The 144179-nt window shown below is 33.6% G+C and overlaps 8 protein-coding genes, 1 long non-coding RNA gene and 1 other non-coding gene across 15 annotated transcripts; 5 read left to right on the top strand and 5 right to left on the bottom strand.

The window, feature by feature from the left end:
* Positions 1-12966: 12966 nt before the first annotated feature.
* TRNAR-UCU (transfer RNA arginine (anticodon UCU)) lies at positions 12967-13039 on the bottom strand. Its single transcript has one exon. It is a non-coding gene; the product is annotated as a tRNA-Arg (tRNA).
* Positions 13040-23256: 10217 nt separating this feature from the next.
* On the top strand, positions 23257-36039 carry LOC131623728 (uncharacterized). The gene is made up of 19 exons (XM_058894753.1): positions 23257-23922; positions 24434-24544; positions 24685-24741; positions 24893-24969; positions 25237-25336; positions 26003-26076; positions 27382-27491; positions 27576-27679; positions 28905-28958; positions 29051-29106; positions 29200-29238; positions 30314-30452; positions 30581-30765; positions 32353-32420; positions 32974-33046; positions 33749-33810; positions 33938-35150; positions 35534-35727; positions 35828-36039. The coding sequence occupies exons 1-19, from the start codon at positions 23842-23844 to the stop codon at positions 35914-35916; spliced, it is 2886 nt and encodes a 961-aa protein (XP_058750736.1). The 5' UTR covers positions 23257-23841; the 3' UTR covers positions 35917-36039.
* A 5477-nt stretch (positions 36040-41516) lies between these two features.
* Positions 41517-45761, bottom strand: LOC131623727 (protein disulfide isomerase pTAC5, chloroplastic). 2 transcript variants are annotated; one of them, XM_058894752.1, is made up of 7 exons: positions 45105-45761; positions 44897-44992; positions 44571-44699; positions 43200-43443; positions 42958-42995; positions 42733-42859; positions 41517-41805 (listed from the first exon to the last, which is right to left on the bottom strand). In XM_058894752.1, the coding sequence occupies exons 1-6, from the start codon at positions 45687-45689 to the stop codon at positions 42764-42766; spliced, it is 1188 nt and encodes a 395-aa protein (XP_058750735.1). In that variant the 5' UTR covers positions 45690-45761; the 3' UTR covers positions 41517-41805; positions 42733-42763. The 2 variants fall into 2 exon arrangements, with proteins under 2 accessions (XP_058750735.1, XP_058750734.1); XM_058894751.1 differs by lacking the exon at positions 41517-41805 and adding an exon at positions 42087-42544 and having other exon boundaries at positions 45105-45760.
* Positions 45762-67314: 21553 nt separating this feature from the next.
* Positions 67315-71917, top strand: LOC131623726 (uncharacterized). Of its 2 annotated transcripts, XM_058894749.1 has the most exons (2): positions 67316-69228; positions 71584-71917. In XM_058894749.1, the coding sequence occupies exons 1-2, from the start codon at positions 67481-67483 to the stop codon at positions 71588-71590; spliced, it is 1755 nt and encodes a 584-aa protein (XP_058750732.1). In that variant the 5' UTR covers positions 67316-67480; the 3' UTR covers positions 71591-71917. The 2 variants fall into 2 exon arrangements, with proteins under 2 accessions (XP_058750733.1, XP_058750732.1); XM_058894750.1 differs by lacking the exon at positions 71584-71917 and having other exon boundaries at positions 67315-69232.
* A 4820-nt stretch (positions 71918-76737) lies between these two features.
* On the top strand, positions 76738-80634 carry LOC131623724 (PWWP domain-containing protein 5-like). 2 transcript variants are annotated; one of them, XR_009290287.1, is made up of 3 exons: positions 76738-79709; positions 79849-80013; positions 80202-80634. XR_009290287.1 is itself a non-coding variant. In XM_058894747.1 (2 exons), exon 1 carries the CDS (start codon positions 77026-77028, stop codon positions 79699-79701), a length of 2676 nt encoding a protein of 891 aa, XP_058750730.1. In that variant the 5' UTR covers positions 76738-77025; the 3' UTR covers positions 79702-79709; positions 80202-80634. The 2 variants fall into 2 exon arrangements, 1 of the variants encoding a protein (XP_058750730.1); XM_058894747.1 differs by lacking the exon at positions 79849-80013.
* Positions 80635-81922: 1288 nt separating this feature from the next.
* On the bottom strand, positions 81923-85035 carry LOC131623725 (nuclear transcription factor Y subunit B-1-like). Its single transcript, XM_058894748.1, has 7 exons — positions 84925-85035; positions 84545-84784; positions 84222-84351; positions 84011-84016; positions 83824-83907; positions 83664-83702; positions 81923-82284 (listed from the first exon to the last, which is right to left on the bottom strand). Exons 2-7 carry the CDS (start codon positions 84772-84774, stop codon positions 82237-82239), a joined length of 537 nt encoding a protein of 178 aa, XP_058750731.1. The 5' UTR covers positions 84775-84784; positions 84925-85035; the 3' UTR covers positions 81923-82236.
* Positions 85036-101402: 16367 nt separating this feature from the next.
* LOC131623764 (uncharacterized) lies at positions 101403-101840 on the top strand. The gene has a single exon (XM_058894787.1). It carries the CDS (start codon positions 101403-101405, stop codon positions 101838-101840), a length of 438 nt encoding a protein of 145 aa, XP_058750770.1.
* Positions 101841-107932: 6092 nt separating this feature from the next.
* On the top strand, positions 107933-111847 carry LOC131623763 (uncharacterized). The gene is made up of 4 exons (XM_058894786.1): positions 107933-108178; positions 108950-109144; positions 109949-110894; positions 111066-111847. Exons 1-4 carry the CDS (start codon positions 107933-107935, stop codon positions 111845-111847), a joined length of 2169 nt encoding a protein of 722 aa, XP_058750769.1.
* Positions 111848-115125: 3278 nt separating this feature from the next.
* LOC131623762 (uncharacterized) lies at positions 115126-116358 on the bottom strand. The gene has a single exon (XM_058894785.1). The coding sequence runs from the start codon at positions 116356-116358 to the stop codon at positions 115126-115128; it is 1233 nt and encodes a 410-aa protein (XP_058750768.1).
* Positions 116359-128725: 12367 nt separating this feature from the next.
* LOC131623723 (uncharacterized) lies at positions 128726-132476 on the bottom strand. 3 transcript variants are annotated; one of them, XR_009290286.1, is made up of 5 exons: positions 131891-132476; positions 131464-131788; positions 131120-131349; positions 129744-130952; positions 128726-129012 (listed from the first exon to the last, which is right to left on the bottom strand). It is a non-coding gene; the product is annotated as an uncharacterized LOC131623723 (long non-coding RNA). The 3 variants fall into 3 exon arrangements; XR_009290285.1 differs by lacking the exon at positions 131120-131349 and having other exon boundaries at positions 128734-129012; positions 129744-130767; positions 130852-130952; positions 131891-132475; XR_009290284.1 differs by lacking the exon at positions 131120-131349 and having other exon boundaries at positions 128735-129012; positions 131891-132474.
* Between the last annotated feature and the right edge of the window lie 11703 nt (positions 132477-144179).

The raw sequence follows: 144179 nt of genomic DNA, 5'->3' as shown, positions 1-144179 counted from the left end.
AGTAGAGTATTTTTTTTGGCACTTTAGAGTTGTAGAGATTATTATAGAATTATTTAGAGTTCTTGGAAACTCTGTCGAGTTATAATTATTAATTATTATAAATTTTCGCGAGTTAAGAGTATAGAATAAGTTAATAAAAATATTTTGTTAGAGTGTTGAATGAGTATGAAATTATTATGACGTTGTTGTATATTAGTTGTTTCGTGCATTATGTTGAATACGATGGGCTGCTATTTTCTTTGGGATTTATCAGTGATGTGTATGTTGCTATATTTTGTTGTTTTATGCGAAGTTGCAGGATGTTTCAGTGACGATATTTACCACTAATTATTGGTAAATGAATTGGTGATATAGGCTTATGCCTGGCGACGAGGATTTGTTGTTTATGTTGTATGTTGTGTGATGTGCATTATCGAGTTGCATACATTGCATATTTTGGCGACGGCCTGGATTGGCAAATTAGCGACGAAGGCTTATGCCTTGATGCCTCTGTTTAACTGGCAATTGGCGATGGGGGCTGAAGCCCTGGGTACCACATGCATATGCACAGTTGTGTCTCATTTGAAGTGACATGAGTTGATTTTTGCGATGTGAAGTGATTTATAGTTTTATGACTGTGAAGTGATAATTTTGTATGATTTAATCCTAATATATTATTTATCATACGCTTGTTTATATTGTTGGATATCTCACCCCTTCTGAATGATGTTTCCCTACCATGGGAAATGGACAGGTACTCAAGATAGCGGTGGGAGTTTGAAGTGATTTTATGAAGTCTTTAGTTGCTGTTAGTTCGAGTTGGGTCTTGCTCTGATACGTAGCACTCGGGGGATGAACGATTGTCTTTTAATTGTTGTTATAACTATAAGTTGTTAACTTTTAAGTGGAATTTATGAAGTAATATGATGTTGGTGAAGTTGTTTTAGTTTAATAAAAATATTATGCGAAGTGAAGTTGAATAATTGATATTATTATTATTATTAATAAAAGTTGTTTTTATTTTTTAAAAGAGTAAACAGGTTTTATCGGTTCATCCGAGTTATGTGCTATGTATCTATGATATATGTGATTAAGTTGTTTGTTGTTTTACGTTGAATCCCAATTGTATGTTGAATTTCCGCACTCTGATTTTATTAAATATTCGTTGGGTAGATTTGGGGTGTTACAGTGGAGATGATGTACAGCTTCTAAATGATGATTAGAAGTTGTTTGAAAGCTTAGTTGACACCCAGAACTTATGGAACTCAAAATAACTTAAAAAATGCAAAGTTAGAAAGAAGGAGAATTTCAAGTTGAATGGCCACTTGGAGAATTCTGGTGTAAGTGATGCAATGGGCAATGCCCTCTATTTATAGGCCAAAATTAGGGTTTGTGGAGGGAAAAATCTGATCCATTTGAGCTCCCATGTGATACTTGTACCATATTGATTGTTTGTGATGAAATGAGAAAATTGTGTTTCCAATGGTGTGGTACAAGGGTCAAGCATGCTTGCAATGACGTTTTCTGAGTATGGAGAGATTACTTGTTGTGTTTGAAATTATTTTTCTGCAAAGGGAACCATGTAATGGCTCAAGACAAGAGTTGTTGTGTTTAAAGCCTTTTTTTCAAAATGGAAGTGTGATCTTTATGCCATTAATGGAATGATCACTTAGATAATGCCTTAAGCACTTGGATAATAGATCAAAAGAGAGTGTAATCTTTTTATTATGGTGTGTTAAACAAGTTAGAGGACCTGTACTTTGAAGATTCTTCAGATTTGAATCAAAATTCAAACTTTGTTCTTCACTTCCATGGCTTGAATTCAAGTGTCATGGAGCTCTCTTTGCAAAATCATATCTCATAGCTCAAGTAATCAAATTCCATGCCAATGGTCCCTTTGGAAAGCCCTTGCTACATACTTCAATCCACTTGTTAAAAGTTTTCTCAAACTCCTTTTGGATCATGGTGAAAAATGGTCACAAAGTTGGAAGAAATTCATGTTAAAACACTTAAAATTTCCAAGTTTTTTGAACATAAACTTAATCCAATATCTCTCAAATTAATCACTTTTTGATGAATTGCCATTAGTGAAAAAGTTGTTTGTTTGATCAAAATCTACAACTTTCATGTTGGGAGATTTTAGAATTTGTAGGTGAAATTTGAAGTTCCCAAAATGAGGCCAAAATCACTTAAAACCCTAATTTTGACTTTTGTTGACTTTTTGATTCTTGATTGATTTTATTGATTTTTCTTGATCAAATGACTTCAATAATCATATGTTGATGATTTTGATCTTCGAAAGTCCATGGTCGACCAATTTTCCCAAAAGTCAAAGGTTGACCCACATAGTTGACTTTTTCTAGATGAATTGTAATTTTGTGGATTCCTTATGAATCAAGCTCTCATCTTCAAATGAATGATGTGAATAGATCGTAATGTTGATTTTGAGACCCTTGAATCACAGTTTGAGCCACGGAGCTATGTCTTGATTAAAAGTCAACTCTCTAGATGAATTAGGTCAAAACCCTGATTTGGGTACCAGATGAGTTTAAAAGTTGTTGATCTTGAATTAGGCCATCCTCGGGCTTTGATTTTGATGGAAGAATCATTTGAACATAGGAGAATGTTTGAATTCCTCTGTGGGCCTCAAAAACCCTAATTTGCTCAGTCTCCTCTTGACCAGTCTCTTGTCTTAGAACACAAGCAACAAACAACAATTTTTTGGTATTTTTGTTAGTAAATGATGTATGCATAATGATAATGATGATGATGATCCTACTATTTGAAATAGGGTAAGATCTCAGTGATCAAAAATTGGGGTATAACAGTTGCCCCTATTTAAGTTCCTAATACCCGATGAAGGGAAGAAGGGATCTTCATCTCAGCACGGTAGAAGGGACTTAAATACAAAATGATAGCACAATTTGAACCCTAAGAGTTACACCCGAAGAGTTACACCACGAGTTACACTCGTTCAAAAACTACATCTCGAATTAATATTTTTTAAATTCAACCGTTGGATTGAAACATAATATCATATAGATCATACCTATAAAGTTTGAGCTTAATCTATAATGATTTACTATATCATCAAGATATCCAAAGATTAACGTTAAAATGAGCTTTCATATAACGTTAATTTTGATGTGATTCAATGACATAGTAAATCATTATAAATTAAGCTCAAACTTTATAGGTATGATCTATATGATATTATGTTTCAATCCAACGGTTAAATTTAAAAAATATTAATTTGAGATGTAGTTATTGAACGAGTGTAACTCGTGGTGTAACTCTTCGGGTGTAATTTGATCCCTCCTCTCTCTCTCTCTCTCTCTATATATATATATATATATATATATATATATATATATTTATTTTCATACATGGAATAAACAAGTAAACAATCATCCTCTCTTAGGAGAAATGGACCATATCTACTGGGGATATACAATGAGCAGTCCCTGACACTTGGAGAGACCTAACTGTTGTGGGGAAGAATACTGCAACAAACTTTGGTAAATTTTGGATTCTCATAGAACTACCAGACGCAAATAATAATTTCCTCGATACAGAGAAACAGTTATGGGTACATAACACAACACCAAGCTATGGATTCTCACACAACAAGGTTTAAGAGGGAGTCCTGGATTCTCTCAGAAATAAAGTGGTCAATTACGACTTCTTTCGCAACGACAAAGATATGTTATGGGTCCACACATAATACAACACCAACCTATGGATTCTCAGATAACAAGGTTTAAAAGGGTTCTGGATTCTCTCAGAACAAAAGGGGGTCAATTACGGATTATCTCGCAATGACAAAGATATGTTATGGATTCACACGTAACACATCGCCAAGCTATGGGTTCTCATACAACAAGGTTAAAAGGGGTTCTGGATTCTCTTAGAACAAGGTTAATCTTCACCATGAGAGGTTTTTACCTACTGGGGAAGGAAAACATCGGGCTCCTCAATGAACTATCTCTGATGCTGAGAGACCTATCTTTCATTGGGAAAGAACAAACTTCAATATGAATTGTCTCGACTGCTGGGGAGACTTCCATTCATAAGGGATAACTACCATGTTCTACAACAGACTGTTTTCATCAGCTTGAGAAGGATCACCATCTATTGGAACTCTTATCATGAACTGTCTCTTACGCTGGAAGACCAATCATCCACAAGTTTCTTCACCGGAAGTAATTTGATTGCTCGTAGAGACTGTCATCTTCTTTTAAGAAGGAAATCTGGGACATACAAGTTGCTCAAATAAAGAGACCATCACTTGTTGTCGGGTAATAAATCTGAAAGTAATTGTAATAACAACTGCGGTGTATATAAATCCAACTTTATGAGGAACCATAAATAAATCCTTCAAACGTGCAAAATAAATGCACTCTTAGAATCCAGGATTCGCTGATCCAAATAATTATATCTGCTGGAGACGAAGTTCAATCCAAGACGGATTTAGAAAGATACATCCAAACAAGACACTTCCCACTGAGGACTGAGCTCAAAATGGGGGTTCATCCTATCTAGAGATAGATGAATAAGCTAAAATAAGATCTTCCCGTGAGGAACAAACTCTCTGGGGAAACACAAGGATTATGCGTCTTTCTGCCTAAAGCTAACGCTTAAGTGGAAGGAGTAAAGACATCGCTTGGGGTGAAATGATTTTCTCATATTAACAAGATGCAAATGTATGAAAGTATGAATGCATGAATAAATGTTATGCGTATGCTAACGGAATAGACATATAGTAGAGATGACCACATTGAGGGTGACAACACCGGGGTATATACTCGACTGATTGTCAATAACATCTTCTGTTGGGGAAGAGGAAACTCTTCAAATCAATCTTCATTGTCAAAAGGATTCATTCCGAGAAGAAAACCCGTTGAAAAGAGAACACATTTCGAGAAGAAAATCCGTCCTCGGCTGGAGACAACTTGTATCAAGACTTAGCTGCTCTGTGGAGATAAAATTGGTTGGTGCTTTCATTTCTCGTTTCAAGGACCAACTCTCCCAGGTCAACATTTTCCTCAGTATCCGTGAGTTTTAAGAAAAAATTCTATCCCTTTTATTTTGAAAAACGATTTCGACTTTGTTTCAAATCTTTTTAATTTCAAAAGCAATTTTTTTTGCAAGATAGAATAAAAATATAAGAATTTCAAGAAATGATATAAGACTCTAATTTTATTAATGGAATGATAATCTGCTAACGACATGACTCCATAGATTACAAGATATGCTTTATTTAAAAATAAAAAAAAATTGTGTAAACTATCTTAATTTGATCTTATCTTTTGAGATTTTTAAAAGAACAATATTATATTTTTTTTTGTTGTTTCAACATTTCTTTATAGCACATTTTATAAAATTACCATATTTAATTTTTTTTTCTTCTAATTTTAACTTAATTGTGTAAAGGACGCATTAAATGCTGAGTTCACGAGCAAATTACTTCATAATAAAAAAATTATAGGGCCTTATCAAAAATAAATATTTACTAAAATGTTAAAGATATTTTATTTGATTATTAATTATAATAAAATATTTATTCATTAATAAAAAAATTGTTTTTTCTTTATTGTTTTAAATACACTCTAGTTTTTTTTTTTTGGTATATATAACAAAATTTGTGTCATTTTATTAACATATAGAAATCTTAGAAATTAAAAAGATAAAAATTGTAAAATTTACTCAGTAAAATATCAAATCCATAATTAGTATTAAATCTTTAAATAAAAATATCAATTGCTAGTGGTACATAATACTTCATTTACAAAGGCAAAGAAACTATGAATTTTCTTAAAAGACATTCAATAGATAGTATAATAAAAATTGTTCTACAATGAATAGTATTTTGAAATGTAGAAACTTATTGCATAATAGCCAATGCTGGAATATTTGTGTGCAAACAGGGAGCTACAAAATTGGTGCCATATATAAAGAACTCAGAGGTGAGAACATTGATGTCAATTGGAAAAAATGTTCATCCAAAACCATGCCAGACCTCGAACTAGGTTCACTCTGTGGTTGGTTTTGCTGAGTAGATTGCCAACAAAAGATAGATTGGAGAAATTTGGAAAGATTACTGAAAAAACCTATTGGTTTTGCCAACAGAATAAAAATTTGCAACACATATTTTTTGAATGCAGGTATACACATGACATCTGGACCAATATCCTGCAATGGAATGGGTACTGTAGAAGTGTCCCAACTTGGGATAACGAAAAGAATTGGTTGATCCAAGAGACTTCAAAGAAAGGATGACGTAGGGAGCTTCTTAAAATGAATTTGGCAGAGACTATCTATCATGTTTGGCATGCTCGCAATGATCTTGTGTTTAATCAGAAGAGTCCAAACACAAAAATCCTTCATAACATCAAGTTTAGTATAGTTATGAGAAGTTTCCTCCATAAAAATTTGAGAAACCGTGTTAACATGATTAATCTTTGTATTAGTTAGGTGCATTGATGACCTTTGATGTATGTCTTTAGTGATGCCTGGATCCATAGATCGGCTTGTACTTCATAGCTTTTTTTGGAAATAAAAGTTTATTACTTTCTACATAAAATTAATAAAATTGTTCTACAAATTAAATATAAGAATCAAATACTCGTTCCAACATTTTACTCTACACCACACCTAAGGCTGACAATGAACCAAACCAACTAGAAAATAGTTTGGAACTTAGTTCGACAATTAAATCGTTGAACTAGGTTCATGAAACAAATGAGTTGAAGAAATTATTCCAGCTTCAAGTTTCTCTTTGATGAAATGTCGATCAATTTCTACATGTTTTGTTCTATCATGTTGCACAGGATTGTGAGCAACTGCAATTGCTGATGTATTGTCACAATACAAAGTCATAGTTTTTCTTGGTTCAAAACCCATATCTGATAAAACATTCCGTATCCATAAAAGTTCACAAACTCCCAGTGCCATGCCTCTAAACTCTGCTTTAGCACTAGATCTTGTTACTACCGGTTGTTTTTTACTCCTCCAAGTTACAAGGTTCCCCCTACAAATGTAAAGTAACCAGAGGTGGACTTTCTATCATTTTTGGAACCTGCCCAATCAGCATCGGTATACCCCTCTACCTTCAAGTTTCCATGATTTGAGAATAGAATTCCTTTTCCAGGAGTGGACTTCAAATATCTCAAAATCCTTTCAACAGCATCCATATGAGCTTTCCGAGGATCATGCATAAATTGACTAACGATATTTACTGCTTATGTAATATCTGATCGGGTATGAGACAAGTAAATTAGTTTTCCCACCAACCTCTGGTATCTCCCTTTGTCTATGCTGGCTGAGTTTTGGCTCTGAAATAACATATGATTTTGTTCAATTGGGGTATCAACAGGTTTACACCCAAGCAATCCAGTTTCAGATAGTAGATCAAGGGTATACTTTCTTTGGCATAGAAAAATACCATGTTTTGATCTAGCTACTTGAATACCCAAGAAATATTTGAGGTTTCCAAGTTGCTTCATCTCAAATTCAGAAGCGAGGTATTTTTGCCAACTAGAAATCTCATATTGGTCATTTCCTGTAATAATCATATCATCTACATATATAACCAAGGCTGTAATTTGACCTTCTCCTTTCTTCAAAAATAATGTGTGATCAGAGTTACTTGCCTTATAACTAAAGGCCTTCATAGACTTAGTGAACCTACCAAACCATGCTCTTGGGGATTGTTTTAATCTATATAGAGCCTTTCTTAACTTGCAAATCTTCATCTCATTTGAATCTATCATACCTAGTGGTAAATCCATATAAATTTCTTCTAAAATTTCTCCATGTAGGAAAGCATTTTTCACATCAAATTGTAGAAGGGGCCAATCTTGGTTTGCTGCTAGTGACAAAAGTATTCTCACAGTGTTGATCTTGGCTACCGGTGCAAATGTCTCTTGATAGTCTACACCGTATGATTGAGTGTAACCTTTAGCCACTAGTCTTGCCTTATACCTCTCAATAGTTCCATCAACTTTGTGTTTATATGTAAACACCCATCTGCGCCCAACACTTTTCTTCCCTTCAGGTAACGTTACAAGATCCCAAGTGTTGTTTTTTTCTAAAGCTGCCATCTCCTCAACCATTGCTTCAGTCCATCTAGGATCTTCTAAAGCTTCCTGTACATTACTAGGAATAGAAATAGAGGATAACTGAGATACAAATGATGCATATGACTTAGATAACTTGTGAGATGACACATAATTACTAATGGGATATTTAACTTTGGATTGAAGGTATGGTTCATACCTAATGGGAGGTTGACCACGATTAGAATGAGGTGGCATTGGACACTAGTAGATTAAATGTTAGATGTGTTGGTGGCCTTATTTAAACAAGGGTCAACTTCATAAAAATGGGAATCAATTTAAAAATTAACATTAGTATCAACTCCATTTATATTTGTATTATGAAGAATAGAATCAGGGAATACCTCAGGAGAATCAACTTGATGTTGCAGAGAAAATTGAGCTAGTTAATTATGGTCAGAAACTGTATTATTTAGAGGTGATGTGTCCATATTTGAGACTGATTCATTACCTGCAGAATGATCCTCACAAGATAATTTATCTTCACAAAATAAGTCAAACATGCTAACGTCATGGTGGTGCACTTAACTTTCAATCCCCTTTGAAGTGTAGAACCAACATAAAAAAATTATCTTCATGAAAAGTTACATCCATAGAAGTATAAAAAAATTTAGATGAGGGATGATAAGCACGATAACCTTTTTGTGTTGATCCATACCCAACAAAGTCACATTTAAGAGTTCGCTTTTCAAGTTTCGTACGTTGATGTGGGTGTAAGTGAACATATATAACACATCCAAAAACATGAGGTAGTAAATGAACGATGGAAGGGAGAACACAATGATCAGATAAAACATCTAGAGGTCTTCTAAAGTTATGCACACTAGAGGGGGTTCGATTAATTAAGTAAACTGAATAATTCACAACCTCGCCCCACAAATGAGATGGAACATTACCATCAATTAGGAGTGCTCTTGTCACCTCTAATATGTGTCTATTTTTCCTCTCGGCCAATCCATTTTGTTGGGGGGAATAAGGACATGTTGTTTGATGTAAAATGCTTTTAGAGTTCAAAAAATCTTTTAATTCTTTCTTAACATGTTCCCCTCCATTGTCTGATCTAATTACCTTAATACATGTGTTAAATTGTGTTACTATCATTTGATGAAAGGTGTGAAACACATCATACATGTCACTTTTATGTTGAAGCAAATATACCCAGGTTACCCGTGTACAATCATCAACAAAACTAACAAACCATTTTTTCCCGTTATCTGTAACTTGTGGAGCAGGACCCCAAACATTAGTGTGTACTAAAGAAAAAGGAAAATTTGTTTTTTTATTGCTTAAGGGAAAAATAGCACGATGGCTTTTTGCCATTACACAAGTTTCACAAAGAAAATCTGAAATATTGCATTTATGAAATAACGATAGAAATAATTTTTTTAGATAACTAAAAGAGGGATGCCCCAATTGTTTATGCCATAGCCAAATTTATTTTTTATTTTTATCTTGTATGTGATCACTTGCAAGATGAACCAATGCTCCTTTATGGATTTGTAAATTTTTTTCAAGATAATACAACCCTTCACTATATCTACCACTGCCAATCTTCTCCTTGGTATGTATATCCTGAAAAACACAGTGGTTTGGATAAAACACAGCTACACATGAATGTGATTTTGTTAATTCACTGACAGAGATAAGGTTGCAATTCAAGGTAGGAATAAATAAGACATTAGGTATTGATAGGGAGGGTGATAGGGTCATTGTACCAACACCTTCAATGGGAGATTTTACTCCATTGGCAGTAATAATAACAGTTTTATGATAATTAGGAGAGAAATTAGTAAACATGTGTTGATCACAAGTCATATGATCAGTAACACCGGTATCGATTATCCAATCGCTATTTCTAGTAATAACAGAAATATTATGAGCAGAGTTAGATATGCCTGACTTGGTTACAAAGTCGGCAGCAATAGAAAGAGAAGCCTTGCTATTTTCTGTCTTGTTATTCGTAGTTTTTCCCTTTGGATGCCACTCCGTGTAGCCATGGAGTTTGAAACACGTCTCCATGACATGATTATCTCTATTATAGTGATTACACTTGCGGATTTCTTTCTTCGGATACTTTTTGACAGCAAAAGCAGACCCATTTGAAGACTCACCACTTAAAATAGTTTCTTTGCGGTTTGCCTCTGCACACACAGTTGCATAAACTGATTGAACATTAGGAAACGAAGTAGTAGCGAGAATACGACCACGAACTCCATCCAAATGTGAATCCAAACCAGCCAAAAAAACATAAACTCGTTGAGAATTAACTATTTTGTTGTATTTCTCAACATCTTTAGTGCATTCCATAATACAATTATTAATACTATTGTACTCTTGCAATAACCTCTGGAATTTTTCAAAGTATGTAATAACATATCCACCATTTTTTTGAGTAGAGATTACCTCACGATGCAATTGATAATCTCTTGATGCATCTTGGTCGACTGAGCACGTTTCTTTCAAAGTTTCCCAAATTTCCTTCGTCGTAGCTAAGCGAATGAAAAGGGATTTGATTTCTTTGGTCATGGAATCCAGAAGCCAAGACTTGACCAAGCAATTTTCATCTTCCCATGTTTCATATTCATTGGATTTATCTTTTGCTGGTGCAGTCTTCGTTCCGGTAACGTAACCCCATCATTTTCTGCCTCTGATTTTGTTTTGTGCATTCAACGACCATTCGACATAGTTAGTGCCGTCAAACCGTTCTGGAGTGAGAGCATCATGGAATTGGACAGCAGCGGAAGTTCCAGAATTCTCCGATTTGTTTTTTCAGAAGCCATCAGAAATTACTAAGGAAAAAAACATTGTCTCTTATATTGAAAGGGAGTTGGTGTAGGCTCTTGAAACCATATAGAAGTTTTCAAGTACCATAAGAAAGTTTCATAGTAATAATTTTGATATATTATTCATTGAGAAGTATACTATATATATATATATATATATATATATATATATATATACACACACACACACACAAAAGAGTCCCTATAATTCCTCTTCTATCAAGAGAATGACAGCTGCACACAATAATCACATAGCTGTACAAATTATTATTTATAACAAACACACTATTTGCCTACTTAATTTAGATAATAAATTCTTTGACTTATCTTAACACTTGAACTACACTATCGTACTCTTGCCATAGCCTCTGCATTTTTTCAAAGTATGTAATAACAGATCCACCATTTTGTTGAGTAGAGATTACCTCACGATGCAATTGATAAGCTCTTGATGCATCTTGGTCGAATGAGTACGTTTCTTTCACAGTTTCCCAAATTTCCTTCCTCGTAGCTAAGCGAATGAAAAGGGATCTGATTTCTTTGGTCATGGAATCTAGAAGCCAAGACTTGACCAAGAAATTTTCATCTTCCCATGCTTCATATTCATTGGATTTATCTTTTGCTGGTGCAGTATTCGTTCCGGTAACGTAACCCCATCGTTTTCTGCCTCTGATTTTGTTTTGTGCATTCAACGACCATTCGACGTAGTTAGTGCCGTCAAGCCGTTCTGGAGTGAGAGCATCGTGGAATTGGACAACAGCGGAAGTTCGAGAATTCTCCGATTTGTTTTTTTTAGAAGCCATCAGAAATTACTAAGGTAAAAAAACAATGTCTCCTATATTGAAAGGGAGTTGGTGTAGGCTCTTGAAACCATATATAAGTTTTCAAGTACCATAAGAAAGTTTCATAGTAATAATTCTGATATATTATTAATTGAGAAGTATACTATATATATACAAAAGAGTCCCAATAATTCCTCTCCTATCAAGAGAATGACAGCTGCACACAATAATCACATAGTTGTACAAATTATTATTTATAACAAACACAATATTTGCCTACTTAATTTAGATAATAAAATCTTTGACTTATCTTAACACTTGAACTATACATAATTCGACTCGTTAGATTCATGAGTCAACTCGATTATATATGAGGTGAATTATATTGTCTTTAAGAGTAAGTTTAAATATTTACTTTAAAACTTAGTCCTATATTTTATTTTAATCTAACAATTTTAATTGATAGTTTATATTCTTAAACGAGCAAAGTTATTTCTAAAAATAATTATACAAATAAAATCAACACCGTATAAACTCCAATCTTATAACGTTTATTTTATTTTTATATTTTTTATTTTAAAAAATATTAATTTAAAATATCAAATATATTAAAAAAACTTTAAAAAATGACTTTTTAGTCTGCGAAGCAAGCGAGTTGAATCTAACTAGATGAATTAATGACTTGAACCAAATTGTTCGTGAACTTCTAACAAGTCGAATTCGAACTGGAAAAAAACCGTGACGAATTCGAACTGATATTTAAGTTGGATCAATTCTTAACGAGTTGAGCCAAACTAAGGCAAGTTCAACTCAACTCGACTCATTTCCGGCCCTAAACACACTGTAGTAGAAACATATTTGCTTTTTTAATTATTTTTATATAATTATTAATTTAATACGAGTTCATATAAATTAAAATAACATTATATAATGCAACATATTTTATGATACCGAATATTTTATGAAAAGAATACAACATATTTTACAATGAAATAGTAAAATCGTCCATATTATATTTGATACATTCATGCTAGAAAAATGGATACATTTATATTCATCAAGATAAGTTAGAGTTAAATTTTATTATAAATGTTATTTGTGACGTAAAATTGATGAGTCATAATTCAAGTATTAAAAGATTAAAAAACAATAGAAACAAATTTTTTAAAAAATAATGTTATGTAATTTTACGTTCTTATAAATATTGACCATCAACTACATAAAGAAATGATTTTCATACAAATATGAGAAACTTTACCTCAGAACAGACAGAGAAAAGAAAGTAGAAAATTAAAAGGAAAATAGCACGCCCAGTGGGACTCGAACCCACAATCGCTTGATTAGAAGTCAAGCGCCTTATCCATTAGGCCATGGGCGCTTTGTGTAAACAGCGTGTAAATTTATTAATAAATTAGTTACAGAGTGTACTACAACATTTTCCCTCTCTTGCTCAACTTCTTAAAATTACTGATTTCATTTGGTAAAGAAATAAATAAATACTGATTTCAATTAATTTAAAATTAGTATAGCTTTCTTTATTTTGGAATAGATAAAAAATACATTCTAGTTGCGCAAGTTTGATTATAATTCGTTTAAACATCTTTTTATGTGGAAGGTAAAATAATTATTTTTATTTGTTTATTTTTACTAACTTATTTTAAAAAATAATTGAATATATAATTTAAATGTGATTTTTGTGATGATTAAGAAAATGATGGCTCAGACATGTGTGATTGTAAAGTCAATAATGGTGTTTGTTTGACAAAAGTTGTAGGTTGAGAAAAATATAAATAAATATTAAACATATTTTTAGTGCAAGTATAAAACATGGTTTTAAATAAGGATTGCAACAACAATCAACAACAACAATCAAGTTTTATTTTATTAAGGCTCTGTTTGGTAAGACTTGGTTTCGAGCTTATAGCTTCTGTTTGGTAAGACTTGGTTTCAAGCTTATAGTTTATGTCTTATGTTTTATAAGCTCATATGATAATTTAGACCCGTTTGGTAATGGTATTTTCATCACGAGCTTATAGCTTATTTTACTAGCTTATAGCTTATTTTTTAGACGCTATTTCAAATAGCGTTTTAGCTTATGTCTTATAGCTTATTACTTTTTCTTCCTTTTTTATCCTTATTATTTTAATTAAAATCCATTTTTAACCCTTATAATTTATTTTAATTTAAAATAAAATAATTATATATTAAATATCTTTTATGTCATTTTACATTTATAAGTTAATTGAACCGCTAATTTTACCAAACACTTCAATGAGCTTATAAGCTATCAGTCTCAATCATCCGCTATAAGCTATAAGTCATCAGTCATCAGCCATCAGTCATCAGCCATCAGTCATAAGCTATAAGCTATCAGCTAGCTAATCAGTCAACCGCTATTTTTACCAAACAGACCCTAAGTGTGGTTGGTTAAATGGATCAGATTGTTTCATAATTATCATAAATTTTATCGAAATTTTCTTAATACTTTCTTTTATATTTTTCGAGGTCTTTATCTATTTCTAATTGTTTGACCCCTTTTCATCGTCTTTTCTGCCATATGTGTTATCCAAATACTCCTTTTTAATATTGTCGTTTTTAATCTTATATTGTATAGTTTTACCATACATCCAACATAACATCCTCATATCTCTTACACTTACTTTATTCTCGTGTTGATTCTTATAACTACACTACATTTTATCAAGTACAACATCATAGGTGTTACTGTTATCCATAAAAAATTTCCTTCAGCTTAAGTAGTACTTTTGTGTGACATAAAACTTCTGAAGTCTTCCTCAATTTCAATCATCCAACTTGAATTCGATGGTTTAAACCCCCTTTTATTTCTCCATTGTTTTGCAAACCGAAAATATTTAAACTGTATGACTTGTGGTAAGATATGATCTCTAACTTTCACCTCAAAGTTAAAAAGGTTTCTCAATTTACTGAACTTACATTCCATAAATTCTGTCTTGATTCTACTTAGAGTCATTTTCAGAAGTTTATAGGGGTTGAGAGAAACATATATGATGTATTGAGCAACTTGTAAAAACTATCCTTTAATTTCATTATAGCCTTTTGCAACCAAACATGCTTTGAATATTTTCATTAAGGGATCGACATGAAATTTGATTTTTAAAATCTATCTCAATTTTGGACCCGCTAAAGGTACAATGGACTAAGACGCAATCCATCTCAAGCCCACTTTACTTGACTCAAAATAAAAATAGTTCACATGCTATGAGATGGTACACGATCTCTAATCTCTAATTTCATTATACTCATCTTGAATTTTGAACTGACTTGGGTGTTAGAGTGCTAACCATAAATGTCCACCCCGCACCACTACAAAGGAGATCGGAGCCACCGTTCAAGATCAATAGTTATCCATGTCGCTTCATTTTCGGTTCCTTCAGGGAGCTAGAGCATTCATTTTTTATTCCCAAATAGAGAGGTTATGTCGTCTGTGGGAATCAACTTCTAATTCATATGAATTTCACGATGTCAAATCCAATTTCTGATTCACCGATTCGTAGCCTTGTCAAATTTGTACCGAATACGAAACATATTCAACTTTCTATTCCAACAATCTAAATTATGTTAGTTTTCAGTTTCATCGCTCACAACTCCCTCATATATCAGAATAAAAAATGTTTGGAAGCAAACATGGAGATGTATCACAGTTGATTCGATTTAAATCTTTGTTTCCGCCTCAATATCGGGGTTTGGAGATGATTTCCATGAAAACCGAGATGAAGCCTCGCAATCCACCATGTGACCTGACTGCGCCTACACTTTCTATCGTTGTCGGGGTGAGGACAAGAGAAACGTCACGAGGATATTGCAAGTTCACAGTTAATGGTGCCCGAATTCCACAAGTTTGTAGATAACGTTAGGCGTCGATCCAATATCAGGGTGCATCTTCTGGATGCTGCAAGATTTCCACTTGATGCACCGGGTTTCCCTTTTTTCAGATGAAATAGCAGAGGTTCGATGAGCATACCCAAAGAAAGATATCCTAGACTCCATATGAAAGTAGCCTGATCAATAACAATTTGCAACTGTTGCTTGGAGTCACTGTTCTAAAGGAAATACTAGACATGCTTATTAAATAGCATCAATAATGCCCATCTGTCATTCTGAGCCCGGAAGAAGCCGATCCTTAAGTCGGAGCTACCACAGGCGGGACCCCAAATCTACTTTAGGCAGATACCCACTATAGAACGGGAAGAAATATAAGAAATCGAAACGCTGGTGATTGAAAAGCGCCTCGTTAAAACATTAGACAGAAAAATTTGACGGGCTCAAAATATTAACGGTCGTCTTCAAACTACTCATTGGAGCTACCGAAATTCCAAATATATAGCAAAATTTAAGTGAAAGCCAAGTCACCTTGACACCTCATCCAACCTAAGAAAATGCTTCGAAGTGAAAAGAGCTTTCAACTCGACATTCTAGCAAAGACCTTGGCAATAGACTCCAGACACAATTCGACCCCTCTAAGTTTGCCGATAAAGGTTATCCGCCTTAGAATTTCATTATTTGTTTGTAACAAATTCAATTCATTATTAACATGTATGTCTATGAATATGTTTCTAATACATACTTAATGCACTTCTGCTAGCAAGTCCATAACAGAAGAACAAAGATGAAATGTATGAATATGTTTCTGATACAAACTTAAGGCACATCTGTGATTCTGATACAACGAATCACAATTGTTTCTTCAATGTTGTTGTGATACTCTATTTTAAGGTGTATAGGGGAAGCTACAACATCTAGTTTTTCCATGAAAGACCTGCCAAGGATGCCGCTGAAAGTAGTCTTAGAAGACACTACTTGGTAACCGAGGATTACCTTTATTTCACTTTCTCATTTTCCAAGCGATAATGGTAGGTCTGCCACTCAACATGGATGAGTTACAAAATCATTGAAAGCTAAAAGGCTTCCACTGTTGTACTGACTCAGATCTAGCTGGTGGAGTCCTAGATGTTCGAGTGTCGTGGTGTAGAGGACATTACACGGACTCTCGCCGTCCATGAGAAATCATGTTACTATTCGATCCATGACCGTGACTGTTAACACTAACAGTAACTCAGAGTTTGGGACTCCATTTACCTCTTCGTAATCTTGAAATCCTAACATCATTTGATCCTTACTTTGTGATCTAGTATCAGTCAGTGTTTAGATGAGGTACTCTGGTAGCGGATTTCTACTAGACGTTGATTTCCGTGGATCTCATAATTGACCGAAAATTGATGTGGAACAAGATCAACAAATTCACTAGAGTTCTTCGGTGTGATGTATGATGTCAGTGTCTCCATTTCTCAATGGTTTTGGTAGAGATATGACTTTGGATCAAGGATGGTCTATTCGTGGAAATTCCCAAGAATTACGAGTCAATTTTCACATATGGCTCCACTCTTCCGTTATGGAACTAGAATTTGTGTTGATTGATGGCGTAGGATTCTAAAATCGATGGCGTTGATCTCTAGTGCGCTGATCAGGGTGAATCTACAAAGTTAACACTCCAACTTCCAAGATAGGTATAGTGAAAGTTAAAATCATAAAAGTGCATTTTAAATCTCACGTGTACTGACTATATACGTTAAATAATTTTAATTGAATTTATGCATGATTGAACCTTTGTATTGAGCTTCGAGCCAGCCTAGAATATAACAAAATAACTTGAACGATATGAATTATACAAATTTGATGAGCCTATAATATAAAATCACATAGTGAATTTAAAAACATGACAAATTTTTTCATGATTAACATACTCGAGCCACTCAAAATAATTACAATTGCAAATTATAGAGAATAAAAGTAAGAAGAGTGCTAGCAACACTCTCTTTTCAACACTCTCTCAAACACCCACTTTCTTATTGGTTGAAACATGTGTGGGTCCCTCACTTTGAAAATAGGTCCCACATAAAGTAGTAGGACCCACACATGTTTCAACCAATAAGAGAGTGAGTATTTGAGAGAGTGTTGAAAAAAGAGTGTTTTTAGCATTTCTCTAAAAGTAATTAATCATAAAACATTTATATGAAATGTAATGATTACAATATATAATGTACAACACAACACTGTATTCAATACTTTACGATGAACTTAACAAAACTAAACTTATTCGAGCAATAAATAAACATCATCAAGAAAATGTAACCAAACTATTAAGAAAGATTTATTGTCTTTAAAAAATTATAAATCACCTAAAGATATGTTTGGCTTGAGGTAGAGCGAGTGGAGGAGAGGAGAGGGGAGGTGAAAAAATATTTATAATTAAATGTGTTTGGTTCAATTTTTAAGAGGGAGAAGAGGAGGGTGGCCAAATTTCTTCAAATGACACTTTTTAGGTCTCCTTGAATTGGGAGATTCGGAGAATCTGAATTTTAATATTAAATAAATTAATATATTTACTAAAATATCCTTAGTTTTATTTTATTATTTTAAAATTATTATTTTCTTTCATGTACATGTTTTTCTTTTTGTGATTTTTTTCTTATTGCTTCCATCAATTTATTATAATTACTTTTCACTTTCAAATTATTTTTTTATTTTTTCATTTAATAAAAATTATAATTACTGTAATTTTTTGTTTTTTTATTATAATTTATTTTATGTATTCAAATTTTTTTACCAACACATAGTTTATTTTGTGTCGAAATCTATAATATGAATCAAGTGTACTCAATTTTTTTAATGTTATGTGGTAAGTTATGACTTTTTAATTATTCAATTATTAGTGGCGGATGTACATACAAGTTTATGGGGACTGATGCCCCCACCAATTCTTTCTTTCCATTAAACGTTACCTACAGTATTTCTCTCATTATATAAAAATTGAAATTCTTGCCCCCATACAATTTCTACGTTTTGCCTAATCTCTCATTATATCTCCTATTTTATTTAGTTTTAATAAACAACTTAATAGTTATATTAACTATTTTATCAAACAATATTTTTAAGTAACCAATTTTTTATTATCAATTACGAAATAAAGATTTAGTTATTTTCTTCTAAGTTTTTATTATCATTTTGATCAAATAAATTATATGTTAAGTTTTAGTCTCTTTATATAGCCTAATATAAATTTATTTTAATAAGTAGTATCAACTTTATTAATGAAAAATAATATATTTAAATATATGTTTTTAGGGAGGTCAAAAATTAGATATTTATATAAATCACCAGCTTATTTAATTTATTTGATTTTTTGATAAATTGAAATACATTGTAACATTTATAGCATAATTTTAGTTAAACAATTTATCTAAAAATCAATATTTTTAATAGTCATTCTTTAACTCGTTCAACGTAGAAATTGTTTTTTGCATCGACTTATACAATTTAATAATTGTATTTTTTTAAATCTTTTTTATTAAAAAATATCTCTTAATTTCTTGCCCCCATCAAATTTTCTGGATCCGCCACTGCAATTATACGAATATTATTTTTAAAAAAATATTTATGAAATTTTCCACTTTGAATATGATATCACTTATATAAACCTCCCCTCGTGAACCAAACATATTTTAAAAAAAAATTCATCCACTCCCCTCACTTCCCCTCGTTTGAATCAAACATATATTTAATTAAAAAACTCCCCTCCCCTTCTCTTTCCTCATTAAAATTTTATCACTCTCTTCCCCTCATTTAAACCAAACTACACATGTAAAATAATTAACATACATACTAGATCCATTAAAATAAATTAATTATCCGTCCGAACACATATAGATTAATTTACAAAATTCAATTATCAAGAGACTCATATAATTTAGATTTTAGACATCAATAGTTTCAATATATTTATATTTTAAATAGAAGACACAAAAATACATTTAAATTTAATTCTTTTAATTTTTAGGTCGGTGAGGTTATATTTCGTTTTGAGTGTAAAGTTTACAAGCTAGTGGGATGTAAAGTTGTAGTAGTTCCCCAATCAATAAAAAAAAAGTTGTAGTAGTTCCTTATGGGAGTTAAAGTTAAAGTTATGGTCCTCTTATTTTTACAATGAAAGTGATTGTTCATATGAACTTTTCTTTTTCTAGAGGATTATGAAGTGTTCCCCTCATTACAAGGATAAGTGGTTGCTGAACTTTTGAAAAGATGGTTGAATGCACATGGAAAGGAAATGAGGGAGGGAAGTTGTGTTTCAAGGGTGTATAGAAAAACAGGAGGGGATTATCCAATTTTTCTCTCAATTTTCCCTTTCCCGTAAGAAACCATGAAGATGAGAGATATAAACAGTGGCGGAGCCGGAATATAATGTTTGGGGTGGCCAACAAATTAAATTATAATTTATAGATCAAAATATTCATACCAAAGTTGAACATGAAAAAATTAAAGAGTATTACCTAAAAGTATTTTAAAATAATTCTCTATAATTTTTGAATTGTTTAAAAAATTTCTCCATGTGATTTAGACAAATTCTATTTATATTTTTCTATAATTCTTAAGTTATTAAGAACTCTTTGAAATTCCAACATAAAAGTTATATTTTTTTGCATCTCTTTTTTTCTTTAAAAAAAATCAATTTTTCTACTTCTAATCTCCATTGTGAATTTAGTGCTAAAAAAACATAAGAAACAAATTACACTTTATCAACAATGTCAAACATTGCTCTAAATTTACAAAAGATAAAAACACTTTAACAACCTTGTTCAATATTGTAAAAATATATGAAAATATAGAGAAAAATTATAATGCACCAATATGTTAAAATAAGTCAAAAACTTCAAGTCTAATAAATCTAGGAAATGAAAAATAGGAAAATGCCAAAATAAGTAAAAATTCAAGTCTCAGTAAATGAAAGACTGAAAGTAGCAGCATTGGTTAACTAAGGTAGGATTAGTGAGAGATGAAGAAAGGATTCAGTGGCAAAATTGTAAAATTTTATATAAACTAAGGTTATTTTAATATTTTCACAATATATGAAAAAAATTAAAAATAAAGTTTGGGGTGGCCGTGGCACCCCCTTGTCCCTATGATGTTCCGCCACTGGATATAAATGTGAAAATATTTAGCATTAAGGAAACTCCATAAGAACAACCCAAACTTCAAAATTCAATGATATATAAAACTCAGACAAGTGAGTGCACTGTCTAATGTCTGGCTGTGCATGTTAGACAAAAATCTATCTTTAGAATTGTCAAGTGAGGCTATATCTAAGTTGATGTACGGTCAGCTCTGGATCTTTGACTAAAATATTAGAAGGCGATTAATATTAATTAAAATATTATAATTAAAATTGCTCAAAAATTATAAAATTAGATATAAATTTTTTTAAATATTCAAAATAACTTCAACACAAAAAATAAAATATATAAAAGGAGATATTTAACCTCAACTTTCCGCTCTTTTAAAGATTTGAGTTCATCAATAAATGAATCAGCAGTGAAACATACCAAAACCATTTATATAAGTGAGGCTATTTTTGAATCTTGAAGAGATGAAAAAACAACGTCAGGGTCAGGTTACCCCCTTTATACTCACACTAGTGTTGAAAGACTTTAAAAAATGCATAGCTCATTAGATGTGACTATAAAGGGTGGTCAACATATGATTATATACACTAAATTCAAATTTGTTAAAAGGAGGCGATAGCCTATGATGGAGAACAAACATTCATGGAAAGAAATTGCACATCCATCATATCGGTTGCGGATCCTCTCATCTTCATCTGGGGGATTGTGGGAACCACGTTTGTCAAAACTCGATTAAAGAATTTTTTACGAACAAAGGCGGAAGCAGTTCATGATATGCGGGATCCACCCAATCGCCCAGAATATCCTTACCAACTTTCTTGGCCAGAGTTAATATTATCACCATGATCAAAGATAGATACACTGCTTAGAGAGCTGATGTAGGTATAATAAAAGTTTGAAGCGATCCTTATGCTAAAAGTCTTAATGAAGGAGCGCAAGATCAAAGAAAGCTTGGACTTCTGAATCAAAAGAAGGATCAACCCAAGCATGCAAAACCAATAACGACGAACAAAATTGTTGAGAATGATCCAACGTCAAAACAAAGTGCTCTTAACAAAGAATAATAAAGGAAACAAAAACACTCTCTTCGCAGATAACCTATAGCAAAAAGGGCAAGGGAACACTTCAAAAGTTCTCTATACTCTATTCAGGCACCTTGGACCGTAAAATCCACAACGCACTATCAACGATGGAGATATTCTTTGAAATTGTTCAGGGGCACTTGAGTGCTCTAGAGAAGGAGAAACGTCAGTGTTGGCTAGAAAGCAAAGATGTGTTAGTCACTCCTAACATTACGATACGATTCGCAAGAGAGGCCTTTAATGCGCACATTCTCAAAGACATCAACATCCCATCGAGGACGCCTACATCCATGATTCATGTGGTTGGCTAATAGCGCATGTCACAAATCCTCGCTCTGTAAAGCAGAAACATGAGCTTGGGAGACAACTGTTTTGGGTCGACCAAAAGGCCTAGAAAGTGAAGGTCCGATAGCAAAGTAAAAAGCTACAACATGAAGAACATGTAAGCTCTCTTTCCCCCGCATCGCAGAGTATCCCTCACGAGGATGTCATGTCAATCTCCCAAATCAATCCAAAGGTTGACCATATCCCACGTCGTTCTCCACACATGCAGTTACCAACCATTTTCTCTATTTAAAAAGGAAAACGTGCTACTTCACAAGTACTCAAACTCTTTCTCATTTATACTTTGTTTGTTACTCTCTTACTAATTTAAGCGTTGAAGTGTTAATTTTGCTAGTCTGTCCCTTCTCTACTGCATCACAAACTTAAAACTACCTTAAGAGGCTTTGAATTATCCTTTTTATCATCAATACAGTTGTAGTTGTAGGACATAACATACACAATTAAAAAAATAAACATAAACAATAAATTTACAAACATGTGAAAATTATTTATTTACGACTCTATATCAAAACTGTCACAAATTAATCTTTTCTTTAATAAATTAAAAAGGTAAACTGTTTTCTTTAAGGCATGGCTAGATTTTGATTTTGCTTTTCTATAAACAATTATTGAAGAATTCCTATTTATAATTTTTAAAAGTAAAAAAAGTAAATTACTTTCCAGTAAACAGACGTTAATGTAAAATCAACATGCAAAGTTAACAAATAGAACTTTTTGAATGACATATTATAATAATCGTGAGATTGTATTAAGTACTTGCCAATTCTTAAACTAAGCTGCAATTTTAACTTGTGCTTAAATTAACAAATTGGCTTTCCTTAAAAAATAATTACTAGAATAAAATACCGACATCAAAGTGGACCTTTGTTTAAGAATTAAGACTTCTATGAGAGGGAAAGAGACCGACAAAAGTGCAGTAAACTTCAATCCAAACAGAAATGGTTCACACACATATAAAATTTTAATTGATTATTATATTATATATATTTCTAAATAGTATAAAAATAGAGTTTAAATATACTGCACTGTAAATTAATTTTATAATACAACTAATTAAAACTCTTATGTTTATCGTATTATTTTAATATTTTAAAAATAAAAATAAGATTTATTCTTGTATAGGACTCATGTCGATTTTCTTTTTTCTCAAATAAATACGTGAGAGATTATCGAATTCGAATCCGCTTTACATCATCAATTAATTAAACTGTTCTATATAGAAAAGTGATGATTAAAAAGGCATGGCCAAATACAAATTGAGTGTTAATTTACTTTTCTCTCACATCCTTCATTTCTCTCAGCGTGATCCGAGTTGGTAACTCACCAAACGAGTTCGTCACGCTGACTCGGTTGTACAGGCGGCTATTCGTCATCTCGCCACGCATAATTCTTCTCCACCCAATCGAATATATCCGATTTCATAACCACCACAACTTCTTCGATCTCTTCCCTAACACACTTCTTCTGCAACTTCAACATACATACACTTTAATCTTCTTTCTCTGCGTTGATTTCATAGATTTTGCTTTCGTAATCGTAAGCAAGATCTTCGATAACAAACTAGTTACTCTCTTTTTTGAAGATCCTTCGATTCAATTACTAGAGTTGGTTGGTTTGGATTGGATTGGATTCAATTGGAGAGAGAGTTGAATTCGATAACGATCGGTTTCGAATAATTATTGTTCTTTTCGGTTGATCGATTTTTATTCGAGGAGGATTTTGTAATCTGTGTTGTAGACTATAGAGATTTTGGCGGTATGGTTAGCGGTCACATTTTTCACTGTAGAAAGAATTCGTGGCCTCCGGAAGAGTACATCAGTAAAACCACTTTACAGTTGGTAGGCTAATCTATGCTATGCTATGATTCCTCTGTTTTTTAATTTCTCTCGGCCATATTTAATTCCTCAGAACTATCTGGCACCGACACCTCTGAAAAATACAAGTCCATGTTGGTATACTGACACTTCTGATTACGTTTAGTTTATTTATTTTTTCAAATTATTATTGGTGTTACGGTGTCAAAATGTCCTCATCAGGGTGTCTGTGCTTCATAGGTTCAGAAGCTTATGTTAATTATTTAGTTCACTAGCAAATTCAATTAGTTGATTGGAATTTGTTCCTTGTAGTTTTTATTATTTTGATGATACTATAGCTTTTGTATGAAAAAATTTCATTTCCTTGTGATTTGTAACTTTGAATTGTTAAATTTTCTTTGAGTATATTAGCTACCTATTATTATGCTATTAACCTTGAATGAAGGAAAGTAAAAGGAAGAAGAAGATAACTTTGAATAAGTAGACGAATTTTGTTGCTTCTTATAATCTATGTCCTTTGCACCCTTTTTTGCAGTTTGATTTTGATAGTGCTGCTCCGCCTGAACATGCTTGGAGAAGGAGATTAAATAGCCATGCAAATCTTCTTAAAGAATTTAGAGTAACTTTTATGGAAGCTATAAAGATGGCAAGTGATTTCTATTTCTCGCTTTGTCTTTGCATATGCTTATTAGTTAATATAGCGTGCTTTATGGCATTTTATTTTGTAATTTTAAATTCATGTTTCTTTGTCTTGTCTAACTGTCTGTTGGAATATTGAAATTCCAGGTTCGATTAGGTATACGCATGTGGTCATATGTTAGGGAAGAGGCTTCTCATGGAAGGGTAAATTTCAAGTTCTCCTTCATTCTTTGGCATCAATTTTTTGTGTTTTTTTTTTTTTTGTGATATAAATGAAGGGTTCTTAAAGTTGTATTCGATAAGTGTGTTGAAAGTAGAGATTCAAGATTTCAGTTTGTTGACCTGAATCATGCAGAAAGCACCTATAGATCCTTTCACTCGAGAAAGTTGCAAGCCATCTGCATCTCAAGGAGTTCCACTTGGAGGGATGGGGTATGACCCAGTCTAATTTTAAACTTCATTTAATCACTTGACTGATTAATCTTGCACATCCTTCAAATGGTTAATAGGATATTCTTTACAAATACGTTAATTTAAAACTTCATTCAATCACTTGACTGATTAATTTTGCATATCCTTTAAATGGGAAATAGGCTGTTCTTTACAAACACGTTTATCCTTCTCCTTTTGTAGCAATTTCTGTAAACATGTAAGCCTTTTCTTCTTGTACTGATTTGATGGGATTATATACCTATGCAGGAGTGGCAGCATATCAAGAGGATTTAGAGGTGAGTTCAGACAATGGCAAATCATTCCTGGTCTATGCGAACCATCACCTGTCATGGCCAACCAGTTCTCTGTAAGTCCTGTTTTTCCACGTACTATCGACGTGCTATACTCTTCTCTAATTGCATGGCTTTAAAGGTGTCATACTCTAATTTCGCCCCTCGATAAATAAATCAATGCACTCACCAGACGTTTGCATCATTTGCATATATGTATTTTATCTCGCATAATGCCTAAAATGTCAGCCAGAAAAAAAATTCAGATCTATGACAGACCGGTTGAATTAATTCTCAAATGTACGTAAAATTAGCGGATGAAAAATTTCATAATCGAGCTTGTAGACGTCAATTTTATTAATCTACGGGTCGTGTAGTTTAACCTGGCGTGCTCGTTTTATTTTTTCGATTCTTTTTGCGGTCGCATTTTCACCTGTCACTGTCAGGGCCTTTTTAACCAGGTATTTTACTGCAAAATTTGATCAAAACCTGTCTGTTTTTCGAAAGTATATTTCGCGCTGATTATTTTAGTGCATTCATTTTAATTTTTTGGGCAATTTTGCCCCGATTTTAATTCATTTTGGGTCATTTTAATTTTTGTTTTTTCGTCAAAATATCCGATATAATTAAATACAATTAACTGCATTTTCAGTTTAATTTTATTTTGATTATTAGAATTTGTTAGAATTTTATTTAATTAATTTGTTTATTTAGAATATCTGGTTTATTTACTTCAATTGCAGATTTTTGTAAGTAGAGAGGGAGGAAACAAAAGGTTTGCATCAGTTTTGGCTCCTGGTCAGCATGAAGGTTTAGGGTAAGAAATAATTTTGGAAAACAGTCTGTCTTAAGTATAAGGACTTGTTTGTTTTAGGAAATATTTTTGTTTTTTCATTTCCTGTTATCACTTATTACTTTAATGTTACATTGTTTTCACTCTTTTTGTTAAAGATTTGTACAATTATTGGTTTCATAATTTCATGTGCATATATTCTGAGTATAGGAAAATAAGCTGAAAACCATGTTTCATTTTTGTAATTACAAATAAAAACGGGCAATGTAATTAAAATATTTATTTAATATAGCTTTGTATATTGTATATAGTTAATGAAGTTTGGATTCACCATTTTATGCCACTGTTACTGCTTCATGTCACTGCAAGTAAATTAGATGATAATCTCGGGCATATGTGCTCTCTGATGAAAGGGTAATCCTGGAGAATATATATATTGGATGTAGTATGAAGATGCATAATTTATCCGTGAGGGTTAATTTGTACTAGTGAAGGTTTCCATTTATGTAAAATCATATTCATTACTTGATAAAAACTAGATGGTTGTTTTGTAATCACAGAGTGGAACTTCTCTTAACTCTACGGAGAGCTTTTTTCACTCGTTTACCTTTTTCATAAGTATGTCTGATGATTAACTATCATTTCTTTATTTCTTCATTTTCCTCTTTTGTTAGTTCATTATTTTGGGTTTGGCCATCTTCTCTCTCCCCTAAACCTTTCCATTTTAATGGTTAATCTTTGAGAGTACACTCTAGCAACCTTAACAAAAAGCATTTAGTAGTTTTTTTTACGGTAGGCCCATCTCATCCCTCCTATCTAATAAGAAGTAAATACTGGCAAATGGGAAATATTTCCAATTAGTCCCCTGGTATTAGAATTACCATATGGCATTTTCTTGGGTGATAATGATTAATAAATTATCTTCTATTTATTTCTACCAAACATGTTCTATTATTTAACGGATAAATTTCATTACATTCTGATAGTCTTCTTGCTGACTTATATAGAAAGAGCTACTAAGTTTGTAATCTCCATTTTGGAGGTAGGTTTCAGATTATGGAAATACTTACAGGCTTTGCAGAATATGCTTGCACATGCGAGACTCATATATTTTAAGTAATAAGTCGGGACATATAATACAATATTTTACGAAGTTTTGACTAATTTACTGCTAAGTGCATTTTACACCCATGTGTAGAGTAATGGCTAAGTTAACACGTTACTCTTAAAATCTGAATTCTGCTTGCCATGACTATTTATTCATGTATCTAGACGCTTATACCAGATGCTTATACATGGACTCATATTTTTCAATATATTATGTTTCAGATCTAGCAAGAAAGCTGATGAACAGGGTATATCATCATGGGGATGGAATCTTAATGGCCAGCACTCAACTTACCATGCTTTGTTTCCAAGAGCTTGGACTGTTTATGATGGTATCTTCATTTTTTTAGTTCTTTTATTGCTAAATGTTAGTATACTTACAAATACTTTTCTGATATAAGTTCCCATATTCTTAGGTGAGCCTGACCCAGAACTAAAAATATCATGCCGGCAGATATCCCCTTTTGTACCACATAATTACAGGGAAAGCAGTCTGCCTGCTGCTGTTTTTGTCTATACGGTGTGTGGTTTTTTTCAACTGCTAATATTATTTTAAAATTCATCTGTCATAAAATGAAATGGCTGATTCTGTTACTATTTTTAGCTGTTTTTCTTAAATGTCTTGTATTGTTTTAAACAAAGTGTGGACTGGTAACCTAGATTTTTAAATTGAAAACCATGATTGTATGTTTCTCTTACTTTATGTCAAAGTAGCATAGCTTCTACCATAATCTCCTCTTTTATAAACTGCAACTCACTTGGATATGTTTGGCCATTTCATTAAAAATTGGGTTGGATGCATTGTATAAAGGTGTTTAATTGTTACAAATCACTTGCTTAAGTTGACTTCAATTCCTTTCATTCTTTTAATATTTTTGCACAATCCTTCTTTCTTGATCATTTATTAAATTGAAGCATGCTACATTGTTATAAACCCATTGGAAGACCAAAGCTCCCTCTATGATTATTTTATTTGAGCTTCCATGTTTTATAGAATTCGTTACAATGACATTTTTGCTGATTCATAGGCTATATAAAAGCCTCTTTCCCTTGATATTCATTTGATATTCATGTTATGTATGGTGAGCTTTGAGAATTATTTTTTATACATTGTATTAAGATTTGAGTTTGGCCTAACTCATCCCTACAAAACCGGTAAGTTGAGGGGGTGCCACTCTATATAAACTCTTAAAATTATGGGTTGACCTAACTCAATTTTACAAAATCGACTTATAAGGTGAGGGGCACCACTCTATATAAATTCTTTTCAAGCCCTTTCTGTAACCAATGTGAGACTTGAGATTTTTCCAATACACCTCCTCACGTCCAACACTATAGGTGGTGCATGGATGTAAACAGTGGGTGGCCCGTGGTCTGATTGATAGACTCTGATACCATAATAGAATTAGAGTTTGACCTAACTCATCCTTACAAAACCGGCTTGTAAGGTGAGGATTGTCTTCACTTAGTTATAAACATATGTTCAAGTTGTCTGATGTGGAACTCGTAACAATTTGTCATTGTTGGTGAATATTTGTTAGAATTGAATGATTTACAACACATATAGAAAGAGTCAGGTCTCTATTACTTGTTTTATAGACTTGTAATTAATACCTGCTCTAAATTGTCTAAATGCCTACCTATGTTGGTAATTCTTGTCATATCCAATGTTAAATTTCACTATGTTTTGACATGAAAGCATCGATTGTCATGATTTTGATGAGTTATACTTGTTTCTTTTGTAGTTGGTAAACACCGGTAAGGAAAGAGCTAAAGTCAGCCTTTTATTTACTTGGGCGGTAAGATATTATTTGTGTCTGAAGTATTAATTTCATTTGTCAGATATTTGTAACTGGCAGTATGATTATTCATCAATATTAATCTTGTGCAGAATTCTATTGGTGGAAACTCTCACTTGTCAGGAGATCATGTGAATGAACCATTCATGTACAATTTTCTTAAATCTGATATTGGTTTGCTTTGTATATAGAATAGGCTTTGAGGAATTATTTTAATTCCTTTTTAATTTTTCATTCACAGAGCTGAAGATGGCATCTCCGGTGTACTTCTAAATCACAAGCAAGTTAATCAAACCTTATAGCTATATATGACGGTTGGTTTGCAGATTTCTCTTTGTAGGTTATTTGCAAATGCTTAATAACACAACGAGTTGAAGGTTCTGAAATGGCTAAAGGAGCTCTTGTTTATCCTTATTAACAAACTGAGTTTGATATAAACTAGAAATATGCCATTTCTTGAACTACTTGCTTTGTGAGCTTATCATCCCGCTTGTTTTAGGATTATAAAAGATTTTTCTATTTAATAGGATGTTATCATATAAATTTAAATGATTGTAAATTTAGAGAAAAGTTAGTTATTAGCCTAATTAGGACTCTTCTTCTACTGTAAGCTTATTTAAAGGCATTGTGATTTGGAATAAAAATCTTCAATAATTATTATAAAAAAAATAGTTGTGAATTCTGGAGACTCTGTTAAGGACGAGTCTGCTTCTGCCACAAAACAAAACTGCAGTTATGAGTCACCTATAAAGTGACAAAGAAACTTCTAGAACACAAATGCAGCTGAGATATTTAACTAAATATTAGTCATCTTGCAACTGTCTGAAACATCTATTCTAGATTTGATTTTGCAACCTGAATTGCATAAATTTTCTAACTTCTTAGTTGATAAAGGAAGTTATTTAATAAAAATACTATATACTGACCCTCTGTACTTCCTTTTCTAATAGAATCCTCTTTTTGAAGTTGTTACTAACTGGTCATCTCTATCGGAAAAGTCACAACACTTGAGCATCTTTTTTTTTTTTTATTCCTAGAATTATCTTTTCTATTATTATTTTGACCGGAGAAACAATCTCGTTAAAATAGAAATGGATAATGTGTTACCGGGGCAACTGTCCTGAAATAGATTAAGATGAACATACAGTTCTGGAAGAGATTATTTTTGCTTTGTGTTTTCTTTTGGGTTTAGGATTTATCAATAATTTTTTTAAAGGAATTAAGGAATCTCGTTCTTTAGTGCTAAAGTTTTTTTTATATGCATGCATATAGCTGAAAATGGATTTTCTCTCTTCAAACTGCTATATGAATAATGATTTTGGTGGATATATTCTTAAGGTCATTGAATATTTCAGGACAGAAGACAACCCTCCTGTTACCTTTGCTATTGCTGCATGTGAAACACAGAATGTTAGTGTTTCTGTTTTACCAAATTTTGGGCTGTCCGATAGAAGTAGTGTAACGGCAAAAGGAATGTGGTCTCAAATGGTGAAGGTACTGGTTACATGTGTTTTTATGGTTTCTAGATGATATTAATAATGACCTATATCCATTATCTTCCAAACTATTTTAGTATGGAAAGCATACAGGGTTGGTTCTAATTGAATTCGTTGTATATTAAGGACGGGCAATTTGACCGGGAAAATTTCTCTTCTGGACCCAGCATGCCCTCATCACCTGGAGATACACTATGTGCTGCTGTTTCAGCTTCCGCATGGGTGGAACCCCATGGAAAATGTACTGTTGCATTTAGTCTTGCTTGGTCATCTCCTAAAGTAAAGTTTGTCAAAGGCAGCACTTTCCAAAGGTAAGGGTCTGTTTGACTTTTTCGTTTTCATTATTTTTTTCAATTTTAATTACAAAAAGGTCGTGATAAAAAGTCTGTTTTCTGTTTTCAAAGTCTTGTGCAGGAAACAGTAAAAACAATAAAAAGTTGTTTTCAGTTTTCAACTTTGAGAAAAAGAAACTGACAATATGATGTCATTTTTGTATATAAGTTGTGAAACCAAACTAGCCTTAAATTTATTCAATTTAAAAAAAAACTCATATCTTATATCAACGGAACCCCTGGGCTGACCCAACACACATATGAGGCACAAGGAAAATTATAAAATGAGACCTTTTGAAATTGTTAGTAATAATGATAATAGTATAGGTTGTAAAATCATTTATTAAATTATTATAATTGATTTCATTTAACTTTTTTATTTCAATCAACTTAAGAACAAAAGCACTGAAAGTTAAGACAATAGATGAAGATATATAAAAATTAAAAGCCTGTTAGTCAAGAATAAATGAGAAAAAGTTAGAACAATAAAAGTTAACTGTTCCAAGCAAAATGAGGGTATTTTTTTTTTCCAGTCACACAAATAGGAGATTTTTTCCACAAGATATTAATCCCTAATATTAGATAAAAAAATTGAGGCCCAAGGTAAACTGCCATGGTTGCCTGCCCCTAAGACTGGGCATGCGGAACCTTAGCGAAGTTGCGATTTAAACAGTTAGTGTGCATAATATTTAGACTTTTACAATTTTCGTTTACGTCATTACATTGTCTCCGTCACTTTTGAAATGTATGGGGTAAGTGGTTATGCTTTTAGGCTTTGTATGGGAGTTAGGAGGGGAAGGTAAGATAGTCTCTGAGTGGAGGGAAGAAAAAGGTAGGAGAATCCTCCATCTGGTTTGGGAGAGTGCTTTGGAGGGGGAGGGGAGAAAAATACTTATGACTAATACTTTCATTTTGAGAGTATAACTAAAATAGAGAGGATTTGAATTTTTTTTCGAAATCCTCTTGTAAGGTGGGGAAATATCCTCCCTTTCTACCAAAGGCCTCTTCTCTCTTCTCCTCATAACCTCCAAAGCAATGCTTTAGTGAGATATTATCCAAGTGACTAAACTCATTGTGTTAGTGTCTCTTGATATTTTATCCTCAGTTATTGCTTCTATTTGTTTTTTCTTCCTTCTCCTGCTTTTAAAAACTACTTACTGTGTCTGACTGTCTTGCTTTGTTATGCTTCTCTGTATGATCCTAGTAATACATCATTACCTGAAATGAAGCTCTGTTTTCTCTTTAAACTAATAACTCTTTTATTTTGAATGGGTAAACCTTTTAATACCCTTCAGATGTTTTTAAAGGAGCAAGGGTCGTTCTTATGTGTATAGATTGTTCAATAAAAGTCTGTTTTCTCTTTAAACTAATAACTCTTTAATTTTGAATGGGTAAACCTTTTAATACCCTTCAGATGTTTTTCAAGGAGCAAGGGTCGTTCTTATGTGTATAGATTGTTCAATAAAAGGTTGCAAGACATGCAGCATATGCCTAAAATTACAATCCAGTGTTTGCTTTCTCATTTTTGTTCTATCAAGTCAAATTCGCTCAATTCTTTTACTGCAGGAGATATACAAAATTTTATGGGACTTCTGATAGAGCTGCAGTGGACTTGGCTCATGATGCATTGACACGTAAGTTGTCTAATTCGAATTAAAATTGACATTCTTGAGGCCTGCTTTTCTAAGGATGGATAGGTGTCTATCAATACCGGGGTACTGAGATACACAAATTTTAAAAAAAATCAAGGTGTCAATGAAAAACAGGAGTTTTTTTTATACATTATAACATGAGAAAATAAATTGTTCACTTCACAACAAAACAACACAATATAAGTTTAAAAAAATCAAAAAACGAGTTTTGGTTACAACAGTAAAAAAAGACAAATGCATAAATGAATTTTATATTATTAAACACTGTTATATTTATTTATTTATGAAAAAGCTACAAAATTCACTTGCAACAGAATAATGAGAATAAATAGAGTATCAACGACAATGAGTACCGTATGCATGGCCGTTCCGGGTAGGCATGCGGATGCTTCACTGTTTTACATGTACCCATGCTTCAGAATTTCCATCACATTTATATAGTTAAAATAAAAACATGATATGAATGTTTCTGAAGTGATTTGACAACTTTTTCTGTAGCATTTGAAAACTATATTGTGTTCTGAATTACAAACAGATTATAAACGGTGGGAAGAAGAGATTGAGAAATGGCAGAATCCTATTCTTAAGGATGAGAAGCTACCAGAATGGTAATTCTTAGTTTAATTCAAGTTTTTTTTTTTAATCATCACCAGTTTCTTTTTGTGTTACAGGTTATTCCCAGTCAATTTATTAATTTAGGATCAAATTGAAGCTTTTAGTCTTAGATCTAGGTGTATTGCATAAAACATAAAGCAAAACTTGACTTTTTTCTAGCTGATCTTTAGTTTCATATTTTGCTAGGAATTGCATTTTGAACTTAATAGAAACCTTGTATTCTATAGATGGCATATTTTACGTTTTAAACGAAGAATTTTCATACATTTTCATTATGCTAATTAATTTTCTGTGTTCCAAGACTGAGTTTATGTGACCCATAAATCAAATGTTTTCACAAAATATTCCAACAAATTATCAGCTTCCTTTATGATTTGGTAAAATACACACACTTTATTTTTACCGTTTACAAGAGTATGCACGCTCTTTTCTATCTTGTCATGTCTATAAAAATTGGTAATTCTACAACAATGAAAAGGCCTCTTTCTAAGGAGGTGGAGTCAGTTGCATTGATTGAAGAACCATTGTGTTTTATAGGCTAACTTTAAGAATATCATATTATGGTTTTTCTTAGAGTTCTTTATATTTTTCTCTACATATTGAGCTATCTTCTATATATTTAGCCCTTCTTATAATGGGTTTTATTGGTTAGTCTAGGAGAAAATAGACAATGTATTTAAGATTTCTTTGTACAGGTACAAGTTTACATTATTTAATGAACTCTACTTTCTCGTTGCTGGAGGAACAATTTGGATTGGTAAGTATGAATATAAACTTATTGCATTGCAGTTTAATTTTCAACAGATGTCTGGTTTATCATATAAAGCATTTATTGTTAGTTTAATCTTCTGGAAACATAAATGCTGTTTTCACCCTTCTGCCAGACACTCCTTTGCAATCTTCAAATATGAGGAATAGTCAGGATCAGGTGAAAGAGTCAGAAAATGCAGTAGCCCAAATAACTGAACCTAAAGTAGACTGCAGAAAAAGGGAAACAGACAGTACCTATGATTCTACTCTTAGAAAAGCAAACTCCACTAACACTCTGCATTGTTCAACAATGAAAAACCTGCAACATGATGATGATAATGATGATGGTGGAAGGTTCTTGTACTTGGAAGGTGTGGAATATGTCATGTGGTGCACATATGATGTACACTTTTATGCTTCATTTGCGCTTCTTAAGCTCTTTCCTCGTATTGAATTAAGTATACAGCGGGAGTTTGCTAAAGCTGTTCTGTGCGAAGATGGAAGAAAAGTAAAGTATCTGGCAGAGGGAAACTGGGGAATTCGTAAGGTTTATGGGGCTGTCCCACATGATTTGGGGACACATGATCCGTGGCATGAAATGAATGCTTATAACATTCACGATACTAGTAAGTGGAAAGACCTGAACCCAAAATTTGTACTTCAGGTGTATCGAGATTTTTCTGCAACAGGTGATTTGCAATTTGGAGTCGATGTGTGGCCTGCTGTCCGTGCTGCAATGGAGTACATGGAGCAATTTGATAGAGATGCTGATGGTCTTATTGAGAATGACGGTTTCCCGGATCAAACATATGATACATGGACTGTCCATGGTGTGAGTGCTTACTGTGGTGGTCTTTGGCTTGCTGCTCTTCAAGCTGCAGCTGCAATGGCCATTCAACTAGGCGACAAAGATTTTGCAGAAACATGCAAAAGGAAGTTTCTGAAGGCTAAACCAGTATTTGAACAAAAGTTGTGGAATGGTTCTTATTTTAACTATGACAGTGGATCAAGTGGTAACAGTAAATCCATTCAAGCCGATCAATTGGCTGGGCAATGGTATACAGCATCCTCAGGGCTGCCCTCTCTTTTTGATGATTTCAAAATCAAAAGTTCCCTCCGGAAGGTTTATGATTTCAATGTGATGAAAGTTAAAGGCGGCAGGATGGGTGCTGTAAATGGCATGCATCCCAATGGTAAGGTGGATGAAACCTGTATGCAGTCTCGAGAGATATGGACAGGTGTGACCTATGGTGTTGCTGCAACAATGATACTTGCAGGAATGGAGGAGGAGGCCTTCACAACTGCTGAGGGTATATTTTTATCAGGCTGGTCAGAAGATGGATACGGGTAACTTCTTATGTCCCTTACCATCAATAATTTTTTGTGGTTCACCGGCATTCTTTTTCTTGTGCATTAGTAGGAGGGGGGATTTCTTACTCCACCAATAATTATTTGTCAGTCACAAAATATGCAATTAGATTGGTGTGCCTCACTCATATTGTATGCTTGTGTGCATCTGTTTCTCAAAGTTAACTAGCATTTTCTCGCACAAGAAATTTCAATTATTTGGTTACATATTTATCACTCAACACGGTAGAGATATTTATTCAAATGATTGGATTGATAAAAAACACATTATACGAGATTTTGGATTGTGTAATTTGCAAACCTTTACATTGCATTCAGTTATTCATTCTCTATCAAGAAACTAATCCTTTCTCCCATAACAGATACTGGTTTCAGACTCCAGAGGCTTTGTCAATTGATGGGCACTATCGGTCCCTCATCTATATGAGGCCACTGGCAATTTGGGGCATGCAATATGCATTAAGTCTGCCAAAGGCAGTACTTGAGGCCCCTAAAATGAACTTCATGGACAGAATCCACCTACCTCCTGTTAGCGGAGGATTACATAACGAAACAGGTGTGAGAAAGATAGCAAAAAAAACAAAATGCTTTAGCAATTCTGTTTTCAATTGTGCTGGCTGATTGTTAACATGTAAGCACGTGAAAATTTTGTATAGGTGACTTCTTCACATTGTTACGGACCCAACCCTCTCGTAGAGAAGCTGTTAAAAACGGATGTCAAGGGAAGGTCGGGGTTCCGTTGTAACTTGTAATAACTTGTAATAATATATAGCCTGTAAGTTTAAAGCTAAATAAGTACAGATACATTTTACTGTATATTCTTATTTATTAGAGTTCCCAATTGAATGTTGCAATCATCTTCCATTTATCATGAATTAAATCATTTTAGAGGCTTTTACTTTTCATATTCCATAACGCATGTCTATCTTGAAGGTCCTTTAGGCTGAAGCACGAAGCAAAATCCCAAATATTTCATGTTGAATTTCAGCTTTTCATTAATAGAGATGGCAACTATTAGATTTTAAAAAAACTTAAAGATAGAAACTTTGATTTCGTTGTCATGATTTTGACTATCCACAATGCAATCAATATGTTTAAAAAGATGTATGGTTGATTTCTGTCATATTTTTAGGATATAGGATGCAGACTGAAATGGTAATATCTGATAATTTAATATATTTTCTGATATTGCAAGATAGGCTGAACTGATAAATGTAGTATATTTGGAAGATAAAAAAAGATCCTTTCCTTATTTATAGTTTGTGGTTTTATTTTTTAAATGAGTCGGGCTAACTTTTCCTCTAGGGACATTTAAATTCATGTCATCCAAATTTGGGGTTGTGTTCTCATCCTTAGTGGTAAAGAGCTACTATCTTATCAAAATTCAAAATTGCCTTTTAACATTTTGGAAGTGTACGCATTTCATAGACACTACACCATCCTTTGGTAACTAAGTCACATTTATTTTAGGAAATGTATTTTCGTAAAAGTTATAGAAAGTTACAGTATGCTTTTATAATCATTCTTTAGATAGTGAAATTTAATATTAATAAAGAAATACAGTGATGTAATAGGTAATTTATAATAAGTATAATATTATAATAGTTTTGTTATCTATTAAATATATGATAAATATAATAAAGTTAAAATGTTATATATTAGAATGAATTTATAATCCTTAATACTATAAATAAAAATGCCAAGTTACAAATCATAATACTATCAATAATTCTTAATACAAATATAAATTATTGACTGAATAATGGACCTCGGGAGCTTATTGCATAACATCATTGAAGACATCATATTGGTTCAACACATTAATATCGTTGTTTGAACCCCCTTATCCCAAAGAATGCGTGTCAAATCCTTAAGTCTTGTGAAGCAGCTACTTTTAGCATAACAGTGAGCTTACCATGATTCCCCAGAACGTACTGCCCTTTTTATGCAAAGAGGCAATTTTTTCATTTGCAATGCATATAATCAATGCTCTCTAATTGACCTAGAAAGCCATATGTCTCCCCCATCTGCAAGAGGCATTTGAGGTCTTCAACAGTTAGCTTTCGAAAATATTATGGTCCAAATACATTGATCACATTCCTTATAAATTTACCAACACATTTTAATGTTGTGGTTTCACAAATTCTCAATAGTCATCCACACTATCACCTGATGCTTCATATGCTAACATACGAATAAGTGCAATGCACTTTTGAAGTGGCGAAGGACTTGATCTTATATTGTATTGCAATCGGTATCTTTTTATTTTGATGTGTTAAATTTTGATCTCTGTGTGTAATTTGAATTATCACTTATTTGTAATTTTTGATTAGACGTGTACCTTTGAGATACCTCTGCATTTAATATATTATACTTGAATCCATAGCAATGTGTTTTTTTAGCCTACACAATTTGATGTAAGTCAATATGTTGAGTGTAGCTTGAATCACAAGTTAGAATACTTAAATAAAGGTTCTTATGAAGCCTGATTAGAATCAGACATATTTTGATTTGAATCAAACATTCCCTAGAAGTTTATTGGCATTGTTAACTTGATTCGAATTAGGGTTGTGTTCGAATCACAATACTCCTTGACTCGAATCATAGAAATTTTTATTTGAATTGTGTAAATCATTTTTTTTTCAAAACTTTGATTCGAATCATACCTTGTGTGACTCGAATCACAAAAACAAACAAATTCTTTAATTTTCTACCTTTGATTCAATTCATTATTATTTTTTATTCAAATCATAACCTCATGATTTGACTCAAATTTTATTGTCTTTCTTTCATCTTTTTGTGTCAAATTTCTTGCACCTATTTAACCCAATAGTGTCTCTTTTTTAAGAAGAATGGTCATTTTTAGTAATCATTATTGACACCTAGTTGAGAGTGATTAGGATATTCACCAAGAAACCTACTACTCATTTTGTCAAAAAATTAAGAGAATTCATAAGAGTTTTCTTCATTCACAAACATATTATCTCTTTGATTTGACCTTGTAAAAAACTTTGTAGAATATTGATGTTGTGAGAGTTTGTAGTTGTGTGAGATTCTTTAGTATCATTCATCATCTTCAACTTTGTACTGAAAAACCATTGTAGTGGTGCTCAACTCTTAAGATTGATTGTGAAAGGTAGATTCAATGTACATTAAAGAATTTAATGTTTTTTAGTGAAGTTTTATTATGTGCATCGGGATAAAGAAACCTTTTTTGTCTAAGATATTTGGTGGTGTTTATCTAACAAGAGAAGAGTTTCTCTATGCTCCAAGAAAGACTTTGGTGGAATTGAGTAAAGGTTTCTATAGAACAAAGTTGAGAGTTATCCAATCATTCTTGGTAAGAACAATTGCTCATAAAAGACTTCGTCATAACTGAGTAAAGATTGTTCCAGAATTGAAGCTTGGAGTAGGATTATTGTGTCTAGCAAGATAGTTGGATCAAGATCTTGAAGTTCTTAAGTATTGGAAGTTGAGTAATCTGCTTAAACATAAGGGGATATCATTTTAGATATGTATTGGATAAAGCATTGAACTTTAATGTTCATTTTGATGATAATATTTTGTACCAAAATACTTGTATCATTATCTCTAAAACAGTGGAAGACATTGTTATTTTCAATGGTAAAACCATTGAAGAGTAGAGTGGGCATAACGAGGACAAATTGTAGAACCATTAAATATTCAGTGTACATTTCAATTCCCGATTTCTTTTAATTTTCTGCATCATATCATATGTATTAGATGATTTCTTCACGTCATTTGTCTCGTCCTCTATTGACCACCTTCACCCAACTTGGATTATTATATAAACAAAAAAAGATGACCCCCAATTGTACTCGTGAATCTTCTCCAAGTCCATAAAGTATTTAAGATAGACAACATTGACATAGGTCACATTCTTGTCCATGAATATGGTTGTGCCAATCAAAATCAGGAAGTATGTGTTCAATGCACATAGATAACTTGTGCATCACCACATGCATTATGTACAAGGTGATCAATATAAATTTTCAATTGGAATGAAAATTTAGAATGACATCCTCTAGTATCTTCCATCTCCTTTTGGACCTTACCTGGATCAAATCAACATTATGTCACCATTAGGTCGAGTGTCTCAAATATATGAATCAGAAGATGGATGTGGCACAATAACCCATCAAGGGTGATACTCATCTCACTAATGGTAAGATGAAGTAGCGTCTCTGTGTGCCATCTCTCAAAAAATGTTGACAAAAGATCACGGTCAATATAACCATATTATGTCCTACAAAAGTCTTTTAGTCTAAATAGATCCAATAATTCCTGAAACCATGGTTCATATGGTTGCACAACTTTGTTATCTTCATAACATGATTCATACACCTAAGTTTGTTACATACTGTAAAGATAAATAAATTAGTATAAAACACATGTTTAAAATATCAACTAAACATTTATGGTATCTCTTATTTCTATGTGTACCTAGCAATATGGTTAGCATATAAAAGAAGTAGTGAAATGTCATCGGGATCTCTCAAAAAATCATTAGGTGTGACAGCAGCTGGTCCGACTAGAGGATGTGGATCATGCACATGTACAACAGTATCATGAGCATGAACGGGAGCAACAAATGCATTATCATAAGTCGGAGATGAATGATCACGGGAAGATGATCTTTCAGGAACACAAGATGATTCTACAACTATTCACGAGGATTTAGCTCTCTCTCTCTCACACACACACACACACACACACACACTCTCTCTCTCTCTCTCTCTCTCTCTCTCACACACACACACACACACTTAAACACACACACACACTCTCTCACACACTCACACTTAAATACACACACACACACTCTCTCTCTCTCTATGCACTGAAGTATGTCAAAAAAACCGACCATGTTTATATCTTGGTTGTCTGTAAGCTATTTTTCTATAATCACACAGGACAAGACATATCATAATCAAATAAGCTGAAACCATGTATTAGCAAACATAATTAACAAACATAATGACAAACATTGAAATCCATATTTTGTTATCCGAATTAGGATCCGGATGTTCTCACATCAAAGACAAAATCCATCATAAACCCTAAAACCCAAATGTGCCATATTCAAACCAAATTAGATAAGAAAAAAAGGAATTACATCTCTATCTAATGAAATATAATGTAGATTAACTATAATCTAATAAGAAATTGCATGCATCAAAATTAAAAAATGAAAAACAAATGTGAGATGAACATGTTTAATTTTAATGAAAATAAGTAGAAGTTGATAAAAGTACTTAGTTTGAATGAGCAGAGTCAATATTAAGAGAAAGATTGATAAAAAAAATGTTGAAATAAGATTTTTGAGAGCTCCTTTCGTGTCTTGAAAGAATGTGTTGTGCTTTTGATTTCAAGTGTAAAGGAATAAAGAGGGAAAGACTATTCACCCTCACTTGATAGTTGCATCCATATTTTTTTTTTTTTTGAGTAAGCAAGTTGTATTAAAAAGAGAACTAAGGGTTCTCAACACCTGTTTACATCAAAAGAGCGGAAGAAATCCCTCACAAAAAAATCAACAAGAGATTACAAACCGATTTGACACTACGAAATAAAGAACAAAGGATCTTTGTTGAATTCGTAGAAGCCACAAATAGGATGAGTAATATCTCCTATAAAAGCCCACTTCCACACCAAAACCTTGATTGTGTGGTGCATTCATATTTCAATATCAGCTGGGTATATCTGAATTTTGTAATTTACATATTTTGTTTACTTGTATTTGTCGTGGTGGTTCTGAGACGAATTTTGTTGTGTGGTGAATCCAAATTTTTATTAAAAAAAGATAAATATGAATGTTGATGATTTTTTGAATTTTTTCACAAATTTATTGAATTAGCTATCATCTAGAACAATTAAGTGAGTGACACATAACATTTTTGTAATCCAGATTCTATTTTTGAAAATTATTTAAATGACTATTTTTTATATAAAAATAACTAAACTAAAGTGTTAAGATAATAAATAAAAAAGTATTTTAAAATATTATCATTTTAACTGATATCAGTTCTATTTTCTTTTTTAATCTCTAAATAAAATGTAAATATTTCTTGCAAATAATTTTAAAAAAAATATTGGCACTAATAAAAATAATTTTTTTAAAAAGAATACTATTAATTACGCAAAAATGAAAAGTATCCAGACAACAAGTTGTGTCGTTATTTTTTTTAATGGCAAAATCAATCTTTTAAAAAATTATGTTCATCGTTTAAAGAGACACGACATTGTTATACATGTGTCTTTGAATTTTCTGTAAAAGATCGACGGCGACTAATGCTATACATGGAAAATGTCAATTGCCAATGATATAAAAACGATTGTCTGAACACGTTTTCTCATGTTTGACCATTTTACTTATGACAATTTTTAAGATTGTGTGCATTTCCTACAATTCACTCGTACACTAGAACATCAGTTAGTCTAAGTTTCGCCCTTCCGTCATGTGATTCAGTCAAAAAATTCACATGTGTCTCTTTCTTCAAAGATATTTCTGCCCCCCCAAAATATAACAAACACATCATCTCTACAAAATCATGTCAATACTTGAATCCTAAAAACTCCCTACAATAACGTATTCACCAAAGACATCCAAGCACGCCTTACAACAAAATGAGCATATATTAGCAACATAAAATAAAATAAATTATAAAATGATATTTAAGAATAGTACAGTATCCGGACACATGTTGGCTCCATCAATAATAATGACATAGGAGAAAATGATCTAAATATCATTATTAAAATATTATGTAATTATATGAGCAATGGTTGCAAGGGTGTCAACTTAATTGATATGTCTAACTTAGTTGATATGTCTATCTCTTATTTTTTGGTTCAATTTATTCTTTCTTTACATAAAAAAGAGAAATAAATGAACAATGCTTTTTTATTCAAACACAGCTCTTAAAAAAAACAAACAAAAGTACCTCAATTCATACACTTTCAACTATTTGAGTTACTGTAGTAAGATAGTCCTCTATCACTCAAATAGTTTCTATTAACATGATAATTTGCCCAAGATAAAAAAAAAAAAAATACTAGTAATATTAGTTTGACATGTCTAATACTCGGGAAATTTTGAATGTAACTAGTAGGATATCTTTTATTTTAACTTTTTATTCTTGGTGAATAGGACTAGCAATCATGTCAAGCCTTCAAGCCCCTGTCTTAGAAACAGGTTTTGCCAAAAGTGAGGCTATTTTCATTTTCAAAACATAAACTTATATAAGTTTAGTTATGGCCACATTCATTTAGGAAAGTACATGAACCATTCAATCTGCATTCATTTCCCGATAGTTTAATTTCACTTATAGCTTGTAAGCTCCAAAACCTGAACCCTGTAACAACATTAAATTTCTATTTCTCAGTTTTGACGATTACCTATACTATACTTTTTTATAAATGCTCTAATGGCTCTATTGTAATTTTGGATAATAAATAAACTAATATCGATTTATAAGATTCTGTGATACATTTGATATTTATGAATAGATTTTGTGATACATTGATATTTATGAATAGATACCTGTATGAAATGATGAAGAAACATGTGATACCTACACCATTGTTTTCCCTGCACATAAATCACAAATTGTATGCCCTAGGCCTTCACAATATGGGCATTTTGTATCCTCACCCACCCATTCCATAAACTGCATGACAGATCTCATTTGTTAGCTCAAAAGCTTGTGCAACATAAAACTATAACTATGAAAGTTAATTTTCATTTAAAAAAACATTTAACCCTTACTTGAGGTTCAATATTTGGCTCACCAGTTCCATCACATTCTGCAATTAATGAAACGGAAGTTGACTTGAGACTCGAAATATATGGAAGATTTCCAAAGTTGATATCATCAATAATATATTTAGGAAACCAGTATAATAAAGATGTTAATCTCTCAAAAAATGCATTTTACTTTTCAAGAACTGCTTTTTACAATGATGCTTATATATTGATTAAAAGTGAAAACAATGAGGACAGTTTCATACCTGTACACAACAAGATACCTAACCCACTACATTGAAGGCACTTTGTTGTCGCATTTTTGTTCTTGACCTTATCAACTGCACCCTTCGCTAAAAGTCTTGAGGGTTCTTCCCACCGATTTTCTCCAAGGAGGAAAACTCTTGGATGGGAGGATACGCCTGTTCCTTCCTCAACTTTCTCCACAAAGTTTTGCTGAACCTCAGAAATTTCTGTCACGGAAGCAACTGGAGCTCCATTTTCAACTTCCTAGAATTCATAGAATGATTAAGATTCAAATACAATTATACAACAGTTTATTATTGTCTCTTCACTGTTTTAGGACTATAAAACCCACCACTCCTAGGCCTCGACACAAAAGCTTAAACTTTTAGAGTATGTTCATGAGTTGAATTTTGGAAAAGAGGGTTTTGTATGACAGTCTATATGATGCATAGATATGGATACAATACCGGATACAAATATGGGTACAGTACAAGATACGGCATTTGTAAAGAAAGCAATGTACCGGTAAGTCAATAAAAAACATAAATTTTTATATGATGTAACACGAGAGAGTTAGATTGTTCAAATTGCAGCAAAACATCACAATAAAAATTAAATTTTTTGTTAAATTACAACAAAGAAATTGAAATACATAATACATTATTATATTAATTCATGAGAAAACTATGAAGTTCACCTAAAATGAAATAATGAGCGAAAAAATAAAAGGGAGTACTATGCGTATCTTACGCAGACCGGTACCGGATACAAACTCAATATGGGCACTTCACCGGTTTAAAAGTAAAAGTACTCATGCTTCAAATTAAGTCTATATTTTAATATTTTAAATTTTTTACATAACAACATAATAAATAACCACATAATATTTCAATCACACTTAATTCATTTAAAAAAATATTATATTGTGTCCTGAATTTAAAAATAAAAAGTAAGTCACCTCCTCCCTTCCAAAAATCCTCCATCCAAACATACTTAGGAGAGATTTTACTTGATTGTCAACTTGTCAAACACCTTTCTACTTTATTAAAACCGAAAAAATTATGGTGAAAAAATCCAAAGAAAAAGTGTATTTCATAATCATTTGTTGAGATGTTGCATATATCTTTCATTTCTTACTCAGATTAACATAAAGACTGATTAATCCCCTGGAACATGAGATCTTTACTAGTAATAATATAAGAAAATGGAAGTGTCGCACACTAACATATGTCGGATATAAACACGCCTTTAGGGTAAAGTTTCGGTGCTACCTAGCACGGGTTTAAAGCTACTACTGTTTCTGGACAACGCATTAAAGAGTAACTGCAAAACATGGTGGCATGTTCTCACTACTCAAAGAGCAAAAAGTACATCGAATATAACAACCATACCTTTGAAAAAACAGTAGTTGATTTTTTGGTTTCCTTTACATTGCCTATGTCCGTAGTCCTTATCTCCAAATCTAGCCTGTCAAGAAGTTCAGATGTCATAATGCCATCCTCCGTGACACCTACTGAAGCCTGTTAAAAAATATAATAATGCCCAGTAAAAATTATGAAAATAGAATAGCATATACAAAAACACTATACAGCATATAAAAGCTTCCTATCCAAGCTTCACATATTATAGGACTAAGATAATCGGGTTATAACAAATATAATTTCAATACGGACGCTTCGCATGAAACCTTGATATATTGTTCAAAACAAAGAGTAACCTGCCAAGTCTTCACAGCACGCTCAGTTCCACTTGAGAAGCTGGAGAATTCCATGTCCTCTTCACCAGAATAAAATCCCAATTTTAGCAACGCTTCCTGTTGCAGCACAAAAAAATCAGCAAATGACAATGCACCAACTTCTTGGGCATCATAAACACAAATCACAACATATCATTTGATAATTAACATGATAAAAATCAAATCGAACCTGCAACTTTTGAACCTCTTCTCCTTCGGAACCCGATCGCAAAAAGTTCCTCTTCTTAACCCTAACAACAGGCTCCTCAACAACCACTATCTCCTTCACATCCTCAACAACCTCTTCAGATTCCTTCTCCTCCTCCTCCTCCTCCTCTTCATCAAACACCAACCTCCTCTGACTAGAACCACTCTCCAGAACCAGATTCTTTTCCTTCAACACCTCAAACAACGAGGCAACATTCGCAACCGCATCAGTCGTCGAAGACGAAGATGACGATGACGCTGAAGATAGAATCCGACGCTCTAGGGATTGGATTTGGAGTTTAAGTTCTGAAATCTCTCGGAGAAGCTCATCACGTTCGCGGTTCCATCGATTCTCCTCGCGAATCCAGCGCTGCTCCTCGCGAAGCCAGCGCTGTTCTTCGCGGAGCCAGCGGTGCTCTTCGCGATCGGAAATGGAGCAGTGAGTAACGAGGGATTTGAATTTATAGGAGGGGAAATGAGGTTTGAGAAATGGGAGGGTTTTGGTGAAAGAGAGTGTGGAATTCACAGTTATGGGAAGAGTAGCATGAGTAGGGACAGAGATAGACATTTTGAATTAGGGGGAATTTGAGGAGAAAAGAGGCCATGGATTGTAGATATTTTCATCTGCTTACAAAGATATTTTGATAAATGCTTATCTTCTCAGTCACAACTCACATGGATTCTATAGAGACTTAAAAAAAAATTATTAAAAAATTATTATTATCTGGTAGATTAGGTATTAATGTGGCGGGAATCAAACTGATTTATAGGGAGATTAATATATAAATATGAAAAATTTATTAATTATTTTGATATGTATAAAATTTAATATTTTTGTTAATTATATTTAGGATATGTTTGACAAGACCCAAGAGTTTATGGTTTATAAATTCATACGATAATTTAGTCCAATTTAGTAACAGTTTTTTCATCATGAACTTATAGTTTATTTTATTATTTTATCGCTTATTTTTTATACAGTATTTTAAATAGTATTTTAGCTTATAACTTATCATTTTCTTTTTTTTTATCTTATTATTTTAATAAAAATTCATTTTTATCTTTTATAATTTATTTTAATTTAAAATAAAGTAATTATTTATTAAATATTTTTTATGTCATTTTACATTTATAAGTTATTGAACCGTTAATTTTCCCAAACACTTCAATCAGCTTATCAGCTATCAGTCTCAACCATCAGTTATAATTTATCGGTCATCAACTATAAACTATCAACTAACTTGTCAGACAACCGCTATTTTTACAAAAAAGACTCTTGTTATAAGTTATAGAAAGTAAATTAATATAAGTAAAGATATGTTGGTAAGAAAAATAACAAAACTTAGGTAATATTTTTTAGACGTGGTTCTTACTATTTTTCAATAAAAATATGACATGTGTATAATTTCCTCTTACATGTATGCAAATTTCTTATCACTCACTAAATAATATATAAGTATATTTGTCATATTTTCATTAGAAAATAATAAGAACCACACCTAAAGAATTGTATCTAAGTTTTGTCCTAAGATAAATTAATGCACTTTAAATTGGAAAAATGGTCCAAAATAAAAAAGCGAAAAAAAACTTAAAATTGTCATATATTTAAGACATGTGTACGAGTAATAATTAATATGTTCTATAATAATTGGTGTTAGAAGAGTTGAAAACATGATTCTTCGCGAGCATAGTAGAACTACATGTTAAATAGTAATTTTTTGGCATAATTAGTCCCTCCGTCCTTTAATTTAATTAAATATTTCGCTTTAGCCTTTTAACTTAAAAAATATTACGAAGTAGTCCCTTAACTAACATTATGTTATCTTAAATGGTCCCGACCGATAGTTTTGTCAAAAAAAAGTTAAGTAGTGACTACATGGCAATGACAGGTAGGCAAGTGTAACTTGTTGACTCAGCATTTGTGTTACATTTGCACTCTAGGGTTGAATATTCATCTTGTAACTTTCGTTTTCAGATTCTAGGGTTGAATCTTCATCTTTCAGCTTTCGTTTTAAGATTGTTCTCATCTTCCAGCTTTCGTTTTCTTTTGTTTTTTTTTGTTTTTTTGCTGTGTTTTCTACTTTGATGTCAAAGAATGCAAGCAGTGCTTCAATGTCAAACAATTAAAACTTTGGGACACATGGATATATGTTCCGTAGAAACAAGAGGGTGGGGTGTTTTTGCTAAGATGAAAGTGTTCTTCGTACTGTCAGTGATACGAACAGTGTGAACTATGGGAGAAAAAATTTTGGGTTGTAAAAATTATAGAAATCACATGGATAAGGTATGCAGTTTATTCAAGTGGTTATGATGAAATAGTTGATTAAAAGGATTTGAAGATAGAAAGCAAAAGAAGAAATTTTCAAAATTGAAGAATGAGGTTCTTCACACTAGAGGATGGTTGAAAATATCCATTGTGGTTGAGATTTTGAGCTTAGGGTTTAATATTGTGTTTGTAACAATGTATTTCAAATAGGTTGGAATTTTGGTTGGGATTTTGAGCTTAGGGTAACGCAGTGTGTTGTCATGAGTTTATCAATGTAGTTTAGTTGGGTTAAATGCATAATGTTGTGATAAACAATTTGTGTTCGTTATAAATTTTTATAACAATGAAATAAAAAACTAATATAAAAGAATGGAAAGAAAAAACACTGGTGTAAAATTTCAATAAGCATGTAGTGATAAGGATGTCTATTTGCATATGTTATTGGAGATCCCTGTGAGGATTATCTGTTTGGAGCACCGAAGTTGGAAATTTTTTTCCCCGCGGGGACGGGGATGGAGGAAAAAGTACCCCCATTGACACTTTGGGGCGGGGAATGGAAAAGTACCCCCCGCCCCGTGGATTCCCCGACTCCGACCATATTTTTTAACTTTTATATTTTGTATATTATATAATATATAATTATAAAAGTTTACATAAAAAAATATTAATGTATTAGAAAATGAAGAGTCATTAGTGTAACATTTTATTTTTATGTGTTATTGTATAATGTATTGTTTCACTACCCAAGTACCTAACTCTAGAAAGTGCAGCAAATACATAAAACGTACACTGTTTCCTCGTTTTCTTTTCTCAATATTTTTTGTCTCCTCCATTCATCATCTCCTCCGTTCTCCTCATCATCACCACAACAACCACTCTCTTTGTTCATTGTGCTTATGGTAATTACTCTTCAAATATATGGTAATAATGAAATACTAGTGTCATAGTTTTGATCAAAAGGTATGGGAATTTTCTTAAGATTCGATCTCCGTGGGAATCTGTGGGGATGGGGGGAAATATCCCCCGTGGCGGATATTGGGGACGGGGTGGGGAATAAATTGGGGGGTGGGCGGGGAGCAGGGAAGCATCCTCCAAGCATTCCCTGCCCCGTTGACATCCCTAGATAGTGATATCAGAAAATCAAAATGGCATTATAAGTCATATTATTTCAATAAGCAGTAACTGAATTATATATCAGTTTAGAGTGGCATTATGGTTCATAATGCAGCATTACATATCCTTCCCATAATGTGGTTACATTCCAAAACAACATAACAAAAGTATGAAACAAAAATCATGGTTTACTTGAAACAGGTTCCCCTCCCCCTTGAAGTGTTCTTTTATTTTTTGGTGGTGACTGAGTTAAAGATGCTACTACTGCATGACTGTGGGGTGCTATTGGTGCTTGACTTGGAGTTGCTTGTGGTGGCTGACTTGGATTTGCTTATGGTGGTGCCAATTTACATGTGGCCTTGTTTTTACCATCCTTGTGGCGATGACTGCGCATGATTCTATGTTTTTCTCGTTTAAGATGTGACTTATCTCTCACCATTTCTCCAGCCTCTTTGTTCTTTTTTTTCTTAGGCCTACCAGGTTGTCTCTTTATGGGTGGTGGTTACAGATCAACAACATCAGTTTTTGTCCATAAAGTTTATCCATTAATTGGATAAATAACAAATGCATAATAAGTTTCATAGCGCTCCTTTTTAAAACAGTCATGCTCAAAATCACCAAGTTTTAAGTGTTGATCCTTCATGCATGAAAACATGGAAGCCCTAACAACATCCACATTCTACATGAGCATTCTTTTTTTTTTTGGAAAGATTAACAATGTATTCTTCCCCCATTGAATGATATATGCCTAACCTCGTACTCGTATTCTCCTACATGTTTGTAACATATGTAGAAATCTTAATATAATCGTAAGCCAATTTAATTATAGAGATATTACATGTAGAAAGCACAATATAATCATATTACCTCTCGATCAATGGTTTGTTTTTTTATTCATTTGTCATCCTCTTTTTAATATTTAGTAGAATTATACCTTTATATTTGGCCATTCTTCTGCCAATTTGACTCCCATCTCTGCATAAGATACACTCTTATTTCTTCAAGAATACTGACAATTGGCTTGGCTTTTGCAGTTACAAATACAGAGTTGAAAGCCTCTAACATATTATTCACCAAAGTGTCATATCCTATACTAGTCCTAAATCTTAATTTGCTCCAGAAGCTTGGTGGAATTTTGATAAGGTGCTTGAATGCCTCCTCATAAACACACCTGATTTCAAGCATGATTTTCTCCCATACATTGACATGACTAGCAGTTGTAGCCTTCCACATCAGTTCCTTCAATTTAATACCTGGGAACTTCTTCCTAAAGTTGTACAAATATTTGCAAACACATTGAAGGGACTACTTTGAAACCTTTGTCATAAGAGGAGTGCTAGGAACACTCTCTTTTTAACACTCTTTCCAATACTCACTATCTTATTGGATGAAACACATGTGAGTCCCTTACTTTGGAAATGGATCCCACATAAAGTGATAGGACCCACATGTGATTTAATCAATAAAAAAGTGAGTGGTTGAGAGAGTGTTAAAAAGAGTGTTACTAGAATTCCTCTTGTCATAATAAAGGGTCTACATTGTAACTTATTAAACAATAAGGGGACTACATTATAAAGAGATTAACATAGTGATACCTAACACAAAATCTTTGCTCAACATCAGGTAGAAACTCGTCAAATGCTAGTAACAAACCCTGCAATACAGTTAAAATAGATGGAGATTTAATCATGTGAGAAATAATTAAAATATATTTAATATCATTAAAACATTTGAATATATTAACCTTTTGTTGATCACTTATAAATGTGTAAGTGTTGCATAATCTGACTCCTCCCAATTCATATGCCAATAATTCCAAAAACCAATTCCATGAATCTTCATTTCATCCTCAACAACATTAAATACAATTGGAATCATTTGATGATTTGGGTCCCTCCCATTGGAAGCTATTATTTGTCCATCATAGTATCCCTTTAAAAAACACTCATCCAATCCTATAATAGGTCAACACTTGAAAAAACTTTCTTTGCAAGCTTTGAAGCATATATTCATCCTCTGAAAGTGAGGATTCATTAGCCTCTCAGGATTCATTAACCTTTTGTTGATCACTTTTAAAGGTGTGAGTGATGCATAATCTGACTCCTCCTAGATCAACACTCAATAACTCCAAAAACCAGCTCCATGAATATTTATTTCACCCTCAACAACAACAAATGAAAATGGAAGCATTTGATCATTTGGATCCCTCCCAATGGGAGCTAGTATTTGTCCACCATAGTATCCCTTTAAGAAATACTCATCAAATCCTATAATAGGTTTGCACTTGAAAATCTATCTTTGCAAGCTTTGAAACATATGTACATCCTCTGGAAGTGATGATTCATTGGCCTCTCAAAATGTTCATTGTTTCCCCTCACCTTGAAATGACTGACTTGTAATTTTAATTGTTGATCCAAGGTTTGCTCTTAACACTCCATGCCCATAATCATGAATTCTTCTATATTGCTCTCTAAATTAACCATCCAAAATATCAACATCAAGTTTCTTTGCTCTATATGCAAGTTCCTTGTTGATCCCTACATTCCACTTTTCACGTGTCTTCTCTCTAACATTGCTTTGAATATTTTTGCCTAACCATTTGAAATTAAGGAATCTATGTAGTCCCAGCTACATGTATGCTTGCCCGTTATTTTCCTCAATTGTCAAGTCTCTTCATTTCAGATATTTGGATAGTATGCCTCCCATGGACAACCTTTCTTGCATATCATTATCATCCTCTTTTTATTTTTTCGAAATTCCAAGTTTCTTCTAGAATGTATAACATAGGTCCTTATTCCCTCTTTAAATTGAACCTTTGTTACAAAATGAGTATTGACTTCCCTTTTGTAGTCTTCCATTTTTTTAGGAAGCTTAAAGGTTACAAAATCATCCTTTAAAATTTCATCATTTTTACTATCATACCCATGAGGTAACTCATCACTATCATAATCCTCAATGTCACTTAATCCTCTAAAATTTTCCTTTAAGACCTCACCTTCATTCACATCATCAAGTGAACCACTCCCTTCATGTAATCCTTCCACTTCCCTGTGTTTATTTAGTCTCCCAACATTGGTTTTCCTCTTCCCCTTGACTTTAGCCTTGCCTTTTACTTTCCCCTTTCCTTTTGCCTTTCTTTTCACTTGGTTTTCATATATTACTTCCTCATCATCAATTGTTGTCTCTCCATCAATTCCTATATCATTTTCTGAGTCTTCAAAGTTGACATTTAAAGCATTGTCTTCACCACCCTTAGTGATCCCCTCCAGTTCCACATCTCCTTAGTTATAGTTAACTCCCTCAATTTCTTTCTGGTTACAGTTTAGTCCGCCATTGGCCCTCTCCATTTCAACATCTTCTTGGTTACAGTTAAATCCCTCAAGTTCTTCTTAGTTACGGTTTAGTCCCTCAATGGTCCCCTCATAACCCACATTCTCTTCCATCACAATGGTTCCCTTATCACCCACATTCACTTTAACCACAGTGATCCCCTCATCACCCACAATATATTCCATCACACTGGTTGTAACACCCTAATTTAGAGTGTCTTATTTATTTAGATTAATTATAAACATTGTGTGTTTATTTAATTATTATGTAGTGATAATTAAATTAATTTGTATGGTAGGGGTGCGTGACCTTGAGAGGAGAGTGTAGTGATAATTGTTTATTGTGATTTATTTAATTAAAATTAAAAATAGAGAAATTGGGCCAAATGTGAAAATTGGGGAAAATAGGAGGAGGGATGAGTAAGAAGTGTGTAAGTTAGGATATGTGTGTAATTTTGAGAAGATTGAACCTAAATATAAAATTAGGAGATAACCCTGGAATCAAGATAATTGTTGTCTGTGTGTGAAAATATTGGTTTAAAGAGCAAAGAAGCAAAGGGTATATACATTAGTGATAGGGTAGAGGAGTCCTTAGTATCCAAGAGGTTATTTTGCATTGATTAATTTTGAGTTTTTATATTGTTATAATGTTATTGCCTGAATTGTTGATGAATTTTCGCACATGATTATGTGTAATGTTACTGTTTTTGGGTTTGTTGATGTTTGCCTCCATTGATGGACTTTTGAAGGTTGTAGAGGTATTTTGAAATCATGAGAAATTGTGATTAATCTATTAAGTTGATGAAATAAGATGTAATAACAGTAGGTAATTGACCTATAGTAATAGATTTTTGAAATAAGATATTTGAACATGTTATGGAATATTTGGGATAGGTCTAAGTTAGAAAAAATGAGCTTAAAAGTGAAATTCTCGTGAAAAACTAGCAGAAAAATGCTAGAGACTAATTTGATTCAAATTATAGCTTTTACACTATGCATTTGATTTGAATTACGGTCTTCTAGGAGCCCCTTCCCAATTTAATTCGAATCATTATTTACACTTGAATCGAATCAAAAAGGCAAATTTTGTTCAAAATACGATTTTAATCATAACTTTTGATCCGTAAGTCCAAATGAGTTAACGTTTGAAGCGTTAGAAAGCTAACGCGAATTATCATCAAATGGAATTGTTTTAAGGGGATGAATGTGTTGCAATAATATGAGTAATTGATGAGAATTACATGTATTATTGATGTTGTATTGGTGAAGATGCTATGATGAGTATGTTTGTAAGTTATGAATATGATTTGATGTATTGAGCATGTTGAGTATGAATGTTGTATTATTGTGTGTATGATACAATAGTTCAATTAAGCAGATTTATTTAAATTCTTGATTCTCATTGATTTCATGTTGTTTTGTGCATATATGGTGATTGTGTGGTAATCCGAATAGTGGATTACGAGATTTGTCAGTGCATTATGTTAGGATTAGAGAGGTGTCTTAACACATTAATATTAATATGAATGATTCATGCATAATTTAAGTTGTGTCAAGAGGTATGTTTGCTAGTTCATAGAGGGGACTAGTGGCTTATTCCAAAGTCAAATAGGGGTCTTGGAGCCCAGCCAGGGGGTTCATGGGTTCAAATAAGGGACCCAGTTTTCGAGAGAACCAAATGTTGAGTTATTACCACGTGCATATGAATTGCGTTACATAATTGAGTCGTAATACATAAATGATTTGTATGCAAGATATCTGTTTTGTGTGTAATTATTGAGTTAACGTGAGAATGTATTGTGCAAATTCAGTATGCAATTATCTATAAAATATGTATGTGTTAATACTTTACCTTGCAATATGTACCACTTACTTTATTAATATGATTTCTCACCCCTTTGTTGTTGTGATCTATGTTCCTATTTGGAGTATAGATAAATAGGTAACTGAGTAGCTGCTTAGAGTAAAGGATGACACGAGACTGTTCTTCTTTTATTTTTCATTTTGGCATTGTTAGAATTACATTGCTCTGATTTGTAACACTAGGAGGGGAGAATGTTATCTTTTGTTCTATTATGTTCATTAGAGAGTTTATTGTTGCACTCTCGTTGTTGTGATGACTATGTTGTTTTGAGGAGATTTTGACCGTATTTTATTTAGTTTTAATAAACTATTTTATGAGACTTATATGACCTTTTCAAACATGTTTATCTTTATGATTCCGCTGCATTGACACTCTAAATGAAGGTGAGCATGCGATGACAAGTTCTAAATGTCTTGTTATGTGATTATGTGTTACACAACAAATAAGATTGATGTCGAGTAACATCCTCAGTGCAAATGTGTGTTTTCTAAATGCTTGAGTTTATAATAATAAGCTCGGGGTTTTTAGGGTGTTACAGTGGTCCCCTCATCACCCACATTCACTTCAACCATAGTGGTCCTCTTGTCACCCATATTCACTTCCATCACAATGGTCCCCTCATCACCCACATTCACTTCAACCATAGTGGCCCTCTCATCACACATATTATCTTCCACCATAGTTATCCCCTTACCTAAGTCGTATCCTTCATCCACAACATTTTCAAACATGGGGGAGACCTTATTCAAGTTAACTTCTTCATCCACAACATCTTCAAACACAATGGGATTTGGGTATTCTAGTGAAAGTATAGGTTCCTTAGTAATGTCAGGTCATGAAAGAGGATGAGTAACATATAAATCGTATGTCCTAATCATCACTACAATTGTTTTCATCCTCTTAATTACTTTGTCATCTTCCAACCGAATAATGTCAGTAATATTCATTTCATCGTAATACCAAAGCTTATCTACAATTGGATAACCTAACTCTTTTAACTTGTCCAAAATTTCAAAATAACTCCAATAATCAAGATCAACATCCCAAATTGTCTATAACCCTTTATAACCCGACTTGGAAAAATTAGCAAACTCTTTAGAAAACTCACCTGAATGATTCATTATACATGGAAACCTCTTGTCCATGACCTATTTGATTTGCATAAGATAAAAGAAGTACTAAGGAATATGGATATTTTTTACATTTTTAGTAACTTACAGTGAGTATTCGTACCTTAAGGTTTCTTCTTCAAACGTTAGTTGACTGTAGATCATCTTAGTTTCAACTTTAACGGAGCTAGGGCTTCAATTATCGTATCTTCATAGTTCGTTTCGCCTTCAACTGAGATAGGATCAACTATTGTTTGCATCTTCAAAATGCAAATAATGTTTCTCTCACTGAGACTTTGCCTAAATATGTTTCAGCTTCGTTTCTTTTTTATTTAATAATTTTAAATCAATATAAAATTAACTAATTCAGATTCTAAATGTCTAACAAGGCAAGACATAACGATTTTTTTGACAAAAACTGACAGAAGAGACCATTTCAAGTAACGAAATATTAGTTAAGGGACTACTTTGTAACATTTTTTAGTTAAGGGACTAAAGCGAAATATTAAATTAAGTTAAGGGACCAAAAGAAGCATTAAGCCTAACCATGATCAGTCCCTAAGTCCTTTAACTTAATTAGATGTTTCAATTTAGTCCATTAACTAAAAAATGTTATGAAGTAGTCCCTTAACTAACATTCTATTACCTTAAACGGTCCTTCCGTTAGTTTTTGTAAAAAAAGTCAAGCAGTGACTAAATGACATGACAAATAGGCAAATGTAACTTGTTGACTCAACATGTGTATTATATTTGCAATCTATGGTTGATTCTTCATCTTGCAGCTTTCGTTTTCAAATTTTAAGGTTGAATCTTCATCTTCCATCTTTCGTTATCATATTTTACTCTTCAGCCGGTGCAAGTTCATTGTCTTATTTTCTACCTTTCGTTAACTAAAATCCTTTTCTACTTCCTCAAACAATCAAAATAAAAATAAATTATTTATTTTATAAAATAAAATGAAATAATGGTAGTCGTGGTTTAAACAACCACTATATTCATTTTGTTGCCACCGTTTCATAACTCTTAAATCGACTAAATACCATACTTAAAAGAAGAATTGGTGCAACAAATGAGGGGATAAATGGAGGGATAGTAGTTTTGGCCACAGTTGGATTTTGAATAGAAATTTTTTTAGTAGGAAAATGATATGTTAACAAAAAGATCAAATGTAACACACAATATAATAGTGAAAATTTTAGGATTGCATAGCAAAAGTTGTATTATTACAATATAGGCGCCGATCAAATATGACATTTTTCGGTTGCCTCTATTGGGGGTTTGGAATTAGATATGTAATGGAAGCTTAACTATGTCATCGTAATTCAGAATAAAGAGAATATTCTACAATTTGACAAACCAAGCACCAATAATATAAAAAAATGATGAAGCATATAAATGTCAGGAACACGAGGATGAAAAAATAATCAACGAAGATAAAGAGTTGGTTGACTTGTGATTCCTCTTTGTGTTCGTACTGGTCACAGATCTGTCCAACTTAACGATTTTCACAATTGTATATAACAAAGGGATTCTATGCCATCTTCACCAATTCAGAGACCATGGTAATTACAACTTGAATAGAGTTTATGCAACTCAAAAGAAGGGAGAGAATGTAGGGTAAGGGATTATATGTGCAAAGATACACATGTTATATTTTTTTCTTCACTAATCTATACCTTTAATTATATCTAATGGTATATAAATATAGTCAATCGGTGAACCATTTGTTTAATGACTCATGTTAGACACCTCATGTTTGTATTAATAAAAAAAAAGGTTGATAAAGTGGATTACAGACATAAGGATCAAATTTTTATCCTCCAATGTTATTGCATATCTTTTAACTTCTAAAATTTTGATAAGAGGTTCTTTATAAAAAATAGGCTTAATATCCTTTTTGATCCCGTATGTTAATTTATGGATTCATTTTTGTCTCTTAACTTAAAAAAGTTTCATATTAGTTACTTAACTCTTCAAAACGTGACATATTGGTCCTTTTCATCTAATTAGTGACAAAAAACTAAAAAATTGATCGCTAAATTCTCGCTAATATGACAAAAGGACTAAAATGATACATTTTGAAGAGTTAAAGGACCAATATGAATATTTTTTAAGTTAAGAGACTAGAATAAACCCAGAGGATGAAGGATAGAAAAACACTTAGAAAGGGGGGGTTTGAATAAGTGTAGCTTCAAAAACTTGACAGATAAAAATAAATTGCACAGTTATTTTTATCCTGGTTCGTTGTTAACTAAACTACTCCAGTCCACCCCCGCAGAGATGATTTACCTCAACTGAGGATTTAATCCACTAATCGCACGGATTACAATGGTTCTCCACTTAGTCAGCAACTAAGTCTTCCAGAGTCTACTGATCACACACTGATCACTCCAGGAACAACTGCTTAGATACCCTCTAAGACTTTTCTAGAGTCTACTGATCCACACGATCACTCTAGTTACAACCTGCTTAGTTCACTTCTAAGACTTCCTAGAGTATTCTGATCCACACGATCACTCTAGTTCCTTACAACTTAATGTAATCAATTCTAAGAGTATTACAATTGCTTCTTAAAAGCGTTAATCACAAACTGTGATATTTCTCTTAACGTTTAAGCTTAATCTCACTAATATATTACAACAGCAATGTAGTGAGCTTTGATGAAGATGAAGATTCTGAGTTTTGAATTGAACAGCGTTTCAGCAAGTTTGATATGAGTTGTTTTGGTGCAGAATTGTTAACCTTGCTTCTCATTAGAACTTCATATTTATAGGCGTTGGAGAAGATGACCGTTGAATGCATTTAATGCTTTGCGTGTTCCGTACAGCATCGCATTTAATGTTATACGCTTTTGTCAACTACCTCGAGCCTTGTTCACGCTGTGTCTACTGACGTAGCCTAGAATAGCTTTTAACGTTCCTTTTGTCAGTCAGCGTAGCTTGCCACTTGTACTTCCTTCTGATCTGATGTTTGTGAATACAACGTTTGAATATCATCAGAGTCAAACAGCTTGGTGCATAGCATCTTCTGATCTTCTGACCTTGAAGTGCTTCTGAGCGTGATACCATCAGAACTTCAGTGCTTCTGTTCTCTTGTTCTTCTGATGCTTCCATAGACCCATGTTCTGATTCTGCTTCGACCATCTTCTGATGTCTTGCCAGACCATGTTCTGATGTTGCATGCTGAACCCTTTGAGACAAAGCTTCTGAGCGCTGAATTATGCGTACTCTTTTATATATTTCCTGAAAGGGAAATTGCATTGGATTAGAGTACCATATTATCTTAAGCAAAATTCATATTATTGTTATCATCAAAACTAAGATAATTGATCAGAACAAATCTTGTTCTAACAATCTCCCCCTTTTTGATGATGACAAAAACATATATAAATGATATGAATTTGCGATCAGAAAGAACAGACGGCAAAAGACAAATTACACAGCTATAGCATAAGCATATGAATATGTCTCCCCCTGAGATTAACAATCTCCCCCTGAGATAAATAATCTCCCCCTGAAATAAATACTCGAAGAACTTTAATAAAAGACTTCCCTGATTATTTCGGTAGAGACGATCATATAAGCTTCTGTCTTTAGAGAATTCATAGCTTCTGACTTCTGCTTCCATAGGACAGCTTCAGAACTAGAATTTCTTTAGATCCCTAGAACACTCACAGCTTCTGATTCCTGCTTCCATCTAGGACAGCTTCAGAACTTGAATTTCTTTGATCTTCTGAACATTCACAGCTTCTGATTTCTGCTTCCATTTAGGACAGCTTCAGAACTTGAATTTCTTTGATCTTCAGAACATTCACAGCTTCTGATTTCTGCTTCCATTTAGGACAGCTTCAGAACTTGAGTTTTCTGGATCTTTAGAACATTCGCAGCTTCTGATTTCTGCTTCCCTCGGATAGCTTCAGAGCTTTGAATTTCTACCAACATTACTTCATGCTAGATTTGTATCAGAACATTGTTGAATGTACCAGAGCATCATCAGAGCATCTCTACATCCTGAAATGTTACAGAACAAAAACTAAACGACAAAAGTCAGCATGAACGAGTCAGAACATAGAATATATGTTTGAACACATTATATGTATCAGAGCCATATAGGCTAAAATAATGTATCAAAGCAAATAGAATTTTGTCAAAACATAATAGACAAATATGGATCAAATTCTACTATCAGTGCTTCTGATTCTTGAAGCTTGATAGCACTCAGCTTGCTTCAGTTTCCATGGTTTTGCTTCTGTGTTTGCTTTGAAGATTCTCTTCACTTCTTTATACCTGCAAAAACACTTAAACCATATAGAACTTGCAGTTCTTGTTAGTGAATGTGTGGGAGCTTTACCCAGCAACTGATAGATTAATCAAATCATTTATCATTTATCTTCTCCCCCTTTTTGTCATAACATCAAAAAGCAATATTTCAAAAGATTCAGATGCATAAAACGACAAATAGAATCACTGGAATGTAAATCAAGGAAACTTTTTCATTTATAATCAAAAGATATTACATGAAGATGTTTAACAAGCAAATGCAACAAGGAAAAGAAAACTACAAAGACCAAAGCCTAAGACCCTAGCTAAGACAAAGTCTGTGCCAGCATGCCATGAAGGAGTGAAACGCATCACTGACTGCTTCTTGGGCTTCCAGGCGAGGGGTCAGGGAGACTTGGTTCTGATGCAGATCTTCCACAATCTTTATCAGAGACAACATTCTCAGCGGGTGAAAATGAAGAGATTTCTTCGGAATGGGTTAAGGGAGAGGAAAGGTTAGATGAAGAGGAGGTTGAGTCTAGAAGGAAACAAGATGAGGAGGAAGATGGAGATGATGGAGGGCTTTCACCAGGGGGTTGAAACACACGTCTAGAATAGTTTCCAGATAACATTGCTTCGAATGGATTCACCTTGAGAGGATCATAGGTGATTTTTATCTTTTTGGGTTTGGAAGGAGATGTTTCAACAGCTTTTCTTTTGTTGTTTTGATCATTTTCATGATTTCCTGGGCTTGATGAAGAGTTCATGATGGATTTGCAGATAATGAACAGCTAGGGTTTGATATGAATGCAAAAAGATAGAGTGAATAGAGAAAATATGAGAGGGAAAGAGAAGTGTTTGAAGAGTATAAATAGAAAACTGAAAGAGAGTAAATGATGAAAAGCATTTAATGTTACGTGACGTGAGGAGAGATAATAAAGACAAATGAGGTGACTAGCACAGTTACCTATGGTCGGCGTCCCTTCAACTGCACGCATGCTTATCCATGAATAGTAACAACAGGTTTACCATCCCGAGATAAAACGTTACAGCTGTTTTGCTTTAAAAGAGGTTCTGAATCAACTTAGACAATGAAACGTTAGTAATAACCGAATCATAATTTCTAAAAGATTTCAATCAGAACTTCTGATAAAAAATAATCCATTTTCATTTCAGAAGATACTCATACATAAGAACTTCTCATCTTCTCATTCTGGGCATAAATCCATAGTGATGTTATGTTGAGTGGCAAATGAAATTAATAGACGAATAGATTCTAACCTGGCCACTGGTGCAAAGGTTTCTGTATAATCAATCCCTTCTTGCTGACTATAACCCTAAGCCACCAGTCTGGCTTTGTTCCTTACCACTTCACCTTTCTCACTGAGCTTGTTTCTGAAGACCCATTTTGTACCAATTATATTGAATCCATCTGGTCTAGGAACAAGATCCCAAACATCATTCCTTGTAAACTGATTCAGTTCTTCTTGCATAGCAATTATCCAGTCTGGATCTTCTAGAGCATGATCAACAGAAGTTGGCTCGATCAAAGATACAAGACCTAATTGACAGTCTGCATTGTTCTTAAGGAATGCTCTTGTTCTGATTGGATCATCCTTCTTTCCAAGAATGACATCTTCTGAATGACCAGAGATGAGTCTGGATGATCTTCTGACAGATGGTTCTTCAGAAATGCTTAGATCCTCCAGAGAAGCTGATACTTGATCTTCAGATTCTTTGCTTCTGAGAAGCTCTGCTTCTGATGCGTTGCTTCTTGGCTCAACAACTTCTGATATATCAATATCACAATCTGCAAAATTATCAAACTGCTTTGGTTTTTCAGAACCAAGCTTATCATCAAACCTGATATTGATTGATTCTTCTACAATCAATGTTTCAGTATTGTATACTCTGTAGCCTTTTGAGCGTTCAGAATATCCAAGAAGGAAACATTTTTGTGCTTTGGAATCAAACTTACCAAGATGATCTTTAGTGTTCAGAATAAAGCATACACATCCAAAAGGATGGAAATATGAGATGTTGGGCTTTCTATTCTTCCACAATTCATAGGGAGTCTTATTTAGAATAGGTCTGATAGAGATTCTATTCTGAATATAGCATGCAGTGTTTATTGCTTCTGCCCAGAAATGCTTAGCCATATTGGTTTCATTTATCATGGTTCTGGCCATTTCTTGCAGAGTCCTATTCTTTCGTTCTACAACTCCATTTTGCTGAGGAGTTCTAGGACAAGAGAAATCATGGGCAATACCATTTTCTTTGAAGAATTCTTCAAAGGATCTGTTCTCAAATTCACCACCATGATCACTTCTGACCTTTATGATTTTACACTCTTTTTCAGATTGAATCTGAATGCAGAAATCAAAGAACACTGAATGAGTCTCATCCTTGTGTTTCAAGAATTTTACCCATGTCCAGCGGCTATAATCATCTACGATGACTAATCCATATTTCTTTCCTCTGACAGATGCTGTTCTGACTGGGCCAAACAGATCAATGTGCAAGAGTTCTAATGGCCTTGAGGTAGACACAACATTCTTGGACTTGAATGCCGGTTTGGAGAACTTGCCCTTCTGACATGCTTCACAAAGAGCATCTGATTTGAATTTCAGATTAGGGAGTCCTCTGACCAGATTCAGTTTGTTAATCTGAGAAATCTTTCTCAAACTAGCATGACCTAATCTTCTGTGCCAGACCCACTGCTCTTCAGAAACAGACATAAGACAAGTCACCTTCTGACTCATAAGATCTTGCAGATCTATCTTATAAATGTTGTTCTTCCTCTTGCCTGTAAATAGGATTGAGCCATCCTTCTGATTTACAGCCTTGCAAGACTCTTGATTAAAGATTATATCATAACCATTGTCACTTAATTGACTGATAGATAAGAGGTTATGAGTTAATCCTTCTACAAGAAGTACATTAGAAATGGAGGGAGAGTTACCAGACTTTATAGTTCCAGAGCCAATTATCTTGCCCTTCTGATCTCCTCCAAACTTGACTTCTCCTCCAGACTTATGCACCAGGTCTTGGAACATAGACCTTCTTCCTGTCATGTGTCGTGAGCATCCAGAGTCCAGGTACCATGACATGTTGTGCTTTGTCCTTTTTGCAGTCAAGGATATCTGCAATAGGAATAATCTTATCCTTAGGTACCCACATCTTTTTGGGTCCTTTCTTGTTAGATTTTCTCAAGTTCTGATTGAACTTGGGTTTAACATTGTAAGCAATAGGAGGAACAGCATGATAGTTTTTAATGTGAGTTTCATGATATTTCCTAGGTTGTGTCACATGCTTTTTGGTGTGTGTTATGTGAAAACTTTGAGCATGTGAAGTGTGTCTAATATCATGGGAGTGGCCATACTTGAACTGATCATACAATGGCTTGTATGTGAATTTCATTTCATCAACAGGTTCAAGTTTGTATGGGGTTTCACCCTCAAAACCAATGCCTACTCTTTTGTTTCCAGACACAGCATATATCATAGAAGCTAGCTGACTTCTGCCAATACTTCTAGATAAGAACTTCCTGAAACTTAAATCATATTCTTTCAGAATATGGTTTAGACTAGGAGTGGATTTTTCTGAATCAGAAGGAGATCCAACATTATTGGATAATTTTAAAAGTTTTTCTTTTAATTCAGAATTCTCCAACTCAAGCTTCTTTGTTTCAAATTCAAACAGCTTTTTCAGCTTTTTGTATTTGAGACTAATCTGAGACTTGAGTTCCAGAAGTTCAGTTAGACCGGAAACTAACTCATCTCTAGTAAGTTCAGAAAATACCTCTTCAGAATCTGATTCTGATGTAGATTCTGATCCGTCATCTTCTGTCGCCATCAGCGCACAGTTGGCCTGCTCATCTTCAGAGTCTGAATCATCTTCTGACTCATCCCAGGTTGCCATAAGACCTTTCTTCTTATGAAATTTCTTCTTGGGATTTTCCTTCTGAAGATTTGGACATTCATTCTTGAAGTGTCCAGGCTCATTGCATTCATAGCACATGACCTTCTTCTTGTCAAATCTTCTGTCATCAGAAGATTCTCCACGTTCAAATTTCTTTGAACTTCTGAAGCCTCTGAACTTCCTCTGCTTGGTCTTCCAGAGTTGATTTAGCCTTCTGGAGATCAGGGACAGTTCATCTTCTTCTTCAGATTCTGATTCTTCAGGATCTTCTTCTCTAGCCTGAAAAGCGTTAGTGCATTTCTTGATATTAGATTTTAATGCAATAGACTTACCTTTCTTTTGAGGCTCATTTGCGTCCAGCTCTATTTCATGACTTCTCAAGGTACTGATGAGCTCTTCCAGAGAAACTTCATTCAGATTCTTTGCAATCTTGAATGCAGTCACCATAGGACCCCATCTTCTGGGTAAGCTTCTGATGATCTTCTTTACGTGATCAGCCTTGGTGTATCCCTTGTCAAGAACTCTCAATCCAGCAGTAAGAGTTTGAAATCTTGAAAACATCTTTTCAATGTCTTCATCATCCTCCATCTTGAAGGCTTCATACTTCTGGATTAAAGCTAGAGCTTTAGTCTCCTTGACTTGAGCATTTCCTTCATGAGTCATTTTCAAGGACTCATATATGTCATAGGCCGTTTCCCTGTTAGATATCTTCTCATACTCAGCATGAGAGATAGCATTCAGCAAAACAGTTCTGCATTTATGATGATTCCTGAAAAGCTTTTTCTGATCATCATTCATTTCTTGCCTTGTCAGCTTTACGCCTCTGGCATTTACTGGATGTTTGTAACCATCCATCAGAAGATCCCATAGATCACCATCTAGACCAAGAAAGTAACTTTCCAGTTTATCTTTCCAGTATTCAAAGTTTTCACCATCAAATACCGGCGGTCTAGTATAACCATTGTTACCGTTGTATTGCTCAGCAGAGCCAGATGTAGATGCAGGTGTAGACTTTTCACTTTCATCAACCATCTTTTACTGAAGCGTTTTTCTCTTCCTGAATCTTTTCTAAACACGGTTAAGTGCTTGCACCTTAGAACCGGCGCTCTGATGCCAATTGAAGGATAGAAAAACACTTAGAAAGGGGGGGGGGGGTTTGAATAAGTGTAGCTTCAAAAACTTGACAGATAAAAATAAATTGCACAGTTATTTTTATCCTGGTTCGTTGTTAACTAAACTACTCCAGTCCACCCCCGCAGAGATGATTTACCTCAACTGAGGATTTAATCCACTAATCGCACGGATTACAATGGTTCTCCACTTAGTCAGCAACTAAGTCTTCCAGAGTCTACTGATCACACACTGATCACTCCAGGAACAACTGCTTAGATACCCTCTAAGACTTTTCTAGAGTCTACTGATCCACACGATCACTCTAGTTACAACCTGCTTAGTTCACTTCTAAGACTTCCTAGAGTATTCTGATCCACACGATCACTCTAGTTCCTTACAACTTAATGTAATCAATTCTAAGAGTATTACAATTGCTTCTTAAAAGCGTTAATCACAAACTGTGATATTTCTCTTAACGTTTAAGCTTAATCTCACTAATATATTACAACAGCAATGTAGTGAGCTTTGATGAAGATGAAGATTCTGAGTTTTGAATTGAACAGCGTTTCAGCAAGTTTGATATGAGTTGTTTTGGTGCAGAATTGTTAACCTTGCTTCTCATCAGAACTTCATATTTATAGGCGTTGGAGAAGATGACCGTTGAATGCATTTAATGCTTTGCGTGTTCCGTACAGCATCGCATTTAATGTTATACGCTTTTGTCAACTACCTCGAGCCTTGTTCACGCTGTGTCTACTGACGTAGCCTAGAATAGCTTTTAACGTTCCTTTTGTCAGTCAGCGTAGCTTTCCACTTGTACTTCCTTCTGATCTGATGTTTGTGAATACAACGTTTGAATATCATCAGAGTCAAACAGCTTGGTGCATAGCATCTTCTGATCTTCTGACCTTGAAGTGCTTCTGAGCGTGATACCATCAGAACTTCAGTGCTTCTGTTCTCTTGTTCTTCTGATGCTTCCATAGACCCATGTTCTGATTCTGCTTCGACCATCTTCTGATGTCTTGCCAGACCATGTTCTGATGTTGCATGCTGAACCCTTTGAGACAAAGCTTCTGAGCGCTGAATTATGCGTACTCTTTTATATATTTCCTGAAAGGGAAATTGCATTGGATTAGAGTACCATATTATCTTAAGCAAAATTCATATTATTGTTATCATCAAAACTAAGATAATTGATCAGAACAAATGTTGTTCTAACAGAGGATAGCATACATGACAACAAAAGATATTAAATCTAAAAAATGAATAGAAAATAAAATAGATAAATTTTGAGTTTAATTTTTTTTTTATATAGAGTGAAAAATGAATGTGTATTGATCACACATTCTATAGAAATTCTAAAAATACATAAATCACTTCATTAAAGTGTTATTTTTATTTTTGTCAAAAAAATATTTTGAAATTTATTTAATCTTCGAATTAAACTTGTTTGGATATTTCTTTATTTTCTTACAATTGAAAAAAAAACATTTTAATCTTTAAATTAACCTCATAACAATATTTTACACCCTTAGACAGTAAGTTAGAAAAAATTCGACTTTTTTTAATAAATGTTACATTATAAATTAATCTCACAATAAATCATAAACATTTGTCATTCAATAATAAGATCAAATATTCAAACAAAAATATTGGTAAACCATACATCATTTTTCATGACATACAACAAACTATAATACAAAATGTCATAATGTTAATATCAAAATACAAAATAAAAGACAATTATTGCGTATATATGATTTATTGTTCCTCGTCTACCTCCTGTACTCCAACGCATGTCATGCATTTGCTAAGATGACATGTAGACTGGTCATTTGAGGAGTATCTTTCTCAAACTCGCTCCTAGTTATGACCTCACTCTCAATAGTCACAATATGGAGATATATCGACAACACATCAATGACATGGTCTGCCCTTGTCTGCTCATCTTCTAAGATCTTTTGATGAGTTTATTCCTAACAAACACCTTTTGATAATCCTCTCGAAGCAAGTCAGGCAGGACTGCAATTGTTTTGTATGTTTTAGTGTCTTAAGTATTCTGTGGGTAAAAAATGTCTTATCCTTGTTCCATGGGAGACATTCCTTTTTATAGTTAGCTCTCTCTCTCTCTCTCACACACACACACACAGTCTCTCTGTCTTTCCATATTCATGAAGTGCTAACCCTTCAGATACCGCTTTAAAGTTCATGTAACATCCGTTGTCATAATTGATGAAACTCCTTCTCCATTTCCATAACTTCCGTGCAACACTCAAGCTACAGTAATCGTCGCGTCGGTTTGATACCTCGAACATCCGACTTAACGTGTATCCCATCCTGTTGACCTTACTCCTCGACCCCATGGCTGGGAACCCCCTTTCACTCGACCTCATAATCGACCACCGAGTAATAGTCATATCTGACATCCTACATGTACACATCATCCTTTTTGCTTCTATGTGTACTCCTCACATGAGTATCAAGTCAGCCTTGAAAATTTTTAGAGTGTATAGAGTTGACCTCGAGGAATCTCCTTATGCATCTGGTGTAATACAAGGATATGACACTCTAAAAAAACATTAAATATAGTTTAAAAAAATTATATTTAAATATCATTTAGAATGCAATTTTGTTGTACTTATTTGCATTAATATGGAACATTTAGTGGCATGGCTCATGTTAAAATAGTTTTTACAAAAATGATGTATTTATTTAAAAATTATATCATATGATTGAAAAAAAAAAGTTTTTATTTTTTTTAAGAGAGTAAAGCGGGCTTGTCTGCATGTCCGTCATTAAACAGAGCGAGTCTGGTAATTTAGCCCGCACTTTCTATGCTGAGTATCCCATTTTTTTGGGCTTTTGCGGGACGAATTTAAAGAAGATAAATATGCTTGTTTGCTACCCATAAAAGTATATATTCCTTCTACTCTTTTTTACAAACAAATTTTAACTTTTTAAATCATTGAATAATTAAAATATCTGATTTATATGTTATATATAGTTCTAATATATCATTTATTCAATAAATTTAAAAAAAATCAAATTGTACTTATAAAAAGAATGGAGGGAGAATCATTTACCGGCTCAAATGCACATATCTCATTTGATGGGGTGTAGATAGAAGAACAAATTATGAGTCCGGTAGATTTTGAAATCGGGCCTTTGTTAATATCATTCATTTTTAATTATAAATTATTTTTTTTATTTTTTATTTAATTAAAAAAACATCTTCCCGTCCACCGCCGTCTTCATCTCAGAGCTGTGCCATTCACCAAGCTTCCTCCTCCGCCGCTGAAGTGGCCCTATCCCCTCTCCCTCTCTCTTTCACCGTTCAACATTCTCACCATATATTGTTTTTTCGTAGCTAATAGAATTCTCCACAATGGATCTACTCAACCAATACTCCGACAACAACGATCCCGACTCCCCAATTCAAAACCCTAACTCACCGGAAAACTCCTCCCCACCCCGCCTCCTCCCTTCCCGCTCCGCCGCACCCAAAGTCGACGACACCATGCTCGCCCTCACCGTCGCCGACCCTAAAACCCTATCAAAACCCATCGATCCAACTCAACACGCCGTCGGTTTCAACCCTACTTACGACCAGCTCTGGGCCCCCATCCAAGGTCCCTCCCATCCTTACGCTAAAGATGGTTTAGCACAAGGTATGCGAAACCATAAGCTAGGTTTCGTCGAAGATGCCAACATTGAACCCTTTCTCTTCGATGAACAGCATAACACTTTTCTGAAATTCGGTTACGCTGCTGACCCCTCTGCCTCGAATTACATTGGGGATTTTGATGCTTTGCAGAAGAATAATGCTGCTTCTGTTTACAATATGCCTCACCGCGAGCAAAAGAAGAGGAGAATCGAAGCGTTGAAGAAGAAGGAAGAGAATGACGAGGAAGAAGACGATAACAACGCCGGCGAAGAAGGCGTTCAGAGTGAAAACCCGGCTTCCGAGGCGTGGTTGTTGAAGAATAAGAAGAGTCCTTGGGCTGGAAAGAAGGAAGGTTTGCAAGGAGAGTTAACAGAGGATCAGAAGAAGTACGCGGAGGAGTATGCTAAGAAGAAAGGTGAAGAGAAGAGTGGTTTTGGTGGTGAAAAGGTTGAGGCTGTTAAAGATAAGAGTACTTTTCATGGGAAAGAGGAAAGGGATTATCAAGGGAGGTCTTGGATTGCGCCTCCTAAAGATGCGAAAGCGAGTAATGATCATTGTTATATACCGAAGAGATTGGTTCATACTTGGAGTGGACACACGAAAGGGGTTTCTGCGATTCGGTTTTTTCCCAAGGCTGGTCATTTGATTCTCTCTGCTGGGATGGATACTAAGGTTAAGATTTGGGATGTTTTCAATACTGGAAAATGTATGAGAACTTACATGGGACACTCTAAAGCTGTTAGGGATATTTGTTTCACCAATGATGGAACCAAGTTTCTGAGTGCTGGTTACGACAAGAATATCAAGTATTGGGATACCGAAACGGGACAAGTCATTTCCACTTTCTCCACTGGGAAGATCCCTTATGTTGTGAAGCTTAACCCAGATGAGGATAAGCAGAATGTTTTGTTGGCTGGTATGAGTGATAAGAAGATTGTTCAGTGGGATATGAATACAGGGCAGATCACTCAAGAGTATGATCAGCATTTAGGGGCTGTGAATACCATTACTTTTGTTGATAACAATAGGAGATTTGTTACTTCTAGTGATGACAAGTCCCTCAGAGTATGGGAATATGGTATTCCTGTGGTTATAAAATATATTAGTGAGCCACACATGCATTCTATGCCTTCTATTTCGCTTCACCCCAACGCCAACTGGCTTGCCACGCAGAGTTTGGATAATCAGATACTTATTTATAGCACGAGGGAGAAGTTTCAACTTAACAAAAAGAAGAGGTTTGCTGGACATATTGTTGCTGGATATGCCTGTCAGGTCAATTTTTCTCCGGATGGACGCTTTGTCATGTCGGGAGATGGTGAGGGTAAGTGTTGGTTCTGGGATTGGAAGAGTTGCAAAGTCTTTAGAACTCTCAAGTGTCATGAAGGTGTCTGCATTGGTTGTGAGTGGCATCCTTTGGAACAGAGCAAAGTAGCAACATGTGGCTGGGATGGGTTGATAAAGTACTGGTAAGTAAACTCTTATGAAGTGCCGCTTATAATTACATAATCCTATACATGCTGTTTTTTTAAACATGCCTCATTGTCATAGTTACTCGGTGCATGCAAGCTTTCCTGTTACCATTTTGATAGAATTCCGTGTATACTACTCAAACTAATATAGGTCTCTCGTTTATTTTCCTCATCTCTTAGCTTGTTAGACTGCATTGAATTATAGGGTCATGATAGTCATAATCAGTTTGTTGGGCTGAGTGTCTAGCAGGAGACATGGGGAGGTGTTTGAGTAGAAATTTCTGTAAAGATTTGATATGATGAAGTCACCTGAGTCCTTAAATGATCTTCATATTGGCAACCTCTAGATTTTAGGACAACTATCACTGATATCTACAGCCCTTTGACACTTGTGTAGGTACTCTGTCTCATGTGCCTAATCCTTTCTTTTCCATTGTCATTGTGTATGTGAAAGCCAACATCCCTTGTGTGTGGCATGGATAGCTTGTTTTAACCGGCTTTTGTTCAAGAAAATAATGGTCTATTTTTGCTGGATCTTTTGACTTAGAACTAGAAGAGTGTCGTGGCTATTTAACTCTTATATCATGTCTGTACCAAAGTGTTTGATGTTGAGTAAACTACCACTCATCCTCAACCTTGGCACACACTTTCACATTAATCCCCACACGATGGAAACCAGACTTTTTTTCACTTACGTATGAGTTTGCTAATCATTTCATCTAGGGATTTTGTTTGTAGTAAGTAAGGACATGCATAGCTGTTTGGCACATTTAATTGCATGCAATGTTTGGTGTGGACTAGCATTCATGACCCCTAATCAAGTGTTTCAAAAGGATTTGGGTTTGTCTGTTTTAGACACCGTTTGGCAGATTAGGCACCTTCGTTTTCACTTACCACTAATAGAGAGTTAGAGACCACAGACTCCAGGGACTAAGGAGACCAATAGAATCATAGGTCAATGATTGTTATGTTTTTTTAGTCTAGGGACTTTCACAAAGGGCAATGCCAGTGTCTGAGACGAAAATGGTAGTTAGATTTTATGATGTTCTAGAATGTTTGAAATTCGGATGATTATTGGAATTTATATGTGAATAATACTTTGATTCTGGTTTTAAAAAAAGGCTCCCTTCTCTCTATCATGATAGACGTGGTGTTGAAATCAAGTTAATCTTTGGGCAATATGGAGTATTATTATTTTTGTATTTATAGGAGCATATACAGGTCTGCCGGGGTTTAACACAAACAATTTTAAGCGAGTTAAGTCAAATTCGATACCTAGAATTGTACACTGTATATGCTCCTATAAATACAGAAATAATAAAACTCCATATTGCCCAAAGATTAACCTCATAGTTGTAGCACTCAACTCCAACAAATGCTTATAAAAAAAAACTCCAACAAATGCTTATAAAAAAAAAACTCCAACAAATGCATCTACAACTCCGATGTGAACCCATCTTCAAATAATGTGAACTATGTTGTGTTGAGTCTCAACCTCATAGCTCTCAGCTTAAATGTAGTCTGTAGATAAAAGATTCAGTGATTTTTTCTAAATCAGTTAGGAAAATATTTGCTGCTGCGTTGAAATTGAGGAGGACATAGAACTAGTTTTAGTTCATGTAGCTTTACCTTGTGTTGTTGGTGGAAATAAAAGCAAGGATACCTATGCTCTTTAACTGTGTGTAGACTGTAGAGTGGACAAAAATAGATATCACAAGCAGCTGCATTGCTTCTTTAAAATGTTATTTTATTTTAGAAAACAATTTGTCATGAAGCTCCTTAGCATTAAATAAGTAGTAGGGGAATTATTATAATAGTTCTTGATAGATTTGTGGATTATATTGACAAGAAAAGGAAGAGTTGTGATAGTATTAAGCTGGTCGATAGCTTTAAGTGATTGCAACAAATAGTGCTCTCAGGACACAGGAGCTATAAGTCTGCCTAGTTTTTGTTTTGTTTATAGATGTTTATATCCTTTTGTTACAGTAATAAAATTGCTCCTCTGACAGCGTCATGCCATTTATCCTCGAGTTTCAAGATTGATATGTTGTCTTTTGCTTGTTTATTGATGTAAACCATTTTGGCAGTTGTTGCATATTGTTTGATTTCGATATGATTCCACAGATATCCATATTTGTTGTATTCACACACACAATTCTTAATCCCTTTTGCTTTCATTCTTTATAAATAAATCTCTGTACCACAAATATCCAGATTTGTACTCTAACGAATCGTTGCGTTGGACCAAATGTTTGTATTTAGCTGAGTTCAAACATGAAAACAAACACACTATTAATATAAGTTTCTGGATATAGATGTTTATTGAGTCAACGTCTTAATGTTGGGTTGCAGGGACTAGTTTCTTCTGTTCATGATGTCCGATGCTGGAATCAAGTAGCAGAAGCAGGGTAGATAACACAGCTTGAAGACCAAAGGAGTAGCAACATACTGGATTCACATGCTGACATGGTCATCCTTAGCTAAATTTTCAATGGCATTACTCAAATACTATGATGAGATTTCTTTTACACTGATCAAGACACTGTCGCCAAGCATTACATGCTAATTGTATTGTTGTGTTACCATAAGAGAGTATTTATTTGGGATGCTTTTAGACTTTTGTATAATAGTCATTTAAGTTAGTTATTCAACAGTTTGAAAAAATCCCTCTCATGTTGCTGTTTAATTAAGTTTTGCGCTTGGGGTTGTGAATAATTTTGAGATTTTTGTCACTGCATAATATGAAAAGTATGGGCTAATATGATGCTGCTACATTTTTCTGAGCAACAACCAGCACGATGCTGCTACTGCATGATAGCATTGGAGCTGAATATGCTGAGCAGGATACACGGAGTTGCCACTGACCATAAATTTTCAGGATTCTTAAACTCATGACATCCAATTTTCCTTATCAATGCAACTTAACGGAGGTTTCAAAAACAACTTAAGGGTTATTACTTGCTATTTTAACATTGTAGGAAAAATCAAATATTAATATTAAATTAAGGTCAGTGACGTGCCGAATATACTATGATAGATATTTAGTTCAAAATTTAACAAATATTTTCAACAAAGGGAGTTTTTTTCTTGGTTGAATAATGTATGTTTAATGGAGTGTTTGTTTGGGTGGACGGATAAACCTTTTAAAAGTTTTGGTTTGTAGATTTAGTTTCTAAGTCGTCGGTTTGGTTAGTAAGTTCATCCTGGTTAAAAGCACAATTTGGTTGGAGATCAACCTAATTCAAAGTCAACTATGATTCAGAAAATATTTAGAGAGAGAAGCTCTCCCTTCTCTCTAAACTTAGGGTTCCCCGTGTTCCTCTCTTTTGATGGGTGTCACCTCTCCTCTTGTAGGGGCTCCTCCTCCTTCATGAAAATATTCACCACCATTATGGTGGTCATCTCCTCTTCAATGGAGGTTTCTCCCCCATTGTAAGTTTTCCTTCCTCTCTTTTCATTTCTTTGAAACCCTCACTCATGTTAGATCCATACATGCTTCTTCCTCCAAGCTCCATCAAGCTCCTCCTCCTCTCCACCATCAACCATCATCAACCATCAATCGTTTTCAACTCCAAAATCACCCCCACCAACCAATGGCCTAGAGTGGTATCGACATGGAAAACGACCCCCACCGGAGCCGCCACCACTAGAAGATAAGGAAGCCCGAATTTTATGTGTGTGTGTTTCATGTAATAGTTTATTTTATTGTACTTGTTTTGTTGTGGGTTCTATTTTTTCTTGTTTGGTTTGTTTTGTTGGATGTGTTGTTATTAGGCTTAGGTTGTTTTAAGTTTTGCTCAATGTATTTGATGAAATGCCTCAAAGAAGCTTGGACGAAGGAAATGTGTTTTGGAGTAATAATCTTACTAGGGATGTGGCAAATCAAACTCCTCTTTTCAGTCAACAATTGTTTCATTCACAAGTTGTGAGATTAATCAATATTGTGAACCTGAATAATCGATTTGAGCGTGATAAAGCTAGTGTCAAAGCTAAAGATATGATCCGTAATTGGATAGATTTAAAGATTGGAGTTCCAAAACTCACATGTCTCTTGTGGAAGAACTTTGCTTGGTTGATTGGATTAAAGTTTTGGTTTCTATCCTCTCAAAAGCGTTTTAATGTCCATAGCTTGTTAGTCTTAATTATTAGTGATGTTGTCAATATTTGTACTCTCTCTTTTTCATCTAATGAATGAGATTGTTTTCTATAAAAAAAACTGATTCAAAGTCTCATCTTAGTTCATGAGTTCAACTCGGTTTAAAAATTCATTTTTGTTCGAGATAAGTCTAGTTCAAAATCTTATCTTGTTTTGTGGTCATCCTAGTCAAAACCATGATTTGATTTGTGAGTTGAGTCTGATTTAAAAGCTCACCTTGGTTTGAGATAAGTTTGTAGAAAATCTCGATTTAGTTTGGAGACTAACCGCTTCAAGTTCGTATTTGGAAGGAAGGCTAACAACTGATTATCTCCGCAAGTCCGTGTTTAGAATGAAGACTAACCGCTTCTCTTCGTTATTCGTTGTTTTGTTGAAAGTTAGCCTGAAATTTTATTTTTTTCTTGTATAAGGGAGTTAAAGAGTTTAACCTACCAAAAGCTCTTAATCATTACTGAATATTCTCAAGATCAATTCTTGGGGACATGATTAAGTCGTCTTGACTGAACCTGTATAAATCTTTGGTGTCATTTCTCTTACCCTTAACTCTTTACTTTCTGCATATTTATTTTTCACTGATATTTGCTAAAAATATTTGAAAAATAATTTTAAACTCTGAAAATAATAATGGAATATTTTCAAACAATCATTTTTTTAAAACCCACGACTCGATTGGCGTTAGGTTTGAATTATAGTAAGTTGGATTTAGAATTTTTATTCAAAGTATTAATTTAAATCGTATAAAACTCTAATCAACAGTCTGTTTATCCCTACTCACCAAATAAATGGAGAAGTAGTAGATAAATCTAGTTTATTTTGGACCGTACATGAAAAGAGAAAATTTGAAATTGATTTCTAAACCAAGAATTTTCTAGTAATTTCCTTAGATTATAGTAAACTTCTTTTTATTAAAAATTGTAAAAATGACAAGGAAATATGGGATATTCTTTAAATTATGTATGGAGTTTCTCCAAGTATCGAACAAGAGAAATTGAACACACAAGGCGAAGAAGATGGAGGTTTCTTTCATATATGTCTTTAAAAATTTAGAAATATTAAAAATAATATTGGAACATTTGTCACTAACTAATATCTAAGAGTTAAGAATTAGAAATTTAATCCAATCATTAAATCAAGAGATGAAAGTACTTATGAATTTCAGGAAAAATCAAAGAAGAATGAAATTAGAGAAAAATTAAACGAACTAGTTCAATTACTTAAAAATGAAGGCATAAACTTCCTCAGCAACTTCATCAAACTCCTATCAAACAACTCTCATGCAAGGCCAGACCCAGGGCCTAAAAAAGAAGGGGCCTCAAAAATTTAAGTTTATGGATTCTGATAATTAATAAAAAACATGTTAAATATTATATATATTACATTAGTATGTCAATAAGACCATTTACAATGGGGGTGTTGAAAAAATTATTCAATAGTTGAATGTCTACAATGGTTTGTTGAATGAGGTGTTTAATGTGATGTGGATTAATTGGTGTTGAAAAGATTCAACATGTTGAATGAGAAAAAAGTGGGGCCACATGCAACACTTTACACAATTTTATTGGTTGTTGTGATTATTTAGATTTTATTTTCTTTTAATCATTTAAAATTAATTATTTCATAGTAAATAAATTATTTATTTATTTTTATTTTTATCAAAATTCATTATTTTTTTTCCTCTATAAATAGAGACTTGGTTCATTTGATTTGGACTCATAAAAAAAAATTCACTTTTTTCTCTCAATTTTTTTTCTATTTAGCCTTAAAAAAATCATTGTTTGTAGCTCTAAACATCCTTGTAGTGAAATGGATCCCAACAATAACCCTTTTAACACCCAAAATTTTACTAATTATTCTTGTTTGTGAGCCGAGTCTATTGTACTAATTAAATTATGTGTGTTTCATTTTTTGTGTGTTTCTTTTTTAGTGTGTTGTGTGTTTAGTGTATTTATTGCATTTTTAAGTTTTTTTATAATTTTATTTTTTTTAAAAAATAACTATTTTTACATCTCTTATTTATTACTTGCAAGAAAAAAAATTAAGAATAGAAAATTAGAAAAAATAAATAAATTATTAAATTTAAAAAAAAAAGTTTAAATATTAATTATTTTAATTTAATTTTAATTGATAATAGATATTAATATATAATCATAAAAACAAAACTTTAAAAGAAAATAAGAATATGATGTGGGGTAGGGTGTTGAATTTTATTAAACAAAACCATTGTAGTGAAAAAAAATTGAATAGGTGTTGAATTATTAGGTGGAAGAGAGAGAAGATGATGTGGAAGATAAAAAGTGAAAAAGTAGGGTGTTGAATAATGTAACCATTATACATAGTCTAAGAGCAAATGGTGTACTGGTTGCGTGTTGACTTTGGTAACTGCATTCTCCTTGATTTGATTCCCGTGTCCTTTATTTTGGCAATAATTGTTTTAATTGGCCTTTTAAAAGTTTCAATTTAATTGTTTTAAGTGGCCTTTTAAAAGTTTCAAGCTTATCATTTAAGGTTTTTATAAATTACTTAAAATGATCTTTATGATCCTATAATAAATATAGTGTAATTTATTTTAATTTTTTTAATATTAATTTAATATTTTATTATTTTGTTCTAATTTTTCTAAAACTTAAAATATCACTTCTTGTGTGTAGAGTCACATGTCCAACAAGAATAAGTAGAGAATTGGTCAATCGAAAGAGAAAAAACATAAATGATGCACTAGTAAAGTTCACGGATAGAGCGAAACGACAAGGAGAGATTGAAGGAAGGATAATAAATCAACAAATACACCTTTAAGAAAGGAGATGCAGATGAAAAACAAGACACTCACACTCAACAAAATTGAGTGAGGAATGAAGATAGATTTGAACGAAAATTGACGAGGAATCAATATGAAGAAGGGGTTCTTGAACTCAATCTTGGATAAGAACTATTTTCACACAAATACATCTTAAAATAACAAATAAACAACTCTTAAAAGATTGATTTTAAATGTTTAAATATGATTTTTCTATTTAAAATAAATTACTTACGGTAAAATACTCCGCATAACTGTAAGGAAATTTCTCATTCTATCTTATGAATTTTTTACTCACCATGTGTGTTTTTTAAAAATATCCTCTGGAGGTGTATATTTGGAAGTAAAATAAAAAATACTTCCATAAATACATTTACAAAAGTGTTGACAAAAATAAAATTTCGATGGCTAAAAGTATTATGGAGTGGATTGAGATATCCTTTAATTATAATTAATCAAATATTCTGAAATTTTGGCAATTTAAATTTATTTTTCATTTAATATTTTTATGAAAAAAATGTACTGTACCATATCCATTCGCGCTTGTGCTATTTAACACCTCTCCGTAATATAAATCTCCCTTAAACAAATCTAATAACCAGTCATCAAATTAAACGCAAATTCAACCCTGCTTTCACTTCCCCGCGATCTAACCTGGTATTCAATTCCGCTTCTTCCCCTTTTCCATTTTTGTTTTCTTCTCCTTTCTTCCATTTTTATCAGAATTCGAATCTTTACTTTCATTCTATTTTATTCACTTTCCTATACTAACATGTTAACCACAGATTTAGAACTTGTATTATACGTTTAGAGAGTTTCAGAGTAGTTGGTTACGCTTATAGGCATGGCTGGTCAAACTGAAACCCTAGATAATTCTATAGATGGTGTTTTGGGGGCAAGTGGTGCTGAGTTGAATCATGATTTAGGTTTTCATGGATCAATTGGGGAGGGTAAAGATGTGAATCCTGTTATTGAAGGAGTTTTAGGGTTTGAGAGTGAGAAGATTGAGTTGGGTGGTGATGAAGCAGCTTTGAAAACATTGGATGAGAACAAGGAGGTGGTTAGTGAAATACTGGAGAAGGAAGTGGTGATGAGTGATGTTGCTGAGGTTGAGTTAGAAGAAGGGAAGGTTGGCGTTTCTGAGAAGATTGATGATTTGCATATAGATGGTGTTTTGGAGGCAAGTGATGCTGATTTGAATGAGGATTTGGGTTTTGATGGATCGATTGAGAAAGGTAAAGATGTGAATCCTATTGTTGAAGGAGTTTCTGGGGTTGAGGGTTTTGTGAGGTCCTTAGAAGGTAACATTGAGAGTGAGATGATTGAGTTGGGGGGAAATGAGGCAGCTTTGAAAACATTGGATGAGAAGAAGGTGGTGGTTAGTGAAATATTGGAGAAAGAAGTGGTGATGAGTGATGTTGTTGAGGTTGAGTTAGATGAAGGGAAAGTTGGCATTTCTGAGAAGATTGATGATTCACATGAAGAGCTAGAATTTAGTGATGCGGAAGAGGTAAAAGTAAAAGCAAAGGGTGGAAAAGTTGTAAAGTATGTCTCCATGAAGAGTTCGGGAAAAAGTTATCAGGCGAGGTATCAGCTGCCGGTAGAAAAAGAAGGGAAGTTTTCTATGAATGATTTGGTTTGGGGAAAGGTGAGAAGTCACCCGTGGTGGCCGGGGCAAATATTTGATCCTTTGGATTCATCTGCAAAGGCGATGAAGCATTTTAAGAAGAACCGCTATTTGGTAGCGTATTATGGGGATGGAACGTATGCATGGAATGAAGGGTCTAAGTTGAAGTCCTTTAGGTCTCATTTCTCTTATATTGAAAAGAATAAAAAATCGGAAGCGTTCCAGAGTGCTGTAGATTCGGCTTTGGATGAAGTCAAAAGACGAGTAGAATTTGGGCTAGCATGTTCCTGCATACCGAAAGATACCTATGACAAGATTAAACACCAGACTATTGAAAACTGTGGAATTCAACAAGAGCCGAGTTTCGTAAACAGAGTTGATGACTCTTTAAGTGTTAGCTCCTTTTTACCTGAGAAGCTTATCGAATACTTGAAAGATTTATCTAAGTTTCCAACCGAAGGCTTTGATCGATTGGAGCTTTTAATAGCTAAGACTCAGTTACTTGCATTTTATCGTTTAAAGGGTTACTCTTGCTTGCCTGAATTTCAATATTTCAGAGGTTTGGACGATGACATCAACCCTTCAATTAACGATACTGATAAAAGATTGAGTGAAGTTAATGAGCACACAATTCATGTGGGTGAAATTGGCGATCAAACTGGTACCGGAGATTCAAAAGCCATAAACAAATCCCGTCGCAAGCGTAAACATCATCTAAAGGATGATGTCTATCCAGCAAAAAAGAAAAGCTTGTTAGAACAAGCAAGTGTGACTCCAGATTCTACCCATGGTGATTATCAGAATGACGAGGCCATTGCTAATCTGACTTACCCGGTCCTTTCCAAGAAACGGAAGACTATTAATCTTTACGCTGATGTCTCAGGAATGAAAAGCAGAACAAAAACTATTTCCCTCAAAAAAAGTTCAAACACCACAATACAATCATTTAAAATTGGTGAATGTATCCGTAGGGTTGCTAGCCAACTTACTGGGCCTCCGTCTTTATTGAAATGTTCCGGGGACAGATCTCAGACGGCAGATGGAAATGTAGATAGTTTTTCAGGAAATGAATTTGATTCCTTCTCTCCCAATTTTGAGGAAACTCAGAACTCAAGCTTGACTTTTCCTACAGAGGTTTCATCTCTAGATGATTTGCTATCTTTACTTCAGCGTGTAGCACAAGAACCACAGGGAGATTACAGTTTCTTGAATGTTATTGTGAGTTTCTTCTCTGATTTTAGGAATTCAATCGTAATGGCCGATGATTCTGAGAAAGAAATCTTACCTACAAATGAAGTTGGCACTAAAAAGAAGAAACAACCCACAGGTGGATCTCCTGAAACATTTGACGCTGATGATCTGAATGACACGCATTGCGTACAGAATGGTTCTGAAGAACAACCACAGAGAAGCGGAAGACTTGACCATCAGCAGCATGCCCTCTCTGAACTAGAAAAACCTGTTCATGTGTATACCCGTAGGTCGTATGCCAGGAAACAATGTTTTGATAACAACCATGCTGAGGTTCCTGAAAAACCTTCTGGTTATATAGATGAGAAATCCCCAGCTGAACTTGTTTTGAACTTTGCTGAGTTGGATTCTGTTCTCTCAGAAACAAGCCTGAATAATATTTTTAAGCATTTTGGACCTCTAAAGGAATCTGAAACAGAAATTGATAGAGGAACTAGCCGGGCAAGAGTGGTTTTCAAGAAGTGTGCTGATGCGGAGGTTGCTTTCAGTAGTGCTAAAAAGTTTAATATATTTGGACGAAGTCATGTAGATTACCAGCTGAACTACTCACCAAGTGCATTTATGAAAACTGCATCTTGTTCTATAATGCCGGATGAGGAATTGCATTTTAATCTTTCCAATGTTGAGCTTAATATGGTCTGAATCATTTGGTAAATAACTTCTACCTTTCATATGCATTATTTTGGGATTGAATTCTTTGATATGTGCACTTATTATGGCTAATGTGGTTGTAGTATATACTGTGCTATGCCTTTGATTTGAGGGCTGATTGAATCATTTCCTTTCTAGGTCATGAAACTTTTAGTGCCAATGTTGCTCTTACGAAAGCATATTGGTTGAAGAACTGGAGGATGTTCTACGTTCTTCAATCCAGCCATGACAAAAGGAAATAAGTGTCTGGCAACAGTATGAGAGTATGAGACTACTAAAGAAAGAATTTCGGAAGAAAATAAGGTATTGGCATTTGGCATCATTAAAGCCAAAAGTCACTTTAATTAAATTTGTCCAAGTAATACCTTGTTTTCTTTCAAAATAATTTCTTTAGTAGTCTCGTTGTTGCTGGCCACTTATTTCGTTACTGACATTTATTTTAAATGCAATCTTCTATTAAAAACAAATTACATTTGCAATTCTCATTGTAGGGAGTGCTGAAAACGTGGTGGCAGCATATATATAACTGATTATTCTGCAAAACCAGTTTATTATTCAATGGCTTCCAAGTGAGGTAACCAGAATGTCGATTCATCTGGTCATCCATTATTCTTTATAGATTTCATTTTGGTAGTAGGATGCATCATGTTACAGCTTCTTAGTTTGCGATGCTTTTACTAATGTCCCGCTCCTTATTGTAGTTGCCATTTACAGATTCTTTGTGAACTCTTTAGTCTGTATCTATTCTCTTACTTTAGTGGTTTAGAGGTTAGCACTATTCATATGGGTTAGGGTTACTATTACAAACTATGCTTCAGAAATTTGTAAGTGAAAAAATATGTTAATTAGACCCTTTGATGTCTTACCTTTTACAACAACAGCAAATTGGTTCAAGTGGTAAAGAGATTTGGGTTTCTTAAATAAGTGGTCGGGGTTTCGATCTCAATTTCTGTCTATTGCGTATGGAGAGAACTCGGTTGAGATGGGAGAATCTACCTTACGTGTCCAACAGATTCTCTAACCAAAATTACTTACGGTTTTACGGCGGTAATTTAATGGTGGAATTTTGTAATTATAATATTGCAAAAAGTGTTATCTTTTTACTCCTTCAAAAAAGTTAAGATTATCCATATTAATTGATATTTTGGATAGTAAGTTTTTACTTATTCTTTTTTTATGACCATCCAAACCCTAGCCAGGTTATTAAATAGACGATGAATCATTACAAAATTAGCTGGTGTTTTGTATCTTTACAGAAAAGGCATTACTATGCTGTTTATGGCTTTTCTGTTTAAATCTTTGCATGCGTTTTATAATAGTTAAAAGATGTATGAAAAAGGCAGTGAATGAATTTGTTCAGTGCACATTGGCTTCCCAAGCTCAATTAAGTGCCTTCGAAACTGTAAAGTTGTATCATCCATGTAGCTGGTCCACATTGTGAACGAAGTTTACTTGTGATTTAACATTTAAGAATTTCTTTTGATGTTAGCACTTCAACACAATTCTTGGTTGAAATTTTGAAGAAACAACCATGGCAAAGTTGGTAAGAAACAATTGGAGAATCTCACTATTGGGTGTGGATAGCTTATATTGAACTTCTTTTCTTTCTTTTCAGGCTGAATTGAAATTTAATAGTTCCTTGAAAATAACTCTAAATGGCACCTAAATCACTTGAGCACACCTGCAACTCAATATTTCCGGTTAACTCCTCCACTCGAGAAACCCTATCTCAAAAGCAACTAAAGCAACTATTGAGGAATAAAAATCAAACCATAATTTCTCAATGCACCCCTTATCAGCACGTCTATTACCACTATAATGAACAACACCAAATGTTAGTAGGGACCACCAACTAGAACCATAGACCAATGAAGAACATCATAGGATTATTTTAATTGTCTTTCAACATTTGGAGAATTTTTGTAATGTACATTTGATTTTCGTCTTACAAAGATTGGCTCACTTTCCAGTCAATGGACTGACTTATTAAAAAATATGTCGTGGCGTAATTTTCACCATACTGTAAAAACTGAATTGAAAAAAATACTCCAACTATCATTCCCATTATGATTTGTACATATTCCTTCAACCCCCAATTAAGCGTATTAACTTCTTTTTTTGTTTTAAAAACAAATCCACTTAACTGAAGCTACCAATCCTTCCAAAAACAGTTGTGCTTCGGCAACTATAAAAATAAATCGCCAAAGGGAGAAACAAACAATATTTGCCCGAAATTACATGAAACAATAAATGCAGTTTGTATTATAGTAATATCTAAACAAAGTTCTCAAAACGACTACTCACCAAAACAAGTTACACGGCAAATCACATGCAGAACCAAATTTGAGAATTTAGTTGGCATGGCATCTAAATCTGAAAATTAATGATTCTACTCAAAATCTACATGAATACCGGGAACAAAATTTTAACGTCCATTTTAGGGTGAAGCACTCGTCTCTTTTGGTAGAAAAATGGTGGAAGAGGTGCAATACAATGGAAATAGCAGATGGAGATGAGCAATCTAATCTATTCATGGTTTTGCATGGAAGGCAAAACCAGATGTTGTGGATGCACCTGCAAATCACCGACAAATTCAAAAATGTTATCGAGTCCGAAGAAAGATGCTACAAAAAACAATTTTCAGGTGATTGTTCTGATATGCAGCTGTTAGATTGCAAGAGAAAATAGCTAGCTAAATTGCTACGTAGTTGTCAAATTTGCCAGTCTAAGATTTTGAAAAATAATACAGTTCTGATAGAAGTTAGAGAGATTCAAGAAAATGAGAGCAAGAAAATTAGGGGAAACATGGCGATAGTCGAAGACAGTCTGGATAATTATTAGGATGCATAAAAGATGTTAATGAACTAAGAGCAATTGCAATATGTGTGTAAGCGCGTGCGTGCGAGCTGAAGATCAACTAAATCCAAGAGTAACTCTTGGCATACTTACTCTTCATAATAACTCTATACAGACATTAATTTCAGCATAGACAAGAACATAGAGGACTTGCAGAGACTCGAAACAGAATGAAAGTATCAGGGTCAACCTTTCTAGACCTGAAGACAAGCAAATTAGTGTAGTAAAAATGTACTTAAACCAATCCCTTGGTTTCTACTCTAAACGATAGATAGTCTTGTTTCGATTGATGATATCATGTCAGTTAAAATCGGATTTTTTTGGTCTCTGGGTGACTAAGAAATGGAAGAAGAAATTAGAGTGTAAGTGTTAGGCTGTACAGTGGAGGGAATAACATGTAAAAGCATTAGAATAGGGACTACAAATGAGTTTGGAGCATGAGGTTAGTGGCCAAAGAAGAGATCTAAAGGTCATGAAAGAAAATAGCCTTAGATAATTGGACTCGGAGATAAAAGCCCATCAACCAGGAGAAGACAGTGAAACTTATATGCGAAGATAATTGGACTTAACCCCATAACCAGGAGGAGACAATGAAACTGGAAGATGAGTACCCAGGAAATACACATCTTGGTGATAGGTATGTCAACTTTTAAGCACAATCAAAGATCCCATGAGAATAAAAATCAGGAACTTCGGGAAACATCATGGTGATAGGTATGTCAACATCATGGTAATGGGTATGCCAACATTAAGAGAGGCTGAAGGTAACCAGGTAACCCGTTAATAAGATATACAATAGTCAAAAAGGCGTGATCACAAAACCGAAGGATAGCCCTGATAATTTATGTGGATAATCCCTGACCAGATAAAACTTCAGTGAAGGGGTTTAATTCCCGTCCCCAATCTATTTGGACTGATTCAGTGGATTGGTTGAGCTAATCATGGCTTTAAATTGGCAAAGTATACTGTTTCATATATTTATCTTTTGCAAAGAACATTTCAATACTTCACTTAGTGAATATTTATATAAAAGCATGTACACGTTCACTAAAAAAAATGAGCAAGGATCTATTCAATAAAGACAAAGATTGTGTTACCTGAGAACCCATATAGTTCATAGAACCCTGATGAACAAGCTGCCATATGCATAAACCAACATCAATAGAAAATACATATAAGCTGATACACCGAATCTTGTTTTGACCAACAAGTTACCATAATAAAAACCCAAAATCCAAAAAAGATCCGCAATCATACCTGCGAATTTTGTCCTCCAGGGCTAACTTGATCTCGTCTACCAGATCCATCACAACCTCTAACAGTTGTTCCTTTACTGTCACCCTATCAGAAATTAATGTTCACAAATATTAGCATTTCCATTGTCAAGATAGTCCATGATAAACCGCAAAATAATACAAACAATCAAAAAGCAGAATTAACTAACCTCTAACTGTGATATTGTGGACATTCCAAAATCACCAAGAGAACAAAAAAGAAAGAAAAAACAGTTAGATAATTATTATTAAGCCGTAAAGAGCATTGTCAAAATTTCAGAGACCTTGATTAATCCATTCACTTCAAAACATAACATTGTATCTGACTCATCCAAATACAAACATTAACCAATTGAGGGAAAAAAGAGACAGTGAAATTACCTCTCTGTATCTTGCTAGGTACACCTTAAGTGGTTCTATATAGTCTTCAAATCCTAAAGTAGCCATTGCCCATAACAAATCATCTCCATTAATGGTCTTTCTCTTCTCTTTCTGACATTTCTCACTCGCCCTACAACCCACCCAAAACAACCACATCCAATTCAATAAAAACCAACAAACAAAACAAAACCCTAAAACATAAATCAACAAAGCACAAATCTTTCATCACATTCCAACACACCCCAATTCTCAAAAACTAAAATTTACATTACCCATCATCAAAAAAAGCGTAAAAAAAATCATTTTTTTCAAAAGGGTCTTACTCGCTGGTAATAAAACTGATGAATTCGGAGACACATTCCTGCATTGTATCTTTAGCATCCTTAGCAATCTTGCCATTGGAAGGCAAAGCCTTTTTCATGATCCTGCTAATGTTAGCTATAGGCAAGAAACGATCTTGCTCACGCGCGGCGGAAGAAGAGCCACGTGGACTTTGTTCGCCGCCACTATCATGGTCGTGGTTACCGCCAGCTGGACTCTCGGAATCTGCCATGGCATAAACCCTAGAAAGAACGAATCAGATCAAAGAAATAATTGTAATGCGAGGAATGGTGGAAATTAAAGGGTGATTGAGACAGAACGGTAAGATCCGAAATGCACATGGATGGATGAAATTGAATAGTAGTTATGTAATGTAATGTACCTTCGTGAGTATGATGAATAAGAGAGAGAATGAAATGCAAAAGATGTGTATTTGGCGCTCGAGTTGTTGTATCAGAGAAGTAATTGATATTGATTGATTGATTGATTGATTGGGAGTTTTGCTTACAACATAATATTGAAATGACCAAAATACTCCTAACTTATAATAATATATTTGGAGAGTCTCTAAACCCTAAATTCACAAAAATCTTTATGTAGATTATTGTGTCATTCAATTTTAAGAACACCAACTTATTTAATGCAATCATTCATAGTATAAATATTACTAGTAATTTCTTGCAAAAAAAAAATTACATGTCTTTCCAAGTTAAACAAATTTTTGTGTTACATGTTTCTGTTGATTTATTTCTTCTTCAAAATTTTGTATCATATTGTTTATGGTGAAAGAAATGCATTGATCCGTTTAGAAGGTATGTTATAGACTATAATAGATCATTTGACAAATTATATTTTGTGATGTGGATATTTTATAATGACTAGTTTAATAATATCGATATGAATAGTTATGTATAAAAGTATAATATGTCACAATTTTTTAGGGTGTAGGATTGTCAAGAATTTTAGCATTGACGAGTTGTTAGGGCGTGCTCAATGCTCATGTAGAGTTTGTGAGAAAATTTGTATATGGTGTTTTCATAGTGAATTGATTGTCCTTTTTAACTTTAGAGTTAAGGTATTTATATGAATCTCTTTTGTCTACTTCTTAGACTTCAAGAAGCACTAACAACGTTTTTCACTCTTAACAGCATGAAAATGGATAGTTACTTTCTCTATTACACTAGAGAAAGTGATGTTTCATTCTTAACTTCATCTCCATATCGTTATGGGTATGGACATGTCACTCAACATAAACGGACGGGTATTCTAATAAAAGCACGACCATTATAAATGATTGGTGTATGTTTCAATAAATGGGAGAGTAAGAAGGTGGCGAGGGCGTTATATTACATCGGTTGTCCTTGAAGAATCTCTTATGTCGCCTCTTGCGACCCTTTATAAATATATCAATACAAAGTCCCTCAAGCACAATGATTTGGAAAAAGCATAGTGATTTAGCTTTATCGTCTTATATCATTTGGATGGTCCCTCAAACATCTTTGGGGTGAGTCCCTCGTGCATCCTTGAGACGAGTCACTCAGGCATTTCTTGGGTAGCCCTTCAAGAGCCAATAAGGTAAATCCTTTAACGTCACTTGAGATAAATCTCCAAACGTCAGTTGAAGTGAATCCTCAAACGTCAGCTGAGATAAATCTTCAAATGCAAGTTAAGGTGATTGCACGCGCAACATTAAATGTGATCAATGATGATTTAGTTTTGGAAAGTCAAGTTGACCTTAATCCCTCACATGTGTCTGAAACATGGGGAATATTTTGTGGGCATAGAGGTACCTAGGGATAAACCCTAAATCACCCATACGATTAGCCTTTAAATCCTTATAAAGGGGTTCAGCCCTAACCATTTTACCTTTTCGCATATCTTCGTCTTCAAATTTCTTGAGAGCTCCCTCACAATCCCTTAAGATCATACTTGGCTTCCCATTTTATCGAGCTCAAATTCTCAACTTTCCGTTCACAAGTACATGTCTGTTATCATTTCTTCTCATTTTAATGTTTATAACAACGATTGGGGATTTAGACTAGAGTGGCAACCTAATAAAGCTCTCAACTCGCAATGTGTACAACAATGTGGAACTACTGCTATATGGATGCCAAATGTTCTGATGGGACAATTGACTACTAATTATTGGACCTAGGCATGTTCGATAGTTCCATTAGTTTCGGTAGTGATGGTACCAGTGGTAGCAATTGTAACTCACTGACCCCGATACTTATATAAGAAGAATTATACGCCGATTAAAGTGTTACCAACTTCAAAACATGTAAACTTTATTCAAATAGCAGTGGAAACCAAATTAAAATAATCGACAAAATCATAGTTGTTCTTAACTTCAAAATAACGTCATAAAAACTCCTCAAAAACATTAATTCGAATTCGACAATTAAAACAAGCTCCCCAACCCCGATGTTACATGATTAGAGCATAGCCACTATATAAACAATGAAACAAAATGGAAATAACTTCAAAAGTTATCTTCCATTCACAGTAGCAACTTTTAATCCTAATTATCTACAAGATGTCCATTGTGAACAACATCAAAGCAAAAGGGTGAGAATTCACTTCAATAATTAAACGGTATAAGCTACAGGGTAGAAAACTGACATTTACATATATATCACAATATTCATACAACATCATTCTCACACCCAATCCATCAACAAACTTGATACAATCACATATTCATCATTCTAATCATGCAACAAGACTCACAATATCAACTAGACTCACAGGCATAAGGTATCATATCATCAATAGTTGGTTCACTCAAAAATCAAGTTGACCCTACTCGAACCTCAAATCCATCCTTCTCGGATTTGGGACAAGTCACCAAGTCCACTAATAAGTGTCAAACTGTAGTTATTTTTTATATAGTTTTACGATATTTATCGACTCTTTTTCCTCAACCTGTGTGTGAATGGGTATGTTTTCGTTATATTTTTACATATTGTGTATTATTTGAGTTTTTGATTCATTTATGTAGCGTTGGATCATTTTCATTCATTTTATATGTATTGGTGCATATTGAAGCCTCGAGCAATAAAGTGTCAAAGATTCGGCTTTAAAAATGCAATTTTGAAAGAATATAATGACTAAGGTTGCTTAGTCCAAACTGCAGTGCGCTAGGACATTTATTCTTTGGTAGAGCTGGATTTTTGAGCTCGCTATGCATGGTCAGTTGGCTTAGTGCAGTCCCGTTTAGCCTGCTCAGCTGGATTAGCCTTGTCCCTTGTTTTAGCGCATATATTTTAGATATTTTTTAGTAGGGGTGGCAATAAAATCCATTAAGGGAATATCCATCCAATCCGTCCAATATTTTATCCATCAAATCCATCCATTAAATAAAAAATTGTTTAATGGATTGGATCCAATCCATCCATTTAACTATATGGATGGATTCAATCCATCCATCTCATTTGATAAATCCAATGGATTATATTTTATTTTCTAAAACAATTTTTACAACAATTTTTATTTCAATTTAAAAATCTCACTATTTTTTCCTTTTTCTTAAAAAGTTTATTTTAAATATATCTCTCACACACACTTTCTTCTCTCTCTTAAATATTTAGACTTAAATATTTGATTAATCAATTTATTTTATATATTTGATTTTATAAAAGTCTGTAACTTAAAAAAAAACATAAATATCTAATTAGATAATGAATGAGAGAATAAATTTGTCCTACAGTGATGATAGTGTTTCTTTCATTTTTTTCATATGTTATGAAATATTTTAAATCTATATATAGCACAAAACAATATATGTAGAGAGAGATTTGTAATAGCTAATTTACTGAGATGATGGAAAAGCAACACAAATTCATTAGCACCGCAATATATTTATAATTATAAGTTTCGATTTTTTTATGTTTAAGTTGAATAAGAAACTCATTTTTATGTTTTCGGTTTTGTAAAATTTAAAATATAAAATTATTAAAACAATTAATTAAAATTAAATTATTGTTTTGGATGGATGGATATCCATCCATTAAAAGATGTTAATGGATAGATTGGATTGGATTTTATTTTTCAATGGATGGATTGGATTGGATATTTTTGAGGAAACTTTGGTGGATTGTTAATGGATTAATGGATTGTTTTGATCCATCCATTAATAATCCAATCCATCCATTTTGCCACCCCTATTTTTTAGCCTGCTCAGCTGGCTAAGTCTGGTTTGTTGTATTTTGTTTTTGTATAAATAGGTTCTTTCATAGTTTTAGGTTATGGTTTTGGAGAATTTTTATCCCAACTCCATCAATTTCATTCTTAGGTTAGATTAGCGTAGAAAACAACAATCGGGTCTTGCATTTGGATGATCGAAGGTTGATTTCTCATCAATCGGAGCTGACAACTGGTGAGATGTTTGGTTTTTCTCTCTTCCTCTTTGTGTATTTCTATTTTGTTGAATTTGTTTGTATATTTACCCTAAACATATGTATATTTATCGCTCATGGTGTTGTATAAAAGTTGCTTTACAAATCAATATTGATGCTTTCCTTAATCTTTTTGCATTTATGTTTGGATTTGTGTTGTTGTAGAAAGACATCACAAGTATTGATTAGGGAAGGAAATAAGTTAGTTTATTAATTCTAGAGATACCAATCACCTATGTATTAAAGCTTAATGTTTTCGTGTTTGAGTTTCGCGCGAGACATCTCCGAGGCGAGAATACGGTTGTTCTCGCCACTTTGCGTTAGACATAACCTTGGTCGTGATACGTCTCGTAGGTGTTGTAGAAATGGACACTGATGTGAGAGATATGCGATGATTTTGACGAATATTATAGGTTGAATCCAACTGATCGATATGTTTAAGTTTGTGATGAGTAGTGTATATTCGTGTCTGATAAGTTATCCTCTTCAAAGAATGTATTTATTTTCCTATTTATATCTCTTTATGTTTAAACCATTTTAACCCAAGCTCAGAAACGCGAAAATCGTTGAATGGCATTCTTTCCCTCGCATTATTCTCTGTGGATACGATAAAACCCGAAATACTTTCAAAACTTTTGCTTGCCGCTTTACTGCATCAACAAAATGCCGCTGTTATCGGGGAATTGTGTTTTGATATTGAATTGCAACGTAATAGTTCAGATGGTTTTAAGCTTTGTATATATTGTATATGTTCACTTATATATGTTTACTTGTATATGTTTACACGCGAGTATACATTGTTGGCTAAACAAGTTGAAACTGGACCAGTTCTTAAATTTAAATCTTCACTTCTCAATTTGCGTATCCAACATTCACCTGTTTTTTTCTCTTGGTATGTTTATATTTGTGTTCTATACTTGTTTAAAGTTATTTTGTTTTTGTTGTCCGAAATTTTTGTTAAGTGTTTAGTCAAGACACTTTCTTTAGGTTTGCGCTTAAGGCGAGAGCATCTGACGTGTCGAGAGGAGGTTATTTGCCAAACACCAAAACAATAAAGGCGTCGAGCTAATGGCGTAAAACAAGCGCTTGTTGGGAGGCACAACGGTTGTAATTTTGTTGTAGCTAAGTTAGTGTAGGTGATTTAGTGGAGGTGTGCTCGAAAGATCAGACGCAAGTATGATTTTTCTGCATTTTCCTTATGCCGCTTAACACAGTCTAGCCTGCTTAGCGCGCTCACGAATTTCTGCATCACTCCTTGATTGTGCTGAGCAGTTAGGTGTTGTTCTCAATTTTCTGCATTTTCCGCACCACCTTAGCGCGATTAAGCCTGCTTAGTGCACCTTTGTTTTTTTGCGGCCGCTTAGCGTGTTCTGTTGTGTGCCAGGGGTATTTTTGTTTCACTTGGCCTTCCTCTTTCTCACTTTCACCAAGGCTATTTCGTAGTAAATAATAGTATTATTTTATAATAATTTTGTTGGTTGTTTGTCGTCCAAATTTTGGTCCGTTAGCTTGAGGATTTTTTAGGTGATTCTCCAAGTTTGAGTGTTTCATCTTGTGGATGTATGATAATGATATTGTTTTTGAAGTGGTATAATTAAACAATTTAACTTTTTAAAATAAAATGTGATACACTTTATAAGACACAACAAAAATATTTAATTAATCTAAAAAACATTTGATCAAATTTATAAGACAATTTTCATTCTTATCACTGTTAATTTAAATATAAATAAAATACAATTATATTTTCTAATATGTATAGTCATTAAATTAAAATATTTGTTATTTTATAAGATAATTTAAATATATATTAATCAAATTCGTGCAACACGCGTAACTTACCTAGTGACCTTAGATGTGTTGAAGTGTAATTGAACATTCAGAGTTAGGTTATTTTGAGTCCTGTGTTGGGCTTTAATTAGCTTGACCTAATATGAGTTTTGTGTGTGTGTGTCTATATATATATATATATATATATATATATATATATATATATATATATATATATATATATATATATATATATATATATATATATATATATATATATATATATATATATATGACATATCTAGTGAAAATGGATAAGTTATGAGAATGTGAAAATAAATAAGAATAATTAGATTGAAAAATGAATGATTGAAATTAAATTGTGATCTTTGATAAATCATGTGTCATTAAGAGGAAAGAGAAATTATTAATCAAATTTTAAAAAATATCTTTTAATCTCAACCATTAAATATGAATCCAATGGTTGTTATTACATTCTCACATTCTCATATAACTTACTCATTCTCATATGATATGTTATATAAATCAATCTCGATCCGTTTTTCAATTGAGTAAAAGTTAGCTACATTTTTCTCTCTTTTCCATCATATTCATCTTCAACCTTGTGCTCCAACAATTAGAATCTAGAGCTCCGGTTCAAATCTACGGGAAGGGAAACACGAGAGTACGTGAGGTGTGTGATTGTGTTCAGTGACAAAGCCAAAAAATATATAACGCCCGGACAAAAATTTTAAGACCGTAAATTCACATTTGATATAATATACAAATAATCATCTATCAAACTAAAAGATACTCATAGTTTAGCAACAAAAGTATAGTTTAAATCAAATACATCTAACAAAGAAAAATAGAAATATAGTTACAATAGTGTATTGTTAGAGTACTATTAGAATAAAAACAATTAATAAAATAGAATATAAGCACTTTTTTGAAAAATAATTAAAAATATTAGAATAACAACAATTAATAAAATAGTATAAGCATTTTTTTAAAAATAATTAAAAATATTAGAAATTGTTAGAATAAAAACATTTAATAAAATAAAATATAAGCACTTTTTTAAAAACTAATTAAAAATATTAGAATATTGTTAGAATAAAAATAATTAATGAAATAAACATTAAAAAATAATTTGATGTTAAAATTCTAATTTGGTGTTAAAATCTTTGTGGTTGTTTAAAATCTTTTATTTTTGTGTTAATTTTCAGATTATGCTAATCATTTTCATTATTTATCTAAAATAAAAATGTGAATGATGATTATTTTAGGTATAGTAACCACTATTGCTAGAGTATAAAATTGTATATAAGCAGTATAAGATTGCTAGTTATAAAATTGTATATAAACATTATAAGATTGCTAGTTATAAAATTGTATATAAGCAGTATAAGATTGCTAGTTATAAAATTGTATATAAGCAGTATAAGATACGTTCTACTTTATATATATAAACTATTGTTTATCCAAAATATGTGTGCATTCTTCAATATTAATATGGTACTATAATATGATTATTATATTAAATAAATAACTTATGTATATCATTGTTGGGACGTGGAATATGCGCTCTGAATGACAAGACTCACATGCTCATGCTACTTTATGATACTGTATAGGACTAAATTATACTAGCTTTCATGCTTCTTTTTTTAGCATAGAAAATTGAATCATATGTTACTTTATGATACTGTATAGACTAATTTGGATTTGGATCCTCTCATGCTCTTTCTCTCATGTTTCTATCATGCTTCAATCTCAATCATTGATTCAAGTTTCTCTCTCTTTCATTTGTCCTATTGTTTTCACTTGGTGTGATATTTAACCATTAGATTAGGAAAATGAGAGATGGCATGACCAAAAAAGCATGAGAGGATCCAAATCCGACTAATTTATAGCTCTCATGCTTTTTTTAATCACAGAAAATTGGGCTAGAGTCTAGGCACTTGCCCAGCCTAGCCGGGCGTTAGAATTGTCTATGATTGTGTTGATTTCATATTCGTTTAATTCATGTGAATTGCAGATCGAAATTATATTGGAATCACATTTATTGATTTCAAGTGATCGGGTAACACGAGTGTTTGGTGAGATTAGAGTGATTTCTTGCACAATATCAAAGACGAACGGTGGAAACAGTAGTTTAAATACAAAACTTATGGTGTTTGATGGAAAGAATTAGAATCAGTGGATGATTCAGATGTGTGTGTTATTTGGCGCTCAATATGTGCTTGATCTCGTTAATGACGGTTACACACTGGTTGACGCGGATGTAACTGAAGCGCAAAGAAACATACAGTGAGATACTAGGAAGAAGGATCAGAAAGTGTTGTTCTACATCCATTAGTATATGGATGTGAATGTGTTTGAGAATATCTCTGATTCGATGACTGCGTGGGACTAGGGCTGTATTTAGGCCGGTTTACCCGAGATCCATCCGAGATCCGACCCAATGGAACCGGACCAATGGGCCGACCGAAATGTTACTTGGTTTTAGAATGGATAGTTTTTTTGTCAAATACCTAACAAAAGAATTGAGCCAAGTATCCAATTTCATCCAAATTCTTGTCAACAACAACCAACATAAAATTTGATCCGGTTCAAACTAAGTATCTGATAAGTACCTGAAAGTACTAGTCCAATTTCAATCCAAAAAAAAAGTCCATCACTATTTCGGTCCGGTCTCAGTTTACCCGGTTACTATTTTGTTGCATTTCTCATGAGAGTAAATATTTGGACCGGACCGAAAATAGTCCTACATGGGACACACTTGTACGGTGTTATTGTAGTGACGCATCAGTGAAGAAGGCGAAGCTTCTGTCTCTGTGTAAGCAGTATGAGAATCTCAACATGAAGAACAATGAGGAAGTAAATGAGTACATCTCCAAAGTGATTCTGATCATTGGTGAGATGAAAGCTTGTGGAGAAACACTCACAGAACAAGTGATTATTTAGAAGGTATTGAGACCACTTACTCCTCAGCTTGATTATATTGTTGTAGCTATTGAACACTCTAAGGATCTAAGCACCATGAGAATCAAAGAGCTACAAAGCAGTCTAAAAGTACAAGAGTTACGTCTGACTAAGAGAACCTCTGAAAGAGAGGTAGAGCAGGCACTAAAAGATTCTTTTGTCAAGAAGGACCAGAAGCAGTCTTGGTCAGAAGCCCAATAAAAAACATATTGGTTCTCAAAAGTTAGAAGCCTCTTACTCTGATGAGAAGAAACACCAAAAGGAAAAGGAGAAGCTTGACAAGAGAATGGTTCAGTGTTACTGTTGTAATAGGTTTAGCCACTTTGCTAAGGATAGTTGGTCAAATAAGGAAAGGAAGTCAGAAGAAGCAAACATGGCTAGAGGAGATTAAGATGATGAACATGTGCTATTGTTGGCTTATGAATATGATGAGGAACTTGTGCGGTTGACGTTTTTTTATTCTGAAGGACACCTTAAATATGAGTCAGAGTCAAGATTTGACTCTGAATCTGAAGTCAAGTCTGATTTTGAAGATGATTCAAAATCAGAAGATAACTCTGAAGCTGAAGTCAACAGATACACCAATGTAAATAAGTCAAAAGTGTGGGATTAGATAAAATCTCAATCCAACACTAATGTAGTATTAGTTAACACCTGAGGTAACTTCTGAAGATGGTTCAAAATCTGAAGATTTTGAAAATGAGTTAGAGTCAGAATGAGACTATGAAGACGAGTCAGAGTCAAAAAATGATTTTGATTTTGAAGGTGAATCTGATTCTGATCTAGATTTTGATGATGATCCATAATTTGGTGGTCAAGCCTCTAAAGGAGAATTAGAGTCTAAAGGCAACTTTGAAGGTGACTCTGACAGAGACTCTGGAAGTGATCAAGACTCTAGAGGTGGTCCAAAATATGGTGGTCAAGACTCTGGAAGTAATCATGCTTCTAGAAGCAGTCATTCATCTGAAGGTGGTAATTGTGAAGGTAATGTTTTTGGAGGAGGTCCAGAAGTTGACATTGTTTCAGGTTCTGTAGAAGATTCAATACAAGTTCAGGGGCCATAAAGAATGAGACAAAAACCCATAAGGTTTGCAGAGTTCTACATGTTACACGATACTGAAATAGACTCTAAAAGCAAAGTCATTCAGTGTGCCATGTTAATATACTCTGAACCTGTGAATACATAAGAAGCACTCAAGAAGAAAGCTTGGCTGAAGGCCATGAAAGAATAACTTAAGGCTATAGGAAAAAATAAGATTTGGCATTTGATTGAGGTTCCAGAAGAGAATAAAGCCATCAGCGTCAAATGGATCAATTGACAAACATAAAGCAATGTTAGTAGCTAGAGGTTTTCTTCAGAAACATGGGCTAGATTATTTTGAGGTTTCTGCACATGTAGCTAGATATGAAATAATCAGGTTGGTGATTGCAATAACTACTAATAAGAGTTGGTCTATGATACAATAGGATGTAAAATCTGCATTTCTGAATGGTTAATTACAAGAAGAGGAATACTTGTCACATCCCTCTGGATTTGTGAAAAAATCGGGAAGGGATGGTGTACATGTTACATAAAGCATTGTATGGACTGAAACAGGCTCCTAGAGCTTGGAATATGAAGATTGATTCATTTTTAAAGAAGCAAAGTGTTTCAGAAATGTGAGATTGAATATGGTGCTTATGTTCAACATACTTCTGGAGGAAATATGATTTCGGTGCGTCTTCATGTTGATGACACATTGCTGACAGGGAGTTGTCCTGATGAGATAGTTAAGTCCAAAAAGGTGTCGATGAATGAATTTTAGATGGCTGACCTAGGAAAGTTGGTATACTTTTTAGGGATGGAGGTCTTGTACTATGAGAAGGGTATTTTTCTACATCAACTAAAGTATGAATTTAAGCTTCTGAAGAGATTTGAGTTGACTAATTGTAAGTATGCAGTCACACCTACTAAGACAAATCACAAGCTGGATTCTTGTGCTGAGGGTGATGATGTAGATGCTACAAATTTTAAATACTTGGTAGGCTCACTGAGATATCTCTATAATACCAGACCTTACATTTGTTACACTATTAGAATGGTGAGTATGTTTATGAACAAACCGAAGTGATAACATTAGCAAGCTGTAGTTAGGATTCTGAGGTATATTAAAGGGACTCTGAAGTTTGGAATTTTGTTCCCTTTTGGATCTGAATGTGAGTCAAAACTGGTATGCTATTCAGATTCTTATTGGTGTGGAGACAGAGTTGACAGAAGAAGTACTTATGGATATTTTTTCAAGTATATAGGAAGTCCCATTTCTTGGTGCTCCAAGAAGCAACCAGTGGTTGTGTTGTCAACTTGCGAAGCTGAATACAATGCACATGCTTTGTTTGCATGTCAAGTTGTGTAGTTGTTGAATTTATTGTAGGATCTGAAGATCAAGGTAAAGAAGCCTGTGAAGTTGATGATTGACAACAAACCAGCTATAAGCCTTGTTAAGAACCCAATGTTGCATGTGATAAGCAAGCACATTGACACAAAGTTCCATTTTTCTGAGGAACCAGGTCCAAAATCGAGTGCTAGAAGTTGTTCGTTGTAGCACCCAAAAGCAACTTGCAGATGTGCTGACGAAAGATATCAAGACTGAATACTTCATTAATTTCAAGAATTGAATTGGTGTTGTTGATTTTAGCTTTGAATGTAAATTAAGGGATGGTGTTAAAGTGTAATTGCACATTCAGAGTGTTTGCTGTTAGGTTATTTTGAGTCTCGTGTTGATCTTTAACTAGTTTGACCCAATATGAGTTTAGTATATATTGCATTTTCACTTTGTAATGAAGTAGAATGAATAGAATCATTATATGTATCGTTTTTCAATTGAGTAAAAGTTAGTTACATTTCTCTCTCTCTCTCTCTCCCCCTCTCTCTCTCTCTCCCTCTTCCATCATATTCATCTTCAACCTCGTGCTCTAACAAGATGTCCCTAAATTATATAGTTATTTACAAATTTGGCTTAAATGCACTTTTGGTCCCTCTATTTTGACATTTTTAACTTTTTAGTCCCCAAACTAATAAAGGCAACTATTAGGTCCCCCATTTTCAAATATCGTGAATTTTTTATGGTCCCTGGCCATTTGTCAGTTATTTTAATTACATGGCACCCCAAAAGTTGACCAGTCACTTGCCACGTCATTAAAATCAATTGAATATTTATTTTTAATTTTTATTTTAATATTTCATTTTTCAAAATCATTTAAATTGAAATAATGATTTTAATAATAACATTAAAATTGATTTTTAATATACCCAACATGTGAAAAGAGTTTTTTTGAACAAGCACTTATTTAAGCTAAAACCCCAACATAGGTATTTAGCCATAAATTAGGTTTTGCTTCCATTGTTATTCTGTACTTAATGATAAATAAGGTTTTGCTTTCCTTTTGTCTTGATGAGCATCAACGACGACGATTAACAGTGGCTGCACGATAACAACATCAACGACGATTAACAGTGGATGCACGAAAACAACATCAACGAAGATTAATGGTGGCTGCACGACGGCAACAACAACGACGAACAGTGGCTGCAAGACAGTAACAATGGTGGTTGAAGACAAATATGAGATCTGGAAAAAAAAAGCCCTCAAATTAACTTGGATTTGAAGAGTACTCTCATATAGAGGGAAGTTATCTTCATATGTTCCTGTAGTGGAGGACACTAGGGTTCATGTTTGAGAGTAAATTTGCAGGAAAGATTAAGATTTGGCATTTTCACTTACTGGGTGTATTAAAAATCAATTTTAATGTTATTATTAAAATCATTATTTCAATTTAAATGATTCTGAAAAATGAAATATTAAAATACAAATTAAAAATAAATATTCAATTGATTTTAATGACATGGCAAGTGACTGGTCAATTTTTGGGGTGCCATGTCATTAAAATAACTGGCAAATGGCCAGGGACCATAAAAAATTCACAATATTTGAAAATGGGGGACCTAATAGTTAGCTTTTTTAGTTTGGGAACTAAAAAGTTAAAAATGTCATTATGAAGACCCTTTTCTGGAACATCAGAGGGGTGGCAAATAAAGCTTCGAGGCTTGTCCTCAGAAGACTGATTCAAAAGCATTCTCCTGACTTTGTGTTTATTGCTGAGCCATGGATGAACTTTGAGAATTTCCCTCAAAGATCTCTCCAAAGGTTTGATTTGAAATATTTTGATTCTAATTATAGAACTGATCTTTTACCCAACATTTGGTGTTTTTGTAAAAGCTCCATTAATCCTTTAATTGTTTTCAAAGATGACCAACATATCTCTTTTACTATCAATGTTTCTAACATTAACCTTGGCTTCTCTGTGATCTATGCCTCCACAAGCTACATTCAGAGAAGACAATTGTGGAACAAACTTGGTGTTGCTTCACCTGGAACACCTTGGTGCTTCATAGGGGATTTCAATGCCATTATTAGCAATGAGGAATATAAAGGCAGATGTATCCCTGCTAAAATTCCTATGTCTAATTTCTTTAATTGGTCTGACTCTAACCAATTCATTCATTTACCAACTGTTGGAAATCAATTCACATGGAGCAATGGTAGGAAAGGCACTCACTTAACTGAAAAAAGACTAGATAGAGTTGTGTGCACCTTAAATTTTCTGGATGTCTGTAGCTCAGTAGTGTGTAATACTCTCATTAAGCTGAAATCTGAACATTATCCTATTTTACTGACCTGTGATTTTGACAAAATTGGTTATGTTTCTCAATTCAAGTTCATGAAGATGTGGACTCTTGATGATGATTACCATAGGCTCATTAAAGAAACTTGGAACACTAACATTGTTGGCTGCCTTTTATATATTCTTGACAGGAAACTTAGAATCCTCAAGGCCAAACTTAAGGATTGGAATAAGCTCAGCTTTGGAGATGTGAAGGCTAGAGTTTTAGAGGCTGAAGGAAAACTTAAATGGCTGCAAGAGGAAATATCTAAGGCTGGCTACTCTGACACTCTTCAGTCTCAGGAAGCTCTTGCTCAAAATAACTTGGACTTAGCCTTAAACTTAGAAGAAGAATTTTGGAAGTAAAAGGCCAGGATACAATGGAATTCTAAAGGGGATAGGAATACAAATTTTTTCCACACTTATGCAACAATTAGAAGGAAAACTAACAAAATATCATCTCTAAAAATCAATGATTCTATTGTTACTGACAGAAGTATTATGGAGAATCACACTGTAAATCACTTTCAAAATCTGTTTAATAATAATGTTGTTGTGCAGGATATTGATATGATCCAAGAGGTCATTCCCAAGCTTGTCACAGATCAGGCCAATGCTATTCTTACCATGGTTCCAAATGCTGAAGAGATAAAGAATGATGTGTTTAGCCTTAAGGCTGACTCATCCCCAGGGCCTGATGGCTTTGGTGGTATATTCTTTCATTATTACTGGGAAATCATAAAAACTGATGTGATTAATGTTGTGCTTCAATTCTTCTTGCAGGGATGGTTTCCTAACAATTATAATGCCAACACCGTTGTCCTAATCCCTAAGATCAATGAGGCTGCATCAATCTCATATTACAGACTAATTGCCTTGGCCAATTACAAATTCAAGATCATATAAAAAATTCTTGCTGACAGGCTTGCTTCCCTTCTTCCCACTTTAATTTCTAAACATCAGAATGGGTTCATTTCTGGTAGGAATATAAGGAATAGTATCTGCCTCACATTTGAGGCTATTAATCTCTTAAACAATAAGAGTTTTAATGGGAATGTTGCTTTGAAAATTGACATATCAAAGGCCTTTGACACCATTAGCTGGCCTTTCATCCTTAAAACTATTAGTTGCTTTGATTTTAATAATACCTTTTGTCAATGGATTTCTGTCATATTACACCCTGCCACCTTGTCCATTGGCATAAATGGAAAGCAAGCTAGTTATTTTAGGTGCTCAAATGGAGTTAGACAAGGTGATCCCTTGTCTCCCTTGCTTTTTTGTCTAGCATGGGAAGTTCTAAGCAGAGGTCTTACTAGGCTTGTTCAAAATGATAAAATTAATCTTGTGAAAGCTTCCAGTACTTGTTTTATTGAGTCTCATACCATGTTTGCTGATGATGTGATGATTTTTTGTAGAGGTGATCATAAGTCTTTAAATACCATATCTACTTTTCTTGATGCTTATGCCTCTTTCTCTGGACAGTTTTGTAACAAATCTAAGTCTCTCATTTATGCTGGAGGGATGTCTAATACTAGGCATAAAAGTCTTGTTGATATTGTAGGATTCAAAATGGCCACCCCTCCCTTTCTTTATCTCGGGGTTCCAATATTTATAGGCAAACCTAAGGTTATCCATTTTCAAATTTTTGCAGATAGAGTTAGATTAAAGCTGGCTGCTTGGAAAGCTCACCTCCTCACCATGGCTGGAAGAGTTCAACTAGTTAAAGCTGTTATTCTTAGCATGTTTGTGCATTGCATTTCCATCTACTGCTGGCCAAATAGCATTATCAAAGAAATGGAAAGGTGGATGAGAAACTTTATTTGGAGTGGGGACATAGACAAAAGAAAATTGGTGACTGTGAAATGGAAAACCTGTTGCAAGGGCATTAAAGAAGGAGGTCTTGCTATCAAGTCTTTAAGAGTGTTTAATGAAGCAACTAATTTGCATCTGTGATGGAGCTTTATGGGTGAGGCTTGCCATTAGGCACAGGTTCTGGCTGCTAGAGTTAAAAGGAACAAAGGCATCATCACATACTCTATCAAATCTTCTCTTTGGGGCAATTTTAAGGCCATGTACACAACTGTCAATGGATTATAGGAAAAGGCACTAAGGTAAATTTTTGGTTGGACAATTGGCTGGGAGAACCTCTGGTCCAGAAATACAACATTCCTCAAATCTATCATGGTCACCTTACCACCAAAGTTTGTAATTGGTTAATTGATGGAGCCTGGCAAATCCCTGCTAACATTCTTGCTGCCTTCCCTGGCCTGATGCATCTCATAAGCAAGGTTTTTCCTATGTTGGTCGACAATGTTGACTCTTTTGTTTGGACCAAAGCTGTTGATGGCATGTTATTTATCAAAGTAGCTTATGAATTTATTCTTAAGCCTTTGGTGTCTGCTACCTTGTCCTTCTTTCCTTGGGACAGTGGCATTCCTTCCTCTCATTCTTTACTAGTTTGGAGATATTTTTATAACAAACTCCCCTCTGATGATAACCTGAAATCTCGTGGATGCTCCCTTCCTTTTATGTGTTCCTTGTGCAGGAAAGATTCTGAAACTGCTCAACATGTTTTCTTTGAATGCACTTTTTCCAGTCAGCTTTGAAATTGGTTGTCAAATAAGATTAACTACCCTCATTTGTATTCAATTTATATCTGTATGGCAATTCTGACCGAGAATTGGTCTCCTCAAGCCAAGCGTACTATTTCATCTTGCTTCACTTACTTGTTCTATCATATTTGGAAGTTTAGGAATTTGGCTAGATTTGAGGATAAGTCTATAGCGTGGGAAAGTCTAAAGGCTGCTATTATGTCTCAGGTTAAGCTTGCAGGGAGTTCTAAAACAAAGACTTCCAATTCTGATATGAAGAGCTTTCTTGTCCTTAAAGCTTTTGACATAACTGTGAATTCTAGGCCACCTAAGCGTGTTTGGAAGTGTTTTGGTCTCCTCCACCTGTAGGATGGATTAAATGTAACGTTGACGGCCTTGCAAATGGTTCCCATATGACAAGTTCTTGTGGTGGCATTTTTAAAGATGACAAATCCGGTCATTTGGGAAGCTTTTATGCCTATATTCATGAAGGAAATTTTGTTGTTGCTGAGCTTCTAGCGGCTATCATGGCTATAGAATTGGCAATGGAAAGAGGTTGGATCAAACTTTGGATCGAAACTGACTGCATTTTGGTGGTTAAGGCGTTTTCAAATACGAATATCGTCCCTTGGTACATCAAGTCTCGTTGGCGCTATTGTTGTGCTTTTACTCTTCAAATTGATTTCTTAATTTCACACACTTTTCGGGAGGCCAATTTTTGTGCTGACTTATTGGCTAACATATGGTACAAAACCAAGACTTTCAATTGGTTTGATAATATACATCATGATCTACCCAAGGACTTTTTGCTTGACAAACAAGGCATTCCTAGACTTAGGCTTTGTAATTAATGGGCCTTGTTGTTGATTGTTGTCCTTGTCTCCTTTTGTAATATTTTCCTTTTATTAATGAAGCCTCTTTTTGTTTAAAAAAAAGTTAAAAATGTCAAAATAGGGGGACCAAAAGTGCATTTAAGCCTATAAATTTTATTTAATTTCTTCGCCTACAATAAAAATCAATAGGTAAAGGGACCGTTTGTTTTGTCTTTTTTATTTAAATGATTTTTATAGTGTTACATAATTTTATGTAAAAAAAAAATTACAAAGAAAATTTTCAGAAAAGCCTCGAATGAAAATCTGGTTTGAATAATTATTCTTAAAATGTTATTTTAGGTATTTCATTTTCTTATTGAAACTTTTTTGAATATTAAAATTTCAAAAAATCACTTAATTTTGAAGCTATTTTAAATAGATTTTCATAAAAATCATTTATCATAAAAATTAATGACAAATTAAATATGGAGAGAGAAAATCAATACTCATTAATTTTAACCATTAGATTGAGAAGAATTAATGGTCAAGATGTGGAGTAAGTGTTGATAACTTACTCTTGGAGTAAATATAACCCTCCTCTTATTAATTTATGGGTTAATAGTAGTTTAGCCCCCTGTAATATGAGCGTGTTTCGGTTTACCCCCTACTGTTGCCAAAGGCAGGTTTTGGTAACGGTTTTTTTGAAAAAACCGTTGCCTAAAGGTAGGGAGGGGGAGAAAGCAAAATTCGCTAACATTAGAGGGGGGAGAATTACTATTAACCCTTAATTTATTTACTGCATACCAAACATTTCCATAGCCCAGCTTTTATGTCATAGCTTGTAATAAACATTTCCATAGCCCGGCTTTTATGTCATAGCTTGGAAAAGTTCAAGTTTCTTGAAAATATAAAAAAAAAAAATTAATTTTGCTTGTAAACAATCAAAACCTTTCCGATTCCTAAGCACTACTTCCAATCGTAAAGGTATTCTTGTTGTTTGAATTGTCATATCTATCATATAAGAAAATTAAGTGTTGTGGAAATTACTCATTTGTCCTGCTGTTTTCTCATTCTGCCACGCGGATAGCTTCCCCATCTTCTCTTTCTTTTGTTTATTTTTTCAACAACTTTATCAAATGTTTCACATGTTACTAATTTGAAAAGACATAGTAGATCATTTTTTTGACAGAAAATTTTAATATTCAATACATTTCTTTTTTAATAAGAAAAGTTATTAGAAATTAGTTTAATTTTTTTTTAAAACTACACTTTTATTTTTTAATATCTCTTATTTTACTTTTAAGATAAATAAAAGATTGTTCTCTAATATCTCTTATTTTTTTAAAAAAATTAAATTAAATATTTTTATTCTGAAATAGAATAATGTTTAAGACTAATAATTTAATCAAATCTTTTAATTTTTGACTAATTTTATTTTAGAAACTCAAAAACTTTTTTTTCGCCTATTAATTTTGTTAACTTTCTCTCTTCCAATTGTGTTAGGATTAGGTAGTTTTTGATTGAGTTTTTTTTGTTGACATTTACCAATATAAATAACTTATAATTGTGATTTTAATGTGTCTTGATATTATTGTTTGCAATTTTAGGTTCTAATTTAAGAATCACAATTAATGCAAATTTTATGTATATTTATAGAAGAAGAAGGTGGTTGAGAAAATTAAAGGATTTACTGTAAAAGAGAAGAGGGGTATTTGAAGAAATTTTTGAGATATTGACAAGAGAAAGTAGGAGAAAGAAGTAAATGAGAGATGTGAATCTATCATATAAGAAAATTAAGTGTTGTGGAAATTACTCATTTTCCCTGTTGTTTTCTCATTCTACCACGTGGATAGCTTCCGCAACTTCTCTTTCTTTTATTTATTTTTTCAACAACTTTATCAAATGTTTCACATGTTACTAATTTGAAAAGACATAGTAGATCATTTTTTTGACAGGAAATTTTAATATTCAATACATTTCTTTTTTAATAAGAAAAGTTATTAGAAATTAATTTAATTTTTTTTAAAACTACACTTTTATTTTTTAATATCTCTTATTTTACTTTTAAGATAAATAAAAGATTGTTCTCTAATATCTCTTATTTTTTTAAAAAATTAAATTAAATATTTTTATTCTGAAATAGAATAATGTTTAAGACTAATAATTTAATCAAATCTTTTAATTTTTGACTAATTTTATTTTAGAAACTCAAAAACTTTTTTTCGCCTATTAATTTTGTAGATGTTGTTGATTGACTGTAATTTTTGGTAAAACTCATTGTGATTTTATCATGTCAAAACTGGTGTCATGACATGCATTCTACTGTTGTGAAGTTTTACTTATGCAGGCCTTTACCTGATGTCAAGGCCGATGTCATGACATTCGTAGCTGTTACGTCTTATTCTGTTACTAATTATGGTTATGTGATCTGTTAAGATCCTATGCGCTTTACTTGGAAATATTGGATTTTGATCTGTTCAAGGACGTCTTTAATTGCTCTTATTTTAGGTTCCTTGATTTGTGGAAATTAGTTTTATTAGGTTTAAAACTAATTCGGATCCAAGGCCCAGCTGCTGCGTTTTCTGAAGGCTATATATATTATGAAGAAGCTGCAGACCGGATTAGGGTTTTTGTATTGAGAAGCTTTAAGAGTTCTTCGTGTTTAAGTTTTTGCGTTCTAGCTTTCTTGTAAGCCAAACAATCATCATGATGATTGTCTTGGTCTAGGTGTTTTTGTTTGAGTTGTAAGAAGTACTTGAAGCTTTTAAGCAAGAGTACCATTGTACTTGATTGAAGCTTTTAAGCAAGATCAAGCTGTGTCTTTGAAGTGTGTCTTCTATCCATATTCATTGAGCGTTATTCATCACTGCTGTGATTGAGGGGGAGTGAGTGGAATCTCTGATCTAAGTAATATTAGGTTGAAGTTGCATTGGGTAGATATTAAGTGAAAGGAGTAATCTTGAACTGTATTACCTTAAATTGATATTACTTATAGTGGACTTCCTCCCTGGCTTGGTAGCCCCCAGATGTAGGTGTGTTTGCACCGAACTGGGTTAACAACTTTCTTGTGTTGTTATATGTTTGTTTACTTCTTGTTCATTTGTTTAAAAAATATTCAGATAGTAATGTCGTGACATCCTGTTCGACATCGCGTGTCTGAGTCCAGAATTTCAATTGGCATCAGAGCAGACACCCTGCCTGTTTTTCTTACTGGGTGAGATCTAGGGACAACATTTTCTGGTACTATGGACAAGGAAGGTGGTGGATTTGTGAACAGACCACCCATTCTGGATGGATCTAATTATGATTATTGGAAACCTCGTATGGTGGCTTTTCTGAAATCCTTGGATAGTAAAGCATGGAGAGCTGCAAACAAAGGATGGGAATATCCTGTCACTATTGATAAGGATGGCAAGTCATCCCTCACACCTGAGGAAAATTGGAGCAAAGATGAGGAGGAGCTGGCTCTTGACAAATCTAAAGCTTTAAATGCTCTATTCAATGGAATTGATAGGAATATATTCAGACTAGTACACCATTGTGAACTAGCCAAAGATGTTTGGGATACCCTCAGAACTACTCATGAAGGCACTTCCAAAGTTAAAATGTCAAGACTTCAGTTGCTAACTACCAAGTTTGAGAATCTAAGGATGAAAGATGATGAAAGTATTCAAGAGTTCCACATGAATATACTTGAAATTGCTAATACCTCAGGAGCTTTAGGAGAAAAAATGTCAGATGAAAAGCTGGTGAGAAAGATCCTTAGATCCTTGCCTAAGAGATTTGATATGAAAGTCACAGCTATAGAAGAAGCACAGGATATCAGCAAGATGAAGGTAGAAGAATTAATTGGATCCCTTCAAACCTTTGAGATGGGAATCAGTGACAATACTGAAAAGAAAAATAAAAGCCTAGCTTTTGAGTCCAACTCTCAAGAAGAAGAAGAGGAAGGTAGAGAAGAAAATCTAACTGAATCTATAGCCATGCTTGGAAGACAATTTAACAAGATTATAAGAAGAATGGATCAGAAGTCAAGACCAAATGTCAAGAACATTCCTTCCGACACTAACAGATCCTATGATTCTAGCAGAAAGGTTAAACCCGAAGAGAAGTACAATCAAAGCAAAGGAATTCAGTGTCATGGATGTGAAGGATATGGACATATTAGAGCTGAATGTCCCACTTATCTCAAGAAACAAAAGAAAGGACTGTCAGTCTCCTGGTCTGATGAAGATTCTGAGAGTGATGGTGAAGAAGAATTTGCCAAACATGTCACAACCCTTACTGGTGTTTGTGTCTCTGATGAAGATTCTAGCGAAGATGAGTTAACCTTTGAGGAATTGGCAGCATCCTACAGAAAGCTATGTATCAGAAGTGCCGAAGTCTGTCAACAAGGTGAAAAGCAGAAGAAATACATAGTTCAGTTGGAGGCAGATAACACAGGGCTTCGTGAAACTATATCTGGTCTAAACAGTGAAGTTACCATGCTAACATCCAAACTTGATCAGATGTCAAAATCTGTCAAAATGCTAAACAGTGGTTCTGATATGTTGGAAGAGATTCTACAGATTGGAAAGAGTTCAGGAGATATGTCTGGTATAGGATTTGTTGGTGCTATGAAACATCCTCAAGCTAGCAGTAATACTAAACCAGAATCCAAGATGTTAAACCCGATGTCACAACATGTGACTCAACATCATGACAAAAGTAGAATGAAGAAGAAATTTCAAAGATGGAGATGTCATTACTGTGGTAGATTTGGACATATTAAGCCCTTCTGTTTCAGATTATATGGTTACCCAGACCAAGGTCCATACTACAGACCCAAGCAGATCATGCCCATCAAGAAGCAACAGTGGACACCTAAAAATATGGCCTTAATAGCTCATACATCTCTTAGAGTATCAGCCAAAGAAGATTGGTATTTTGACAGTGGATGCTCCAGACACATGACTGGAATCAAGAATCGATTAGTAGATATCAAAAACCATTCTACTAGCTATGTAACCTTTGGTGATGGAGCTAAAGGATAAATCAAAGGGGTTGGAAAACTAGACTGCTCAGGAGTTCCAAATCTGGAAGGTGTCTTGTTGGTCAAAAGCTTGACTGCTAATCTCATAAGTATTAATCAACTTTGTGACCAAGGATACCAAGTTAACTTCACTAAAACTGAGTGTGTGGTCACTGATAAAGGAAAGAATGTAGTAATGAGGGGAGTCAGATCCAAAGATAACTGTTACTTGTGGGTCTCTCATGAATCTAACTACTCAACTGTATGTTCTAAAGAAGAAGAAGCAAAGTTGTGGCATCAAAAACTTGGTCACCTTCATCTAAGAGGTATGAAAAAGATTATTTCTATGGAAGCTGTGAGAGGAATTCCCAAGTTACAAATTGATGAAGGAAGAATTTGTGGTGAATGTCAGGTAGGAAAACAAACCAGGATGTCACATCCAAAGGTTAGACATCTGACTACTTCCAGGGTTCTAGAACTACTTCACATGGACCTGATGGGACCTGTGCAAATGGAAAGTCTTGGAGGAAAGAAATATGCTTATGTGGTTATGGACGATTACTCCAGATACACTTGGATAAACTTCATTAGAGAAAAGTCAGATGTGTTTGATGTTTTCAAAGACCTGTGTCAAAGAATTCAAAGGGAAAAGGAAAATGATGTTGTGAGAATCAGAAGTGATCATGGAAAGGAATTTGAGAATCAAAAATTTGCTGATTTTTGCTCCTCTGAAGGTATACACCATGAGTTTTCATCTCCTATTACTCCATAGCAAAATGGGGTTGTTGAAAGGAAAAACAGAACCATTCAAGAATCAGCCAGAGCTATGATTCATGCTAAGAAACTCCCTATTTATTTCTGGGCTGAAGCCATGAATACTGCCTGTTATGTTCATAATAGAGTTACCTTAAGGAAAGGAACCTCTACCACTCTGTATGAGATCTGGAAGGGAAGAAAACCCACTGTCAAATACTTCCATGTGTTTGGTAGTAAGTGTTACATTCTTGCTGATAGAGATCACAGAAGGAAGATGGATTCCAAGAGTGATGAAGGGATTTTTCTTGGATACTCTACAAACAGCAGAGCCTATAGAGTTTTCAACTCAAGAACGAGGATAATCATGGAATCCATAAATGTGGTGGTTGATGATGAACACAAACAAGCAGATGTCACATATGATGTTGGAACATTCTGGGAACACGCAGCTGAAGAATCTAAGAAAGAAGATGATTGCAGCCCCACTATTGCAAAAGCTGAAGCTGAACCCTCTAACAAAGGACCATCTATAAGAGCTCAAAAAGATCATCCTAGTGAACTTATTATAGGAGATCCCAACAGTGGAGTTGTTACAAGGTCAAGAGAACAGGTCTCAAACTCCTGTTTTGTATCAAAAATTGAACCCAAGAATGTTAAGGAAGCTTTGACAGATGAGTTTTGGATTAATGCTATGCAAGAAGAATTAGGCCAGTTTGAAAGGAATGAAGTATGGGAGCTGGTTCCAAGACCTAAAGATACAAATGTCATTGGAACTAAATGGGTTTACAAGAATAAGTCAGATGAACTGGGAACTATAATCAGAAACAAAGCAAGGCTAGTTGCTCAAGGATACACTCAAGTTGAAGGAATTGACTTTGATGAAACTTTTGCTCCTGTTGCTAGACTTGAGTCAATTAGATTGTTGTTAGGAGTTGCTTGCATTCTGAAATTCAAACTATACCAGATGGATGTGAAGAGTGCTTTCTTAAATGGTTACTTGAGTGAGGAAGTCTATGTGGAACAACCTAAAGGCTTTGCTGATCCAAACCATCCTGATCATGTGTACAAACTAAGAAAAGCTCTTTATGGGCTGAAACAAGCCCCTAGAGCTTGGTATGAGAGACTAACTGAGTTTCTTACTAGTAATGGTTACAGGAAAGGAGGGATAGATAAAACTCTCTTTGTTAAAGATGAAGGAGGAAAGATCCTGATTGCTCAAATCTATGTGGATGATATTGTGTTTGGTGGGATGTTAGACACGATGATTAAACATTTTGTTGACCAGATGCAATCAGAATTTGAAATGAGTCTAGTGGGAGAATTAACTTACTTTCTTGGTCTGCAAGTTAAACAGATGGAAGACTCAATTTTTCTCTCTCAGAGCAAGTATGCCAAAAACATTGTCAAAAAATTTGGGATGGAGAATGCTAGTCACAAAATAACACCTGCACCTACTCATTTAAAATTGTCCAAAGATGAAAAGGGCACAAATGTTGATCAAAGCTTGTATAGAAGCATGATAGGAAGCCTGCTGTATCTCACAGCTAGTAGGCCTGATATTGCTTTTGCTGTTGGGGTGTGTGCCAGATATCAAGCAGAACCCAAGATCAGTCACATAAATCAAGTCAAGAGGATTCTGAAATATGTGAATGGTACTTGTGAGTATGGCATGCTCTACTCTCATGGGTGTGAACTAATTCTCACTGGATATTGTGATGCAGACTGGGCTGGAAGTGCTGATGACAGAAAAAGTACTTCAGGAGGATGTTTCTTCTTGGGAAATAACCTCATCTCATGGTTCAGTAAGAAACAAAATTGTGTATCCCTATCTACTGCAGAGGCAGAATACATTGCAGCAGGAAGTAGCTGTTCTCAGCTTGTTTGGATGAAACAAATGCTAACAGAATATAATGTCACACAAGATGTCATGACATTATATTGTGACAACCTAAGTGCCATTAACATCTCAAAGAATCCTATCCAGCATAGCAGGACCAAGCACATTGATATTAGGCATCACTTTATAAGAGATCTTGTTGAAGATAAAGTAATTGCCTTGGAACATGTTGCTACTAATCTCCAACTGGCTGATATTTTCACAAAAGCTTTGGATGCTAATCAATTTGAAAATTTGAGAAGTAAGCTAGGCATTTGTCTTTGTGAAGAATTATAGCAATTAACCGGGTGTGGGGCCAACAGTATCCTTCTCTCCAAATATTTGTTATCATTACATATTAAAGTGTATTTTCCCCCTCTTTTACACCTTCTCCAAACGGTTCCCATTCCCACAAAACCTATTTTCGGCATTCACGCTACCTCTCTGATTCGCTGCATTCACAAACCTCTCTCCATCATTCCATTCACTCTCAACATGTCTCAGACCTCTCCCTCAAAGAACACTACTCCTCGCTCTGAAACTGCATCCGACTCTAGGGCACCAAATATGGTAGGTGATCAGGATTTTGTACTGGATGTTGTGCCATTGAACTCGGTCCCAGCCATTGATCCTGTTGGTAGTATACCAAGAAAGATGCATGCAAGAAAATCAACTGGTGGGTCTATTCCAGAAACGTTCTCTGCTAGGGATAAAGAAGGGACTGCTTATGTCCACAATGCAATCGCAGGCCTTGTCACAAGAATCTTGAATGAAGGTCACAAGGTAGAAGGAATATCTGTCCCTTTAGCCCAAGCTCCTGCTCCTGAGAACAACAAAGATAATCAGGTTGATGCTAGCAAGGATCATGTTGATGTTGAGACATCTGAAACCAACAATGTTGAAGGCTCTGATGCTAAAGATGTTGAAGCATCTGAAGATAAAGATGCGGAGATTCTTGAAACAGAGAAAGCTGAAGAGGTCACTGCTACTTCTCCTAAAGAGAAGGCTACTCGCCCTACTGACAATACAAATGATGTGGTGGATCTGGATAATCTTGATGATCCTATTGACATTGCTGATGATGACCTCATCTCCAGCATTTCCAACAGAGTCAAGGCTCGAAGGGGAAAGCAGGCTGATGATCAACATCCTCCCAAGACAAAGGTTGCTCCTCTAAAGAATGCCACCAAAGTAAAGATCAAGAAGGTCTCTGCTATCTCCGAAGACAATGTCCTAAGTGATGTCCCTGACATCCCTTCAAAGAAGAAGATTTCTGTCACAAAATCCTCCACAAAGGTCCATGATGTTCCCTTGGACAACATTTATCTGCACTATGCTTCAAATGCTATCCAGTGGAAGTTTGTTTATCAAAGAAGGCTGGCTATGGAAAGAGAACTTGCAAATGATGCTCTGGAATGTCAAGAGGTCATGAAGCTCATCAAATCTGCAGGTTTGCTTAAAACTGTTACTCATTTTTCTAAATGCTATGAAATGCTCGTGAAGGAATTTATAGTGAATTTGTCTTAAGATTGTGCTGATGGAAGAACTGAGGATTTTCATAAGGTGTATGTTAGAAGAAAATGTATAGATTTTTCCCCTACTGTTATCAACCTCTATCTAGGTAGAGATGCTGAGGCTCAACCTGAGCTTGAAGTAACTGACAATGAAGTATGCAAAGTTATCACTGGTGGTAAGGTTAAGAAATGGCCCATAAAGAGTAAATTGTCTGCTAGTCTTTTGAATGTCAGGTATGCCTTGCTGCACAAAATTGGTGCTGCAAACTGGGTGCCTACCAATCACACTTCTACCATTGCTGTTGGCCTAGGTAGATTCATATATGTTGTGGGAACCAAGACAAAATTTGACTATGGGACCTACATATTTGATCAAACTATGAGGCATGTTGGTACTTCTGCTACCAAGCTACCCATTGCTTTTCCATCCCTGATATGTGGGATAATCCTCAAGCAACACCCTGGAATTCTGAAAGCTAAAGATTTTGTATGTAAGAGGGAGAGTGCTTTGTCATTTCACTATAAGCTGCTCCAAAGGTCAGATGACATAACATCTGCTGGGACATCACAACCCAGCAAGTCTGTGAACAAAACCTTTCTCATTGCTGAGCTGAAAGAGACTTGTAAGGAGTTGGACAACAGGAAGATGAAGCTTGAAAAGCTCATTCAAAGTCTTGAGCAGTCTACAGATGATGATCATGCTGGTGGAAGCGATGATGACAATATGGATGAAGACAAGGGTGCTGATAGTGGTGATGAGGAAGAGGCCGAGGATGGTGAGGGTACTGAAGATACTGAGAGTAGTGATGCTGATGAAGAGACTAGTGGCTCTAGTGATGAAGAGATTAGTGGCTCTAGTGATGAAGAGACTGATGGTTCTGACAATTAGCTCTTCTTCTGGTGTTTCTTTCATGCTGATCTTCTGTTTGTGTTTGGCTCCTTTTGTGGCTAAAAAGGGGGGGGGGGGGTGATGGATATTTTGGTTGTTGGTTATTTTTGTTGGATATTGGTTGTTGGATATTTTGGTTTTTTTGTTGTTTTCTGATATTTTGGATGTTTTCTGGTTCTCCTTGACAATGATAAGTGGTATTCTGTAACAGATGATTAAATAGATGTTTTCTGGATTTCTGGTGATTAATCAAGCTGGCTGTTGTTTTCCTACAGAATTTATTTTTCTGTATTGTTTGCCTACAGAATTTATTTTTCTGTATTCTTGGTGTTGTTGGCTGCTGTGTATGCTCTAATATTATATGGTTACATTTATTCGTGTTTTAGCCAAAAATTTGCCAAAGGGGGAGTTTGTAGATGTTGTGTGATTGGCTGTAATTTTTGGTAAAACTCATTGTGATTTTATCATGTCAAAACTGGTGTCATGACATGCATTCTACTGTTGTGAAGTTTTACTTATGCAGGCCTTTACCTGATGTCAAGGCCGATGTCATGACATTCGTAGCTGTTACGTCTTATTCTGTTACTAATTATGGTTATGTGATCTGTTAAGATCCTATGCGCTTTACTTGGAAATATTGGATTTTGATCTGTTCAAGGACGTCTTTAATTGCTCTTATTTTAGGTTCCTTGATTTGTGGAAATTAGTTTTATTAGGTTTAAAACTAATTCGGATCCAAGGCCCAGCTGCTGCGTTTTCTGAAGGCTATATATATTATGAAGAAGCTGCAGACCGGATTAGGGTTTTTGTATTGAGAAGCTTTAAGAGTTCTTCGTGTTTAAGTTTTTGCGTTCTAGCTTTCTTGTAAGCCAAACAATCATCATGATGATTGTCTTGGTCTAGGTGTTTTTGTTTGAGTTGTAAGAAGTACTTGAAGCTTTTAAGCAAGAGTACCATTGTACTTGATTGAAGCTTTTAAGCAAGAACAAGCTGTGTCTTTGAAGTGTGTCTTCTATCCATATTCATTGAGCGTTATTCATCACTGCTGTGATTGAGGGGGAGTGAGTGGAATCTCTGATCTAAGTAATATTAGGTTGAAGTTGCATTGGGTAGATATTAAGTGAAAGGAGTAATCTTGAACTGTATTACCTTAAATTGATATTACTTATAGTGGACTTCCTCCCTGGCTTGGTAGCCCCCAGATGTAGGTGTGTTTGCACCGAACTGGGTTAACAACTTTCTTGTGTTGTTATATGTTTGTTTACTTCTTGTTCATTTGTTTAAAAAATATTCAGATAGTAATGTCGTGACATCCTGTTCGACATCGCGTGTCTGAGTCCAGAATTTCAAATTTTGTTAACTTTCTCTCTTTCAATTGTGTTAGGATTAGGTAGTTTTTTATTGAGTTTTTTTTTTGTTGACATTTACCAATATAAATAAGTTATAATTGTGATTTTAATGTGTCTTGATATTATTGTTTTCAATTTTAGGTTCTAATTTAAGAATCACAATTAATGCAAATTTTATGTATATTTATAGAAGAAGAAGGTGATTGAGAAAATTAAAGGATTTACTGTAAAAGAGAAGAGGGGGTATTTGAAGAAATTTTTGAGATATTGACAAGAGAAAGTAGGAGAAAGATGTAAATGAGAGATGTGAATTGTGAGAGAATTGACATGAAAAAATGTATAGAAAAATGGTGTTTTTAAAATTTTCTGACAAATTGATAGTAGTAGATCAAGTAGTTGTATTGGAAAGACAAATAGACTTCTGAGGCTTATAATCAATTAATTAAATCAAAATACTGCATATAAAAAAGTCAAAAAAGTCAAGTAAAAAAGGCAAGTAAAAAAATTGATTGAAATTGATATGAGATATGTAAATTTAATATATATATATATATATATATATATATATATATATATATATATATATATATATATATATATATATATATATATATATATATATATATAAATAAAGTAATATATAAGAAAATTTATGCTTCTAAAATAAAATTAATAATACTTTTAAGTTAATTTTAGTGTATAAAATATGATGAAAAATAAGATTATGTTTGACTAAACCTTTTGTACACGGAACATAAAGTTATTGATTAAAATATTGATTATTAACGGGACATGAAATTACTGATCAAAATATTGATTATTAACGAGTAATAAAGTTACTGATCAAAATATTTTTTAAGGTACACGAGTACATGAAGTTATTGATCAAACTAATATTTGTACACGGAAACATGAAGTTATTGATCACAATATTAATTATTAATGGGACATGAAGTTACCGATCAAAATATTTTTTATTAACTATACATTCAATTATTATTTTTTACGGGTAACCAGATTTTTTCTATTAAAAAATATACATCTGAAACAAATGCGCGTCCCGTATCAGAACCCGTGCGAACGCACGGATTTGTTACTAGTTAATAGTAAAACTATAGTTTTTAAAATGGATAATCTCAATTGTAGAGGAGCACCTTTTGTTAGATTATCAGTAAAGTGATTTTGTTTTCATTTTGTTAGATATCGATTGATACACATTCATTCACACGTAAATACATTTGTGTTATTCATGCACACACGTAAATACATTTGTGTTATTCATGATCCGAATTCCCTGAGTTCATCCGTCAATCTTTTGTCTCTTTCATATCTTTGTATAGCTTGAAGTGTATGGATTCAAAACTTCTAAGATTTATAAACTAAGTCATGTTGTTGTTGTGGTTGTTGAGATTTTTGTTGAGTAAATAGAGAGAGCACCATTTGAGGGAATACAGTGAGAAACCGAGTGTTGTTATTTTCAAAACTGAATCGAGAGCTACTCCTGTGAGGATTTAAGTGTGTTGTTGTTGTTTCAGATTTGAGTTTAGAGTTGAGGACAAAGAAGATATCCCTGATGTTATCGGTTGGAAGATGGGAAAAAATCATGAACGGTTGTTTTTTTTTGGCCATGGATTGTTGTTGTTTGTTGTTATGCTGAGATTGAGAGATGAGAGGATCGTTTTTGCCATGAGGATAAAAGTAGAGTTGGAAGAGGGAGGAAGTTAGCGTAACCGAGTGGAGAAAGAGAGAATAATGAGAAAATAAAAGTTGAGGAGAGAGAATCGTGATTTTGTTGATTGCTTTTCCAGATTCTGCTTTTTAATTGGTTTGTTAATTTGTATTTTTTTTATGCGAACAAAGTTTCTATTAAGCAGAAGCAACAGCAGTTACAATAGAGTTTTGGGATGGGATAGCCCCAATCCACGTTTTTTAGCCTAGGATATTTCCAGCACCAACCAAACTATGGGCTTCAGTATTAAACTTACGGCCCACGTACATAAGAGAAGCAAAAAGAAAATGACTCAATAAACATCTAACATCTTCAGCGACTGGTTCGATTGTAGCAAACACCGCAACAGAGTTAACACAATTTACAACATTGAGGCAATCTGACTGCACCACCAATCTTTCAATCTTTAGGTCCAACGCCAAACGGATACTCCAGCGAATAGCCAACATTTCTGCCGTCAACGGGTCTGTATTCAAAGACTCCTTCCTGCATGCCGATAGAATAACACCACCATCTGGGGCTTTGAGAACGCAACCAAAAGCAATTGAGTTCGGAGAGAAAACTCCCGCATCAACTTTGAGAATGTGGACATTCTTTGGGCTATACTTCTCTTGCATAGAAAGATTATTGGAAGGCGGAACAAGCAAGGACTTATTATCATCTGAAACACAGTTAAGTGCCTCGTGGGCCACTGTCACCGGATCAGCCAACTGATTTTTAAAAATCAAGAGATTTCGCGCCATCCAAATACGATACAACAAGGTTGCCAACAATTGAGTGCTGAAGACATCACCACAGTACAACATACTAAATAACCAGTCTCTAACATCAAGCCTGGGTTCAGTTCTAAAGCTAAGGATAGATGAGAAGAAAGTTTGTTGGGCAAAGGGGCACTGACAGAATAAGTGTTGGGCCGTTTCAGGGGCTGCAGCACAAAACGGGCACAAGGTATCCAAGATCGTCCCTCTCCTACTCAGATTGTCCTTGGTAGGTAGGATGTTCTTTGCCAATCTCCACAGGAAGTTACGAATTCGCGGGTTTACCAGAGCTTTCCAAATTGCCTTCCAAACCTTAGAGTTTGGAGCAGAAGACGGGCCTGGCAAAAGAGAGTCCTTCACCTGCAAATAAATATGATAAGCGGAGCAGACAGAGAATTCACCATCTTTTTCATAGTTCCAAATCACCTTATCTGGCACATTATTAACAGCAAGAGGGATGTTAACAATTTGGGCAGCATCCTCATCAGCAAAACAGGAGAAAATAAGATCCCTCTTCCAAGTTCCAAAATCTCTATCAATCAATGCACTCACATTTGCATCCTCAGCAAGACCCGACACTCTCCCCTTTACCGTAAAACCAGCGTTACCCGGGATCCATCTATCTTTCAAAATCGTAACAGACTCCCCGTTACCTGTTCTCCAACGGGACCCCATCTGCACAACCTCTCGAGCACTCAACACACTCCTCCAAGCGTAACTAGGAGCAAACCCCAACTTACTTTCCTCTAACGAACACTTCGGGTAGTATCGACCTTTAAAAACTTTTGCAACCAGAATGTTACCACCAGTCAGAAGCCGCCACTATTGCTTGCCCAGCAAACTCATATTAAACTCGCCGATACCGCGGAATCCCATACCACCCATCCCCTTTGCTCTAGCCATTTTATCCCAATTAAGCCAGTGGATTTTCCTCTCTCCCTCTTTCGCTCCCCACCAGAACTTAGCTATCAATTGTTCAATAAAGTGAACTTTTTCCAAGATCATATGCATGTATGAAGCAGCCACTTGATTTTCTAGGGTTCTCACAATGCAAATTTCGTTTGGCCTTAGATTCCTTGATCCGGTCCATCACCACTAGCCCAGCGCCCCACTTTGTCTGTTTTTGTTGTTTTTGTTGTTTTTGTTGCTTTTTTACATTTTCTATCACATGGGCTCTGTGTCTAAGTATGTCAGAAATCAATTGCTTTACTACTAATGTCAAGTTATATAATTGTAATTATTATATTCTTCAGGTGATTGTTCCATTTTTAATAATTACAATTAACATTAATATCATGTAATATAATTGATTCATATATTTTTTAACCACCAATAATAATAAATACTAATAATAATATAAATAAAAAAAGTGAATACTCCGGTATCCTTGAGATTAGTTGGATACTGATACTCTCAACCAATCAAACACTATGATTCATTTCTTTGTCACGTTTTTATTTTATTTTGAATTAAATTATATTTTTAATATAATTTACACGTATACACAACTTAACTTTATAGATACCAAAGAATTTACCAATAAAAAGATATCAAATGATAGATAATAAAATGATAATAATCTGCTTTTCTAGATTAATAATAAATAAAAAGAAACTACTAACAAAATTGTTAATTATATTAATTAAACTAACTTAAGAGAGTGATTTTCATAACCATAATTATAATTTTGCATCCATAGTTATTAAATTCATACATAATTAATGATTTACCTTTAAATAATATATTATTTTGTTTACTTAAAAAACAATACATTTTTCCTCATTAATAATTTTATTCTTCAATAATATATTATTTTTAATTCCTTCTTAAATATTTAATTTATTTTTATTTACTAATAAAAACAAAATGATATTTATAAGAAAGAAAAATCTTATTAATTAAAGTTGTTAAGTCTCTTCATAATTTTGGAGCTAAAATTGAGGTTAATTTTGTAATTTCATGATTCTAATTTATATTTATTTCTTTATTAATTTATTTAAAATTTTAGATTAAATATTCTTTTATACTCATATTATTTTATTTTGTTATTTATTTTGTAAATATTATTATGAAAATTATTACTATTATTATTATATAAAAAAATTATATTTTATTATTATTTAGTAAACCATGATACATTCAATACCATCATTTTGAAACGTCCTCCCACTTTCCTCATATCCTCCTGTCTCTATCAACCACTAAATCAATTTTATCATCCCCATTAACTCTCAAATATTGGTATAAAAATAGTTCAAGTGATATGCAAGTGTCTTTGTGGTAGTAGTCATATGTTAGTGTCTCGTCCTACACTAATATTAACATCGTTCATCTTGCTACTTTTGTTGCATTACCATATTCTCAAGACAGTGTTCTTATTACTATTGTTTCTTAATAGTAACTTGCAACCTGCATATAACATCTTCATTACTCTATCTACCAGCCACCACCACTAAACTTATAATAATTTATCAACTTCCTTTTATATATATTTTGTTAATATTCCAAGTTTATGACAAATTTTAAAGTATTATAGGTGTAATTTTGTTTTACTAAAATTAGTGATTGATTATTATTGTTATTATTTTACCATCCTCACTAACTCTTAAATATTGGTATAAAAATAGTTCAAGTGATATGTAAGTGCCTTTGTGGTAGTAGTCATATGTTAGTGCCCCATCCTATACTAATATTAGCATTGTTCATCTTGCTACTTTTGTTGCATTACCATATTTTCAAAACAGTGTTCTTATTACTATTGTTAACTATTGTTTCTTATTAGTAACTTGTAACCTGCATATAACATCTTCATTACTCTATCTACCGGCCACTACCACTAAACTTATATTAATTTATCAACTTCCTTTTATATTTTGTTAATTTTGCAAGACTGTGACAAATTTTAAATTATTATAGGTGTAATTTTGATTTTACTAAAATTAGGGATTGATTATTATTGTTATTATTTTTAGTTCCATTAAAAATAGTACTCATTTATTTCTGTTATTTTTATTTAATTACTAAGAGTTCCTTTACTATCATTTATTTAATATTTTGCAAAACATTATTTTGACTCAATCAACCTTACCCATATTTTAAAATTAACAACCCATTTCTTTATTTTTAATTCATATTCTTTGCTCTTTTATTTATTTTATTATTTTAAATATTTTTCTTAACCCGTATTTTTTAAAGATAACTGCCCATTTCATTTCAATTATTTAATTATTATTTTTATTTTATTTTTAATTCCTATTTTTTCTATTTTAATTATTTTCTTTGTTTTTAATTTTCCTTTAACCCGTGTTTTATGAACATAAGTACTCACGTTTTTTTAAAATAACTACCCATTTAATTTCAATTATTTAACTATTCCATTTATTTTATTTTTAATTTATATCTTTTTCTCTTTTATTTATTTTCTTTGTTTTTATTTTCCATTAACCCATTTTTTAATAAGATGACTATCCATTTAATTATTTATTATTTTTTTCTATTTTACATAAACATTTATTTATTATTTATTAAATATTATTTTAACTTCTCTTATTTATTTTATTATTTAAATTTTTTATCTAACCCGTGTTTTTTAAACATAACTACCCATTTCATTTCAATTATTTAATTTTTCCTTTTATTTTATTTTTAATTTCTATTTTTTCTCTTTTAATTATTTTCTTTATTTTTAATTTTCCTTTAACCCATATTTTCTAAACATAACAACCCAAGTTTTTTAAAAATAACAACCCATTTAATTTCAATTATTTAAGCATTTCATTTATTTTATTTTCAATTCGTATTTTTTTCTCTTTTATTTTTTTTCTTTGTTTTTTTCCTTTTAACCCATATTTTTTAAAGATAGCTATCCATTTAATTATTTATTATTATATTTTCCATGTTACTGAACATTTATTTATTAAATATTATTTTAATTCAATTAACTTTTTATTTTATTTGATTCAATTTTTAAGTAACCAATTCATTTCTTTTATTTTTAATTCATATTGTTTTGCTATTTTATTGATTTTATTTATTTTAAAATTTGTTTAACCCACATTTTCAAGTTAACCATCCAATTATTTTATTTCCTTTATTTTTCTTTTATTTATAATTATTATTTATAGGTATCTCCTTGTAGATTTTATCTAAATTACTTTTTGGATTATAAATATGAGGTTTGTGTTTTTTAACATCATATGTTCATTATTTCTCTCCTTTTGTTTTCTGTAGATATGAGTGATGAGAATGAAATATTTATCAATGCCATCTGGATTTTTTTTTTGAATATCCAAATTTTTAAAAAAAAATTTCAGAAATAACCAACTTTTCAAAATATTTCCCCAAATGTCCATTTTTTGCTAAAAAATACACGTTGTCGCCAGGAGGGTGGCGACAACACTGGGCTTTAAGGGCATTCGCCAGTGGGCCTGGCGCCCATGTGTATTTTTTAGGTGTTGTCGCCACCCCCCGGCGACAACACCCCCCCTTTATTTTTTTTTTCTTTTTTTTTTTGTAATTTTTTTTTCTTTAACATAATGTATTCTAAATTTTTTTTATGTTATATTTTGCAAATATTATTTCAACATGGATTTTTTAAATAATTATTTTTTTCAATATTAATGTAATTTTCAATATTAATTAATATTTCATTTATTCGGCTGTTTTATTATATTATAATTTATATTTATATTATTTAGATTATTTAGAGCATCTTATCTATAAAAAATCTCAAAATAGTGAAGTTAAATTTAGTGCTAAAATATTTCATCATACATAATTAATATGGTAATATTTCATATTAGTTGATTTCTAAAAATTGATTAGTATATGAGTTTTTGTTTATATACAAATTGTATTTTTCAATTATCTTATAAATATATATATATATATATATTTTTCGTTTAATTCAAACTATTACATTGATGATTTTTTTATAAAATATATATTCATTAGGAAATACTAAGAATATTTTTTTAAATATATATTTTAATACAAATTTAATAATATTTATCACGCATCGCATGGGTAGACGACTAGTATTAATTGAAAGACTTATCATTCCATTCCGATAGCAAATACCTATATTATTTTCAAGAAAAGACAACAGTAGAATGACAATATGAAAATATTAATTGCATGACAATAAGAAATTGAAAGACAATAATTAAATGACACAAATTTATTATTTTTTTATAATTAAAATAAAAGGCAAAGATATCTACTAATATATATTTATTTATTATTTAAAATGATATTATATATAAAGTGTATATCACAATCATTAATTGTTTTAAAAAATACTTTTATTATATTTAATATAATTGAAAAAATGGGTACATGAATTTAAAATTGGGATTGCGATTGCGATTTTTAATTCAAAATAAAGTATACCCTCATCATTAATTCTTTTAAATAATACCTTTATTATATTTAATTGAAAAAGTATGATAATATTTCTCTATAAATGAATTTCACGGGAGAGTTTAATTACCATTTTCTCATGTAAAAATTCCACAAAAAACAAAGTGTCATCCGCATCATTAATACTATATTTAATTGAAAAAAATAGGATAATATTTTGGTCTAAATGAATTTCACTGGAGAGTTTGATTACGATTTTCTCATGTAAAAATTTCACCAAAAATATACAGGAGACCATTTGACATTCTAATAAAATGAATCATATCATTAAAAGTGATTAAGATTGATTTTTTTCATAAATTAAATATGATTCTTCAATTCATATATTTCAACCTTAAATAAAAATACTAACTACACACAAATAATTAAAAATTGCATTAAAATTAATTTCTTTGTTTTTCATAAAAAAAAAAAACACAATTTTAATGCTAATAATTATGTTTTGATTTCTTAATAAGTCATTTTTTATCTTATATAATAAGATGGAAAGAGTATAAATTAACAGGATTTACGCAAAAAGAAATAAAAACAATAATAATATTCTATAAATTTATAGTTAATTATATGATTTACATCTATAAAAAATAAAAATAGATTTAATGTTGTTAATTAAAATCATGATTAAAGAATGAGTCTTAAAAATGCTATGAGTTTTTAATTAGATATTTGAATGAAATAAGGTTTGTTAATTTTCATGAATGATTTGTGAAACATTCATCACAATATTATGTTTAACTCATTATGAAAGCACAAGTTTTCTTTTTAGAGACTCATTACAATAATGATTGATTATTGTAAAATACACTACTAATATAGGTAAATTATTATTACACCACAAGAGATATACTATAATAATCACGTTATAAAATTGGATAATGGATTATGACTAAAGAAAAATAGACACGAAGGGGTTAGAGAGACAAAATTCACAAATAAGAAAACTTTAAAGAAAACAATATAAAAAATATGGGATGTATATTAGCTCAACACTCTAATCAGCTGAGCTAATAGGTCGTATGTGTAAATAAATACAACTTGATAAAAATATAATTTTATTAAAATCACGCTTTAATTATTTTGTATATTTAAATATAATATCTTATTAATGTTGGATCCGATGTTTGATAATTTTTATTTAATTTTTTATCAATAAAAAAAATAAAAAACGTATAACTTGCTGACCAAAGAGATTAGGATTGGTGACATACAACTAGGGATGGCAACGGGTGCCCGCGGGTGCGGGTTTTATACTACCTAAACCCGCACCCAAAATTACCACCCGAACCCGAACCCAAACCCAAAAGCTATTTGGGTGACAAAATAACACCCACACTCACACCCGTTGGGTTCGGGTTTTTTCACCCAAACCCGCAACAAAATACATAAAATATATTTTTCCTTCAATTTTCTTACAACTTTCCATAATATATATATATATATATATATATATATATATATATATATATATATATATATATATATATATATATATATATATATATATTCGGGTGTGATTTCGGGTTTCGGGCGCGGGTTTCACACTACCCAAACCCGCACCCGAAATATCGGGTGGCACCCGAACCCGAACCCAAACCCAGTCAACTCGGGTTTTCATCCGTTGACTCGGGTTCGGGTGCGGGTGGGCCCCGCGGGTTTGGGTCTGTTTGCCATCCCTACATACAACTTAATCTCTCATTTAGTGGGCTTTCCTTAAAACCATATTTTGGTTTATCGAGTTGTTGTGAATGAAGTGATTAATTTGACCAGGGTATCCAAAAAGCTTGTCTCATCTTTAAAATAGATTTTGAGAAAACATATGACTCGATTAGTTGGAGCTTATTAAATTATATGCTTATCAGATTTGGCTTTAATGACAGGTGGAGATTATAGATTAGAGTATGTGTGTTTGTCAGTAATCTAGTGGTGTTGATCAATGGCTCCCCTAGTCAGGAGATTAAGATCAAAAAAGGGATAACACAAGGATATCATGTAGCCCCTTTTCTCGTTCTTGTAATTGTTAAAAACCTTAGTAGGCTGATTAGGACGATCTTTGAGCTTATCCATTTTATGGGATTAAAGTTGGTTCCTCTAACTTGGAGGTTTCTTACCTCTAGTACACCGATGATACCTTAATCTTATTTTATTTTCCAGTTGATAACGTGTGGACTATTAAGACAATTCAGAGGGGGTTTAAGCTAACTTTTGGTATTGAGGTTAATTTTTATAAGAGTACTCTAATTGTCAATAGTTGTCAATCCTCTGGCAGAAGCTACCTATGATTCACTAGTTAACCTTGTGCAGAGAAGACTTCATTTTTGGGATCATAGGTATGTTAGACTAGAGAAAAGTTATTCTCCTAATTTTGTCCTTAATGCTCTTCCTATTTTCTTCCTATCTTTTCTTAAAATGTCTACGAAAGTGTGGAAGAAGTTAGTTATGATTTAATGGATCTTTATTTTAGGAGGTGTGTAAGGGAATTCAAAAATTTATCAGGTGAGGTGGTATGATGTATGTAAACCTATGTAGTTTGACAATCTAGGGTGTTAGGGATCTCTGAATGGTTACCTTAGCCCTATTATCAAATGGAGATGGAAACTCTTAGCAGGTTCATTTGGTCTCTAGTTTGATATCCTTTTTATCCTGTATGGTGCATGTTTTGTCTATTCAATTTGTGGGGGTAGGTTTGTGGGGCTTTGCTCAATTTCCTCTTAGTGGAAATGAGTAGTTACCTCGGTTCCAAAAAGGATAATCCTCTGAATTGGTTTGAGAGAGAGTTTGATAAGAAGGTAGGGTCTAGTCACTTGACATTTTTTTGGAAGGACCCTTGGATAAGATTTATACATTGGGAGGCCGATGTTGGGAATGAAGTTGCTTGGAGGGGTAGTGTAATACGGTGAACTGACTTTTATAATCGAAAATGTCGCGGTTAAGCATGAGTCGCCACCGACTTTTATTTTATCCAAATTAATTAGAAAGGCTAAAAGAAAAGGAAAAACCTTTTAAATAAAATAGGGTTCGGGGGGTAATTATGCAAAGGGAAGGTGTAAGGCACCCTTCGCATCCATGGTTTTCCATGGGCTCTTAATTGCTTTGCTCGTTTTGAAACCAAAAGTTTAGAAATGTATAGAAGATGAAGAAAACAAGGACTTTAGCTCGTAAATGAGCGTGGCCTTGAAAGTGTTTAGAAAAAAGTTGATAAAATACATTTTAGCCAGAGCAAGGCAATTAGGGGCAATTACCTTATAATTTGAAAAAAAGAGGTTCTTTTAGCCTTTCAGGGTGAAAGGGTCTATCCTTGCCATAAGAGGGCAGGAAGCCTTTCGTTTGGAGGTTGAAGGGTCATCGAGTTATCATTCGCCTTAAGACTGACCCATGCCATAGAGAAAGCAGGTAGTCTAAAGGGAAGGATCAGAACAGCCTTTTTCGTAGGCAGCCAGAAGATACCTCAGCCTTTTCCGTAGGCAACTTCCGAGGGTCAAGGTCATATCAGTGTATCGAAGGCAGCATCATTAGGGACTTATGACCTTTATTTGTATCGAGGCAACATGGCTGAGGTATCCTCGTATTCGAGGGACATGGCTATTCTGCAAAAAACACAAGGCAACAAGGCAACAGGCAACAGAGAGGTTACCCCAAAAGTATGCGTGTGTGCAACAATCACGTGGTTAATTCATTATATTATCTTATAATTAGTTATCCTAATTCAATTCAAGACTTGCACTCCCTAGGATTACTAACCACGCAATAGATATTAACAGTAATAATGGGGAAGGGAAATTGTAACCAGCGGAGGAGAGGGGAATTGAAACCAGCGGGATATAAACAAAATGTAAATTAAAAGCAGCAGATATAATAGTTGAGGGTTTAGGGTTACCGATACTCGTAGCTTTGGCAATCGACAAACCCTGAAGATTGGAAAAAAAGAATAAACAGAAGCGAGTGAGTGTATTATTTGTTCAGAGGCAACTAGGGTTAACCCTAAAAACAGATATAATAATACAGTAATACAGAAAAATGGGTAAAAGAAACTTAGCTTCGATCGATGAAGGTTGAGAATTGGGGGTAGGTTGAAGCATTGACTCTGACCATCTGATAATTGAATAGAGAAATAAGAGGAAGTGAGTGTATTATCGGTCCCGAGACAAACTCAAACTAACCCTAAAAATAAAAAGGATAAAGAAAAATAAATATAAAGAGTAGATACTTAGCTTTGCATTTGATCTGACATGGTTTGTAGTCGAAGAAACCCTGATGGTAACCCTGAAGAACTGCGCAAAGAAAAAAGAGGCAAAATTCTCAGTGTAGGGAGGATCCTTGTAAACCCTGATTAAGGCGCAAATTAACTATAGGTAATAGAACAAATAAAACTAAACTAATTAAAGCGGCAAAAGATAAAATTTTGATTAAATAGCCTGACCCTGATAACTTGATTAATTAATGAAAATATTAACCTAATTTTAACCAATTAAACAACTGAATTAAATTAATTAAATATTTAAACATTATTTAATAATTAAATCAAAGTAATTATTAAAAAAATGATTATAATTTTATATGAAAAAGAAAAAAATAAATAAATTGAAATTAGTTTTTTATATGAAAGATGTATATAACTATTGTTAACTAAATAATAAAAAAAACAGAAAAAACTAGAAAACTCAGCTTGTGATTCGGTGTGGTATGGATCTTGAAGGGCCATGGTGGACCAGCAGATTATTATTCTTTGGATCTGAAGCTGTCTTGATCTAATGGCTGCGGTGTGGTATGGATCTTGAAGGGCCATGGTGGACCAGCAGATTATTATTCTTTGGATCTGAAGCTGTCTTGATCTAATGGCTGATGTGGTTGGGGTCCATCAAGCGCATGCGTGAGCCTGCCATACTGGATCTGTGAACAACAAAATCCATGAAAATTAAAGGAATAATTGCAAGAAGCAGGGATCGAACCCCTGCCCTTGCGTATGAACTATGAAGGTCTTTGGACGCAATGCGCTGCCAACTGAGCCAGTTATGGTTGCTGATATTGAATTGGGCCGCGATTTATATAACCAATCAAACGACGTTAATGAAATAAAAAAAAAGTGCGCCCAGGCTTTATCTTCCTCGTGAAGACGGGAACTCTCAGCCACGGTTACTCCATGTTGCAGTGGACCTGTGTGAATCAAAACCAAAAAAATACCACACATAATTTCAAGATAAAACCATGGATCAATCAGGAATTAGCCTCTGAGTTCAACGGTGTCATCGATTTGGGTCAATCTCATCTCTAATCCGGTTTCCCCAAATTCATGAATATGGACCCTAGCTATGGTGAATCACCATTCCTGTAACTAAACATAAAATCAATGGCACAGGAAGTTTCTAAACATCATCACGATCATAAATATATCATCAAATCGTGTTAAACATGCGTGAATATGCGAAATCGAAAATTAAAGAAAAAAAAGCCATGAAAACGGATTATGAGCTTTACGATTCAGGAGGCTATGCTTGGGTGCGAATGTCTGGGATCGATCGAGGTGCGCCAAAGAATGTATTGGGACGCCTTGTGCGACTCAAATTATGCTGGAACTTGGTCTGCAATTTTTCTTCGATTCCACGGTTTCTTGAAGCTTGTTTGCAGTTTTAGAGTGGGAGTTTCTAAGTGTAAAAAAAAAAAAAATTAGGATTAGTCATTAGTATTTATAAGAAAAAAAATAGGTTTAATAAAAAGAGTATAAATCAAAAATTAATTAACATAGTCAAAATTCTAAATCAAATCTTTAATTTGATTTTGCTTTTTGCCATATTTAACTAATTATATTGATTTTGTTCTAAAAATAAAAAACTCTCCTAAGATGGAAAATGCAATCAAATCTTTTTGAATATTTTTTATTTTATGATTTTTTTTGATATTTTTGTGAATAAAAATGGAAAAAGTGAAACAAAGATATTATAAAAATACGTAATTAATCAAATACGAAAATCAATTAAAAAATAATAAAAAATGCAATTTTTGTGATTTTTTTTTTGAAAATAAAATAAAGTTAGTAACAAATAAAGGAAAAATGTCAGACGTGAGATTTGAACCCTGGAACCTTGCCCTTGCAAACCTTACTTCCTTACCGCCCGGGCTATGTCAATTATTTGAAATAAAATGACATGAAAATATATGCGGGCAAATTTTGGGGTATGACAGGTAGTTAGTCAAGATGACAACTTTATCAAAGGGTTGTCCATGAAGAGAGCTTACAATGCTATTTAGTTGATGCTTCTTCTACCACAACTAAGGGACCCTTAAAGTGAGCTTCTTTTACTTCGATCATGCATAGGTATTGCTAACATAATCATAAGGAGGAAATAACTATTTGGTTTGATAAAGAGTTACGAAAGGTTATGGAAGACATTGTGGTTGGTTAAGGTACTTTCTTTGGAGACCTTCAAAGGAGGGTGACATCTTTATCCATTAGAGTTAGGGAATTGGGTTTGTACTCGGCAGTATAGGTTGTCTCATACACTTTTGTGGCTTCAAAGGCCCAATCTTGGGTGTTAAATGATCGTATATTGAGAGACAATGTGGTATATGGTATGGACTCAGATTTCGACAAAGATTTGGATGGTTTTAGGCTTGAGATTCTAGGTTTTGACCTTAATAGTTTTACTAGCAAGGATACCGTCCCTCCTAAAGCACAACATGTTTTGTGAGTGTATTTTTTAGTAAAACTGTTAAGGACATGGATGTAAATTTTGCCTTGACCACTAGACATATACAATTTTTGGTTGTTTGTAAGCCGCACATGCTCATGACGTTCTCCTTGCTATTCCTATTGACGGATTAAGCCAGCATATTTCACTAGTGGATTATCATACTATCCTAAGATACCGCATTATGATTCCTTTATTCCTTATTGATGATGTTTGTCCTATTTGTCGTAAGACGTGTTTGAATATATTTGGGAAACACACGATTCATTGTAGTGAGCTTCTAGGATTTAAATATTGACGTGACATTGTTAGGGATGTCTTGTCTGATATATTTAGACAAACCAAATTATCTGTTAAAAATGAGGTACATGTAAATTTCTTGACTGATCCACATGATAGGCGATCTACACTTAAGTTAGCAAATGCTCTGGTGTATAGTTGAGTAGGAGGGAAACATGCTTGTATGGACTTGATTAAAGTTTCTCCACTAATGAGGTTGAGGATGAGATGTTTTATTGTGGGACATACAACTCTCAAAGCTGCTTCAAGTAACGTGGTCAAACATGAAAAAGTGTATTCCGACAATCAACACACATTCATAACATTTGCTTTTGATACTTTTGATTCACTACACCAAATAACACATTTAATAGCGCTTTTTTTGGGATTTAATAGCACTTTTAAGCGCTATTAAATCCGCTGCTATTAAAGGTCGAATACCAATGATAGCGCTTTTCAAGCGCTATTAAAAGATAATGCTTTAATAGCACTTTCCATCAAAGCGCTATCATAGTCTAGTTTGTGCTAGTATTATACCCAATTTTTTAATAGCGCTTTTACGAAAGGCGCTATTATAGACCTAATATTTAATAGCACTTTACTTAAAAGTGATATCAAATGCCCTTGTTTTTTTTTTTTTTACTGCACAAAAAGATAATAATGTTGTAATTCAATATTTCTGCAAAAATAACACATCAATATTTCTCAAAATATAAAATATTAACATAACATAACAAGAAACTACATGATCAATCAATCATCAATTAGTTTCAATGAAAATTTAATTACAATTATTTCTATTATTTACAAGAATTTGAGTCATATTATTTAAAAAAACCAGAATTTATTCATCATATGCTACTAGAAAAGAAAAAAAAAAAAGCACACAACATTGCACCTGTAGACACTCTTCAAATTCTCTGATGGAATTATGTAGTAGCCAAGTCTGTAATGTGTAAGAACCAAAACAATAATCAAAACGAAGCAATAGATAAGGATTTTATAAAAACTATAGTAGAAAATGTAGAAGAATATTCTGTCAATTACCCATTATAACTTTAAAAGTTACATCCTAAAATTCATTAGAACTTAAGCATTTTGAGATTTCTCACCAAAATGATATACAGGCTAATATTATCCCACCGCGTACATCAAATTGCCTATAGTTCATTCATGTCAACAAAAGTTTTAAAATTATAATGGGTAATTGACAAAATATTCTTCTAAATTATTTCATGAAATAATATTATTCTAAAAGTACATGGTGGAATAACATTAGCATGATGATAAACATTAACTAACGTCAATTTCAGGTGATGAGTAACATTAGCATGAAATAATATTCTAAAATTTCATTTTCAGGTACATGATGCTAATGTTAATACATGTAACACATTAGCTAGCGTAGTGTGGTAATGCTAATACATTTTCAGGTGATGAGTTACATTAGCTTGCGTTCATTCTTCCAAAAGTTCATTTTTAGGTGATGAGTAACATTAGCATGAAAAATATCCTTCTAAAAGTAACCTTAGCATCTACAATAGAAAATTTAGAAGAATATTCTTTCAGATTTGAAAACAATTTAGCTTTCATTTATGCACCAGAACCTGTTTCATATTTCAAGGTACTCAATAAAATAGAAATTATAAATATCTAATATAAGATATTGAATCCTACCACCCAATCGGCTCCACGTCTTCTAATGAAAAGTGGCCCCGCATAGCACTTCCATATCTACAACGGCACAAGATACACGAAAAAAGAGAAACTAAAGAAGCACCAAAAGCAGTTGTACAATAGGTACAACACCTACCACATTTGATATAGCAGCTCAACCTTCTGGTTCAGCAGTCGTCCGACACGGTTCAGCACCTGCAATGTTCGGTATATCAGCTGTATGACTCGAATCTGCCCTTGCATCATTTGGTACAGCAGTCGTAACATTTTGGTTCAGCAGCTGTGCGAAATGGTTTAATACCTGCATCATTATCACACGGAAGCATATATAGGACGCAATTACAACAACAATACAACACATGGCATCATTTTAATAACAATTATGTCGCATATAGGATACAACATGCTTACACGACATCTTCGATATGTCCCCAATACTCATACACATATAGCCTAACACAAAGTACAATGAATCATAAAGTTGAGTTCACTTCTAATTATGCCGTTAGAATACCATTTAAACAGCATAACAAAATTCTCCACTAGATTCATTCAAGTGATATAGGCAATGATAATAACCAAGCATCCAACTAACTCAAGGTAAAGCAAAGTGAAATGAGTTGGCTCTTTTTGCTATGTTTAAACTCATTAATTATCTCAAATTTAAAATTAAATGTGGAAAGATAACTTATCTTTCATCGCCGATGTTGACGCAATTGCCTAACAGTTTGTCGTTAAGGATGGGATTTGGATTGTGCGTTAGGCAACGATTTGACCGGGGTGTCAACCTTTGTGATATATCCAACTTAAGCTCGATCATCTCTTCGATTTTCTTGAACGACATCAATGCGGCAGCTCGAAAATCAACAAGTAGTGTACAATGAAAAATCAACAACAACAAAAAATAACAGTTAGATGAGTAAGACAAAAGTGAACACATCCAAACCCACTAAACATATGGTCTGACCATTATGTATACCAAGTCCAGTGGAACATCGAACTTACGGGAAAACCCATATGCAGTCTGACATAGGAAAACTAAATTAAAGCAACATATTTTAACCACAATACAAGGTATAATACGAGAAATCAAAATCAAGAATTAAACCTTCGTTGGATTTCCTTCCTGATCAAATGCTTTTCTAACAGGTGGACCTCAAATCTCAACCTCCTACTTTGTTTGTTTCATGAAACATTTTTAATAGAAACCTGTGGAGTTCACAACAGGGAACAAATATGAATACAATCATTTATTATGAGACCTAACACTTGAAATATAATGTATGAACTGCAAATCATATCCATTTCAGTTATAGAACTTGTGATTATATCAACTAATCCTAATTAGGAGATTAAAGAGAGTTGGTAAAAATTACTTGAAAATAAAGGATATTTCATGACATGTGCAAACAAAAGCATATTTCATAATCTGATAAAAATTCACACAGTTCCATTTAGTTTCCTCCCTTTGATTAATTGAGGAAAGAACCTTCCATGAGGCCCTACGTCCTCTATCATCATTCTTGTAAGCAACTGAGAAAAAGTCTACAAGTAGGAGCATTTAAGCAACACCAGCATATGTATTTGTATATACACGCATAATAACCTATAGACAAAGCAAACTCACAAACAGAAAAAACACTTTCTAAAAAATAAAACGGAGAATTAAAAATATTAATATTGCAGAATTTGCTGGATTTAACAAATCAAAGATAGGTACCTGAAAATTTAAGTCATGAAGTCTATTCATTGAGCTAAGTTCAAGAGATCCTAACGAAGTCAACCTATTATTTCGCAGGTCCAGATTCTCCAGCCTCAATAATGATGTCATAGCCGGCGATAATTCCACCAACTTATTATTAGCAACTTTCATGGTTATTAATACTTACAAAGAACTAATCTCTGAGGGCAATGTCTTCAATTAATTGAATGAAATCGGGTGTAGATACTCCAGATTCTTTAAACACCCAATTTCGGGTGGAAGGTATCTACTGTTAAAAACAGAAGACAACTTAAGATAGTCACCATACACAAACTAGTTCTCCCTGAAAACACATCAGATACAACATAGCTTAAACACCAATAACTAAAGTTTAGAAAAGTTAAATATAACATTCGTATGAGAAGATACAAAAAAAAACACAAACCTTATAGAGAAGTGACAAATGCAAAGTTTGGTCAAACACTTGAGAGCGGCAATCTCAGTCAATATAGGAAACGCAGAAGGTCTTGAAGGACCTTGGGAAAGCTCAAGCTCTTTCAAACCCTTCAATTTATGCAACCGCAACCCACCAATTCCAGGTGAATAAACCTTTGTCTACAGCCGCTTCAGCCTCGTCATACTACTGAACTCCTGCGCGAACAAGTTAATTTTTCAACCGCATGAGACCATCCACCGACTTCAGAATCCAACTATAAAGCTTCTTGTACATATATAAACTCTCCGAGACATCCTCTTTGGAATTATTCGGCACCGGAAACTCTAAGTTCTTTCCTAATACATGGAGAGTCGCGTCGTCTTCGATCCCGGCGGTAGGGTCAGGGGAAACGGTTGAGGTGGTGTTGTCTTCGAGAAAATCGACTTCTATAAGGTAATTCCTGATTATTGAGATTGTGACTATGCAATTAAACTCCTAACCCTAGATTTGGAGAAAACAATGAAAGGGGAGAGAGCTCAGAGTTCTACAAAATAAAGAAAAATAGTTCGTCATTTTTTTTTTGTAACCTTTTAAAAGATATTATAAATATATGAGAAATATTACTTAAAAAATTTTAATTACACAAAAATTGTAAATGTCAGTCAGTGTGGTTTGAACGCACGACCGTCATCTTGGGTATTTTAAAAAAAAATTTGGTTGAGAGTCTTTTGATAACGCTTTTTAGATTTTCGCTATTATATGAATTGCCTTTGTTAGCACTCTTTGTAAAAGTGCTATTAAATTGTTACTTTATTTCTCTTAGTAACAACTTCTAATAGCGCCAAATGGAAAAGGGCTATTATAATTCTTTGTTTGATATTTTTAATAGCACTTTATAAATAAATGCTATTAAATTATTGCTATTAAAACTCAAAATTGTAGTAGTGATTTTCTAGCATTAGAAACAATTGATCTTTTACAGATAGTTCAAAGGCTTATGAATAACAATGTTGTATCTCCTATATCTGAATTTAGATTTTAAAGGATTGAATTTACCATAAAAAGCGGCGAAACTTATTGTTCGTTTACATTCTATTTATGTATAATTTCAATTCTTTCATTAACTAAAAAATCACATGAATTTTTCATGAAAACAAATTCTCTTAGATGTAAAACTAGGGTTGTTCACGGTTCGGTTTAGATCGGTTATGAGGTAATAGTTCATCTAATTCAAAGATAAATTTATTCGTGGTTCGGTTTGATTTTGAATGATTAATTAAAAATTTCGATTCGATCCGATCTAATTTATGCGGTTTATTTTAGATCGGTTTTTGGATATCCAAATAACAAATTTTATTATTGATTATGATTATAAAAATGCTAATAAATAATAGATTTGATATAACATTTAACATATAGTATATTAAAAATTAATATTACAAAATGAGAATGATGGATTATGGTTGAAACAAATGAAATAATAAAAATAAATAGATTTAACTAAACTAAGAAATAGTATTAAGAAAATAAGTATCATCAACTAATAAATTAACACAACATATCATATTAATAATAAATAAATAATAAATAAATATATACTTGCAGTTTAGTTTCATTTGGATTAATTTGAAACACATCTAATAATATTCAGTTTTTTGCGGTTTTTCAGTTTTTTAAAATCGATTTACGATTTTTATTTGAATCGGTTTGAATTTGAACACCTGTATGTATAACCATGTTTAAATTTTAATAGCGTTCAAAATCCATCACAATTTCATTAAAAAAATTGTCAAATTTGCAATTAAGCTCGATTGGGTTTAATTTTGGCATTCACTAAGCCTTCTGTCGTGCCTTTGAAGATTAGGTACAGACGAGACTGTTGTATGCAAAAGTTACATAGTTTCAATTTTTTGGCCACTCGTATTGATAGGGAATGAAATCATTGTGCAGATATGCTTGCTAACATAGACTTAGTTCTCACTAATTTTACTTAATAGAATAATGTTTATTTAGCCATTGAGCCGAAATTCCAAAGAAACATACTAGATTTTTTTAGAATTAGATAAATTTGAGGTTTGTTCTTTATGTCCCCCTATTTTTTTTAAATACTCTCTATTTTTATATATTTTTTTAGAAACTCTTACTGCACCCCTTAGGTATCTTAGGCACCATGTGTGCTTCTAATAATGTCCCTTTTCTTCCGTAGATGTACATACAGAAGCATTTTTTTAAATTTGCGTGAAAACCTTCCGTAGATGCACGTACAAAACACTCCGTATATCCATCTATGGAAGCAACCCAATACCAGAAACCAGAAACACAAAATATGTAACAAGAAAAGCAACATTCATTGATTGAAATCGGTCAGCAATGCATTGATAATTCAACAGAAAATTAAATATTACATATCAATAGCCCGGTGGACGCTTGCACATCTCTAAGATTTGCTCGACCGTTCTTTGAACCGTTGCTACGAACTCGAGCGGTATTTTCTCTCCAAAAATGAAATACGTTTGCCACATCATCAACATATCCTCTCGATTCTTGAGCTCAATATTAATGTAAACGACGTTCCCTCCATTGTCAAAGAAGGTGAATGGTACTCGAGCTTCACGACCTTCCATTTGTCATTGTAAGGTAGGCGGTAGTGAATTTCGTCAACGATAACGTCGAGTGAGGTGTACTCGTTGAGTTTGAACGTCCATCCGAGATATCTATCGTCGGAGTTTGAACATCCAAGGCACAAGAGCTTCGTTAACCGCTTCAAATTTAGCTTCCTCTCCATATAACCGCGTGTACGCTTCTTTATGCATCTTCAACTCTTGGATGAGTTGATGACGGGAAACCGTATGGCTACCCTGTCCATTACCAAGTAACGTCGAGACGGCTCGGTAACCATAATTACAGTCCTCCGCAACATCTACGATCCGCTCGATATGAGGGTGCATAAAAATCAGCATCTCTTCGATGAATGGAATTTTCGGTGGAATAGGCACCTCTTCAATGATTGGAATTTTTAGTGGAATAGGTGTCGGAGGCGGTTTGCTTATGCGAGCTTCTTTGTTTTAACTTTTTTGAGATTTTTGAGATTTAGGAGTCGGTGAGTCGGGAAAAAGTGCATCGACATGCTCACAATAAGAAGGAGATCGTGTAGTCGAGTTGTCATTCGGTGTAGGCTTCAATTTCTTCGGAGCACCCTTTGTCTTAATCGGCTGAGACGACAATTTCATGTCGATTGTTTTGGGATATCCAATCTTCCGCAATTGTTCTTTGATGTGGAGTTTCATGTTGTCATCGGCCTTCGAAAACCTATCTTGTATCGCTTCCAATTCGAAATTAATAGAGATATTCGATTTCTCACCTTCAACGCAACCATCATCATCATCAAAACTAAGTCTTTTCCAATGAGGGATAACTTCGTCCATTCTTATTGGCTCACCTAATCTCACTTTTTTAGCAACAACACACGCACACGAGAGACAGTATGTTCTAGTAATAGTGCAACCACACTTTACACTATCGAAGCCGATAATTTCATCTCGTTTGGCCTCGTGAAAAATATAGTTTAACCCGGCCCGAGACACATTGCCGATCAATTGAGAATAAAGAATGCTATCCTTAAATCGATGTTCCAACACCGTAATGCTCCGACCAAATGTGGTTTGTATCTCATTATGTTGGTTTTTGATCATGAGATTTACGGTGTCCTAATCTCGACACAAGTCACCCTTGCTATTAGCCAACAATTTTTCAAACTAGCATGTGCCGATTCAACTCTATTAGTGGTTGTATTCCCAAAGTGTCAGACATTATCAGTCCACGCACACACAAACTTCTCCTTCACCTTATCAAGAATGGTGCTTTCAACATATTTCAATAAATCCTGATAACTTTCACACACTTTCTGAAATTGAAAGAAAAAACAGCGTATAATTCTTTTGTCGAAGAATTTGCAACACGAGTCCATGCATTCGTTATTTGTTCAAAAATCACACCGGGCTTCACCAATTTTTCACCTTCGGGCTCTACTTGTTACGTCCTGACCGCGGGTTTAACCTTACTTCTCACATTACATGTTATGTGATATCGACAAAGTAATGCATTAGAAGAAGGAAATAACTTTGTCTGTAACAATCGCCTTGGGCATCTCGACTTGTTCCTTCAAAAGTGACCGACACACCTCTAATGCCCACCTAAAATTATCCTTTTTTTCACATTCCAAAAAAGCAAAACCAACGACGCATGTCTTCTGTAACATCCTATTTTTATTAGATTTTATTTAATTATGATTATTTGATATTTGATAATTGTTTGTGTGTTTATTTAATTATTGTTTGAGTAATAATTATTTGATTGTGTGGTAATATATTACTTAGCTAATTAATAAATGGTAGAATGTTATTAGAATTAGCTATTGGGCTTAATGGGAATTAGAAATAAGAATAGTGGATGGGTTAAGCCCAATGAGATAATGAGAGTTAGAATAGAATTTTATGAGTTAACCTAAATTAGATAGAAAGATAGAAAGAAGAGTAGAAAGAAGAAAAGAGGCATAGAGAAGAGAAGGGGATTGCAAATTTCTTGAAGTTAGAGGGAGAAATTCAAGAGGTAAGGGTTTGAATCCTAGTTCTTATAGACTATATGATTGGGTAATGTGTCTTGTTGTGATTATCTCTTCATCTTTGCAATTTCATGAACACATAGAAAAGTTAGGGTTTATGCTATTTTCTATGGATTTACATGATTAAATATGATTTTGATGATATATGTTGTTCAATAATGATGAATACTGGTTGTATTTAATGTTTATTGATGTATGGATTGTGTTTGGGTTAATGGGTGTTGTATGAGGGGAGTGGGGAAGAAAAATGGTGATTTTCTGAGTTTTACGCAGCATAGGTCGACCTACACAGAGGTATGAGTTGAGCTGAGCATCTTAAGACAGTAGAAAATCCATTTTCCTTCAGCATGCGTCGACCTATAGGTTCTGTGAGTCGACCTATAGCATCCTTGCGTCGACACATGAGTCGGCGAGCGCATACCCGAGAGAGATGGAAAACAGCAATGTGTCGACCTATGTTTTCTTTGCGTCGACCTGCAGATTCTATTTTTGGCAGATTTTTGTAAAGGCCATAACTTTTGATCTGTAACTCTGTTTTATGCGCCGTACGAAGCGTTAGAAAGCTAATGAGATTTTCTACACGATAGAGTAGGTTTTATTGGCATTTGTTTAATTTAATTATGATGTTAATTGAAAATAACATGTAATTATATATGTATGTGTGGACCTCCGTTTTTTTCGGGCCATACCTCTGAGCGGGAGAGATACGTGAACTGACTCTTTTTTATCGCTTATGCTTTCGCATTTTTTTGAAAATTCACAGAGTCGCCACCGACCTTTTATTTTATCCAATTAAGGAAAGGTTTATAAAAGAAACAGAAAAAAGACCTTTAAGAAATTCTGGGTAAGGGGGTAGGTTATACAAAGGGAAGGTGTTAGCACCCTTTGTATCCATGGTTATCCATGGGCTCTTAAGTTTGCTTAGCTCACTTGTTTTTCAATCACTTTTCAATTTCTTTAGAATGCTCATATGTGGTTTCAAATACTTTTGTAAATTGAATTTGTAATGATCCTTGTGCGGATGTATACAAAATGCTTGTTTATCTTTCGAAAGATGTTTTGAAAAGAACGTTAACTTTGTAATGATCCGTGTTTGGATGTATACAAAGTATTGTCTTTTTGGAAAGTTTTGAAAAACAACAGTGTATGAGAATTTTGTTTGTTTTGATTTGAGCAAGCAAACTAGGAGGTCTACCCTGAGTTGTAAGGTCTTTATCCTATTTCCTTTAAAAATCTATCCTTTCACCGGATACAAACAAAAGGTTCGATTTTATACTCGAAACAGTAGAATTTTGACTTTGATTTTGAAAAGAATGAGAAGGGATTACCTTAAGAGGTGCAAATGTGATTTGTGTTTGAATTCAGATATTTTATCTTTTGGAGTTAGTGATCTAACGGTTCAATTTTATCTTTGACATACACGCAGTTTATATTTGCTGGAAATTAAAATGCGGAAATGTAAAGTGCGGAAAGTAAATCTACGCTATTACATCGATTGTGCAGGAAATGTAAACTAGCCTATTTACATGAATTTGACATCCTATACATTTATCTAGGAATTTAAATTGCAAGAAAAATAAAAGGCATGTTTTTGGATTTTTTTATGATTGATTTTAATTATAATTAATGCATGATTAATTAAATTAAAATGAAGAAAAAAGATGAAAATAGATTTAAACCTAGAAATTAAGTTTAAAATATGTACAAAATATTTGTCAATTAATTTTAAAACAAAACTAATTTTTTTGGAATTTTTGAAATTGATTTGAAATTGATTAAGCTAATTAAAACATAATTATGCAAATAATTATACAAATAATTAAAATTTAGAGAGAAAATTATTCAAAATATGTACAAAATTAGTTTATAATATATAAACAATATTTTATATAAAGAACAATTTGTTTTATGATTTTTTGATTGGTTAGAATAATTAAAAAGCAAATATATAAATATATACTAATTAATTATGCAAAATATTGAAATTTTGAAGAAAAATAAAATATTTTTATTTCAGAAAATAATATATTATTTTAGAAGTCTAAAAATATTTTTTGTGTATTTTTTGGATTTTTAAAACTATTTTTAATTAATTTTGCAAAGAAAATTAAAATAAAATAGAAAATAAAAGGATACATGATCATGTGTGATTAATCTGAGAGTCCATGGTATGAGGATTCATTCTGAGGCGTTGGATGGTTCATTAAATGAGATCAGATGGTCCAGACATTGAGGCACGTGGTAAAAGTTACACCTACAAAGCACAGAATCAGAGACAAATTCAAAAAAAACACGCGCGCGTCTGAACCAATGGGGGGAGACACGTCTTCGTCTTCAACCTCCAGACAACACTTATAACAGCGCTTTTGTAAAAAAGCGCTATAATACATGATGCTTAAACCTGCAAAATAGCGAATAGGGTCAAACGTAAAAATAAATTTGGCGCGACCTATCCATTCAACTCGTCTGATCCATACGAACTCAATGGTACCACTTAGATCCTCTAATTTTGCCTATTTCAGAAAGCCCTAATTTTGAGATTATGAACCCTAGAATGGTAACTTCGTGTGTAAGCGTCTAAAACTCAATTAAAGTTCCAGAAATGATCTACACACCACACCAAGTTCAAATATATGTCTACATCGTGGTAGATATGCTTGTGTTATGAGATACAAGTCAGTTTTAGTTTGGACAAATTGTGACCTGTAGTGTTTGATTCAATGAGTTTCAAAGCTTGCAAATGATCTGGATAGGTTCAGTGAAGTTCAAGGAACGTGTTTGAGTGTTTATTTTGTATTGAAACTAACTTAAACTTAGAATTCGAATTTCAAAATTCTTTGAATATTTTAGGAGGTTACAAATGTATTACAAGCAAGAGTTTGATTCTGAATTTCTTCTCCCTTCATTGCTGAAGTATTGTAGCCTATATATAGGCATTGAAGTGCTTAGAATTGAAGCTAAGAAGCCTTTAGTTGCCTTTGTGGAATTCTTGATTTTTTTATATTAAAAACCTTTGAATTGTTGACCAAGTCTTCTTCTCTTCAATGCTCTTGCCTTGCTCTTCAATTCTCTGCAGAAAATCAGAGATTCCTTGGGTGAGTCATGCTTAGATTGTAAGCTAACCATTATCCATTCATTTTTCCTTTTAATTTAATCTTAAAATAAGATAAAATTATGCCAAAAATGGATAAAAATGGTATGGGCCTTGTCTTGGTCGTGGGAGGCCCATAATATTATGGAAATGATGTTTGAATCATGAAAACTTGGCCCCATTTGGAAAAAATACATTTTTGAGCAATGTTGATTTCATGCATTTTCCCAAAATTTAGCCAACTTCAACAAGGTGTAAATCCCTCAATTTTTGTCATATGAAGGAGATCTTTCACTTTTTGGAAACCTCAAAGAGTCCTCTAACCAATGTCTTTTGTCTCATGTCAAAATGATTTTTGATGCTCCTTGTGTGTCCTTTTGAAAAAATGTCTTTTTGTTGACTTTGAAAATGACCTGTAATGTCTTTGGTCATATTTTTCAAATGGTGAATGCAATGACCATGTGATCAATTGCATTTGAAAGATAATTTAATTTCCTTCAAAATGAGCTTTGGTTTGAATTTTTTGGATGAAGGATGAGAGAGTTATGACCAGTCAAAGTTGAGTTGACTTTTCAGGCAAAAACCCTAATTTTGAATCTTAGGGTTTTGTTGATTTTTGATCTTTCCTTGATGAATTATGATCATCCAATGATCAAATGATGAATCCTTTGACAAAATATGGACTTTGACAAAAAAAATCATTTTTGACTGTCTGTTGACTTTTTGGTCAAACGGGTCGTCTGTTGACTGTTTGAGCTGCTGACGGTGCGTCTGAGTGAATTGAAGTTTGAAAATTTGTATGATGGTACTTTGAGATATATGGATGTGCATGAAATCCATTTGAGGTCTCAAAAACTTGTTTCTCCTGTAAAAACAAGAAAACCCTAGTCAGGGACTGTTTGTGTAGGAGACAGTTAAGCGTACCTGATTTTTGTGCAGTGTTGAGTCTCTGCTAATCGCGTGATATTCAGAAGACTTCTTGAACAAAAATCTTGGAATTTTGAATTGTAAAAGATTGATTTGATTGATGGTACAAAATACTGAGAATTGTACTGCCAGCAGTTTGACTGACTGTTCAGGTATTGACGTAGCAGTTAGAGTGAAAAATCAACAGTCAAAGTTAATTTTCTTTTTTGTTGTTTTTGTTTTATGTGAAAAATGAAAGTTTATTTACATGACTTGTTAAAAAAAACGCAGACATAATAAATAACTAATATTTACTGTATGCGGGCAAAATTACCGATAATAACCCTGAAAATCATTTAATGCACAGAAAAATGAATATTTGACTGGCAGAAAACACACAAAATATTATCTGAGTAATTAAGCAATATTATGAAAAATAGTACAACATTTAATACTGACAGTACAAATATTACATACTATATTGAACAGTACGACGAATAAACGGTACATTTAAGAAATAAGAAATACGGCAAATTTTAAGAATGACGATTGATAACCCATGCTACAAATAGTAACATGTAGATGATTGGGAGCATAAGCATCCCAGGTCCACAGTGTTCCGGGCTATGTAGACAGAAGAAAGACATGATCACCGTAGCAATGGTGATGATCATAAGAAAACACGTTTCCCACCGCTTCGCCATTTTGTCGGGGAAAAGGATGGATTATGAAGTAGAAATTTGAGAGATGAATTAGAATTTGATGTGAGATTTTTATGAAAAAATGAGAGGTATTTATAGAGTGGAAAGAAGGATAGAGACGTTGGGGAATGATGTGATTCCGTACAAAAGGAAAATTTGAGTGGAAGTAAGATTTGAAAGAAAGTGTATGATAGTGTTGGGAAAAAGAGAGATGTAGAGAATAAAGTTAGGATTTGATTTTTGGAAAAGAGATTTGAAAAGATTTTTGAAAATAATGGAATATAGCACAAAAATTAGTGGGAAACAAAAGATAATAATAATCTACTTATTACCAGTACAGTCTGAGTTTCCTGATTCTGCGCCTGCAAAAAGATTTAACTCTGTACCAATTGTGTCAGTACTATTTATCTGTAAATAAATAAATAGCATGTGTGAAGTAATAAACAGTATTTGGCGTTTGCGTAAGAATAAATTCAACTGCAAGCCAAATTACTGTATAAGAAAAATTCTAAAAACTAAGTATTTCATATGTCAGGATATTTGTTGAAATAAAAATTCATGATTATATGAGACTCTTAATTTCCAGATTGGAGTTTTCTTGAGAAAAGATGCGGGCAAATTTTGGGGTATAACAGTATGTTATGGATGAATCTTGAATGATCAATGTTCATGGATGCCTTATGAGATGTTAATACCATGAATTATGTGATTGATTGCTAAATGTTAATTGATGTGCGATATTGGATTGAATTTCATGTTGTGTAATGTTGTGCAAAGTTGTAAAGATATGATTGTGTAGTTTAAGAGATAGAGAGATCGTCTTAAATGCATGAGTCTTGTTTTGTTGCACACGTACACAAGCATGAGTCTTTGAAAGTGGCAATGTTGGGTAATCTCGTGAAGGTTATTTACTTGTCCCAAACCTAACGAGTATGGGGTTTGAAAGCTTAACGAGTATGGGGCTTTGAGGTGGTTATCTAGTCTTGAGAGAATGACAATCGGCATGACCGAAAACGATAACGGAGGGATCCACATGCATATCGCATAGAGTCACACTTGAGACGCACGTGTCAGTGTGAAATGTTGTTATGTGTGATTATGTGGTATGAATGTGTGGATGTGAATTTGATTGACATGCATATATGTGGAATGATGAATCATTTTATATGAATTAGAGAATGAGATATATGTGATTGATACATATTTGATGTGAAATGTGGAATATATGTATATGTATGAGTGATATATGTGTATATAAGTAAATCGTCAATATATGAGGTTGTGGATTTGATTGCGATGCTTGATGGTATGGAACATGTTAACTTTATATCTGAGATAAATACATGTTTTGTGAAGAGTGATGAATTCTTGAAATGTATGCTTAATTATGTTGCATTTCCCATTATTATGTTTTCTATAAGAAGTTGAATTCTCACCCTTCTGTTTGAATGTTATCCTTCATTAATAACGTGCAGGTTCCGACGAGTAGTAGCTTGTCCGAGGATTTAGCCGAGGAGCTCCTGAGTTTGTTATTGGATTAGGTAGCGAGTCATATGCTCTGATCATGTAACACTTGGGGGGATTTTATTTAGACTTATGCTTATGTTTGGATATTGCTATTCCCTATGTTTTGTTGGATATTCGGATGTATTTGTTTGAGATCTCGGATATGTTGTTTAAGGCTATGTGGCCAAGATTGTGGATTTAAATGTTAATTCGAATTTGGTAGATGAATATAGTATGCGATATATTCATTGAAATTTTAATAGCAATTCAATTGTTTTCCGCAAGCGTTTATGCATAATGTATGAAAGCATGAGATATACATTTGTGTTACAAATATGATCTTTGCGTATTAAGAGTGTTGGATGTTTTGTTTTAGGCTTTCATTGTGATGAAAATAACATGTGGCTCCCTTTTTCCTTATGCATGATTACTCTGTGTGATTAAATGATATATCTGGGATTAGAAAAGGGGTGTTACATCTTCTCGGTGGATGTAACACCTACCATCTCAAATAATGAAAGTCGATACTTGTTGGTCTTGTAGGTAGAATCAAGAAGGAACACTGTCGGAAATGTGTTGAACAATGTTATTGAATCCGGATGAGTCCAAAAAATATCTCGGACCGTAACCCCATCATTGCAAATTCTATACCGCGACACATATATGTTATTATCCAACATCTTCAACAGTTGTTGCATCTCACTTCTATCTCCCATAATCGCCTTATTTTTGCAGTACCGAATGTCATACACTTGCCTTATATTTGATACGTTGTCGAGTTCCTTCTGTGTCAATGTGGCAAGTATATTTTTCGGTTGGACAAGATTCAAGGACATGTCATTAATACATGTCTTCTCTTCCAGTTTTAGCTGACATACACTAGGATGTCCTTGTAATTTTCCGCACATGTCATGGTTATGCAAACCACAAATAACACTAAATCTCCACTTCTTGATAGCCAACATATAACCATGAATTTTAAATAGACACTCGCATTTTCTAGTACTCGTGCCGTCTCTTTTAAACTTCCTTCAAGGATGATGGTATTTACCGCTTCTTTCCCACAACATTGTTACGAAAGCGTTCCTTCTTGCCGTACCATTATCCGATCTTCCTATTACCGCACCAAAAACAAGGTCAGTTGCATTCATACGAATCCATGTGAGCATGCTTTCCCGATCATCAAACTCTTGCTTGTTATTAAAGTCACCGCTGACATCTACCGCCTTTATGGCTACCCCTTCTATATTCGGAGAAACATCGATTGAAGGAACTAATTCTCTTGAGATATTATCGGGGTGCACCATACCTATTCCATTCGTAACCAATAACAGAAATAACACAAAATTACAAGTCTGCTGCAAAAAAAACAACTCAAACACCTTCCATAGGTGTATCTCCGGAACGTGTTCATCTTCAACACGTCCCGTAGATGTACCTACGGAAGCAACATAACTTTTTTTTTTTAACAGA

Source organism: Vicia villosa, unplaced genomic scaffold (genome assembly GCF_029867415.1).
Source record: "Vicia villosa cultivar HV-30 ecotype Madison, WI unplaced genomic scaffold, Vvil1.0 ctg.000077F_1_1, whole genome shotgun sequence".
Taxonomy (NCBI): domain Eukaryota; kingdom Viridiplantae; phylum Streptophyta; class Magnoliopsida; order Fabales; family Fabaceae; genus Vicia; species Vicia villosa.
Note: the sequence above shows the minus strand (reverse complement) of the source record. Positions and strands in the feature narration are given on the sequence as shown.

Coding starts and splice junctions, on each gene's coding strand:
- LOC131623762 (XM_058894785.1), bottom strand. CDS start 116,358: ATGGGGTCCCGTTGGAGAACAGGTAACGGGGAGTCTGTTACGATTTTG.
- LOC131623724 (XM_058894747.1), top strand. CDS start 77,026: ATGGCTGGTCAAACTGAAACCCTAGATAATTCTATAGATGGTGTTTTG.
- LOC131623763 (XM_058894786.1), top strand. CDS start 107,933: ATGGAATCCATAAATGTGGTGGTTGATGATGAACACAAACAAGCAGAT. Junction 109,145..109,948: donor ATATTGCTTTTGCTGTTGGG/GTGTGTGCCAGA, acceptor AACATGTCTCAG/ACCTCTCCCTCAAAGAACAC. Junction 110,895..111,065: donor GAAGCTCATCAAATCTGCAG/GTTTGCTTAAAA, acceptor ACCTCTATCTAG/GTAGAGATGCTGAGGCTCAA.
- LOC131623764 (XM_058894787.1), top strand. CDS start 101,403: ATGACAAGTTCTTGTGGTGGCATTTTTAAAGATGACAAATCCGGTCAT.
- LOC131623727 (XM_058894752.1), bottom strand. CDS start 45,689: ATGTCTATCTCTGTCCCTACTCATGCTACTCTTCCCATAACTGTGAAT. Junction 44,700..44,896: donor GTGCTGTGAAGACTTGGCAG/GTTACTCTTTGT, acceptor ATTTTTTAACAG/GCTTCAGTAGGTGTCACGGA. Junction 42,996..43,199: donor AGGTATCTTGTTGTGTACAG/GTATGAAACTGT, acceptor CATTAATTGCAG/AATGTGATGGAACTGGTGAG.
- LOC131623726 (XM_058894749.1), top strand. CDS start 67,481: ATGGATCTACTCAACCAATACTCCGACAACAACGATCCCGACTCCCCA.
- LOC131623725 (XM_058894748.1), bottom strand. CDS start 84,774: ATGGCAGATTCCGAGAGTCCAGCTGGCGGTAACCACGACCATGATAGT. Junction 83,703..83,823: donor CTGGAGGACAAAATTCGCAG/GTATGATTGCGG, acceptor TGCATATGGCAG/CTTGTTCATCAGGGTTCTAT. Junction 82,285..83,663: donor TGAACTATATGGGTTCTCAG/GTAACACAATCT, acceptor GGTGATTTGCAG/GTGCATCCACAACATCTGGT.
- LOC131623728 (XM_058894753.1), top strand. CDS start 23,842: ATGGTTAGCGGTCACATTTTTCACTGTAGAAAGAATTCGTGGCCTCCG. Junction 30,453..30,580: donor TGTGGTCTCAAATGGTGAAG/GTACTGGTTACA, acceptor TTGTATATTAAG/GACGGGCAATTTGACCGGGA. Junction 35,151..35,533: donor TGGTCAGAAGATGGATACGG/GTAACTTCTTAT, acceptor CTCCCATAACAG/ATACTGGTTTCAGACTCCAG.